This window comes from Peromyscus eremicus, chromosome 4 (assembly GCF_949786415.1).
Source record: "Peromyscus eremicus chromosome 4, PerEre_H2_v1, whole genome shotgun sequence".
NCBI classification, from domain to species: domain Eukaryota; kingdom Metazoa; phylum Chordata; class Mammalia; order Rodentia; family Cricetidae; genus Peromyscus; species Peromyscus eremicus.
The window spans coordinates 102,864,406-102,976,588 of NC_081419.1; the positions used below are offsets into that span (position 1 = coordinate 102,864,406).

General features: G+C 45.6%; 3 protein-coding genes across 3 annotated transcripts; all 3 read left to right on the forward strand.

Annotated features, from left to right (window-relative positions):
- The first annotated feature begins 4,884 nt into the window (after positions 1-4,884).
- On the forward strand, positions 4,885-34,093 carry Ttl (tubulin tyrosine ligase). Its single transcript, XM_059261397.1, has 7 exons — positions 4,885-5,114; positions 7,568-7,646; positions 16,458-16,690; positions 22,502-22,637; positions 23,309-23,578; positions 26,689-26,832; positions 32,349-34,093. The coding sequence occupies exons 1-7, from the start codon at positions 4,958-4,960 to the stop codon at positions 32,458-32,460; spliced, it is 1,131 nt and encodes a 376-aa protein (XP_059117380.1). The 5' UTR covers positions 4,885-4,957; the 3' UTR covers positions 32,461-34,093.
- Positions 34,094-39,255: 5,162 nt separating this feature from the next.
- Polr1b (RNA polymerase I subunit B) lies at positions 39,256-67,116 on the forward strand. The gene is made up of 15 exons (XM_059261398.1): positions 39,256-39,485; positions 41,025-41,192; positions 41,637-41,783; positions 43,331-43,463; positions 47,140-47,276; positions 48,264-48,487; positions 49,066-49,237; positions 50,750-50,921; positions 51,611-51,892; positions 54,163-54,296; positions 57,159-57,329; positions 58,059-58,215; positions 61,197-61,393; positions 62,325-62,578; positions 63,720-67,116. Exons 1-15 carry the CDS (start codon positions 39,309-39,311, stop codon positions 64,600-64,602), a joined length of 3,408 nt encoding a protein of 1,135 aa, XP_059117381.1. The 5' UTR covers positions 39,256-39,308; the 3' UTR covers positions 64,603-67,116.
- Positions 67,117-70,589: 3,473 nt separating this feature from the next.
- On the forward strand, positions 70,590-74,971 carry Chchd5 (coiled-coil-helix-coiled-coil-helix domain containing 5). Its single transcript, XM_059261399.1, has 4 exons — positions 70,590-70,799; positions 71,127-71,267; positions 71,347-71,512; positions 74,796-74,971. Coding segments are annotated over exons 1-4 (333 nt in total). The 5' UTR covers positions 70,590-70,797; the 3' UTR covers positions 74,820-74,971.
- Positions 74,972-112,183: the final 37,212 nt, after the last annotated feature.

The window sequence follows — 112,183 nt, forward strand, 5'->3', positions numbered from 1 at the left end:
ACCAATAGCCTATGATCAGGAAAGAAGTGACATTGGCATTTCCCTATGTTAGTACATATATAAGTTATATGTGTGTAGGATAAAGTTGGCAAACTTGAACTATGTGTCTGGAGATGGCTCGCCTTGAACAGGGAGTGAGTGTGTTCATTTCCATCAACAAGATACTTTTGCCCTACAGGCTCCACTTTCTTTCTAACAAAAATATTATTTTTAGTCAGTTATGTAAGCACACCATCCAACTGTAATAATTTCCCATTTATGGAGAGTTTATGATACGCCAGGCATGTGCTGGGAATTTTACAGCCATTTAATCCCCACGACTATCACATGATTGAGCCATACATATTCTTGTCGAGACCCCTAGGAAATAATTTCTAGAGCTGGGATACTAGTTCAAGCCTGGCTGACCTCAGGACTCCAGACTCTTTGACTTTCTGTGATACTATTTGTGCAGCATCACAAGCCCAGATGCTATTCCCTGTGGAGGCCCAAATTACTCAGAGTCTGAGAATCTGAGCTTGCTTTACCCAGCAGGGCTGCATAAGGGGATGATTTGGCCATGGACATGGTTACCAGGTGTTTGGAAGGGTCTACACTTGGCTGTGCAGTATGCTTTGATCTAGCAAGGGGGAGGTCTTTTGCCCCGCCTCTTGGCATTGTTATAAAAAGCCCTTTTGAATAAATGGAAAAGGCCATTGGGTTTTGATCCAGGTCCTCCCAAAGCTATCCTTTGTTTCTGTCTTTCTCCTCTTACATATCTTTCTATCTAATATTTCCTTATCCCTCTCTTCTCCTCATAGGAACCCTGGAAAAAGTGGGAGCTGGCCTCCCACAATTACATGACCTTCAGGGGAAAGTGGTTCCAAGTTCTGTCATCCTTATGAAAATGTCCTCATGACTCTTTTTTTTTTTTTGAGACAGGGTTTCTCTGTGTAGCTTTGTGCCTTTCCTGGAACTCACTTTGTAGATCAGGCTGGCCTCGAACTCACAGAGATCCGCCTGGCTCTGCTTCCCGAGTGCTGGAATTAAAGGCCTGTGCCACCACCGCCTGCCTCATGACTTTCAAATGGCATCATTTTAAAATCCAGATCCTGGTTTTGCAGCTCAAAACCCTTCTCTATGCTGAGTTCTGGGTGACCTAGATGATACACTAGGAAGTCTCATTAACTTTAAGTCAAAATAAAAGAAGGGACAGGATCTTGAGCTGAGGGTACTATCTGCCATGAGGCTGGGCCTTTGGGAGAGGTGCTCATGGATGTTTATGGAGGGACCAAGGCTACCGGTTCCTCTTTCTGGGTGTGTGTGTTCCTGTGTATTCACACTCCATACAATATCAAATCACCCAGTTGTGTTTCTTCTCTGAAACTTTACTGGGGAAGTCTGTAGTAGTTTGATAGGAATGACCCCTATAGGCTCATAGATTTGAATGCTTGGTCACTAGGAGTGGCGATACTTGATAGAGATTAGAAGATGTGACCTTGTTGGAGTAGGTGTGGTCTTGTTGGAGGAAAGTCACTGGGGGTGGGCTTTGGGGTTTCAAAAGCTCAAGCCAGGCCCAATCTCTCTCTTTCTCTCTCTCTCTTCCTGCTGTCTGCTGATCTGAATATAGAACTCTCAGCTACCTCCCCAGCACCATGTCTCCCTACATGCTGCCATGCTTCCTACCATGATGATAATGGACTAAACCTCTGAAACTGTAAGCCAGCCCCAATGAAATCTTTTCCCTTATAAGAGTTGCCGTGGTCATGGTGTCTCTTCACAGCAGTAGAACATTGACTAAGACAAAGTCTATTCCATGAATTGTCTGCTACATACAGAACTATTTTCTCCTCAAGGGTCTTTTTTTTTTTTTTTTCTTTTTCGGTTTTTCCAGACAGGGTTTCTCTGTGTTGTTTTGGTGCCTGTCCTGGAACTCACTCTGTAGACCAGGCTGGCCTCGAACTCACTGAGATCTGCCTGCCTCTGCCTTCTGAGTGCTGGGATTAAAGGCATGCACCACCACCGCCCAGGTCAAGGGTCTTTTTACTGCTGAACAATTTCAAGTTGTTATTACTGAGGGGCCAAGACCCTCTGTGGAACAACAGCCAGAGAGCTAGGACGAATGAACTGGAAGGGAAAGCACATGATTCATGTGCCCTGGTTTGCTTTCCGTGCTCTGATAAAAGTTCTGACCAAGAGCAACATGGAGAGAAAAGGGCTTCTTCAGCTACACATCCCAGTCACAGCCCATCATAAGGAAGGGCAGGGCAGGAACCTGGAGGTAGGAACAGAAGCAGAGGCCACGGAAGAACACTGCTTACTGCTTTGCTTCTCATGGTGTGGTGGTTTGAATGAAAATGGCCCCCATAGACTCCTAGGGAGTGGCATTATTGGAGGTGTGGCCTTGTTGGAGGAAGACTGTCAGAGGAGGAGGGCTTTGAGGTTTCAGAAGCTCAAGCCAGGCCCAGTGTCACTCTCTTCCTGCTGCCTGTGGATCCAGATGTAGAACTCTCAGCTCCTTCTCCAGCACCATGTCTTCCTGCCGTGCTGATAATGGACTAAACCTCTGAAACTGTAAGCCAGCCACAATGAAATGCTTTCCTTTATAAGAGTTGCTATGGCCGGGCGGTGGTGGCGCACACCTTTAATCCCAGCACTTGGGAGGCAGAGCCAGGCGGATCTCTGTGAGTTCGAGGCCAGCCTGGACTACCAAGTGAGTTCCAGGAAAGGCGCAAAGCTACACAGAGAAACCCTGTCTCGAAAAAAAAAAAACAAAAACAACAACAACAACAACAAAAAAAAAAACAAAAAAAAGAGTTGCTGTGGTCATGGTGTCTATTCACAGCAATAAAACTCTAAGACACATGGTTTTCTGGGTTTGCTTTTTAGTACAACACAGGATCACCTTCCCAGGGCTGGCACCACCCACAGTGGGCTGGGACATCCTACATCAATCATAAATCAAGAGGAATGCCCCCACAGACTTGCCCACAGAACAATCTGAGGGGGGCATTTTCTCACTTGAAGTTTCCTCTTCCCAGATGACTTTAGCTTGGGTCAAGTTGACAAACCAACCGTTGCCCAGCTTTCTGCCGCTACAACAAATACCCAAGATAATAAGCTCACGAAGACAAAGGGTTATTCTGCATCTCAGTTTTGGGCTGTGACTAATTGGCTCTGTTGCTCTTGGGCCTGTGGCGCGGCTGCCACACCATGCTAAGAACACATGACAGAGCAAAACACACTCACCCTATCGCCAGCCAGGGAATAAGAAAGAAGAGGGGCCGGGTCATCCCCAGAAGGAGAAGACACACAAATTCCAAAGTCCAGGCTAGCGGTGTAGCATACCCCTTACATGTGTTGGCAAGAACATACACACCCACGTGACCAGGACTAATTCAAAGGGGAATGGGAAGTCTAAGTCTCAGACGAGTCCCCCTTCTGTAAGATGACAAGATGGCTCCAAGGTGTTCCACATCTTACATCTGAGTAATGGCAGCTGAAAAAGCTAATGACTTCCCACAGCTCCGAGTCAGATTGGGCAGCTTCGGATTACTTTTCTGTGTCACCAGCCACCATGACAAGAGGAACGGAGTGGCCCCATTTGGTGCAGACTTGACATTCATTTCCCTCGGTGTTAGTCTCACTGGACCGTCAGAAAATGGTGACTGAAGGGGAAAGATGAGTTTTACCACTAAGAAAAGGAGTGATATACAAAAACCAAAACAAATGAAAATGATGTGGTATTGGGCTGGGGATGGGCTCAGTTGGTAGAATGTTTGCTTGGCACACATGAAGCCCTGGGTGTGATCCCCAGCACTAAATAAAGCCAGAGTATGTCTATGGTAGATGGGCTGAGATGAGGCAGGAGGGCCTTCACACTGTACTCAGTAGATAAGGAAAGCAGGGTAGAGGGAGGCCCCGTGGTGTTCTCCCCTCCCCCGCTGCCCCCCCTCCCGCCCCCTCTGCCCCAAAAGCTAATTAAAAATGTGAAGCTTGGGTCTGCTGAGAGCATTTATGAGTGAGTATAGAGATGCTCTTAGTACCAAAGTTGGTTTCCTTAGGCTATCAGGCAAAGGCACAAAAATCCTTTAAAGAACCAATCTGCCACCGCTCAAAAGGGGAAGCTGGGGTCCAGAGAAGGGTGAGCAGCCGAACGCTGGTGAATTGCGGGACCTGTGAGGAGTCCAGGGCTTCCCTGGTTCTGTTCGGGACTGACTTACGGGCAGACTCCAGAGGACACCTCCCATCCCCGAAACCAAAAGCGAGCAGATCGCAAGAGAAGCATAGCTTCACTTGGATACAGGATGAGACCTTAGAACTTCAGTTTTGGTTTATTTTGAGGCAGGGCCTCATGTAGCCCAGCTGGCTTCGAATTCACTAAGTCGCTGAGGATGACCTTGAATACCTGGTCTTTCTTCCCCTACCTCCTTAGCGCTGGGTTTAGAAGCGTGCCTGATTTTACAGGGCTGGAGATGGAACCCAGGGCTCGGTGGTGGATCTTTTGTTTTCACCCATCAAATCTGATTTTGAACTAGGTGGGAGACCCAGACAGACCGCAGGAAGGAATATTTGCGGGCTATGACCCGGGCACAGCAGGAATCATTTCACTCGGCCTCTCCACCGCAGTTCGCGAATACTGTGACCACACCAGCGCCCCACGCCACGGGCTCCTCGCAGAGCGCCGGCCGGCCGGGGCGGGCCCTGCAGCCGAGCTCCAGCCGCAGCGGCCCGCAGACCTGCCCCGAGCGCCGCGCGGAATCACGGTCGTGGGCGGGGCGCCGGCGGTGGGCGCGGCGTCCGGGTGGCGCTCGCCACTCGGGCGGTGGCGCGGGCGCCCGGGCCGGCACGGAGGGGACCCGGAGGCGCGGTCCCGGAGCTAGGCGGACGGCGGGGCTGGGGCTGGGGCAGCGACCACGCGGGGCCGCCGTGGTGCCTTGGACTCGTGCGGCGGCTGCGGGGCGCACGGCCCTTCGCCATGTACACCTTCGTGGTGCGCGACGAGAACAGCAGCGTCTACGCCGAGGTCTCCCGGCTGCTGCTGGCCACCGGCCACTGGAAGAGGCTGCGGCGGGACAACCCCCGGTTCAACTTGATGCTGGGCGAGAGGAACCGGCTGCCCTTCGGGAGACTGGGTGAGTCTTTCCCGCGTGGCCGTGGCGCGCACGGCCCCGGGGAGCCAGCGCTTTTGTTTTTTAAGGTCATTAATCTTCTCCAGGCGCTAGCTCGCTCTGGCCGATCTAAAATGGATCCACCAAGACCTAAACCCATAGCTGGATTCGGAACGGAGCCTCCGTGCGGTTGCTGTGTCTGCTGACCGTGCCCTAGCCCTGCACCCGGAGTGTCGGCCTCGACCCCGAGCTTCCCTGGGCCTGCTGCAATCATCTTGCAGCTAGCTTTCCGCCACCGAGGATTCCGCCTTGTGTGGTGTGGGTGTGGAGGGGGAGTTGTCGTTGTTGAAACCCCAGAGGCTTGTGCTACCGAGAGGCCCAGGGAATTTGGGAAAGACTCACTGAATTACCCAAAGCGGGAGCTTCCAGGGAAGCTGGTGGGTGGGAGTGGAGGGGTGCTCCATTTCAGACCTCTCTTTTAGCTGCACCAAAAGTGTGCATCCGCAACTGTGCGTCCAATGATGGTTTTTTACAGGAGTTTGGATGCCCTTTGGTCTCCTCATCCACGTGGGCGAAGCTAGCTTGGTTCCACTTTATTCACATACTTTCCTGTAGGAAGGGACAGCGACTCCCTTTTAAATGACGTAATCTAGAGGTTGTCCAGATGGGTTCAACTAGCATCCCACAGACTTGAGTCTGGTCATCTACGGAGGGCCTGTCTCTCTCAGGGTAGCTGGTTCTTTTGCAAAAACTCACTTGGGGGTGGGGTCGGTTGTATTCCAAGGACAGAAGGGGAGAATTGATAGCAAAGAAGAGACATCTCTACCTTGGAGAACACCCCACAGAGTAGTGTCCCGTGTCCTGGAGAGGAGAGTGTTTTCAGAAATAGGTGTGGTCAGAGATGGATGAAAGCAGGTCGTTTGGAATTAACTGGCTCTTTGGCAAGCTTGCATAAGGCTTTTGGGTGACATTACAGCCCTATCAAGATGTGATAGCTTGAAGAATGAAGTGTGCTAAGGCTTAACCTTACTGAAATAGTCCAGGGACAACTTTTCATTCTCATACAAGTTTATACTGTAGCATGGCAACCCCATGGAGGGGCTGGTTGGAAGTCTCAGAAATCTCAGAATAGAAGTGTGCTTGTTAACCAGGTTCCTCTGGAAGGGCTCAGCAAAGAAAATCCCACTAAACGAACTTCCCTGAAAGGAGTACAGGAACAGCCACCAGTCCGTCCCCTTCCTCTGTCACCCCCTTCCTGACTTCCCTTCCTCTTGGCACTTGACAGTGCCTGATGATAAGAGCCCAGGTAGAACCTTGGTGTGGAGAACACATGGAAAGGCTCTGCTCAGGCTGGGGCAGGGCGAGGTGGCCTTGCTGCTGTGATGACAAAGAGAAACCCTTTGTGATCCCAGTCCTAAAAAGGCACCACACATTTAACAGATGAGCAGCAAACGTTTTATCTTTATGGAAAAGACAGATGCATCCTCTTAACTAAAATGGTTCTGCACCCTCACTGTTGAAAGTATTCCCTTTCTGTCTAAAGTGGGTGGCATAACCCAAGGAGAAAGCACAGAGTCGTGTGCAGGCGCTGGAAGCCAGGGCCAATGGCATGAGAAGTCACCAGGTCAACAGGGAATCGGACCTGTCTACCCCAGGGAGACTGTGGAAACCAGATAATATCTGAAAGTTCTGATTTGGTTATGTGCCGTGGTTGGATTAATTATTGTTAACCCTGACACCAACTCAAAGTCTCTTTTAAAATCTTCCCTTTAGTTACTGGAAATGCAGAGCATTTTATTAGGAGTTAAAAATTTTTTTAATAAAATGTATTTTTGTTGTATCATGTTATTTCTAATTTTTAATCTTGATTTATTTCATCTTTTGTGGTGCTGAGGATTGAACTCCTGGCCTCATATGTGTTGATGATGCACTGTACCACTGAGCCACACTGCAGACCTCCTGTTGTAGTTTTAGAACAGCTTTTGTAGTAAGAGCTAATACATGTTTCCTCATGGGATAGTGCAGAGTAGTTCTCAGGGCTTCTGACGTTGTCACAGGGACTTCCTACTGCCTTCTTTCACTTCTTAGTGACTTCTAGAAGCTCCTTGAGGTAGATGTGCCATACTCTGCTGTCTTCTTTGATGTTCGGAAAAAGTGGGGTTGGAGATGGATGTGTGACTGTATGCAAGTAACCTTGCTCAGCAGATTATAAGCCTAAGTGTGTTAAGCTAAGAGAGGACTGTGTTAGGACCAAGGAAAAATGAAATAGAAAATACCCAATATTCTCCTAATAAGAAAAAAGGCAGCCACATCACAGCTGACCTGCATGTCAGAACCAAAAGTGTTCCACGTTGGACACCCAGCCTGAAAGGAGAGAAAGGGAAGCTGGGGTTGACACATCTGTTCTGCACACTGCTGCTGACATTGTCACGCCGCACCTGCTCTGTTTCCATTCTGAGCTGCTTCTTTCTTCGTAGGTCACGAGCCTGGGCTGGCACAGCTGGTGAATTACTACAGGGGGGCGGACAAACTGTGCCGGAAAGCTTCCTTGGTGAAGTAAGTGTTTCCGAAGACCTCCATTTTCGGTGTTTTATATAAATGGTTTTAGCTTTCATCCTGAAGTGCTTAGGCCAAGATAAGGAGGAGAAAAAAAAAACCTTTACTGTTTTAAAAGTCAACACATATCAGGGCTGTGGGCTCCTCTGGGTTGCTTTGACTACAGTTTAAGGCGTTGCTGTGTGTATCGCTTACTAAAGCCTGCCTGTCTCCTAGGTGAGCTCCCTAGAAGCAATGCCCGACTCTCCGGAAGGGGGTTCTGGTGTAAGTGGTTTCTTGGAAGATATTCAAGGCAAACCTATCTGCAATCGGGAGCGGGGGGGGGGGGGGGGGGGGGGGGCGCGGGCGGCGGGCGGCGGCAGGGTAGGGCAGGGCGAATTAGGAGCCAAGCAAAGGAGTAGTTTTAGCTGAAGTCTTACCCCAGTGCTCTGACGTGGATGACACCTCAGAGCTGTCACACTTGAAGCAAAGTGACTGAGTATCTGCCGTAGTGTCAGTCGGGAGCAGTTCCACTTTTTCTTGGCATTTGCTCACCTAGAAACTTTCCCATGCTCTCTTCTTGTGGGGAAAGGGCTGGGGGTGGGGGGTGGGGTTAGTTGCCAGGCATTTCTGGTCCCTGGAGAAGGGTGTGTGCAAGCATCCTCAGAAGACTCTCAAGCAGTGGGGGGTGTGGGGGGTCCTCAGGAGATGTTCAGATAGAGTGCAACAGCCATCCATCTCTGAGCCGTTGGGGTATGGCTAGATAGCACAAGGATGGTATTATAAGGTAGAGTTCAGCAGTATACAGTGACTGAGATGCAGGGTCAGCACCTGGGGATTAACCCCAGCTCTTTGAAGAATCTAATTAGCGGGCAAATCTTCTCATCCCTCTAAGCCTGAGTACCTCCCTCCTAAAGCAATTAATGAGGGTGAGACCGGGAGTCGTGTGTGAGCGGATGCAGCGCAAGGGCCTGCTGCAGGTGGGTATTTGTGCTTTAACTTTCTTCTCTGAAAGTGAACGGTGGTAACTGCCTAACGAGACTCTGCGGTCATCATCGTTATGACTGTTGTTTTCAATTGGAAGCTCTCCCTCTGGTCCCTAAGATCAGGGCTATAGTTTGTCTCCTGGACTCTTTCCCTGCGATTCATAAATACATATGAATAGTCAAAAAGCCTTCTTGTAGGGACAAGTGCTCTTTTTTCTTGCTAATGTTTCTTTTGGACTTAAGAGGTTGGGTGCGTATCATAGCAGCTCTGTTTTTCTTTGGATGTGTGGGTTCTGGTGTCTTTCCCACCTCTTTTCTCTAGGATGGGTTTCTAAAAGAGAGTGAGGCTTCCTAAAGTCTTTGTCTGATGTATTTTGTTTGTTTGTTGTTTTTTTTTTAGAGATAAGATTTCTCTATTTTATAGCTCTGCCTGTCCTGGAACTCACTTTGTAGACCAGGCTGTCCTTGAACTCACAGAGATCCTCCTGCCTCTGCCTTCTGAGTGCTGGGATTAAAGGTGTATGCCACCACTGCCCAGCCAATGTATTCTTTTTGTGTTTAGAATGTAAATGACCAGGGCTGGAGAGATGGCTCAGGAGTTAGGAGCCCACACATTGCTCTTCCAGAAGACCTGTGTTCGGATACCAGCACTCACGATACACAGCTCGCAACTGCCACCTACACTCATTGGCACGTGAACATACCCACACAGAGACATAAAGACAAAAGTAGAATTTTTGCTTTTATAAGTAGGAAGCAGAAGATGCTATAAAAATAATAGTGCTTTGCATTTTTGCATAATCAACAGCTGTAATGAGTCAGGGAGAATACAGGGCTGGAGTCATGACCAGTTCTATTACCTTGGACAGCACCACCCTGAATCCCGGTATTCCATTTGCAAAGTGGGCTTAGATGTCAGTGACAGTACCCATTCCTTGACCCGGAGTGACGTGAGATGTCATCTGTAATGGCCTCGTATAAATGCTGACTCTTGTCACCGTCATCATAGCTTCCTCTGTTGTCCAAGTGTTCTGCCAGGGGCTGTAGCAGTTCCAGGAGAGCCTGGCTCCCTTTTGCAGTGTGTCTGTCTGTTGTGATTGTGTATGGCTTGAAGGGATACTAGAGAGTTAGAAGGTGGTCACTCCCATTTTGTGGGGTGGGGGTGTCCGCTGTGGGTTCCAAGGCCACAGCGGTTCATATTGAGCCAGGAAGGTTCTAATCTGCACAAATAGAGCAGTAGGGCCAGGCATGCCTGAGAGGGTTTCCCAGAGCCTCGATGAGGTTCTGTGCTGGATCTTGGACAAGCTGTTCCTTCTTCCAGTCACTTCAGGTAGTGTTGGAAATTCATGAAGACCCTATGGCCACAGCCTAAAGCTCTTGAAGGACTCTTCATCTCCTGGCAGGGTGGCAGGCTTTTTCTCTTCTGAGCATTACTCCCTTGTAGGTGTGGATAAATCTGCAGTTGCACAGTTGATTCCCAAACTGCCCGCTGAAGGAAGGGAAGAAATGCAAAGGACTTCATGCAAAGCTTAGCCGTGGCTAAGAAATTAGGGCTTCCAAGCCAAGATCACCTTACAAACCAGCACTGCCCAGCAGAAACAGGATGCTAGTCACATGTGTAATTTTAGACCTAAAATAGCAAGGGCAAAGAACAGGTGCCATCAAGTCAATCTATTTTATTTAAGCAAATAAATCCAAATTGTGGGGGTGCTGGATAGTTTTTGACATAACTAGAGTCATCTGAGAGGAGGGAGCCTCAGTTGAGAAAAACGCCTCCATAAGATCTGGCTGTAGGGCATTTTCTTAATTAATGATTGACGTGGGAAGGCCCAGCCCATTGTGGGTGGGGCCATCCTTGGGCTGGTGGCCCTGGGTTTTATAAGAAAGCAGGCTGAGCAAGCCATGAGGACCTAGGCAGTAAGCAGCACTTTTCCATGGCCTCTGCATCAGCTCCTGTCTCCAGGTTCCTGCCCTGTGTGGGTTCCTACAGTCACTGCTTTTGATGATCTGTTCTGTGGAACTGGGAGTGAAATACACCCTTTCATACCCAGGTTGCTTTTTTTTTTTTTTTTTTTTTTTTTTGGTTTTTCGAGACAAGGTTTCTCTCGTGTAGCTTTGCGCCTTTCCTGGAACTCGCTTTGGAGACCAGGCTGGCCTCGAACTCACAGAGATCCGCCTGGCTCTGCCTCCCGAGTGCTGGGATTAAAGGCGTGCGCCACCACCGCCCGGCCCAGGTTGCTTTTGTTCATGGTGTTTCATCACAGCATAGTAATCCCAATGAGACAATGGGGGTGAGGGTGTAGCTTATTGGTAAAACACTTGCTTTTAGTATACAAAGCTTTGAGTTTGATTCTCAGCATTATAAAAAAGTAGCTCCCACAAAAACCCACACCCTAAACTTACATTGTCTTTTTGACATGTTATTGATATAAAAACTAAATTAAACTTTTCATTCTAAGTCTTCAAAATCTGACATATTTTAATTTGTAGCATGTCTTAGGTCAGAGGTTACATTTTCACTGGAAACTCTTTACCTGAATTTAGATTTCATAAACTATGGTTGAAAAAGTAGATTTAGGGCTGAGGTGAGGCTCTCTTGGTAGAGTACTCACCTAATAGGTACAGCAAAGTCCCAAGGAGGCCAGTCTGGGTTCCATGAGACTCTGTCACACACACACACCCCAGACAAACAAAAAAGTAGATTTCTGTACCCACATTGTTCCAACATATCTAGAAGGGTTTTAATAACTGGATCATCAAGCAAACCTTTCCTCTTGAGTACGAAGCAAAAGCATATCATTTGGAAAAAACATGTCCACATTAACTGAATTCAAATTATATGTCAGCTCATTTTCTTAATGTTGGACTTAAAGGGGTATTGAACATATTGAAAAGTAACTTTAAGTTACTTTTGACATATTTTCAATTTTTTAGTTTTTCAGCCAACATTCACAACATTACAAGCAAAACCTTCTGCGTTTTGTTGCATGATAAAAATATGTAAAAATCATGGTTATTAGCATGTATGAAGTTGGAACACAAGTTATCATATGTGTATGATAGATTACAAAGTTTTTTCTTCCTTGACCTGTACATTTAGCTTATGTGTCAATAATGAATATATGTGAGATTTTGTGTAACACTGCCATTTAAAAAAATCTATGAATATTGAATGAAATAATGGCTTACTGGGAGAAAATAATGACTTGGCAAGTATTTCTACTTCAAGAACATATGAATTGGAGTGAATACAGGAAAATGCTTTCATCTCTCCACCAGAGAGCATTGGGAGAAAACACTCACTCATTAAGGTGGCTGTCTTCTGTTGGATTTGTTTGTTTGTTTATCAGTAGTTTCCTGTACTGGTGATTCAGGTGACATGGCATTTGTAAGTGTATACTGAGCCATTTGGGCAGCTGTAGCCATGATACTTTTATAGAGTGGGCCCTGAAAACAAATGTTTCCAGTTTGTATCATCAGGTGCTGGGAAGCAAGTGTTTCCAATATGTACTGTCTGGGAATGAGTAAAAAATGAAACATCTATTACCATCCCAGTGAATCCACATTTTAACCCAACCTGGTGAAGTTCTGTCAGTTAGGACAGACACTAATTTTTTACATGTACATGAAATTCTTTGATAGATGCCAAATGTTCAAAGATGCCTACACCATGAGTTCAACATTTTCTAGTCTGAACTTGGACACTATTTTTCCAGATAAGCATGCCCAAAGCATTAGTTGGGCAATGTCTGCTTATATCATAATTTATGTAAGGCTAAGGAAAACTTTAATAATTTAAAATTTTTCAATTTTTGATATTAGAGTTTGTAGCCAATGGCTGCTTGGGGATTAACTATAAAACTTGAGAACTATCTGTCTTAGGGTTACTATTGCTGGGATGAAACACCTTGACATAAAGCGACCTGTGGAGGGTTTATTTGGCTTACACGTCCACATCATAGTCCATCATTAAAGGAAGTTGGAACAGGAACTCAAACAGGTCAGGGACCTGAAGGCTGGAGCTGACGCAGAGGCCATGGAGGAGTGCTGCTTACTGCCTTGCTCCTCATGGCTTGCTCAGCCTGCTTTCTTACAGAACCCAGAACTACAAGCCCAAGCATGGCCCCACCCACAATGGTCTGGACCCTCCTCCATCAATCACTAATTATGAAAATGCTCTACAGCTGGGTCTTAACCATAGCTGCCTTTCTCAATTGAGGATCCTTCTCTCGGATGACTCCAGTTTGTGTCAAGTTGACATAAAACTGGTGAACACAATATCTTTTCAAGGTTTTTTTTCCTTAAAATAATTTGTTTCGGGGTTGGGGATTTAGCTCAGTGATAGAGCACTTACCTAGCAAGCACAAGGCCCTGGGTTCAGTCCTCAGCTCCGAAAAAAAATTTTTTATTTCATCGTCTGTCCATGTACAGTGGTTTTCTTTTTGTGTAAGAATGAAAGCTATTTTATGGCCAGCGGAAGTTACAAGTTTAGGTCCTGTTAAAAAGTTGTTGGCAGGCCAGAGGATGTGTAGCTCAGTTGGAGAGGGCTTTCCTGGATGTGGGAGTCCTGGATTCTGTCCTCAGCATTGCAAGAGGAAAGATACGTTTAAGAATGTTTGTGTTTAGGGATTGGAGAGATGGCTCAATGTTTAAGAGCACACACTGCCCTTGCAGGGGATGTAAGTGTGGTTACCAGCACCCACAGGGCAGCTCACAATCATGTCTACCCTTCAGCTCCAGGGCATCCTATGCCTGCCCTTGGCATATGCACTCACATGTGCACATGCACACAGACACATACACACACACACACACACACACACACACACACACACACACACACTTAAATATAGTAAAATAAATCTTTTTAAAAATAATGTTTTGGTTAGGTATTTATGATCTCAACCACTAATATTGTTGATTAAATATTGTGTGTGTGTGTGTGTGTACACATGTATTTGATAACCATGTGTATGGAGACCAGAGAATAACTTCATCTATGTACAGAAAAAGGGCATTGCTTGAGCTGAATTGATCTGTTGTTCCTGGATAAAACAGTGGTGCTTTTGTGCACGCTCCTAGGAACAACATCTGTGTGTGACCTGAGTGTTGTAGTACAATAATAAAGGAAATGCCATCCTGATAAATCAATAAAGCTGTGCTTATTGGAAAAATATTAGTGCTGTGCATTAGTTTTCTGATTAAAATTATAGTTGATAGTTTACTTCCTGAGTGTTACTGGCCACCTTTCAAATGCTCAGTGGCTGCATGTGACCCATGATGACTGTAAAGGACAGTGGTGCAGAGCTGAACATCTAAGGAGCTAGAAGTTTGTCCATTTGTATTTCTGAGTCTCTTTGGGTTGAAGAAACTTTCAAATCCTGTTTGTTATTAAAATGGCTTTATTTAAAACCCGTGTGTGTGTGTGTGTGTGTGTGTGTGTGTGTGTGTGTGTGTGTGTGTACGTGTACGTACGTACACGTGTATTTGATAACCATGTGTATGGAGGCCAGAGAATAACTTCAGGCCTCTGAAGTACATTCTTAAGTACTAGTACATTCATAAGTACTAGTCACCTTTCAAAAAAATTTTTTTTCTTTTTTCTTCTCTTTCTTTTTTTTTTTTTTTTTTTTTGGCTAGGCGTGGTGGCACGGGCCTTTAATCCCAGCACTTGGGAGGCAGAGGCAGGAGGATCTCTGTGAGTTAGAGACCAGCCTGATCTACAGAATGAGTTCCAGGACAGCCAGGGTTACAGAGAGAAACCCTGTCTTGAAAAACCAAAACTGTTTTGAGACAGGCTGGCCAGCAAGCCCTGGGGATCTGTGTGTCTCCCACTCCCCGACCTCTGGACTAAGAAGTGCACGTCACAGTGTGCTGCCTTCCGTGGGGGTTCTAGAGATCAGTTCAGGTCCTCCTCGTGCCTGAAAACCGAGCACTTTACCAGCAGAGCCATCTCTCCAGCCATTTGATATAAAATCTTCATCTAAAATGTGGTTGTTTTTGCTCTTTGCTCAGACTGGGTGTTGTAGATGAGTCTTGATACAGAACTCACATGAGCAGTTCTGTTCTAGACAGAAGAGGGCATGGCAGCTTCAGGGAGGCCTGCACTTGTCCTCAGTGACTCCAATTCCTGGGGATAGGTTTAACATGAGAGTTAGGACCCCAGGAGTTTGGAGTTGGCATCCTGGCTGGACCTTGCACACATGTGATGTAGGAACTTGACATGTCTGTGACTCAGTTCTTCATTTGTGGAACAGGTTCTTGAAGCCCCAGATTTGGGAGTGGCCGGAGAGTTGGTGTGGTGGGAAGCCCTCGCATTTACCTGCCTTGCCCAGGGCCTGACTTTATCTTCTGTGGGGTTATGTCATTCTGGGAGCAGAAGGCATTTCCTTAGGTCCGCTCCTGTCCTGTGTCCCATTGGGAGGACCCTTCGTTATTCTACCAGGATAACAACCTGAGCTAAAAGCAAGAAACAAAGGACTTAAAAATAGTGTTTGGATGATTCAGACTGAGTAATTAAGTAGACAGAGTCGCTTTTCTCCCCTAGATTTTCCTCCAGCTGCACCAAGATAGTATTTTTGCTAGTTATTCAAGTATTTTTCTCTCTTCTCACTTTTTTTTTTCAACATAGACCAAGTTGGCCTCCTACTCTAGAGATCCCCCTGCCTCTGCCTCCCAGTGCCAGGATTAAAGGTGTGCTCCCGTTTTTATTTGGATCTAGCTAGTTGAAACATATTGGCTGAAAGGTGTCAGTTTAAGGTTGCATTGAGTTTCTACAGAGATACATTTAAAAAGAGTTGAATTCTGAGCCTCGGGGAGTTTTGCTGTTGTGGTGGTGTTGTCTGGAGCCAGGGCCTCCTGTGGTCCATGCTGCTCTCCGGACCTTGAACCTCTGCCCTTTCTTCTCCCACCCCTCGAATACTAGGATTGTAGACATGCACCACCCATCTGGTATGTGGTGCTGAGATCAAACCTGGGGCTGCTGTCCTTTTATTTGTTACTGCCCCCCCCCCCCCCCCCGACAGGGTTTCTCTGTGTAGCGTTGGAGCCTGTCCTGGAACTCACTCTGTAGACCAGGCTGGCCTCGAACTCAGAGATCCACCTGGCTCTGCCTCCCGAGTGCTGGGATTAAAGGCGTGCGCCGCCGCCACCACCCGGCTGCTTGTTGCTGCCTTTGAAGCCACGGCTGTCCAAATCAGCAACCGCAACCCCACTGCTGCTGCAGCACTCAGGCCACAAGGCCGTAGCCGGAGGGAAAGCTGTTCCATCAGGCACTGAGTCTTTCAAAGCCAGGAAGGGAACTTAACTAAACCTCTGTCCCTCCAAAGAACTCCAGATTCAAAGGTTGAGGTGGAATTCTGCTCCTCAGAGAGGCTGAATAGCAAGTAGCTCACCTCCTCTCCTTGCTCATATCCTCCAAAAAGCCCTGGTGCTTCTCCTCACTCCTCCTTATCAACCCTTTGTCACCTGGCTCCTCCCTACCACTTCCTGTCAGCTAGTTGCTGATGCAGCTTCCTGACTGCAGGTGAATTTTATTTAATCAAACATATCTTTGCATCATTAAACAAACGTTCCAGAGCATAAACAAAAGTAACACACCTTAAAATAATATTCTACAACCTAGGGCCCCACACTCCCAGCCCACCGTGAGCCTTTGGATTAACCAGGATGTGGCTTTGGATCCACACCAGACAGTGTGATGCGTTAGAGGTCTGCCTTACAGGCTAAGTGTGAATAGAGAAGAAACCAGACTGGGCGGTGGCTTCTGGAAAAGCTTTGGGGGGAAAGCGGCAGCCTTTCTGAGCAAGGTGACATCAACAGAGACTGACCCTCTGTCATCTGCCAGGCTAGTCAAGACCAGTCCAGAGCTGTCTGAGTCCTGCACATGGTTCCCCGAGTCCTATGTGATTTATCCAACTAACCTCAAGACACCGGTCGCTCCAGCGCAGAATGGCATCCAGCTTCCGATCAGTAACTCCAGGACGGATGAGAGAGAATTCTTCCTGGCTTCTTATAACAAAAAGAAAGAGGATGGGGAGGGCAACGTTTGGATTGCAAAGTCGTCCGCTGGTGCCAAAGGTGAGTTACCATTGCCGCCCTCTGTCACTTGTGGGATCCTCTAGAGCGTCATTTCGTGGCACGCTGGAATTTATTTCTTTGTTTTGTAAGCGGCACGTATGCCAAGGTGTGCATGTGGAGGTCAGAGCGCATCCTTCAGAAGTTGCTTCTCTCCTTCCACTGTATGGGTCTCAGGGACTGAATTTAGATTGTTAGGGTTGACAGCAAGTGTCTTTACCCACTGGACCATTTCACAGGCCCTAACTGATGTATCTAGATGAATGACTCCATTCAGAATCGTCACAATCAGAAGACCATGTCCAGTTTTTTTCTGGGGAAAAAAAACTTTTTTTTTGAGATAAGATCTCATGTAGCCTAGGCTGGCCTCAAACTCTAAGTGTCCAAAAATGACCTGGAACTCCTGATCCTGCTGTCTCTGTCCGTGTGAGTGCTAGGATTACAGGCACACACTCCCACATTTGGTTTTATTGAGCTCTGGGGATGGAACCTGGGGCTTTATGTATGCTAGGCAAAGACTCCACCTACTAACTTGGGCCACAGCCCTTTAAAGATCTCTGTGGCCTCCTGAGAGTTTATTGCCTGAGTCTTCACTGTAAGCTCTGGATTCAGTGGTACCCTCGCTGTCTCTAAAAGGCATTTCAGACTCAAAGTGTCTGACACAGAACTTTTCATGTCCTTCCCACCTCAGCCGGCTCCTTCACGCTTCCTGTTGAGTGTATGATCCCACTGTCCACCCCGTCTCTGAAGCCCAAATCTCAGGTCCCTCCTTTTCTTTATAATGTCTACCAAGTGCATTAATGTCTTGCCAGGGCTACCTTCAGCATACATTCAGGATCAGGTTCTTATATCTCATTCGCTCCCACTCTAGACAGTTGCCGCGGTATGACCCTCAGCCAGCTCTCATCTTCCAGACAGAGTGATGATTTAAAAACACAAATCTGATCATGTTACTTCCTAATGCATTTAGGATGGCTCCAGAGTCCTGGTAGGAGCTGACCCCATCGGACACTTCCTGGTGTCTCTGATGTCATCTCCTATTCTTGGCCTTGCTCACTGTGCTGTAGACACAGAGACTGCCTTGGGTCCCTTAAATGCGCACATAAATTATACCTGGAATGTGTCTCCATCAGCTCAGACATTGCCTTGTCGGAGAAGGCTCTTCTGGTCTACAGTGGCCTCCACACCGATTGCGTTCTGTGTCTTTAACCTGTGTGTGCTAGTGTCTTCCCAAGACTGTGTTACACATCTGGCCATTTCCTTTACGTATATAAGCCCTATGTAAGCACAGATTTTATGTCTTGTTTGCTTCTGTACCCTCTACACAGGCACTCAATACGTGTGTGGAATGGATGCCTAGAAAGGGATAAGACTCATAGTATCAACTCAGGCTTAAGACTCACAGTATCAACTCAGGCTTAAAACAGAGAAGGCTCCTAATGTAATAAGCACACGGTCTCCCTCATAACTACTGTCATGTGCTCTTTTTAAAACTATAGTATCTTGAATGTATTTTTTCATGGTTCAGAGGACCATCTGGCCCTTGTTACTCATTTCTGTCTCTGCTCCACTGGACCTCAGCTTCTCCTCCACCAATCGTAGGCCAGGAAGGCATCCTTGGGAATCTTCTGAAAATGGGTGAAGTGAAGCCTTGCACAAGCCTGGGGCCTCACCTGCTTCTGCTTCTCTCTTATAACTCCACTATCTTTTGGTTCTGGTGGTTAACTGGGGACTTGGAAGATTAGGCATCTATGGTATTCTAGAGTGTGGTCCAGAAGTCAGGGTGCCATCTGGAGGACATCAGTGGTCCCTGGGCCCCACCAAGACAAGGCAGAGAAGCACCAAGCATCAGCAAGCGGCAAACAGAGAATAACATTTTGAAGAATCTTGTTTTAAGGGTTGAGGAGATAAAGGGTGCCTATTAGCATTTCCCAGGGTGAGGACCAAAGAATGAAATTAATAGAATGAATGTTTGTCTTTTTTTTTTTTAAAAATTATGTATACAGCATATATGACAGCAGGCCAGAAGAGGGCACCAGATCTCATTACAGATGGTTGTGAGCCACCATGTGGTTGCTGGGAATTGAACTCAGGACCTCTGGAAGAGCAGTCAGTGCTCTTAACCTCTGAGCCATCTCTCTAGCCCCGAATGTTTGTCATTTATGCTTGGTAAACAGGTAATACTTGTGCCTACTATGTAGTTGGCATAGTTGACTCAAAGTTCAGAATGTATCCAGCATCTAGCCACTGCTCATCACCATCATGATCCATCTCTGTGCTGGGCGCTTTACTTCTCACATGACACACCGTCCTCCTTCCTCTCTCCTCAACTGTTGTCCTCAGTCTATGTGCAGACAGTGCAGCTGATGGAGACCCTGTTAAAATAAAGCCACACCATGCCACATCTGCACCTTACAGGTCTCTGCTTGCCGGGATGGCAACTGGCACCCATCAATTTTAGCATATATGTGAAGGAGTGAATGAATGAATGAACAAGTGTTTGGACATTCAAGATTGGAAGAGATAGATGTGACCTTGCGTCCCTGTGGGCCCACAGTCTTTTCAATGAGATTGTGAAAAGTAACACAGGAAGAGGCAAGGAGATATATTTTTGTAACTATTTTTTAATGTATGGGTGTTGTTTATGTGTATGTCTGTCCACCATATGGATGCAGTGATTGAGAAGGCCAGAAGAAGGCATTCAGATCCCCTGAAGTGGGAGTTACAGAATGTTGTGGGCTGCCATGTAGATGTTGGGAATCGAACCTGGGTTCTTGGAAGAGCAGCTAGTACTCTAAACCAGTGAGCCATTTCTCCAGATTTTTTTTTTTTTTTTTTTTTTTTTTTTTTTTTTTGGTTTTTCAAGACAGGGTTTCTCTGTGTAGTTTTGGTGCCTGTCCTGGAACTCACTCTGTAGACCAGGCTGGCCTCGAACTCACAGAGATCCGCCTGGCTCTGCCTACCGAGTGCTGGGATTAAAAGTGTGAGCCACCACCGCCTGGTCCAGACATTATTTTTATAACTTTTAAAAATCACTATCACATAGTAAATGTGACAACAAAGGGGATTGGAAGAGTCTTAGCTCATAATGTAATTGCTTTTCGTGTTTATTGTCTTCTGTCGTAAGTGGGCAAGGCCTGGTTCATTCATCGTGATCCATTGCTTTTCCATATGAGGACATGTAGGAAACAAAATTAAAACACATTAAAAATTATTTAAAATTATTTAAAGACAATTAAAAAGTGAAACGGTGAGGTGGAGTCTGCGTGGGCTCAGGAGGCCGGAAGTGCTGGAAGGATGGTGAGCGAGGCCAGAGGGCACCCGTGGAGTGGGGGCAGGTGTGCTCGCAGACCGCAGAGCTCGGCGGAGGAAGGATGTCGGTTCACCTAGACTGGTCTGTGATTCCAGTTAAGAGCTCAGCAAGGTTTCCCTGTAGTTTCTAAAATTCACATGGAAAAGCACAGGCCATAGAGTATGTTCAATGATCTTGAAAAAGCTAAAGTAGAATCACTCATATCTACTCACTGGGTAGTATTAAGGCGTACTGCATCACTGTGGTGCCCAGGACATGGCAGTGTGGCAGAGGGACAGAAACATGAATCCACAAGACAGGATCGATAATGCAAAAGTGATCCAAACATAGATGTCCACCTGATTGTTGACAGATGCAAAAGGCATTTGTCTTCCTTTCTCTTCCTGTGGCTGTGATAAAATATCCTAATCACACAACTGAAGGAAGGAAGGGCTCTTTGTAGCTCACCATTCAAGGTACAGTCCACTGTGGCCAGGAAGGAAGGACAGCGGGAGCTTGAAGCATCCGGGCATATTGCCTCTGCAGCCTGAAAAGAGAGTGGTGTATGTATGCAGCTCAGTTCCCATTTCCATTCACACAGTCCAGAATCCCCTGCCCAGGGAATGGTCCCACCCACAAGGGCCTTCTCACTTCAGATCATGTAGTCCAGATAATCCCCCCTGCACGGGGTGCCCAGAGGCACAGCTCCCAGGTGATTCTGGAGTTCATCAGATTGACAACAACTGTCAGTCAAAGAAAGGTAGGGCTGGGGGTAGCTTATGTGGGTAAAGCAAGCATGAAGACAGAGTGCAGATCCCCAGAATCCGTGTAATAGCCAGGTGGGCAGGAAGCGCTCTTGTAATCTTGGTGCCTGGAGGCAGTAGCAAGGGCTCCTTGGGGCAAGTTGACTAGCCAGACTAGCTGAAATGGCAAGTTCTGGTTTCAGTGAGAGACCCTGTCTAAATATTTAAAGTCGAAAAGAGCAGTTTAAGAAAGATATCCGGCAGCAAGCTGGGGCCCCTGCACACATGCACATAGTGTGTGTACCAGCATGCACACATGCACCCCCACATATGGAAACATTAATACACATATACGTTCTGCACACTCATGTACATACAAAAAAAGGATAAACATTTCAATAAATGATGGTATACATAGTATATACACAGAGAAATGAAACATTCAACATCATACATCAAGCCAAACCTAATTCATAGTTCATGTAAAAGATAAAACTAAAATTGGGTGAGAGAGTGGCAAAGAATCTTTAAACACGATACCAAGAGTGTTAACCCATAAGATCAAGAACTAGAAATTAAACCTCATGAAAAGAAATCTCTCTCTGTGAAACTTCTCTTGAAAACTTGTTACACCACGAGAACACAAGTGGCCCTGGACTGTGTGATGCAGTTCATACGAGATGTGCGGGGACGCAGGGCCAGAGAGACAGTGGGTAAGTAGTTGTGAGGGCATGGGGTGAAGAAGGGATGACGGCCACAGAATTTTAAAGGGAGATGACGAGAATGTTCTAAAAATAGATTCTAATGACAGTTGGACTCTTGATTATACTGAAAACCTTCAAATTGTACTTTTACGAAGTTGGATGTCCTAGTGTGGTGTATCTCAATTCAGTTGTTAAAGGCCACGTCTCTTGTTATAGTGGATGGACAGTTTCCATGCCTTCAGCCTTCTCCAGTGTGCGGCAGGGCACACTGCTTTACCTCTGTGCCCCAACCTTTCTGCTCTGGAATCCTCACCTTCTTGGCATTTCTATAGGGCATTGTCTTCGAAGTGAATTTGATGATCGTAGACCATAATCCTTATTATAACCAGTAACCAGTGACAGTGATACCTCTTTTAAAAATATTTTTATTTATATTTATTTGGAGTTTTGTTTTGTTTTGGTTTTTCGAAGCAGGGTTTCTCTGTGTAGCTTTGGAGCCTGTCCTAGAACTCACATTATAGACCAGCCTGGCCTTGAACTCACAGAGATCCACCTGCCTCTGCCTCCCGAGTGCTGGGATTAAAGGCGCGTACCACCACTGCCCAGCTGACAGTGACATCTTAACCTACTCAGAAATTGTTTATATAAAACTGAAATTTCGGGCTAGAGAGGTGGTTAGCCAGTAAAGGCCCCTGCTGCCAAACCTCACGACCTGAGTTCAATCCCCAGGACCCACATGGTGGAAAGAGAGAACCAGCTCCCTTGGCCTCCACACAAGCAGTATAGCATCTACACATACACACACAAAATGATAATTACAATACATTTTAAAACCTGAAACTTCATGGCTGGCCAAGTTAGTATTGAGAACATAATGTAGTGAAAGCTAATAGGATGACCCTGGATGCTCTTCGCAGGGAGTGGTGTGTGTGTGTGTGTGTGTGTGTGTGTGTGTGTGTGTGTAACAGGGCAGTAAAACTCTCCTGTAGACTTTTCCATTTCCTCTGGCTTTGATCGGGAGCTGTTCTCCTTGAACTGAGCAGGGCTGATCTCTGTGCCACTTTTATTTTGCCAGGTGAAGGCATCCTCATCTCCTCAGAGGCGTTGGAGCTTCTGGATTTCATAGACAACCAGGGTCAAGTGCACGTGATCCAGAAATACCTCGAGCACCCTCTGCTCCTTGAGCCCGGCCACCGCAAGTTTGACATTCGGTAATGTTTGCTGTCCACGGCCTTGATTTCAGTCCTCTTTTCAGACTGTGTTCGGGCCCGGTGAGAAGCTGTGACTTGGATGGAGCATTTGCCTGTCTCCAGCATGTTGCCACCCTGAGGATAGCGGAGTCTCTCATCTTTGTTTCTGCCCCCCTTTGAGTTCTTCTGTCTAGAAAGTGTTGCTAAGATTGTAGTACCAGTCAAGATGTGGAAAGGCAAACATGTCACATACATGTGCATGTGTTTATGGGTATTGGTTAACCTCAGACACATCCATAGCCTTCACAATTGTCTAAAAGGAACTCAAGTCTCTCATTATTTATGGTGAAGTACTTCATTTGCTCATTATGGTGCGAACTCATATTTTGGCTAACTCATGGTTTGCCTTCTATAACTTTAGAGGCTTCTCTTGTTCTTCACTGTCCCATCCCTGCAAATTCAGGGTGTGTGCTGGGTGGTTGCATGCACATTTAATCCCAGCACAGGAGGTAGAGGCGGGCAGATGTCTTCAAAGGAGGTTTCCAGGTCAGCCGGGGCCTCACAGTAGGACCCTGTCTCAAAAACAAACAAACAAACAAATAAATAATAAAATAATAATAATACATCAAGGTGTGGAGATTATGTCTAAAAACTTGGGATCTGAATAAAACTGTGTGTTCGTTGGCTTGCAGAAGCTGGGTCCTGGTTGACCACCAGTATAACATCTACCTCTATAGAGAGGGTGTGCTCCGAACAGCTTCAGAACCGTATCATGTTGATAATTTCCAAGACAAGACCTCCCATTTGACCAATCACTGCATTCAGAAAGAGTACTCAAAGAACTATGGGAAATACGAAGAAGGGAATGAAATGTTTTTCGAGGAGTTCAATCAGTACCTAAGCAGCGCTCTGAACATTACCTTAGAAAGCAGCATTTTGCAGCAAATCAAACACATAATAAGGTAAGATCATTGTAACCTTTTTGATTGATCTGTTTCTTCTTGCGGGAGCTTTGAGTGTTTATGCCTTTTAAGGGATTTTCCCACTGTCTCATTGATGGGCAGAGATCATTTGTAATATTCCTTTATTTTCATTTTAATGTCTGTAGAATCTGTCTGTGGTGAGGCCACTTCATTTGTTTTAGTTATTGATAATTTTTATCTTCTCTCTAGTTTATTTGGATGGATTTTTTAAAAAAATCAACTTTTGACCTTATTGACTGGTCTTTTTTTTGTTGTTATTGTTGTTGTTTCTTATGATTTTTGTTATCTTCTCCTGTCTCTTTGAGAAACTTTGTTTTTCGTTTACCAGTTATTCAAGGTGAAAGGCTAGATAATTGATTTGAGATGTTTCTGTTAAAAAAGACAAACACAAACATTGTAACAGCAAACCATTCAGTGTCTCTATATTTCTTCTGCATTCCATAGATTATATGAGGTTGTATTTATACTTTATCATATCAAAATCTTTTTTATTTTCCCTATTGCTCACACTCTGCCTTGTGTGATATAAACATTTTTGCTTATTACCCAGGTGTTTGTGGATTTTCCATAATTCCATTATGGTCATAGGGACATTGTATGGTTTCACTTTTATTGTCTATAATTTTTAGTTTTTGCAGGTGTAGATATGTGTGGTATGTGTGTCTGTGTGTGTGTTCACACGTGTATGTGCAGGGGCCTGTTCACGTGTGAGTTCTCATGGGTGCTTGTGTGGGTAGGGACCAGCCTGCACCTTACATATTGAAGCAGAGTCTCCCAGTTGACCCCAGAGCTCACTGATTTCATCTGCTCCAGCCAGACGGCTAGCTGTAGGGATCCTGTCTGCACATCTTGTATTTAGTAGTCTATCTTGTGCTTGTTTTTGCTACTCCTGACTTGTTTCTAATGTCTTTTTTCCTTCTTGATTCATTCCTTAGTATAACTAGAAGTAGATTTTTAGTGTCAGTATTCTTTATTATAGGTTCCAAAACCTAGTAATTTTTAAAAATGAAGTATAACACCCCAGAGTATGTAGGGTTCAATGAGTTTTAAGTTATGCACATACTCACCTAACCATGAACATACAGATCATGATATAAAATATTTATAGTATGCACACTTCCTTGATCCCAGCACCTGGTAGACTAAAATGGCAGGTTTGGGGGCTCCAGGCTAGTCTGGGCTATGTTAAATGAGACCCTGCCCCCAGAACAGCGAGAGGGAGGGAGGGAGGGAATGAATTCGGCATCCCCAGAGACTCCTTTTCACTCCCTTAAGATAAGATCCTTGACAAAGGTAGCCTTTCCTTTCCATCACTACAGAGTCCTGTCTGCTTGTTTTAAACGGTGTAAATGGAATTGCACTGTGGTTCCTGTTTTAAATTCAACTCTTGTCAACATCATGTCGCTGTATTTATCTACACAGCAGTAGTTTTTTTTCCTTTTTTGTTACTGTGTATTATTTCATTGTATGACTATGGGTTTTATTCCTTATGTTTTATTTTGTTCACCTTTCTTTTTTTTTCTTATTTCTTATATTCTAGACCTATGCTTTATCTGGAATTTATTACATGTCAAGTTCTCTGGTAGTAATAGGTTGGAGATGGTTAGAATTCCTACACCGAGAAAATAAAATACACAGAAGTAATCCTGACTTCTCACTGTTTATTGGGTGCTTCCTCGCCCCCTGCTGGTCATTCCCTGCAGTGCAGGGGTGCTGTTCTGAATGTTGCTCATAGCTCCCAGCTTCCCCTCCCCAGCCTCCTGTTGACTCCCCCTCCAGCTAAAAAAAGGTGCACTGCCTGCGTCTTCTAATGATGAAAACCCCTTCACTGTGGATCATTCATCCTAGCCTCCCAGCAGATAAAAAGTCTAGCCTTGTGTGTCAGATCGCAAGGCTTGCTTTTTCATCCTTTTCTGTGGTTGCCCCTTTCATTAAACCTCCACTTCTTCTTAATTATAGTATTTTAAATATATTTTAATTAAAACACTTTGAAATAGCCTGGCGTGGTGGTGTGGAACCTGGGAGAATGGAGCCAATAAATGGGCAGACTAAAGTCTCCTGCAACAGCCCGCTTTATTTAGACAGTTTGTACTCTGAGGGTTAAGGAGAGTCACCCGAGTAAAGTGTCCACTCGCAAGGACAGACCTCCTCTGTTTACTCCGTATGTTTGTAAGGTCCAGTTTTAACTTCTTTCTGCGTTACTAAGATCTAGTTAAAAATAATAGTCGGTGCCGATAAGAATTCTGCGAGAGGCCGGGCAGTGGTGGCGCACGCCTTTAATCCCAGCACTTGGGAGGCAGAGCCAGGCGGATCTCTGTGAGTTCGAGGCCAGCCTGGGCTACCAAGTGAGTTCCAGGAGAGGCACAAAGCTACACAGAGAAACCCTGTCTCGAAAAACCAAAAAAAAAAAAAAAAAAAAAAAAAAGAATTCTGCGAGAGATCTCAATATTTAGTTTGAATACTTGCAATCCTCACTGTTTCATTAGCAGTACAAGGCAGTAGATCTGGAGCTGGGAAGAGAAATCAGTGCTGCCCAGCTTCCTTTCTGCAACTCCTGCTTTAACTGGCATTTTCCAACAAATGCCAGGCCACTTTTCACATGGCAAAACGCAGGGTGTGGCTGGGGAGATGACTCAGTTGGTAAAGTCGTCGCTGTGCAAGCATGAGCACCTGAGTTCCATCCCCAGCGCCCATAGTTAGAGCCTGGTGCAGTGCCTTGAAATGCCAGCCCTGTGGAGGCAGAGACGGGCAGATGGCTGGGATAGCCATGAACAGCTCTGGCAGCAGCTGGTGACATCTGCACGGGTGGAGATGCATGGTGACTTGGTGCCGAGCTGCCCGTCGTGGGGCCTGAGCTAGCAGCTTTGACCTGGAAGAACAGGAGCCACACATGCGTCCCTAACAAGTTGTTTGATAAGGAGCCTTCTCTTGAGTAATCGGTGGGTGGATTTATCGATTGAAAAAGATAAGTAAGCTGAAGCTGATTTTTATGCACACTTGGTACACGACCTCCCAGGCATAGTCTGTGTGTTTGTTCTGCCCCTGCCACTCCGTTCTCAGCGAGCTCTCCCCGTTTTTTAACCTCGCAGGAGCTGCCTCATGAGTGTGGAGCCGGCCATCAGCACCAGACACCTCCCTTACCAGAGCTTCCAGCTCTTCGGCTTCGACTTCATGGTGGACGAGGAGCTGAAGGTCTGGCTCATCGAAGTCAACGGTGCCCCTGCGTGCGCTCAGTAAGCCTGAACCCGCCTGTGTTGAACAACTCAGAGTTGGCCGTGCACCTCGGGTAGTCTGACAGGTTCAAGCATGGACCCTCTGACTGCCGTCAGGATAGCTGTCACGGTGAGGGGAGTCCTTGGGAGACCCTGGCTGGCAGGAAGGCTTAGCGGAGCCCTTTCCCTGTGTGTGCCGGCCACCAGGGTCTCAAACAAGACTAGGCTGGGTGTGATGGGTTAGACCTGTCAGCTCAGCACTAGAGAGGCTTAGGCAGGAGGATCACTGTGGGTTCAAGGCCATCCTGGGTTACACAGTGAATTCCAGGATGGCCTGGGCTATAGCATGAGATCCTGCCTCCAAGTAACAACAGAAGTAATCCCCACCCCAAACTAAGAGAAACCCTGCCACCATCACGTTCACGTGACAAGTTGAATAAGCTGGACCCTGTGAGGAAGAGAAACAGTGAAATTCAAGGGCTGCCAGGCAGGAGGTGAAGACACAGTAGAGCCTGAGCTAGGATGTAAGACCGCAGGGCTCAGCTGCACAGCGGGGAGACTGTTCAAAGGGACACGGGGACCTTGCTTTGTGCTGGGCTGTGTGCCAGATTAGGTGCTCAGCTGAGGAGAACCGGCCCTCAGAAGCAGGAAGGTGTTGTCCTCCTCCTGTCTGGCGCTAGTGTGTGGAGCGTAGGAAGGGCAGGAGGAGAGTGAGCTGGGTTTCCTGTGGAGGGTCTTGCTGGACAGGCAAGCCATGAGGGCATGACCCCCCTTTGTTGTCCGATGTTATGAAGATGCACTTTCATCATGTCAAGAACCTCCCTTGGATCTCATCTCTACCTCTAGGAGAAGCTGAGGTGTTTTTCCTGTGGTTTAGGAGAGAGCTCCACCCACAGGGCACAGTGGGAACACATAATAGTTTAAAGGCCAGGCCTTTGCCACTCACTAGATGATTCACGTGCATTTTTCAGTCCCTGCAGCCAACAGGTGTCTGTTAGGCTCTGCCTAACCTTCCTGGTCCCACAGTGAGTGTGGGTTCTTGGGAAGGATTGTGGGTAAGGGAAAGGACCGGGTGAATGTGATTACAGACTGAGACAAGCTTTCTAGTAGAGAAGAAGGTCAAATGACTTCAGGGTGACGGCTAGAACTCAGACCTGGAGGAAGACCAGCAAGAGATGCTGAGGGTGGAGGGGGGCAGGTGGTCCTTCAGTCCTCCCTCGGCATCGACAGCCTTGTGTCTGGTGTTTCCTCCTGCCCCGTCTATCAAAGGCACACTCCCCCAGAGTGCTCTGCCCCCCCTCCCCTCCTGGAGCCCTCCCATCTTCTCCGTTTTCCATGCCCCCTCTCCTTCATGCCTGTGGGGCTCCCAGTACCACGTGGCTGGATTGGTTCTCCAGCTGCTTCTCCATGAAACTGCACTCTGCTCCAAGGAGTGCACCCCTCACCTGCCCCCTTGGTGGACCAATCTGTGGACCACAGCACTTTCATGAGCTGCCTTTTCTTCCTCCAGGAAGCACCCTTTGAAATGACCAACCTGCCTGCAGTGATGTCCTCATTTCCCTGGGGCAGCTTTGGAGGCGCCTGCCTCCCTCTTGCTGAGTCTGTTTTCTGTGGCTTCTTGTCCCCGTATTCCAGATGGGCCTGCGTAAGAGGGCTGCAAGCAAGCTGGACTCTCTCTTCCTCACCAAGGAGCTCAGGTTCTGGCTCTGGGTGGCCTTTAGCTCTCTGCTCCACTTCCCTGTATGTGTTCTTATTTATCTTCATAGTAAAGCCACCAAGTTAATACAGCTCCTGAGTTCTAGACCTGCGTCTGCACCTGTGAGGACGTCTGTGAGTCTAACAGGAAGCACCACCCCCTTGTCCTCCTCCTTGTTCAGACTTTTCCATAGCTCCTTGGGAACTAGCATAGAGCTTGCCTTCTGCTCCCATCCATCCCTTCAGTCCACGGGTCGTGTGGACTCGGCCTCCAGCCTCCTGTTCCTTGGTCTCTTCGTGTGAGTCACATCCCATCGTTGGGGGAAGTTTGCAAAGAGCCTCCTTACCAGAATGTCTATTTCTGCACTGCCCCCGTAAAATCCTTCCTTCCCAGAGCAGCCGGGGTGAGAAAATAGAAGCCATACCCCCCTTCTGCCTCGCCTGCCCCTGCAGCTCCACCGAAGATGGATGCCGTTCCCTAGAACAGCTCTTCCCCGCCATGTGCTCTTTGCTTTCTGTGGAGTCCCTGCCTCCCTCACTAAGGCTCCCATTTTCTCTACCCCGAGCCTTAGTGTCTCTTCCACTGGATTAGTTGCTATCAGACGACCAGTGTCTGTTTTCTTTATGGAGTGTTCACACAGTGATGTCTCCAGCCTTGTTTTCCTTGCCCGCGTTTGAATCTTTGAGCCTGGCCCTGTGCCTGCCACGCAGTTCTCTGTCTGTAGTCTTTGAATGAGCAAACCATACTTCCTGGATAAGAGGTTTTCACTCACTTGACTTTTTTTTTTCTCTTTCTTTCTTATGACTATGTGTGTTTGTGGGGGGGGGGGCACGTGTGCTTCTCCCAGTTACCCTGAGTTCTTCTGTCTTGTCGGTGTAGACTATGTTCCCTTCACACTACTTCTCTTACACCAGCATGCACACTCAGCCCCCTTCCTCTCTCACTCCAGCATGCACACTCACAGCCCCCTTCCTCTCTCTCACACCAGCATGCACACTCAGCCCCCTTCCCTCTCTCACTCCAGCATGCACACTCACAGCCCCCTTCCTCTCTCTCACACCAGCATGCACACTCACAGCCTCTTCCTTCTCTCTCACACCAGCATGCACACTCAGCCCCCTTCCTCTCTCTCACACCAGCATGCACACTCACAGCCTCCTTCCCCCTCTCTCACACCGGCATGCACACTCACAGCCTCCTTCCCTCTCTCCCACACCAGCATGCACACTCACAGCCCCCTTCCCTCTCTCTCACACCAGCATGCACACTCACAGCCTCCTTCCCCCCTCACACCAGCATGCACACTCACAGCCTCCTTCCCTCTCTCTCTCACCAGCATGCACACTCACAGCCCCCTTCCCTCTCTCTCACACCAGCATGCACACTCACAGCCTCCTTCCCCCTCTCTCACACCAGCATGCACACTCACAGCCCCCTTCTCTCTCTCTCACACCAGCATGCACACTCACAGCCTCCTTCCCCCTCTCTCACACCAGCATGCACACTCACAGCCCCCTTCTCTCTCTCTCACACCAGCATGCACACTCACAGCCCGCTTCCCCCTCTCACACCAGCATGCACACTCACAGCCTCCTTCCCCCTCTCTCACACCAGCATGCACACTCACAGCCTCCTTCTCTCTCTCTCACACCAGCATGCACACTCACAGCCTCCTTCCCCTCTCACACCAGCATGCACACTCACAGCCCCCTTCTCTCTCTCTCACACCAGCATGCACACTCACAGCCCGCTTCCCCCTCTCACACCAGCATGCACACTCACAGCCTCCTTCCCCCTCTCTCACACCAGCATGCACACTCACAGCCTCCTTCTCTCTCTCTCACACCAGCATGCACACTCACAGCCTCCTTCCCTCTCTCTCACTCCAGCATGCACACTCACAGCCTCCTTCCCTCTCTCTCACACCAGCATGCACACTCACAGCCTCCTTCCCTCTCTCACACCAGCATGCACACTCACAGCCTCCTTCCCCCCTCACACCAGCATGCACACTCACAGCCTCCTTCTCTCTCTCTCACACCAGCATGCACACTCACAGCCTCCTTCCCTCTCTCTCACACCAGCATGCACACTCACAGCCTCCTTCCCCCCCTCACACCAGCATGCACACTCACAGCCTCCTTCCCTCTCTCTCACACCAGCATGCACACTCACAGCCTCCTTCCCTCTCTCACACCAGCATGCACACTCACAGCCTCCTTCCCCCCTCACACCAGCATGCACACTCACAGCCTCCTTCTCTCTCTCTCACACCAGCATGCACACTCACAGCCTCCTTCCCTCTCTCTCACACCAGCATGCACACTCACAGCCTCCTTCCCCCCCTCACACCAGCATGCACACTCACAGCCTCCTTCCCTCTCTCTCACACCAGCATGCACACTCACAGCCTCCTTCCCCCTCTCTCACACCAGCATGCACACTCACAGCCTCCTTCCCCCCCTCACACCAGCATGCACACTCACAGCCTCCTTCCCCCTCTCTCACACCGGCATGCACACTCACAGCCTCCTTCCCCCTCTCTCACACCAGCATGCACACTCACAGCCTCCTTCCCTCTCTCTCACACCGGCATGCACACTCACAGCCCCCTTCTCCCCCTCACACCAGCATGCACACTCACAGCCTCCTTCCCTCTCTCTCACACCAGCATGCACACTCACAGCCTCCTTCCCTCTCTCTCACTCCAGCATGCACACTCACAGCCTCCTTCCCCCTCTCTCACACCGGCATGCACACTCACAGCCTCCTTCCCTCTCTCTCACACCAGCATGTACACTCACAGCCTCCTTCCCCCCCTCACACCAGCATGCACACTCACAGCCTCCTTCCCTCTCTCTCACACCGGCATGCACACTCACAGCCTCCTTCCCTCTCTCTCACACCAGCATGCACACTCACAGCCTCTTCCCTCTCTCTCACACCAGCATGCACACTCACAGCCTCCTTCTCTCTCTCTCTCTCACACCAGCATGCACACTCACAGCCTCCTTCCCTCTCTCTCACACCGGCATGCACACTCACAGCCCCCTTCCCTCTCTCTCACACCAGCATGCACACTCACAGCCCCCTTCCCTCTCTCTCACACCAGCATGCACACTCACAGCCCCCTTCCCTCTCTCTCACACCGGCATGCACACTCACAGCCCCCTTTCCTCTCTCTCACACCAGCATGCACACTCACAGCCTCCTTCCCCCTCTCTCACACCAGCATGCACACTCACAGCCTCCTTCCCTCTCTCTCACACCAGCATGCACACTCACAGCCTCCTTCCCTCTCTCTCACACCAGCATGCACACTCACAGCCTCCTCCTCGGACCCACGGCCTCTTTCCCTTCTTCTTCCCCGCCTTTCTAAGCCGCCATCTGTTCTGTGTCTGCCTGCTCTCCGTTTCCTGGGAACCATCCTAACTGTCAGTCTCAGAGTCTTAGCTACTGTCCGTCTTCCCTTGGAAGGTGGGGATTTTCTTGGATGATGCCTACCCCGCATGTACTCACTCCCTCACAGACAGGCAAGGTGGGGCTCCTGACGCTACTGGAAGCGCCTTCTCTGCTGGTCAGCAGTTGTTCGTTCTGTTCCCCTCAAGGCTCTTTTAAAGTCCTTAAATACTGCCTTCCGTGTTTTATCTGTGTGCAGAGAGCCTCTTGTTGGTTCTTCATCTACAGAGACAAGTTTTACAAGGGGGATCACGTGATGGCCTTTCTAGGGCAGATCTTCATTGAAATTCACCCCCCCCATCACCACCACCATACCCAGCTTTGATTTTTCTCTTGCACTTTGATGGACACCCTCAGTGATATCTTTAACAACTTATTTCAGGAAGCTCTATGCAGAACTGTGCCAGGGAATCGTGGACATAGCCATATCCAGTGTCTTCCCACCCCCGGACACGGAGCAGGTGCCGCAGCCCGCTGCATTCATCAAGCTGTGACCCGGGAGCTACAGAGCCGCCTTGGGAAGTGTATGGCATCCGGAGGAGCGTGAGGTGACGGGACTGCTCCTTATCAAGGCATTCTGGGGACAGATGTGCAGGAAGAGTGTGTGACGAGAAGGCAGCTGTGGGAGAGCAGGGAGTGCTGCCTTCAGTGCCGTGGAGACCCAGGAAACTGAAGCAAGTCGCTGAGAGGCAGACCCGAACACTTCCGGAACCGGGGATTTGGTTGTGGTGTGATCTCATCCCTTGAGCAGTTTCTGGCCTTGAGTGGCACGGGGAGCAGAGCTCCCTCCTCCCCAGGATGCAGCCCAGAGACCTCTGAGTGGTGTTGTCTCACCTGCTGCAGCGTTAGTGCCTTAGCTCTGGGTCCAGTACAGCCTCACTGGACCCAGACTGGACCGTAGAGCATTTTGGAGGTGGCCACATGTTCCCTGCACATCCCCTCTGTGACACTATGTCCCACTAAACCCCGGACAAGCATGCAGCACAGTCCATGCTGGGTACTGGCCTGTCATGAAGGCCAGTCACCTTCCTGGTGGCCTCTAAGTGAGCACTTGCCAGGGTCCTGTGGGCACCAAACCGTGTATTTTGCTCACTGCATGTTTTAGAAACAAAAGCACCAGGCCTAATGAGTCTGCAAGCATCAAATAAGCATGAGAGAGAAAGAGAGAAAAAAGAAAACATGATATCTTTCTTTACTTAACGGTGTGGGTGGGTGGGTGACTCTGAAATATCACGAGCCTCATTATCTTTGACTTAATCAGAATTCTGAATGCAGCTTTGCCATTTTCCTTCCCTTCACCCCTCTCCCCACCTCTGAACCTTTGTAACAATCCTCTCTGGGAGTCAGGGAAGGTAGAACTCCATTCCTCCACTCCTCCTCACCTCATAGCTCTCCCTACATCTGTCCTCCTCGGTTCCAAGGGCCTGGAGGGACAGGTTCCATTCCAGAAAGGGCCCTATTTGCTTATGCATGTAGGTAGCAGGAGAGATGCCCTCTGAATGAGGGTGTGTCCTGCTTGAGTGAGAAAGAAGTATTTTTGGAGCTTTGCACAGCTTCCTGTGTCAACAAAAGTGTTCGACATCTGGTTTCCATGTCAGGGGTCCATTCGCATTTCAGAGGCTTCTGGGGAGCCCACTCCGGAAGCAGTGGGTAGCTGTCATGTGTATTCAGTATTAGCTGAGTCAACAGGTTCTTCTGAAGAGGGTCCTGGAAACCAAGGTAGACACAGTGAATGCTGCCCTTCTGCCCAGAGCACAGTGTGGCTTTTTCTGGTGTATATATGTGCTTCTTCATGTGCATCTACTTGGTATGGTCTGCAGTCAAATGAGACTTTTACAAAAGAGCTAGAGAATGAGAGGTGGGAACTTATGTGAGGAAAGGAATGATGAGATTATTTATTACATGTGTCCGTGGGTAGCAGAATGCATTATACTGAAGTGAAGAAAATCTTAGCTCATAGGAACCCAGAATTAGGGGGTAAAGGTGCCATGGTTGCCTAGAATATGGTTAACAAAGTTGGCTCCCAGAGCAAAGTACAACATTCGAGATGAAGTCAGTCCTTGAGGCCCAGCACAGCTGATGGGTCAGCGCTGCACAGCTGATGGGTCAGCGCTGAGGAACTTCTGAGAAAGCTTAGACACATTTGGGAAGATGCACACTCACTGAGAACGTGGAGGGTGCTGGGTCCTTGGCTAGTTTAGGTGGGCCAGTAATGGAGAAAGCAAGGCGGTCAATGTATGTTCTTAGACCCAAGTCACGGAGCTCTTTAAAAGTATGTGGCTGTTGAGGTGGAAGAGTTGACAAAGCAGATGTCAGTGAGTCTTTATGAATCCTGACAGGTTCTGTAATAAACCTGAACGAATCCATAACATCTGTATAAGGGGAAATGGGAAGGGTTGGGTTCATTCCTCACATAGCTTCAGCTATTTTGTGCATCTACTTCCCACCAAGTAAGAAGCTTGGCTCTGAACCGTTTCATGTCGTTCCATGGTATCGTTGGCACAGTTGGTCATGCCTGGCTCCCCAGTCAGTCTTCGTGGTTAGTCCGTGTAAGCGCTGCCCATTACTGGGGGAGGGGGTTATTTATTTGGAGATATTGATTCCACTCCTGGGTCTGTCATTGACTGCACAATGTCACAGGAGCCAAATAACCTCTGTGCCTTAGCTTCTTATCTCATGGAGGAGATGTTCCCTGACCCAGGGACTACCTCAGGGGCTTTTGTGAGAACGAAAGAGCTGGAGGAAGACTCGAAGGCCTTTAGTCCCAAGGTTCTCAATGCTGACCACATACTGTAATTTCCCATGAAGTTAAAAAGAACTTGATGACCCTTCCCACCTACAGCCGATTGAATCAGAACCTCAGGTAACAATATGTCTTGAGGTGCCTTGAACCGTTACTTCGGGAAGCAGGACAAATACATCATTACCTTGGAAGAATCACTTTAAGGATTAAGACTCAAAAAAAAAAAAAAAACCCTCTTTGAAACAAGCAATTCTGTAAGAACAATCCGATATTGACATATATATTTGTGGTATAAGTATTGGCCAAGCAGTTTCTCAGTTTGCTTCTCATCCAAGCATCTGGAAAAATCAAACATGCTTTCATTTACATAAGCAGTTTATTAAGTCCTCAGTAGCAAATGTAAAGAGATAAGAATCTATAAATCTAATATATATCAGAGTTAATCATTAATTATGGGAGAAAAGCCCCTCCCCTCACACTTGACTTCAATGGCAATGATAAAGTCCATTTTGCCAAGAATATTTAAGTGCCTCTGTGTTGTGAGATAGAGAAGAGCAGGAGCTGGCATGCACACTAGCTGATAGTGTGTTTCCATAGCTCTTTGGGATGACACGCGCATGCACAGGACATTGGGGAGCACTGGAAATGGGCTGTGAGCCACAGAACCAGCCAGTGTCAATGATGCTAGAAAGTGTTTTTATGAGCAGTTGTGGTTGTGTTCATGGGTATGGCAGAGAGGGGATCCATGAACTAAAATGACAAGGTGCCAAAGTAGGTTGCATGTGGCATGTGGGTACTGTCTTGAGGATTTGGGGGTTGATGTATGTGCCTCCAACCTTGGACACAGAACCTGCACCTAAGTGGAAATAGATTTCTGAAATAAGGCAACTATATGAATGTTTTAAATGCCTGGAGCATTAAAGTAAAGTAAAGATATTTCAAGTGTTTTTGTGTCATTTTTACTGTGGATGTTGACTAGCTTTGGCTATCACTAGTTATCTCAGTCTACGACACCACCCAGAGGAAGACAGGGCTTTCCTGTAAACAGCAAGACAGCAAACATCCTGGCCTCTTGTGAGCCACCCAGGTCTCTGTTGCATATCCTTTGTTCTTTCCTCAACTCTGAAAATGGTTGAACATAATTCTAAGATCACCTACCATAAAGAGCCAAGCCAGATATGACCATCGTTCCCTAACTAAATGTTGTTTATTAGACAAAACAGACTTTAAAAGGTCATTACTAAGAAGAACATTTTATCATGGTGAAGGACCAGTTCCTCAGGAAGATACAATCATAAACATAAGCATCCAGCAAGAGAGCCAAAGTCCTTGAAGCAAAACCCTGACGTAATTGAGTGGAGAAAGACAATTCAGCAGTAAGATCTGGGACCCTTCAACATTCCACTTTGAGTAGTGGATAGAACATCTCCAGAGGAGAGCATCAGGAAAACAACACTGAAGCTTAAGTAGAGCCAGCAGGTATTTGCCATACATCTCATCCAGTTCTTCTAAAGTGCACTTGGGTCATTCTGTGCTATAGATCATAGGCTAAGCTATCAAACAAGCCACAGTAGATGTAAGGGAATCAAAACACATATGTTCTGACCACAATGGAATAAACTTAGAGACCGATAACTACTTTGTTAATTCTCCAAGTAAGAATGCTTGCCTCACAAACCCTACAACCCGAGTTCGATCCCAGAAACCTACAAAAAGGCAGATGTGGTGGCTTGCATATGCAATTCTGGCGCTTCTGTGGTGAGATAACAGGCTTATGGGGCAGCTATTGCAGACTGTAAAGACAAGAGAGACTGCCTCAGTCAGGGGGACAGTTAGACCCCACTCCTGAAAGTGACTCTGACTTCCACATGTTCATGGTGGCAAGTGTGAACCCTCACACATACATTTGTTTCTGTCACAAATAAATGACACATATAAAAATTGTTTCAAAAGTGTTTTAAAGGTAAACGAGATGTGATTGTGTATGCCTGTAATCCCAGAGTTTTCGAGGCTGAAGCAGAGGATCACAAATTGGAAGCCAACCTGAGCTACATATAGAGTCCTTGTGTCAGCCACACCCACCTCAAAAAACAAAAACAAAACAAAACAAAAAAAAAAACAGTGCACTAAAGGTTCTAGACAGAACAATTAGCCAAAAGAAAAAAAAGGACATCCAAACTGGAAAGAAGTGTAAGTATGTCTCTTTGCAGATGATAAGATTGTACATAGACAAAACCTTTAACAAGATTCCTAGGTACAATATCAACATATAAAACTCGGCTCAATTGCATTTCTAAACACTACAAATGAACAATTTGAAAATGAGATCAGAAAGCAATTCTCTTTTATCAACACAAAAAAACAATGGTTTAGGAGTTAACACAGTTCTTTTTTGTTGTTTTGAGACAGGGTCTCTCTATTATGTAGCCTTAGCTGTCTAAGAACTCTCTATATAGACCAGGCTGGCCTAGAACTCACAGAGATCCACCTGCCTCTGCCTTCCAGTGCTGAGATTAAAGGCGTGTGCTACCACACCTGGCACACAGATTCATTTGTACAAAACATTTTTTTTTCTTTCTTACTTTCTTAAAAAAACAAAAAACAAAACAACAACAACAAAAAAAAACCCAAAAAAAACCCCAGGGTCTTTCTGTATGGTATTGGATGTTTCAGAACTCGATATGTAGATCAGACTGGCCTGGAACCCAGAGATCCACCTGCTTCTGCCTCTTGTGTGCTGGGATTAAAGGCATGGGCCACTATGCCCAGTTACACACATATTTTTTTTTTTTTTTTGTGGTTTTTCGAGACAGGGTTTCTCTGTGTAGCTTTGCGCCTTTCCTGGAACTCGCTTTGGAGACCAGGCTGGCCTTGAACTCACAGAGATCCGCCTGGCTCTGCCTCCCAAGTGCTGGGATTAAAGGCGTGCGCCACCACCGCCCGGCCACACATATTTTTAAAAGAAAATACACAACCCACAAAAGGGGAAACATATTTTCAAATCACAAGCCCAAGAACGACTAGCATATTACAACTCAATGTAGGAAGACAAGTGATTTTAAAATGAGCAGTGTATTTAAGCAGACATTTTTTCCAGAGAAAATAATCCCATCAACCCATAAACACATGAAATGATGTTTGACACTATTATCCTCTAGGGAAATGCTAATCAAAACCCACAAATAGATGCTATTGTACAAGTGATAAGATTGCTATAATCAGAGATATTATCAGTAAAGATGTTGCTGGGGGAGTGTTAAATTGTACAGCTCACTTGAATAGTTCACAGAACTTCACAAAGTTAAATATAGAGTAAATATATGATACAGAACTTCTGTTCTGAGCTCCAATACTTCAGAGAATTGAAAACACGCACATACAAAAACTGATGCTCATAGCAACATTATTCCTAAAAGCCAAACAGCAGAAACAACACAAATGCCATCTGACACCACCCAACCACCTTCCACCTCTTACTAGGATTTCTATCTAGAAAGCAGTTTGGAGTAGCTTCTTTTCTTTTGGCGTAGGGTGTTAGTTAGCATAGCCTGATTTCTGTTGACCATCCCACTGATGAACTTCACTCATTAGAAGTTGAGTAGAGAAGGGCTGGGGGTGGTGGCACATGTCTTTAATCCCAGCATTCTGGCAGAGGCAGGTGGCTCTCTGTGCTAGGCTAGCCTGACCTACAAATTGAGTTTTAGGTCAACCAGGACTACATATAGCAGTGGTTCTCAACCTTCCTAATGCTTCAACCCTTTAATACCGTTCCTCATGTTATGATTACCCCCAACTACAAAATTATTTTTGTTTCTACTTCATAACTGTAATTTTGCTACTGTTGTGAATTGTAATGGAAATATTTTTTGGAGATAAAGTTTTGTCAAGGAGTTGTGACCCACAGGTTGAGAACTTCTGTCATAGAGACCCTGTCTCAAAAACAAAACAAAACAAAAAACCAATAAATAGATAAATAAATAAATGGAGAGAGAGAGAGAGAGAGAGAGAGAGAGAGAAGAAGGAGGAGGAGGAGGAGGAAGAGGAGGAGGAGGAAAGAAGGGAAGAAAGGAAAGAAAGAGGAAGGAAGGAAGGAAGGAAGGAAGGAAGGAAGGAAGGAAGGAAGGAAGGAAGGAAGGAAGAAAGAATTGGGTAGAGAGGACAGAGGTTGATGCCCAACATCTTGGTTGAAGCCAAGACTACAGAATCTCTTAGGGTCAGCATCAGGATGTACTTGGAAAGCTGCCCAAAGGAACAGGAGAGAATCTTTGAAGATAGTTCTATTAGGTCCTAATTGACTGATTGAGCGAATAAGGGCCACAGAGGTCACACACTAAAGCGGTTTGGTGGGTTTATTTAGTGGGTTTATTTAGAGGATACAGCTGAGAGAAGAGGCGGATCCGCCTGCGTGTAGTTTAACCGGCCTAATCACACCACGGTTTTGGTTCCCAGTCGACCCTGCAAAATGGAAGGACCAGGGTAGGGCGGGTAGAACAAGAGGAACTACATTTCCCAGCAGGCCGTGGGGTCTGGGACTCCGGCCATTCCTGCCGGCCCGAGTGGAGTCACAACTGTGGTCTCCGGTCCCGGGGTGGCAGAAGCATGGATGTCGACGGCCGGTGGCGGAACCTGCCTAGCGGGCCAAGCCTAAAGCATTTGACCGACCCTTCGTACGCGATTCCTCCGGAGCAGCAAAAGGCGGCGTTGCAGGACCTGACGCGGGCGCACGTGGACTCCTTCAACTACGCGGTGCTGGAGGGGCTGAGCCACGCGGTGCAGGTGAGCGGCGCGCCCTCGGCTCCTGAGCCGCCCGAGTGGGGGCCCGAGGGTCCCAGAGGTTGGAGGAGGTGGCCGGGAGGCCGCAGTATGGCCTTAAGTAGTGAAGCTCACTCGCCGTTCACTGCTTTGGTAGTTCAGAAAGAAAAACGCTTCGTTGCGACTTGTAGCCGAGTAGTGTAGGAAAAGATGTATTTGTGATTTCTGGCTTTATATGTGAGTACGAACCCTGGTTCTCTTTGTGTAACTGTGCAGAGAAGGTAGATTGGTTTTGTGCGATCCGTTTCAGGGTACTGTGAGATGAGAGAGAGGAAGTGATCTATTTGGGATTGTGTTTTCTGCCCATTCACAGCGCTCACCTTTTGCCACCTGGACTTTTACGTTCTAAAACTACCTCAGAAGGTTCCAAGCTGAGTCAGACAGAGTGCAGCAAGGTCATCCTTCAGTTTCCTTCTCTTAAAGTTTTCTTTTGGGGGAGGGGGGCGGTTCAAGGCAAGAGTTTCCCTGTGTAGTCCTGGCTGTCCTGGAACTCACTCTGTAGACGAGGCTGGCCTCGAACTCACTGATCCTCCGCCTCTGCCTCTGAAGTGCTGGGATTAAAGGCGTTCGTCACCACCGCCGGGCTTCCTTCCCTTAGGGTTTTAAAGAGAAAGATTGGCTACTGTTCTGAGTTAGGCATGTTGAGGAAGATAATAAGTACTAGGGATCAATCTGACAAGGTAGCAAAGTTCAGGTAAGGACGATGGAGGGAAGTCTCTTTTTGTTAGCATCCTTAGTCTTTCCTGGCACTAGGCTTTGAGAGTAAGAGCATGCCGGTTCCCCTGCTGTATCTCAAGTTTGAGTGCTCCTCAGGGTTGTTGGTTGTGTAGAGGAAGCCGACAGTCAATGCCAACACTCTTGAGAACTGCCCTAAAATGTAGAGTTTACTGAGTCAGGAGCAGGAGGGAAGTGCGACTTATCCAAGTGTTTAGAAAGCTCAGCATTAGATAAAGTCAAGGGAAGAGGATGGATCGTTCACTCCAGAGGGAGGTTAGGTACAGGGAGAGCCATGTGCGCAGTAGATACTACCCTGGGGTTTTGTTGCTGAGCAGTCGTGTTTTGAGAGATAGGGATGGAGATGCATTGGAGAGCTTTGACTGCCAGACTGATACTCGAAAATATGGGAGCCATTTAAAACTCTGAATTGCCAGACTTCCGCCTGAGGGAATAAAATGTGCAAAGCTGGACATGAGGAATGGCACCGAGAGCAGAAGTTCTCTTTGTGTAACTGTGCAGAGAAGGTAGATTGGCTCAGCCTTTTCCCTGTCTGCTGCACAATCAAAAACACAGGACATCATCACAAAGGCCCTTAACGAGTGCATTATGGTTAACTAGTTGGTGAAGTCACCAACCAGTTAGTTGTAGAGTTAGTTGTCCTTTTAGATGTGTTGCCTTGGCATGATAGACGCCAGTGAGTGTAGAACGTGTGATTTCAAAGAGTCTTAGCTTTTGAAAAGTGCCCTGAACAGTGCAAGTGGTTTAGCAGCATGAATTGCCTTTCAGGCCATACCACCCTTTGAATTTGCTTTCAAAGATGAGCGCATCTCTCTTACTATTGTGGATGCTGTCATCAGTCCGCCATCGGTGCCCAAAGGGACCATCTGCAAAGAGCTCAGCGTTTATCCAGCCGAGTGCCGGGGCCGGAGGAGCACCTACCGCGGGAAGCTGACGGTGAGCATTGGGGACACGAAGTGGCTGTCCCTGCACCATTCTGAGACTCTGTTTTCTTAGTGTTGCCACTTAAGGAATTGTGTCTTCTGAATCTAAAACGTGAAATCAATTCACTGTGGCCTTCTTCCTTCTTTTAAAATACTCATCTGTGGGGCTGGAGAGATGGCCCTGGTTGAAAGCACTGACCTTTCTTCTAGGGGACCAGGATTTGGTTCCCAGCACCATAAGGTGGCTCACAGCTGCCAGCCATTCCAGTTCCAGCAGATCTAATGCCCTCCTCTGGCCTCCACTGGCACTAGACACATCTCTGGTACACAGACATCATGCAGGCAGAACATCCATACACATAAAATAAAAATAAATACACCTAATTTTTTTTTTTTTTTAAATATTCACTTGTTCTTGCAGGTCCAGATAGTTTATTTTTTCTTTCGTTTCGTATAGGCTGACATCAGCTGGGCAGTGAATGGAGTCCCCAAAGGGATCATTAAACAGTTTCTCGGCTATGTTCCCATCATGGTAAAGTCTAAGCTTTGCAACTTGTACAACCTTTCTCCTCAAGCCCTCATTGAGCACCGTGAGGAGGCAGAGGTGAGCGCAGGGGTCCGGGCCGTGGGGAAACAGGAAGCTTGCCAGTGGAAGTCAGCTTTCCTGACTTCTGACTTCTAGATCTGTTGTCTGGAGCGTTGATACTGGGTCTGAGTACTGTGCGTGACTCTTCCGTCTATTGAGGCAGTGTGGAGAGCTGCCAGACATTAAAAATGTATTGTTTCGGGCAGTGTACTAGGTTTTTTTCCCCTGGAAACCTTTTTCTTTTCCCTTTCCTTCCCCCCTCCTCTTCCTGCTTCCCTTTCCTCCTACTTCCTCTTCCTTAGCATGGAACCTGGGGGCCTTTGCTCATGTGAAATGTAAGTATGCACCAGGCTACACTCCCAACCCAAATTTTCTTCTCTTTTATTACCTTCCTTCCTTTCTTTTTGGGGGGTGGAGTGTGTCTTGCTATGTAGCCTTGGCTGGCCTGTAACTCACTGTGTACATCAATCAGGCTGGCCTTCAACTCAGAGAGATCCGTCTTAATCTGCCTTCCCACCTCCCCACACACATAGAGTGCTGGGATTAAAGGTGTGTACCACCAAGTCTGGCTGTTTCTTTATTGTGTAGGGGTGAAGGGGGGTGAGGGGGTGCTTTAGTAACATGGTCCTTGTGTAGAGGTCAAAGGGTCAGCGGACAGATGTGAGGAGTTGGTTCTCTCCTTCCATCCTTTGCCCGCTGGGCCGTCTTTCTGGTCCTAGTTTTCTTAATTATACATATTCAGAGGCATACTCACAAAAGTATTGTAGGATCTGCCTGTTTTACTGATGTAAAATCCCCTGGGGTTATTGAATGACCCATGTCCCTTTTCCTTTGGTTTCTTCAGCGGTGTGAGGCAGCTCTGGGCTACTGAGCTGGAATGAGGGTGTGCAGTTTCGGCCTGCTTTTAGGGGAGACTGTAACGCCTTGGTGTCAGGTCAGGATGTGACATTCAGCTGTTCATTTATCAGTTGTGGGGTCTTTGGAGAATTTAAGCTGCCCCAAGCCTCAGTTTCTTCTGGTATAAAAAGGCAGGCCCATGCCCGGGAGGATTAAGTGCCTCGTTACCAGAGCATCAGCAGGATGTGCCTATTTGACATCAGGCAGTTAGCAAATACTCTTCATTATTAAACAGATTTTCCTGTATTTATCTAGTCCAGATTTCTAGTTAGCAAAGCTTTCATGCAGACACACACACACACACACACACACACACACACACACACACAGACTTTTTATTTTAACTTAGCATTTTTATCTTTAGATTTTGGAATAAGTTTTGTTTAAATGGTGCTTGGAAATTGAAATACTTTGGGACAGAAAGACAAGTTTGATTGGGTCTGCCTAGTTGGAAGGGATGGCGCTCTTTCTCACCCTCCATTCTGTCTGGGATCCCGTTGTGTATCTGACAAGTCTTTCCAAAGCCTATACTGTTTTCAGAGACCAGGTGTCCATTTCACCAGTGTGTACCTCTTATGGGGTTGGCAATGCATGTGGCTAGAAATAGCTTTGTGTTTACTTAGCCATATACTTTTGTTTAACAGATGATAACCCCTGTTCTTTGGCAGGAAATGGGAGGTTATTTTATAATCAATGGCATTGAGAAAGTCATCCGAATGTTGATTATGCCTCGGAGAAATTTCCCCATTGCGATGATAAGACCAAAGTGGAAAAGCAGAGGACTTGGCTATACTCATTTCGGTAAGTTTTGGTGAACATTGGAATGTTGTTTTAGACAACTTTAAACCATTTTTTTTTAAAGTAGATACAATTATACATAATAATCTTTTTTTTTTTTGTGGGGTGCAGGGGGGGTGTCGAGACAGGGTTTCTTTGTGTAGCCCTTGCTGTCTTGGATCTCACTCTGTAGACCAGACTGCCTCGAACTCACAGAGATCCGCCTGCCTCTGCCTCCAGAGTGCTGGGATTAAAGGCGTACTCCTCCACTGCCCGGTTAACTGTACACAATCTTTAATGAGTTTCTCTTATATGATTTTGGTTTGTTTTACTGTTAAGCATTTCTGTGAGATTCAGGGTGGCGTTGCTGGGGGAAGTGTTGATCAAAGCATGAACTTACAGGCCAAGTAAGTACAGGGCTGGGAGGTGGTTCAGTGGGAAAGTGCTCTCTACAGAAGGTGAGGAATTGAGTTCCCATCACCTCCATTTAAAAACAATAACGGAAGGGTATGCCAGTGCACATCTACCCCTAGCACTGGAGTGGAGGGGACAGGTGGACAGGGCTTCCGCTTTTCAGTCAAGAAGGAAGTTCCAGGTTCAGTGAAAGACCCTGTCTCAAAAGAAGCAAAGTGGAGAAGCAATTGAGGAAGACACCTGCATGACAGTCTCTGGCCTCTCCCTGTGCTTGCATTGGAGAGTAACACACACACACACACACACACACACACACACACACACACACAGACAGACATACACTCTACCTGTGCCTGCAAGGGAGAGAGTACTCCCACCACACATGTGTGAATACACATACATGTATACAATCTTATGCTAGTGTACAGCACTGTAATATCAATAATACTGTATTGCTTTTTTGCAATTTGAAAATGGAGTAGATTTTTAAGTGTCTTGATCCCACATGCACATATACATACAGTTGGTAACTATATGTGGTAATTGATTTTTTTTTATGAGATTTATTCATTTATTATGTATACAGTGTTCTATCTGCATGTACCCCTGCAGGCCAGAAGAGGGCACCAGATCTCATTACAGATGGTTGTGAGCCACCATGTGGTTGTTGGGAATTGAACTCAGGACCTCTGGAAGAGCAGGGGTGCTCTTAACCCCTGAGCTATCTCGCCAGCCCTGGTAATTGATGTTTTAATCAATTTGATTATGGTAATTGTTATGCATACATGGATGTTTCCTAATAAACTTGTAGTAAATTGAAAGTACTGTACATTAAAAATGCACTTAGAGGGGCTGAAGATATGGCTCAGCAGTTTAAGAGCATCTATTTTTCTTCCAGAGAACCTGAGTTCAATCCCCAGCCTCCATGTTGGGCAACTCACAACTGCCTGTAGCTCCAGCTCCAAAGGACCTGACACCTCTGGCCTCTGTGGTCATCTGCACACATGGGAACACACACACACACACATACACACACACACGCACACACACACACACACACACACACACACACTCACACACAATTTAAAATAAATAAATATATTTGTTTTAATTTTTAAAAAATACACTTAGAGCCAGGCATGGTATGTTGCATCTTTAATCCCAGTACTCAGGAGGCAGAGGCAGGTGGATCTCTGAGTTGGAGACCAGCCTGGTCTATACTGTGAATTCCAAGACAGGACAGTCAGTGCTACACAATAGAACCTATCTCAAAAAAAAAAAAAAAAAAAATGTACTTAGAGGCAGGGACAGGTTTGGTGGTAGAGTGCTTTGTAGGCGGAGTTTTCCTGCCCCACAGATACTCCCAAATAAACACACCAAGGCTTATATTAATTACAAATGCTCGGCTGATAGCTCAGGCTTATTACTAAATAGTTCTAACAACTTAAATTAACCCATTTCTGTTAATTTGCATTCTGCCACGTGGCTTTTACCTCTACCCCATTCTGTGTGTCCGACTCCTGCATCTGGCTGATGACTCCTCTCACTCCGCCCTTCCTCCTCCTCCCTGCATTCTCTCTGTCTCAGGCTGTCTCACCCAGTCTCTTCCTGCCCAGCTATCCACCGATCAGCTTTTTATTAACAGTGAGAGCAATACATATTTACAGTATACAAAGATTGTTCCATAGCAGCGCTTGTCTAACCTGCAGAAGTTTCTGGGCTCACTGCTTGACACTCAGTGCACTAACCTGCAAACATTGTAGCTTAGCTTGGCAAGCCGAAATGTGCTCAGAGCACACTTTGGAAAAATCGCCTAAAACAAAGCCTGTTTTATGAGCAAATGTTGATCATCTTATGTTCATACACAGATTGGCTTTGTGTACACATCATGAGCTATGAAAACACTGTATTCAAAAACATTGGTGCTCTAGGACATTGAAGATTATCATTTGTTTTCCTTTTTGATCTCCTGGCTGGTTGGGAGCTGTGGCTCACTGCTACTATCCAACATCATGAGAAAATACACAGCATTGTTAGCCTAGGGAAAGGTCTCAATTCAAAAAGTGAAATGCAACTTCTACTGAATGGACATGGCTAGTGCACCATGGTGAAACTGAAAAATTGCAAGTGGTTAATATGTATAATGTTTATTAACTAAGGAAATGAAATATATCCAGAAAGTGATTTCACAGTGAGGACATGCGTCTCTTTAGTCTGGAAGACTTCATGTACTTATGGTATTGCTTTTGAGGATGAAGACTGACCTGACTTGACACCTGTGTCCAAAGGCACGAGAGGTCCCCTGGTTTAGACTGCCTTGGCACATGCTCAAGGGACTGGCCTGTGTCCGCTGCCTGTGACAGTGTTTGGCAGCGTAAGATAGCATATGGCATTTTCTATTAACTTTTGCAGTATTATATAGTGTAGCATTTATAGTTGAGATAAAAAATCAGACTTTAATAGTTGCCGTAGATACAACACCCAGGAGAACAGTATCTCAGCATGTGAAAATGTAGTCTTTGGCCGGGTGGTGGTGGCGCACGCCTTTAATCCCAGCACTCGGGAGGCAGAGCCAGGCGGATCTCTGTGAGTTCGAGGCCAGCCTGGACTACCAAGTGAGTCTCAGGAAAGGCACAAAGCTACACAGAGAAACCCTGTCTCGAAAAACCAAAAAAAAAAAAAAGAAAAAAAAAAAAAGAAAATGTAGTCTTTGATTCTTTTGATAGTGTCCATAATAAACCTGAAGGCTGAGTTCTGCTGCTGTCCGTCAGGATGTTAGATAAATGACCGTCTCTTGACTAGTCCCATAGAGCGGTGTGAATAGGAAGTGTGCTCTGCAGGGTGATCCAAGTATAAGGTGCTATAAGACATGGGCCCCAGCTAATGGAAAACTTGGAAGTTTAGTCATAATTCATAGCTGTACCTATTTCACAGTATATCCCAGAAAACATTTGGCAAGGTCTGTAGACATTTTTGATGGCCAGCCTTGGTTAATCTTTTTTTGTTTGTTTGGTTGGTGGTTTGGTTTGGTTTTTGTTATTTTGTTTTATTTTGTTTGAGACAGGGTTTCTCTGTGTAGCCTTGGCTATCCTGGAACTCACTATGTAGACCAGGCTGGCTTCGAACTCACAGAGATCTGCCTGTCTCTGTGCTGGGATTAAAGGCGTGCGCCACCATGCTGGGCCTTGGCTAACATCTTAACAAGTGATTTGGCTTTGATTATGGTGGTAAAATGGTCAGATGGAAAATGAAACAGGCCATGATTCCTTGCCATTCCTTTGAATAGGGATTTCAATGCACTGTGTGAGAGAAGAACATTCTGCTGTCAATATGAACCTTCACTATGTGGAGAATGGCACGGTTATGTTGAACTTTATTTACCGGAAAGAGCTGTTTTTCCTTCCTTTGGGATTTGCGCTTAAGGTGAGATGGGGTGAATATCTATCTGTCTTTGATATGAGTAGACTCCTTGGAAGCTGTGTCCTGTAGATGTGTGGGTGATTTCTTTTTGTTCAAGTACATGTGCATGTATGTTACCCAAGCTTTTGGGAAGTCGATGAGACTGGAGGTTGCAAGTTCGAGGCCAGCTAGAGTAACATACCAAGACCCTGTCTCCCCCCACCCCCACCATAAACAAAACCAAACCATACATGCTATACTAATTAGTCCCTGCTCCATTCTTAAAATCAGTTGCTTGAAATATCAATGAACATTTTCTCAGAGTCTCTGGAGATGTAGAATATGAGAGTAGCTTGACTGCATAGGTCATAGGTCACAGTGAAGTATTTGGAGGTCCTGCTGGGCTGGTGAGATGGTTCCACCTGCTATGCAAGACTGACAGCCTGAATTAGCCCCCAGAACCCCCAGTGGAAGGGAAACCTGGCTCCCAAAACGTGTCCTCTTACTTTCTTATGTGTGCCGTGGCTTGTATACACCTACATGCACACACACACACACACACACACACACACACACACACACATGCACTCCCACTCTCACGTAAAGAATTACAACTTGGATTAACCAGGACCCGGTGCCGAGTTGCTGGCTCCCTTGGTGGCCCTTGGTCTCAGTTCCTCTTCCTCCTGGAAGTCAACCCAGAGAATGAGGTAGAGGGCAGTCTGTTTATGACCCAGCCTTGGGAATCTGACATCTCGTTTTTGCCATATTTTGGTCATGTGGGATAGCCCTAATTCAGATCAAGAGGAGACAATTCCATTTTTAAATACCCAGAAATAGAATCATTGGGACTTTGATGTTTGGCTGGTGTAAAAGGAATGTTTTGTTTTGGAGGTCTAGTTTTGCTTGGGCATTAGAAATTATTAGAGGGGAGGATTGTGTCTAAGTGAATTAAACCTTTGGTAGTTGTTTAAAAGAAAACTTAAAAAAAAATTTTTTTTTCTTTTTCAGGCTCTTGTGAGCTTTTCCGATTATCAGATTTTCCAGGAGCTCATCAAAGGCAAAGAGGAAGACTCCTTCTTTAAGAATTCTGTTTCTCAGATGTTGAGGATTGTCATGGAAGAGGGTTGCTCCACGCAGAAGCAGGTCCTTAACTATCTGGGTGAACGTTTCAGAGTGAAGCTCAATGTTCCTGACTGGTACCCGAACGAGGAGGCGGCCAAGTTCCTGTTCAAGTATGTGTGCGTTGGGTGGGGGAGGGGAAAGGATGGCTTCGTGCCTAGGAAGTGAGCCTGGGTAGGATGCTGGTCCTAGCCAGGAGGGCAGCTTTGCTTCTTTTATTCTGCATTAATTTCAGATTTGCTACAGTGTCCAAGGAAGACAGTGGACACCAGAGGTCTCTAATGTTGACATTTTGTTAGTTACGGTGATCACTTTGTCTCTACATAGATACACATTTCCTCTCTGTATCTTTGACAGTGGCAGGCAACGTGCTGCTGAATTTCCCTATATTAAAGAGCTGTGGTTCCAGACCACCCTAGCATTAGGAGCCGAGCACTTGAGATGTGGCCAGTGCAGCTGAGAAAATGAAGTCTTATTTAACTGAACTGGAGTAGCTACAGGTGGTTACTAATTACTGCCATCTTGCTGAGCACAGCTCCAGACTTGGTGGCGGTATTCTGTTAATGTTGCCAGTGAAGGTGGAAAGCAATTTTGGGAGTAAGGGATGTTCAGTAAACGTGAAACAGGCACCTTGGTCAGTAGGGAACTAGACGGAGAGAGCGGAACTGCTTTCAAGTTACTTCTCTTTCAGTGAGTGCATCTGTATCCACTTGAAATCCGATACTGAGAAGTTTTATCTGCTTTGTCTCATGACCCGGAAGCTCTTTGCTTTAGCCAGAGGAGAGTGCATGGAGGACAACCCTGATAGTTTAGTAAATCAAGAAGTCCTTACGCCTGGTCAACTCTTCCTGATGTTTCTGAAGGTGAGTGCGTTCTGCAGGCGTGGGGCCACTTGTGTGGGGTGGGTGGACACAAGTATGCTCTGCATGTTGATAATTCCTAGTTTGGGCATTTTACATCATCTCCCTTTTGTTTAGCAGTGAGGAACTGAATCAAAACTCTACTTATACCAGGTCCATATTTCTGTGCGTCACCTGTATTTGATTTTATGTTTCCATGTAAAACCCAAGGTTCTCAAATAAGAGATAGTGTTTTTTTCTGCGACTCAGTTTTCTTTCTTTTGATTATTTGATTATTTATTTATTTATTTATTTATTTATTTATTTTTGAGACAGGGTTTCTGTGTGTAGCCCTAGCTGTCCTGAACTCGCTCAGGCTGGCCTCAAACTCACAGAGATCCGTCTGCCTCTTCTTCCTGAGTGCTGGGATTAAAGATGCATGCCACCACTGCCCGGCTGACTTAGTGTTCTTAATATGATTTCAGTTAATGGACTTCTTCACTTGAATCTGTTTTTCTCCAAATGATAAAACTTCATTCCTTATAGTTAAAAACAAAACAAAACAAAAACCTCCTTCTGTTATAAACACATGCACCGTATTTTCCTCTCCTCTGTTCTTGGACAGCTGGGCTGGTTCATAGCTTAGCTGCTGTAAGCAGTGCTGCATTGGTGTGTAAACATTAGTGTGCAAGAATCTTTGTGATATGTTGACTTGATTCTTCGGGGCCACACAGGAGTGATGGGTCTGTTTTGAACACTTTGAGGAACCGTCATACTGACTTCCATAATGGCAGAGCTGGTTTACGTTCTGTGTGTGTGACACCCAGCGTGTGTCCGGGTTCCCTCTGTCTGCATCCTCTCCATCTTGTTTTTGTGTTCTTGATGACCGCCATCCTGACGGGTTAGGATGGGATCTCACTGTTGTTTCCATTTGCATTTCCCCAGCCATCCTGACGGGTTAGGATGGGATCTCACTGTTGTTTCCATTTGCATTTCCCCCATGACTGGTGATGCTGACCAGTCTTAATATGTTTGTTGTGCATTTGTACTTCATTTTCTGAGAACCATCTCCTCATTTAGCTCATTTATTGATTGGATTGTTGGACTTTTAAAAGAAAATTGTGTGTGTGCGTTATGTGTGTGTACCTGTTCGTGTGTGTGTGTGTGTGTGTGTGTGTGTGTGTGTGTGTGTGTGTATGGACATTTTTTAAATTAATTTATTTTTATTTTATTTGCATTGGTGTTTAGCTTTTTATTAAAGCAATCACAACGACATATCTTTACACAGTGTAATCAAATACCTCGCAACAAGCCCCTGATCTACACCTCCTGTCTCTGTCTTTAGGAGTGCTTTACTTTCGGTTGTACATTGAAGGGCTATCTTTTACAACTCTGGTTGTGCTGAAGATACATCCTTTGTCACATGTATAGACAGTGAGCCTTTATTCTGGATTGTGTGGATTTTGTGGGGGTAGATACAGCATTTGAGATAATTAAAGCATGCACTACGTTAAATTGAACATTTTCTTCTTTTAGGAAAAAATGGAAAATTGGCTAGTGTCTATTAAAATAGCTTTAGATAAGAGGGCCCAGAAGACCAACGTATCCATAAACAATGAAAATTTGCTGAAGATATTTAGTATGGGATCAGAACTAACAAAACCATTTGAATATCTTCTTGCTACTGGGAATCTGCGTTCAAAAACAGGTAAGATGAAACAGCTAGGCCATGTTTATATTTTTCAAATTATATGCATAATATAATAAAAGTATGTTGCTGCAGAATTCCAGAGTAAGCTCACCCTCACTGAAGTCAGATTTTATGTTGTAGTAAATTTTGACAAATGTCTGCCAACCCGAAGGGTCCAGCAAGGTGTCTTGTTTCTGTAAATCCAGTGCTAGTGAAAATACATTCTGTGACTCCTAGAAAGCGGATGACCCCATATATCTGGGGTGGGCTGACCAGCTGCAGTCTGGAAGGTTTGGATTTGTGCCCCTCCCTAAACCACTTGTATTGGAATGAACAATTGGAATGAAAATAAAAAAGACTGCGATCCAGAAATCTGCTTTCATTTTTCAGACAGATGCCACTGACTTCTCTTGTTAGTATGCCAGCAAGTGCTTACATAACTTCAGAGCTCTCAGACCAGTCTCATTCAGTTTTTTCCATTTGTCAGAACTAGCACTAGTGTTGTAAACCTGTGTACCCGCATGCGTGTGTGTTGGTACTAGGGAATTGCACCCAGGGCCCATTTATATATTAAGCAAATGCTCTTACCACTGAGCTATATCCCCAGCCCTGAAGTTTTTTTCGTTTTATCAAAACATCAGAAACAGACAGTTTTGGGTTTTTAAAAAAGATTTTTGCTTGTTTTGAGTGACTCTTTTTTAATTAAGGTCTTGGCTTCCTGCAAGATTCTGGCCTGTGTGTTGTGGCTGACAAGCTGAACTTCATTCGCTATCTCTCCCACTTCCGCTGTGTGCACAGAGGGGCTGACTTTGCCAAGATGAGGACCACCACAGTGCGCAGGCTGCTTCCAGAGTCCTGGGGCTTCCTCTGCCCTGTGCATACCCCAGACGGGGCACCGTGTGGGCTGCTGAACCACCTGACTGCCGTATGTGAGGTCGTCACGAAGTTTGTGTACACAGCATCTATTCCAGCCTTGCTCTGTGGCTTAGGTATGAACACTCAACAGTGCAGCTGGGTTTCATGGCTTTGAACAGCATCAGGCAATGACGTCACCCTTTGGGATTCTGCAGAGAATTCTTTTTCAGTCCTCCATGCATGAGTGGGGCTGCTTTCTTGGCTTCTCTGTCATGCATTCTTTGGAGCTAAAGCAAGTTAAATGCCATCGGTGTTGTCCTTCTTTGTAAAAGGAAAAGATAGAAAGAAGTGAAATAGAACGGCCGTTAGTATTCAGAGTTTAGGTGCTCTTGTGTAGATTTCTGGGCCACTCTCCTGTGCCCTGGTAGATCTTTGCATTTCTAAGTAGAAAACTGTTGGTTTGGGGGAGTTCAGTTAAAAAGTAGCTTATGCAATAAAGCTAATGTCATAGATCAGTGACATTTGTTCCTGGTAGCTTGCAGCCACTGTCTCCGCTTTGGGGGAAAACTCAGTCGTATTGTTGTTCTTCTAGGCTTGGGAGTTGGTTTGAGTTTACTTTCACAGTTAAAGGTGTCATCCTTTTGTTTGAGTATTTTGTAACAGTTTAGTCCTGGGATTTTCCAGTTGTGGTTTTATTTTTTTTTTATTTTTTTTTTTTTTTATTTTTATTTTTTTAAAGATTTATTTATTTATTATGTATACAGCATGTATCCCTGCAGGCCAGAAGAGGGCACCAGATCTCATTACAGGTGGTTGTGAGCCACCATGTGGTTGCTGGGAATTGAACTCAGGACCTCTGGAAGAACAGTCAGTGCTCTTAACCTCTGAGCCATCTCTCCAGCCCCCCAGTTGTGGTTTTAAAACCATAGTATTGTATCTTTATTGGTGAGTGGGTGAGGTCACCAGTGGATTGATGTTTTTGAAATGCAACATAGGACTCCTTAGGGTCAGGTGATAGCTAGGTGCTTCAAGTAACCAGAAGGACATTGAGTCAAGAGTCAAGAACTTAGTATGTAAAATGTTTCACCCAACTGGAAAGTAACCATTAAGGAGGGAACATTAGAGAAAGCAATAAGAAATAGTCAAGATTCAGAGGTATAAGCAATCTGTCCATTTGCTGACTGCAAGGCAGAGAATACTTTGTTCTGTCATTAAGTAAAATCAAACCAAGCATAGTGGCACACACCTGTAACCCTAGCACTTGGGTGGTAGAGGAAGTTTAAGGTCAGTCTGGGTTACAGGAGACCCTGTCTCAAAGTCCAGAAGGAAATAGAAAAGGTTAGAGAGGTGGACAGTGCATCCCATTGTGGAGGAAGAGATGGCTCTTAGGAAGAGGGATGAATAAAAGACACGAGCCCTGGAGAGCTGGTGTGGGGGACAGATGAGGCAGTGAGTGGTGACCTTTGACACTTGGGGAAATACTGGCTCTTTTCACGTGGCAGTTATGATGTGTGCAGATGTCGTTTTCACTGAATGACTTGGTTCTCATTGTTTGCAGCCCTGTATTACATTAACTGGCGTGCTGTTAGCCTGTACTGAGCCATTGCTTGGGGGGAGTGGGGGGGGGTTCTCAGTTCTCAAGTCTAAGCCAGCAGCCTCAGCTTCTCTAACTTTCTCTGAGGCCTGTGACAGCCACTTTGCACTTAGGGACACTGGGCAGCACTCAGCACTAAGTGTTTGCATGGCCTTGAACAGACGTTGAAAGATTGGCTTGCAGCTGGGCGGTGGTGGCGCACGCTTTTAATCCCAGCACTCAGGAGACAGAGCCAGGCGGATCTCTGTGAGTTCGAGGCCAGCCTGGGCTACCAAGTGAGTTCCAGGAAAGGCGCAAAGCTACACAGAGAAACCCTGTCTCAAAAAACAAAAAACAAAAAACAAACAAACAAAAAAAACAAGATTGGCTTGCAGTTGGAGCATGGGGACAAGATGTCAGGGTGTGTGCACCAAGAAACATTCCTGCTGTGTGACTTTGCAGGTGCCTGTAGTATAATTTTGTGGTTACAAATAAAATGTTCAAGCAGGCAGATGTCAAAATGGCAAAAGTCTGCAGACGAGGAGGGTTGACAATAATTAGATTTTTCTTGGGAAAGGGTATTCAGGGTACAGGAGTTAGGAATCGACATATGAAAAGGCGTTCTGTGCAAAGCCTCCCTTGTGCCTAGCCATCCTCTCCCAGGATGTGTGTCCTTGATGAAGCAGTTTACATGTTTACAAGCAATATGAAAGCATTGTGCTGTAGGATAGAGCAGCTGGGCCGCCGGACTGAGAATGCATTGAGTGCCTCCCGGTGCTGGAAATGCTGGGTGAGACCTTCTGATGACGTTATCCTGCTTTCCCTCCCCAGGAGTCACTCCTATCGATGCGGCACCTTGTCGGCCCTACAGTGACTGCTACCCTGTCCTGCTGGATGGCGTCATGGTGGGCTGGGTGGACAAGGAGCTTGCTCCTGACATTGCGGACGCTCTCCGTCGCTTTAAGGTGATCTCCGGTCTCCATGGATGGTCTCACTTCTCGCCTCACCTTTAGTTTGCAGTCCTTCCCTAGTTGATGGGATGGTCTGGAGTGGTCAAGAAATCGGGATTGAAGCTAATTCCAGGGGTCAGTGACAGACACGTGACCTATAAGCATTTCCTGGTCGTGTCATTGAGGTCCCTGTCTGCTTATCTATCCAGCTGGACTTCATGGGAGTGCCACCAGCTGGCTGCTCTCTGCTTCCCAGCTGAGCGAGCGTCTACTAACCTGAACCTCTTAGGTTCGTCACTCTATAGTTACAATTTTTCAGGGGAAATTTGTGGAGAGAGTTAAGCTGTGTGACGGCTCCTTCCTTTCCTCGCCTAACTTCACTTCACTCACTGGTTGATGATTTCTCTGCTGAGTTATTACTGCTCCCTTGGTTATTCTTCACCAAGTTGATTGTGACTGTGGTAGTTGTCCTGCTGTGCTCTGTAGTCCACACAGGCCTCAGCCATCCTCCTGCATCAGTTCCCCAGGCTGCTAGGATTACAGCCTATACTCCTAGCCCAGTCAGAATTCTCTCTCTTTTTTTTTTTTTTTTTTTTTTATTATTTATTATATACAGTGTTCTGCCAGCATATATGCCTGCCCGCCAGAAGAGGGCACCAGATCTCATTTTAGATGGTTGCTGGGAATTGAACTCAGGACCTCTGGCAGAGCAGCCAGTGCTCTTAACCTCTGAGTCATCCCTGCAGCCCCTGTCTCTCCAGCTCCTGTCAGAATTCTTTATTCTGCTCTTCCTAAGCTTGCTGCCTCTACTGAAGTCTGTTTTGGTGAGCTGAATTTTTTTTTTTAAAGACAGGGTTTCTCTGTGTAACAGTCCTGGCTGTCCTGTAACTTGATTTGTAGACCAGGCTAAGCCTCGAACTCACAGAGATCCGCCTGCTTCTGCCTCCTGAGTGCTGGGATTAAAGGTGTGCACCACCGCCACCCGGCTTGGTGAACTGAATATTTTTATCTTTGTTTTATGAGCCAGTGATTTTAAAATTTTTCTTTCTGTATTTTGGCTTTCTTTTATCAGTTCTCTATTAGCATGAATGTTAATTCAGTTCGGGGGCTGGTGAGATGTCTCATCCTGTACAAGCACTTGCTATCAGGCTTAGTGTCCTGAATTCAATCCCCTAGATCCCTCAAGGTCACAGGAAAGAGCTGACTTCTGAGGCTCATGCTCTGCTCCACACTCTGGCACTCATGGACCTGTGCACATACATACAATGAATCAGTTAACCATGAATTCAAGGGCTGGAGAGAGGGCTCAGAGGTTAAGAGCACTTGCTGCTCTTCAAGAGGACCCAAGTTCAATTCCCAGCACCCAGGTGGTAGTTCACAACTGTTTGTAACTCCAGTTCTAGGAGATCTGATTCCTTCCTCAACTCCATGGGCACCAGGCAAATACAGGGTACATATACATACATGCAAGCAAAACACTCATACACATAAAATAAAATAAATCTTTAAAAAGTAGGCAAAGAATTCGGTTTGGTCCAGCCATGGTGGTTTACACCTGTAATCCCAAGCAAACGAGGGTCTTCAGCAGAGGACTGGCCATCATCATTAGTTCGGTTTTCATTCTTTTCTCCATTTGAGGGGCCTTTTTTGGTCTGTTTGTGTGGTATGGCTGGGTTAGCTGAGGCTGAAGAGTGCGTGGCAGGTCTCAGAACTCAGTGCTGCTGCGACTGGAATGCTGTCCCTTTTAATTGTCATTTCCTGGTTCCTCCTCCTCCCCTTCCATTTTTACTGATAATGTGTTGAGCTGTGAATCCCTTAAGTGCATATAGGTTTTATAATCTTTTTTAGATTATCGTAGTTTGGGTTTGTACTTCTCCCTTCACTTAGGAATTTTTCAAGTTAAGTTTTAAGATTTCTTTTTATGCAGGCATGCAGTGCTTGTGAGGGCCACAGGAGGGCGCTGGATCCCTGGGGGTGGAGTTCTGACAGGCTAAGCCACCTGGCGTGGGTGCTAGGAACTGAACCTGGCTTCTGTGAGAGCAGGAAGTGCTCTTAGCCATGAAGCCATTTCTCTGGCCGTTTTGGTTTTTGTGTTTTATGATTTAAAAGAAGAATAATTATGTGCATATGTTCATGTCTGTATTTGGGTATACACATGTGAGTACCGTGCCTGCTGCATGGACTCTTAGTATGTAGCCTTCTCAGCAACCCCATTTTGTTTTGTTTTTTAATTTTCAAATGCAAGACCCTTTTTTTTTTTTTTTTTTTTTTTCCGAGACAGGGTTTCTCTGTGTAGCTTTGCGCCTTTCCTGGAACTCACTTGGTAGCCCAGGCTGGCCTCGAACTCACAGAGATCCGCCTGGCTCTGCCTCCCGAGTGCTGGGATTAAAGGCGTGTGCCACCACCGCCTGGCGCGAGACCCTTTCAGTGTAATTGTTTAAAAGGAAATTCATTGATCCGTATTGCAGACATCAGAGAATAAGCTTGCCTTTTCTTAATCTTTTGCCATTTCTTGTGTGGGCTGAGTGAGCTTGTATGTGGGGTGAGACTGGGATGGACAGCTGTGGCCTTGGGGCACTAGGTTTATTACTAGGATGATGTAATTGGGAGGGGGGCGTTTCAAGACAGGGTTTCTCTGGGTAGCTTTGGAGCCTGTCCTGGAACTCACTCTGTAGACCAGGCTGGCCTCTAACTCACAGAGATCCACCTGGCTCTGCCTCCCGAGTACTGGGATTAAAGGCGTGTGCCATCACCACCCAGCCAGATGATGTAATTTCTTAGGTGCTTTTCCTTTCCCATTCTACCTGGCTCTGGTGGCAGGGAGGGTGGGATAAAACATACATTTATCCTTAATTAAACTATGTTCTGTCGAAACAGGTGTTGAGAGAAAAAAGAATTCCTCCTTGGATGGAGGTGGTCCTGGTCCCCATGACAGGAAAACCAAGCCTGTACCCAGGGCTGTTCCTCTTCACCACTCCCTGCAGGCTGGTGAGGCCTGTGCAGAACTTGGAACTGGGTAAAGAAGAACTCATTGGAACTATGGAACAGGTGGGTACCTGCTGTATGCTCATGTAGAACAGTTCAGGGGCTCAGCTTTCACTTTTAAAAGCATTTGCAAGAGAATCCAGCTTATTTTCCTGGCCCTCTTTGTCCAGCACTAAGTAGTTTGGATGTCTTGCCACCCTGCCGGGAACCTGAGGGAGTCCTGGTGCTCACCTAACCGCCCTCCCTTCCTGCCTGCCCAGTGTTCATGGTTCCTTTGCACCTGGCTCTGCCCCAGGTGGTGAGACTGAGGCATCTCTGACTCAGTCTCAGTTGTCACATCTTTGCTGCTGCCAAACTGGAGTTTGTGCCGACTTTAAAATTTTATTAAAAAAAAAAAGCAAGCCGGGCGGTGGTGGTACATGCCTTTAATCCCAGCACTCGGGAGGCAGAGGCAGGTGGATCTCTGAGTTTGAGGCCAGCCTGGGCTCCAGAGTAAGATACAGGATAGCCAGGACTACACAGAGAAAGCGTATCCAAAATAAATAAATATTTGTCTTCCTTTTCGGCCCTTCACAACTGGACAGGGTAGGATGAACCACCTAAGGGGAAAGGGTTGGGGTGCTTAGCACACACAGTCCCTGGGTCCAACGCCAGCTCCACCACAACAGTAGCAATTCGGCATTCATGATTGGGGCGAGGAAAGTATTCTGCAGCCTTGAGCGCTAACCCCTGGAAAGCAGCGAGACAGCCACAGTTACTTTGTGCATCTGCCCCCCTTACCCTCTGCTCCAGCTCTTCATGAACGTTGCCATTTTTGAGGATGAGGTTTTTGCGGGAACTTCCACACACCAGGAGCTCTTCCCTCACAGCCTGCTGAGTGTGATCGCCAACTTCATCCCCTTCTCCGATCATAACCAGAGTCCTCGGAACATGTACCAGTGCCAGATGGGTAAGGTGGGTGGAGGTGGTGGTTGTACACACACACATAAAAAGTGCTTATAAGTTGGACTGAAGTAATCTGAGAATTTTCAAGAATAGCATAAAGAATGCCCACAGATCAGTCATGTATCCCATTAACATTCTGCCCAGTTCATACTTTTGCCTGTTCACTTGAAAATTGCAGGCACAGTACCCCTTTCCCACACATCAGTGCATATTCCCAACCACTAGACCTCTTAGTCAGGGATAGTTATCAAAATCAGGAAGTTTAGCACTGACTTCCTCATAAGAAATGTTTTACTTTGAATTACATGTATGTGTGTCTTTGTGTGAGTACTGCATGTATGTGCAGGTGTCTGCAGAAGCCAGAGGCATTGGGTCCTCTGGAGCTGGAGTGACAGTCGGTTGTGAGCCACCTGACCTGGGTGCTGAACTTAAGCTCATCTGCAAGAGCAGCACACACTCCATGTTTTAGTCCTTTCTCGATTTGGAGCGAGGCGGAGAATCAGGCCCGTCCAGGATCACTGGGGCTCTGCCGTGCATGTATCTATCTCCTTTGATGAGGCAGAGCTCTTCAGCTTGTTGGTGTCCTTCTGGACATTTACATTTTCAGAGAAATGATTTGCACTTGTCTGAATCTCATGACTTGACTTTTGAGGGGTTCAGACCGTTAGTCACTCACATACTATCACTTTCAATGCTTTTGATTTCTATCTGAAATGAAAGCGTCAGCATTTAATGTTCTGTTTATCTCACAACCTTCCTTGAGCTGGTCTTGAATTCTGTGTCCTCCGGGGCTGGAAGGATGGCTCAATAGTTAAGAGCATTGGCTGCTCTTCCAGAGGTCCTGAGTTCAACTCCCAGCACCCTTATGGTGGCTCACAGCCATCTGTAACTGTCTGTATTCCCACGGGATCTGATTCCCTCTTCTGGTGCATGAAGACATTATCCTCAGGCCTCAGCCTGTTGAGTACCAGGGTTATTGGTGTACACGCCCCAGATCCTTTTAGCATTTTTGTTTGTTTGCTTCTTTATAGTACAGGTTACTGACTACAGATTCTCTTGTACTCATTATTCTGCAAATTCTTTTTCATTATTCTGAAATTTCTTTTTCACACTCACTTGAAGGAAATCTTATTATACCAGCTGTATAATCCTGAGAGGACAGGCCCTTTTATTTCAGTGTGTTAAAGCTGCTCCACAGTCTCCTTTTAGTCATTCCTGCTAACTAGAAGGCAGGGCTGGTAAAGTACAGTTTCTCTGTATGTGCTGTTGTCCCTCTCTTTAAGACTTGTCCTTTATCTTTGTTTTTAGGAGATTGGCTGTATGTCTAGATATGATTCTTTTAGTAGTCTTCTGATTACATTTACTGGTCTTTATAAGAAAAACAATGATCTACTTTGGAGTTTTTCCATTGCTTCCAAAATGTTGCTTCTTCCTCTTTATTTCTCCTCTTCCCCTCTTCCAAGATTTAGTCATCTATTATTTGTAAAAACATTTAGTTATTTTTTTTATCGTGTGTGTGTGTGTGTGTGTGTGTGTGTGTGTGTGTGTGTACACGTGTTACAACATGAGGATGAAGGTCAGAGAACAACTTTGTGGAGTTGGTTCTCTTTTCCTGTCTTTATGCACGTTCTGGGGGTTGAACTCAGGCTGCCAGGCTTGCACAGTCAATGCCTTTACCCACTGAGCCATCTTGTCAGCCCGTATGCATCCATTTATCTTAACTATTTTTATTGTCCTTTTTTTTTTTCTATGTATGTATGTGTTTGTGGTGGTTTGAATGAAAATGGCCCCCATAGGCTCATAGGGAGTGGCACTATTTGAAAAGATTGAGAGGTATGGCCTTGTTGGAGGAACTATGTCAATGCAGGCAGGCTTTGAAGTTTCAGAAGCTCAAGCCAGGCCCAGTATCTCTCTCTCTGTTCCTGCTGCCTGGGAATTTAGATGTAGAACTCTCAGCTCCTTCCCCAGCACCATGTCTGCCTGGGTGCCATCATGATTCCTATAATGTTGATAACGGACTAACCCTTTGAAATTGCAAGCCAGCCCCACTTAAATGTTTTCCTTTATAAGCGTTACCATGGTCAGGGGCTGGAGATATGGCTTAGTGGTTTAGAGCACTGACTGCTCTTCTAGAGGTCTTGAGTCCAATTCCTAGCAACCACATGGCGGCTCACAACCATCTATAGTGGGATCTGATGCCTTCTTCTGGTGTAAAGGTGTACATGCAGTTAGAGCATTCATATATACATAAAATAAATAAATCTTTAAAAAAATTGCCGTGGTCATGGTGTCTTTTCACAGCAATAGAAACCCTAACTAGGGGGAATGAAAAGATGGCTCAGTGGTTGAGAGCACTGGCTGCTCCTCCAGAGGACCTGGGTTCAACTCCCAGCACCCATATGGCAGCTCACAACTGTCTGTAACTCCTGTTCCAGGGGATCTAACAACCTCACACAGACATACATGCAGGCAAAACACCAATGTACATAAAATACAAATAAATACATTTAAAAAAAAAAGAAAGAAACCCTAACTAAGACTGTGTGTGTGTGTGTGTGTGTGTGTGTGTGTGTGTGTTATTAATTTAATACCTTACATTCTGATAACCAGAATTTAGAATCATTGACATTTCTGTGTGTATCCCCACATGTCCTATACTTGTATGTATCCTCTGTACCTTTCAATGTTTCCATTATATTATACATTTGTGTCCATAAATTACAATGTTGTTTGCTGTGTTACAAGTGTCTATTAGTAGTATCACTAAATGCAGTGCTGAACTTCCCTTGACCAGCATTATCTTCATAGGCTAGGCGTATTGATGGAGTGTCTTCATTCTCAAAGCTGGTGGTAGTCTATACTAAGCAGAGCCGTCATGCTTGTGTTATCCATTCTCTGTGGTGTGTAGTTAGTTGTTCCCAGTTTTACAAAGCACATTGAGAATTGATGATTGGAAACAACGCAAAGACATTTCTTCCTCTGTAGGTAAACAGACCATGGGCTTCCCACTGCTCACTTATCAAGACCGATCGGATAATAAACTCTACCGTCTTCAGACACCTCAAAGCCCTCTAGTGAGACCGTGCATGTATGACTATTATGACATGGACAACTACCCAATTGGGACAAACGCCATTGTAGCTGTGATCTCCTACACGGGTTATGATATGGAAGATGCCATGGTAAGTGTTGCTAGTTGTAACTCTAATCTTTTCTCATTGCTGTTTGTGAACTTTCTTAGTGTGAGATCACTGAAGGAATGTTTATGTGTCCTCAAGGACATAGTAGCAAATACATTTAAATGGTTAATTATATACATTTAAATGGTTCATTCCTGTCTGAGGTTAATGAAGGGAAACATTGAAAGATACCCAGTGCACATACATCTTCCTATCTGTGTACATACTGTGGGTAAAGGTTGATGTGAGGTCTTGGTATAGTTACCTTTTATATCTTTGATTATGTCTTAAGCCATATGAGTCTGGATCTTGATAGCATTGGTAATTTGGAAATGCGGTTTTAAAATCAAATGCCAGTTACCCTAAACCAAGTGTTAGTAAATCTTAACTTGGTTGTATTTTGAAAGTTGTTTGCCTGTTGTTGTTTGTTTTTGCTCTTTTGGAAGGCCCACCACCCAGCTCCCAAATAAATCACATACAGAGGCTTATTCTTAACTATAAATGCCCCGCCTTAGCTTGGCTTATTTCTAGCCAGATTTCCTTCATTTAAATTAGCCCATCTACCTTTGGCTTCAGGGGCTTTTATCTTTCTCTATTCCAGTATACCTTTTCTTTCCTTCTTACTTGGTGTCTGGCTGTGTGGTTGGGTGGCTGGCCCCTGCAGTCCTCCTTTGCTGGCTGTTGCTTTTTCTTTCTCGTCTCAGATTTCTCCTATTTATTCTCTCTGCCTGCCAGCCCCACCTATCCTTTCTCCTGCTTTGCTATTGGCTGTCCAGTTCTCTATTAGACCATCAGGTAGATGTATTAGACAGGCACAGTAATACAGCTTCACAGAGTTAAACAAATGCAACATAAAAAGTAACACACCTTAAAATAATATTCTACAACATTTGCCCTCAGTCTTATAAGTTAATTTGGTTCTTTGACTCCACAGATTGTGAATAAGGCTTCTTGGGAACGAGGCTTTGCTCATGGAAGTGTCTACAAGTCTGAGTTCATAGACCTCTCTGAAAAATTTAAGCAAGGGGACGATAGTCTTGTGTTTGGGGTCAAACCTGGTGACCCCCGGGTTATGCAGAAGTTGGACGATGATGGATTGCCATTCATAGGAGCAAAGCTGCAATTTGGTGACCCCTACTACAGCTATCTAAACCTTAACACCGGGGAAGGCTTCGTGGTTTACTATAAGTAAGTTTGGGGACATGTTGGACTGCTGGCTGGTTTGTTAGCGGGAAGTGTGTCGCTAGGAGCCCTGACTGGTCTGGAGCACGCTGTGTCGACCAGCCTGGCCCTGATATAACAGCTGATGCCCCTGCCTCTGCCTCTTAAGTGCTGGGATTATAGGCCTGTGCTGCCACACCTGGCCCTGTGCTGGTTTTTATAGGCTGTTTCTTAGTGAGATTACTGGAGGTCAATGAAGTTTTCTTTTAACAGAAGAAAAAAGATTTTATATATATAAATCTAGTTATTGTTTTAAATCTCTGCTGCTCTAACAAAATAGGTAAGACTGGGAAATAAAACAAAGTCTCTCTGTCCTGGGGACTAGAACATTCAGGACTGAGGCACTGGTGGATTCTCTAAGGTGGACTCATGGAGGCACTACCTCCGTGTCCTGATGGGGGAAGACGGAAAGGCTAACAGCAGCGAGCAGCTCAGACCCCTTTTGTAAAGACACTGTCTACTGATGAGGCTCCATCCTCAGGACTTAAATCCCTCCTAAAGGCCTCACTCTTAATACACAGCAGTAGAGGTGGAGTTCCACATGAGCAGGGGGTGATCACATTGCAATGATGTCATTCGTGGTCCTTGCTGACGTGAACACTGCTGAGTCCGGTGCCTGGCTTTTGGGGTGGTGGTCCATCATTGTTTCCTTCATGCACGGCATTAAGGATGGTTCCTGGCCAAAATACTGGGTTCATTATGCCTCTTCCTAAAGACAATAATTAGCTGCTTTTGCAATGATAAAAATGGCTTCAGTGGGCTTGCTTAGTATTGCTTTCCATAGCTAATATTCTCTCAGATAAACATAATTAGTAATTCTAGTCATGGATAACTTCTAACATCTATTTATATTGGTGAGCATAAGGGGGATACATTTACATATACACTCTATGGAACATTAATCATGTCAACAAAATTTAAGTATTTTTATTTTCAAAGCTTGGGTAGGCTTTGTGTCAAACACTTGTGATTCTAGCACATGGAGACAGAGGCAGGAGGATCATTGCAAGTTCTAGGTCAGCATTGTAGGCCAGCCAAGGCTAGCGTAGTGAGACTCAACAAACAGAGCAAATAGCTTGACTTTTTATTTCATTTTTTTTTTTTCTAGGAGTAAAGAAAATTGTGTTGTGGACAATATCAAAGTGTGTAGTAATGACACGGGCAGTGGGAAATTCAAGTGTATCTGTATTACGATACGAGTCCCTCGGAATCCAACTATTGGAGATAAATTTGCCAGCCGTCACGGACAGAAGGGCATTTTGAGCAGGTTGTGGCCAGCTGAGGACATGCCTTTTACTGAGAGTGGGATGGTGCCAGACATTCTGTTTAATCCTCATGGCTTTCCCTCCCGGATGACCATCGGTATGTTAATCGAAAGTATGGCTGGGAAGTCTGCAGCTCTGCACGGTCTCTGCCATGATGCCACACCCTTCATCTTCTCTGAGGAGAGCTCCGCCTTAGGGTACTTTGGGGAGATGTTAAAGGCGGCTGGCTACAACTTCTATGGCACCGAGAGGTTGTATAGCGGCATTAGTGGGATGGAGCTGGAAGCAGATATCTTCATCGGTGTGGTTTATTACCAGCGCTTACGCCACATGGTGTCAGACAAATTTCAAGTTAGGACAACTGGAGCCAGGGACAAAGTCACCAACCAGCCTGTCGGGGGAAGAAACGTTCAGGGTGGAATCCGCTTTGGGGAGATGGAACGGGATGCTCTCTTGGCACATGGTACGTCCTTTCTCCTTCACGATCGGCTCTTCAACTGCTCTGACCGCTCGGTTGCCCACGTATGTGTGAAATGTGGCAGTTTGCTCTCCCCACTGCTTGAAAAACCTCCTCCTTCCTGGTCTGCAATGCGCAACAGAAAATATAACTGCGCTGTCTGTGGCCGCAGTGACACCATCGACACTGTCTCTGTGCCGTACGTTTTCCGGTATTTTGTAGCTGAGTTGGCAGCTATGAATATCAAAGTAAAACTGGATGTCATTTAACTTGATCCCGCTGTTAGCCTTTCAGGCAAATGCCTAGCCAGCGCCCAGGGCCCTACGGCAGTACATCATATATAATCTATGCACATGCACCGTGTGGCAGAGTAAAGCGTGAGGACCCCCTTTAAAGGCGAGCTCCACCCATTCCTCGCTCTCTTTCCCACCGCTCCTCACAGAGGCCAGCAGGCAGCCAGGCCTTTGCACCTCTCCCTTCCAATCCCTCCCTCTCTTCTCTTTTCTCTCCTCTCCTCTCTCCCCTCTCATCTCCCTCATCCCCCCTCCCCTCCCCTCCTCCTCTCCTATCCTCTTCTCTTCTCCTCAACTCTTGTCCATCTGTCCCCCATAAGACCTTGTGAGCCCTGACACATAGTGTGTCTGTCTGCTCTTGCCCACCATTTTTAACAACATTGGTGCTGTGTGACTTGGCAGGCCATCCTGGTGCCTCCTCCTGCCCGCTGGCAGTCTGAGGTGCACCAGGACCCTGAACCTGGTTCATCTACAACCCCCTCTGCACAACACCGGCTACTATGATTGTTGACTCTCCCCTCAAGAAGGGGGTGGGGGACACCACCTTCGGGGCTACACTGGTCCCTTTTGCCAGCAATCACCCCTGGCCATTCCCCATGAGTGAGGTCTCGTTCCTCGTCTATCGGACCTACATGTCCCTTGGCCCCTGCCCTCTGTGTGCTGATTCACTGGGCAGCTTGTACATTTCTCATCTCTCTGACCCAAACATCCCTCGGGCTTAGCCCTGACCCCTGCTCTGTGTTTGATGAATCACTGAGCAGACTGTGCTATCTCAATTGATCCTTGTTTAATTTCTGGGATGCTAGAAATTCTAAAGCCATTGGATCTCAGTTTTTTCCGTTTTGTTTTTTCTCCTCTGCCTCACCCATGGGGAATAAGCCTAACAGTAATATAAGCCCGACATCTCCTCTGGAATGTCTTTTAGAAAACCTCAAACCTCTATGCTTAATGCCCTGCTTAAAGACTTCTAAACTCATCTGCCTTTGCACCCAGAAATGGCCCAAATACCACTTAGATAACCGGTTAAAATGGCCACCTAAAGTCACTTTAGACCTTGATATTTTATGGGAGCTTTCCAACTTTTGCCAGCAGATGGGTAGGTGGAAGGAGTTGCCTTACATACAAGCTTTCCATAAAAGAATCCAATATATTACCCAATCTTATAGTCTCACCTTTCATGATATATATATGATCCTAACTAACAACCCACTTCCTGAGGAGCACAAGCAAGTTTCAGAACAGGTTAGAATACATGCAGACACAATTCATCAAACTAATGCAGCACGTCCACCCAGGGCCAAGGTGGTCCCTGATCAATCGAGGCCCACGATGAGATTATAACACCCCAAGAGGTGCTCTAGCTAGAGACCAGTTTACAACCTGGCTCCTGGCAGGTCTCCGTAAGGCTGCCCTTAAACCAGTGAACTATGAGAAACTCCCAGACTCAAAAAGGAGACTCACAGAACAAATTTCAGTATAACTCTACTATTGCCTGCCCTCAGCAATGAACCACCTGTGTCTCCTGGGTGCTAAGGTGTCACTATGATGATGGGAAAGGAACAGGTGCTTTAAGGTTTGGTGGAGATAGAAAAGCTTAACTGGTGATAAGGAGAGAATGATTGGAGGTGTTCCAGCAGTCTCAATAATGTTCAGCGCCCTCATTGCCCGCCCACTTGCCACCCCTAACTCCTCGCTTTTTTATAATAAACAAAAGAGGGGAATGTTGGCATTTCAGGCAATTACCTAGCTAGCGCCCAGGGCCTTAGGGTCCTATGTTACCTAATCTATGCACTGCATGGCTGTGTAAGCCTCCATACACATGCGCTAGGACCCCTTTAAAGGCAAGCTCCGCCCATTCCTCATGCTCTTTCCCACCGCTCCTCACAGAGGCCAGCAGGCAGGCAGACTTTTGCGTCTCTCCCTTCCAATCCCTCCCTCTCCTTTTCTTCTCTCAACTCTTGTCTCCCTCCTCAATAAACCCTCCATGTGAGCCCTGTTGCAGGGTGTGTCTTTCGGCTCTCACCCGCCGTTTTTAACAACACCGGCCATCTGAGTGAAGAGATTAGAACAAAAGGTGACTTTAATCCAGGGAAGGTATTGTGGATTCACTCTGGATCTGATGCCAAGAACCGGCAGCTGAGAATTCAAGACTTTCCTGCCTCTGAAACCTGCTGAAGTTGGTTTGTTATATTTGTTTAAAAATGTTCTTAAATGACTTCTTTACAATGATTTGTTGATCATAGATCATGCAGGAACACCTCCTTTCCAGGCCCAGGTTCACTGGTCCCTGCTTTCAGTAGCAGAGTTTGTCTGTCATCATCCAGAGCAGGGCAGTATAATAAACAGAAAATGGAAGCCACAAATGTAATTTTTATTTTTATATACATGTAAAGTTAAGCTATTTCATGCATATAATTTGATGGATTATAACATAGGTATAGTCTGTGATGTCATCATGGTCAAGGTAAATAAACATCTGTTATCTCCAAAGTTTCCTTGTACACATTTGGGTGGGTAGTGCATACATACGTGCATGCATGCATGTGTGTGTGTGTGTGTTCTCTTCACAGTTCCAAGTGCAATTGTCAGCTACAAGCAGCTCTCTATTTCCCTGGCCTTCAGCAAAAGCCATTCTACTCTGTGTCTGTGAGTTCGGCTTTTTCAGTAACTCATAGTGGGATCATGCAGGCCTGTCCATGTTTCACTTAGCATGGTGTCCTCAAGGTTCAGCCATGTCTTCAAATTGGCAGGACTTCCTCCACCTTTAAGGCTGAATGTATCTGATTAGTGAGCAGTTATGGTCCTTTGCTTATTTTTTTAACCTTTGTATAAGTGTCTTGTACTTTGTAGGGTTTTGTGTATAATATCTTATCCAGCTGTATTGTTCCCTGTTAATGGGTGTTTGGAAACATCCATGGAAAACACCTTGAACTGGTTGATACTTCCCCTTGCTTTAAGAGAGAAGCCCAGCTTTGGACCCAGCTACCCCATTCTCTGTCTGCCTCACAGTCCTGTGGCTGAGGGTACTGTTCACATCTAGTGTCACAAATAGGTGTAGTTTTGAGGGCCTTGTTGTTGAAAGTAGGATTCACTATGAAGCCAAGATTGGCTATGAACAAGTCATCTTCCTGCCTCAGCCTCCAGAGTGGTAAAATTATCAATATGTACCACAATCCCCAGCTAAATTGGTTTTATTTTGATACAGGGTTTCTTTGTAGTCCTGGCTGTCCTCACTCTATAGACCAGGCTAGCCTCGAACTCAGAGATTGCCTGCCTCTGCTTCCCAAGTGCTAGGATTAAAGGCGTGCACAATCCCTGCCCAGCACCAGCTAATTTTTAAAAAATTAACTTTTACCCTGTCTCGAAAAAACAAAAAAACAAAATAAAACAAAAATTAACTTTTGATCTTGTAGATTTTTTTTTTTTTTTTTTTTGAGACAGGGTTTCTCTGTGTAGCTTTGCGCCTTTCCTGGAACTTACTTGGTAGCCCAGGCTGGCCTCAAACTCACAGAGATCCGCCTGGAGTGCTGGGATTAAAGGTGTGCACCACCACTGCCTGGCTGATCTTGTAGATTCTTAACCAATAAATTGACATGAATTTAAGACAACCCCCCCAAAAAAAAATTCTCAAATTTCTCCAAATGGAATATTATCCTTTGTGTAGATTGGTGTTACACAGAGGACACTTCTGTTAATATCGCTAACCCTTCAATCCTTGTCTATAATATTGAGAAATATTGTAAATAGAATCGTAAAACATCATATTTTGAGACTCATTTTTTTAACTTAACAGAATTCCCCTTAAATTCATCTAAATTGTATATATTAATTCATGCCTTTGTATTGCTGTATAGTACTCCAAAGTATGGGTGGATTAGTTTAACCATCCACTTGGAAGAACATTTATCTGGGACAAACGTTGACGAGAACAATTACTGAGTCATAGTTCTATAAGAAATAGCCGTGGGGCTGGGGAAGTGGCTAAATACAGTGCTTGCTATGCAAGTATTAGGACCTGAGTTCGGATCACTGGCGCCCACATAGAAGGTATGGCAGGGCACATTCGGAATACCCGTGCTGGTGTGGAGACAGGATCCCAGGGGCTCACTGGCCTACCAGTCAAACTTTGGTGGGCTCCAGGTTCAGTGACATACCCTGTCTCCAAAAACTTAGGGTGCAAAGCAATGGAGGAAGACACCTGCCACTGTCCTCTGGCCTGCACACACAATCATGCACCTGCACACACACACACCATACACACTAAATGGACCTGGTATTTGGCAGGAGAAACCCCAAGACTAAGTTCTCAGCACAAAGGAGATTTATTTGCCACAGGGGGACAAAAAGTAGGGAATAAGAGACAGAGACAGGACACAGAGGCAAAGGAGAAGGGGAAGGGACATTTGTCAGCAACCAGGGAGATGGGAAAGGGATATTTGTCCTGGAGGGACAAAGGACTGCCTCTGGATAAAGAGGAAGCAGACGTGGCCTATAGACAAATGGCAGTTTATAAAGGGAAAGGGAAACCCTGTTAGGATGAGTTGTTCAATTTTGGCTGGACATATTAGGGTGGCCAAAGGGGGCTTTTGATTGCTGGACTTCAATACTCTGATAGCTGGACCTTGGTAGTCAGCCTCAGGAGGAAGTGACGAAGTAAGGGAACAGACATTGGGGCTAGCTTTAGGAGTGTAATTTCATGGTTTTTAGCTAAGTGCAGAGAATGGGGGAGAAGGGCAAGGCCTGACAGCCATGTTTGGTTTGACTAGAGTCCTTTTCCCAGCTCCCTCTCCTCAGCAGCTGCTGCTGTTTACAGCTTGCCTGCCCTGGTGTTTTCTCTCAAACTAATAACATCGTCCTTGAGCTTCCTAACGAATACATTTTAAAAGTCTTTCATGGACAGCTACCCCAAAGGGAACCCTAGTAACAAGCAATTCCGAGATCTTTTCTCAGATCTGCTTCGCTTCAAACATTATGGTTCTCTCTACATTTGACTTAGTCACTCACACTCTTGACAGAGTCACCAGCCAAAAGGCACCTGAAGTCTGGAGGTACAAGTGTCATGTTTCCCAAAGATGAAAGTGTCACGTGTGGTGTGGCTTCTTACATCTGTCACATGAATCAGACACAGATGGCTGTGTCATCCCTTGTCAACGGTCCACCACAGAACTCAAGATTACAACCTCCAGTCAACACCTCCTTTACCCGGAACTGCGTGTTCAGGCGCTGAGCCCTTCTCTTGCGCTGTGTCTGGTATGAAGGAGGCTACCGCAGTCATCCCCCGTTTCTCAGCCTCATACTGCGGTGGTTCTTGCTTTTCGTTTAGTCTCAGAAGACCTCTTCATACTAGATGAACAGACAGACGCTCCATTCTTGAGAAAGGAGCATTTAGCCTTTTAAACAGGGACGTAGACTCCCAGGTCTAGCCTTATCATCTGAAGGCATATATGGAGGGTGGAAACCACAACAAGGGGAATTACAGAGGAAGTAATTTGTCCACGATTGCAAGGAGAGCAAGCAATAATACCCGCTCTCATCCTGCCTTTATCACCTACGCCAGGAAAAGGACATGTATGAGTTAATAACCGTATGGAGGCCCCATGTGGCTATTAGGAGGGGAGTGTGCACCGGCGTAAAGCCGGAGCTCAGCGGAGAGGTCAGTCCCCTGTTCCCGAGCCCAGCGGCGGCGGGCATGGTTGCCGACTCAGCCGCCCCGTGTGGAGGGCCGCAGCCACGCCGGCCGGTGGCTACTGACTCCAGCCAGGAAAGCGCCAGCGCCAGCGGCTGCAGACCGCAGAAGAGACCCACAGCTACCCCGACTCGCTCCGGTGCCGAGCTGCAGCAGCACTTCCGATCTCCTACTTCCGGTGAGCTCTAAGCGGCGCCGCCGCCACCACCACAAGCCGGAAGTAAAAAAAAAAAAAGCTAAACTGAAACAAAATAGCCGACGGACCGGAAGTAGTTACGTGAGGTTCCCGCCCCGACAAGCCGTGAGCCGGAAGGCGAGGCAGAGCGCTGCCATGATGGTTGAACTTAGGTGGGATGAGTGGCAGGACTCTCGGCGACCGGAAGAGTGAGGCGGGGAGGTATGGGTTGGGCGCTGCCATGTCAACCCGATACCGGAAAAGGCGGGTCTCTTCTCCCTGACTGATCGGCGCCTGAACTCGCCTGGAGATGTGAGTTATAACTCCCTACAACTCTAGGTTATGCTTAGCAGGCTGCATGATCCCCAGTGGGAAACGCCTGCACTCAAGGCTGGAGATACCCAGGGCCTGCCTCACCGTAACCAGACTTTTAGAACTTCCACTGTCTTTCTAAAAACTCCCACCCTGAACCACAACGCTCACGGCTCAGCTCTTATTTCTGCCCCTCGTTGGTTGTCCCTATCATGGGATCCTTAAAATTTACAAATCTATCTTGGATCCCTAGGCTAACCACAGACCCAAATCGGAACTTTTCCTTGTCTACTCTTGAGATTATCTTCAGCTTACCCTGTCCCGCAGGCAGGCAGCTCTGGAAGTCACTGCTCGATACTGCAGCCGGGAGCTGGATCAGTATGGCCAATGTGTGGCAGCCAAGCCTGAATCTTGGCATCGGGATTGTCACCACCTTAAGATGAGCATTGCCCGCTGCACATCCTCCCAGTGAGTGTAAAAGTGGGGCCAGAGGGTGCCAGGCAGTGGGGTGTGAATGCTCCGGGTCTGAAATGCCCTGCTCCCACAGCCCCATCATCCGCCAGATCCGCCAGGCCTGCGCTGAACCTTTTGAAGCTTTTGAGGAGTGTCTTCGCTTGAATGAGGCAGCGGTTGGCAACTGTGCCGAACACATGCGCCGCTTCCTGCAGTGTGCTGAGCAGGTGCAGCCGCCAAGTTCACCCACAGCTGGAGAGGTAAAGGAGGCTCACTAGATCATCTTTTCCCCTTCACAACTCCCTTCATTTTCTAGCTCAAAGTAAATACCTTTAAGTCCTAGCCACACCTGATTCCCACACCTGCCTTGGTTGTGAATCCAGAACACAAAGCACGGTTCTCTGCTCCAAGTTGCAGCCTCTGCTTTAGTCTAACCATCTTTCACACTCCTCCTCTGCCAGGGCACGTGCCCCAGCCTTCTCCCTGGCCTGCCTGAACCTCTTGCTTCCATATAATGACCTGAATTGCACCCTTGCTTAAAACTCTCCAGTGGTTTCCCCTTCAGACTGGGAACACGTCCCCGATTCTTCCTGGATCCCTTGTGTTCTTCCCTTCCTGGCCCATCTTATCCACTTCATGGCTTTCAGCTGCACTGGTGGGGGTGAGGGATGGGGTGGAGGGGTTCACACACACACACACACACACACACACACACACAAATGATCTTAATGTACACAATACATAAACACATATACAATATTTCTGAGATAATAAAATGTTATTGATGGGGCAATTAGGAAAAGCCTTCACATGCTCTGGGGTTGGCAGAAATGGAAGCGTGAGGAACACTCCTTTGGATGTTTCCTGCTGGACCACTCCAACGGGAAAATTCACACCTTTAAGCACCCTCCTCCGATCACCTCTCATGGGGTCCTCTGTCCCTGCAACTCTGGGCTTCAGCGTCTTCTGGACTTCTGTGTTGGTCCATTTGTCCTTTCCAATCCTTCTCCTGTGATGGTCCCAGAGTGTTCTCAGAGGAAATCTTACCAAGTTTGCTTCTACATGGAAACCTCTGTGATTTCACTTCTACCAGACTGGTTCTCATCTCCAGTGCAACCTGATTCCGATGGCTCTGGTCCCACCTCTTCCACCCTCCACTCCAGCTCCATGTTCCACCCCAGTGGACAACTGGGGATGTCTGCCTTCCTTCTAGTTATTTTGCTCTGCCTAGACTGCCCTCCCCAGTCCATTTCCTGTCTAATTCTTACCCTGTTTAACATGGTACTTCTCTCAGAAAAGCTTCTCTGGTCCCCCATTCCTATCCCCTGGCTTTAGGCTCCTCCCATCCTAGGCATGCTCCACTGTTTTCCTTGTATCTCACGCTTCAGGAGAGTTCTTGGCTAAAGGTTACCCTCTAATTATACCTGATATTCATTGGTTCTTTGTATAGAACAGGAGCAGATGAAAGACTTAGGTTATGAGAACAGAAGGACTTTAGTTCTCCACAGGAAATGTTCAGGAATAATTGCATATTGTCCATACTAGTTACTCAGCCATCTCAGAGGAATATTTCTTTCTTTCAAGTGTTTTCAGCATCTAGATAATAAGCCCTTTCATTCCTTTTTTTTTTCTTGTTTTTAATTTTAGTTTTTACTTTTCACTTTATGTGTATCAGTGTTATTCCTCTATGTATGTGGACCATGTGTGTGCCTTGCGCCCATGGAGGTTAGGAGAGGGTGTCAGATCTCCTGGAATCCTCTGGAATTGGTGTAACATGAATTTCTAAATAATCTTAATAAAAAACCCAGATCCAGATATTGGGGTAAATGCTGAAAGATCAGAGAGACAAAGGACCAAGCCACCTCTCACCTCTAGGACTCCTCAGCCTGAAAAGCTTCTAGTTCTTGTCTCCTCAAGCTTTATATACCTTTCTCCACCCAGCCAGCACTTCCTGGGATTAAAGGCATGTGTGCTTCCCAAGCAAAGGCGTGAGATCTTAAGTGCTGGGATTAAAGGTGTGTGCCACCACTGCCTGGCTCTGTTTCTCTCCTAGACTGTGTCAATCTCATGTAGTCCAGGGTGGCTTTGAACTCACAGAGATCTAGATGGATCTCTGCCTCCCGAGTGCTAAGATTAAAGGTGTGTACCACCACTGCCTGGCCTCTGTGTTTAATCTAGTGGCTTGTTCTGTTCTCTGATCTTCAGGCAAATTTTATTAGGGTACACAGTATATCACCACAATTGGAGTGACTGTGGCTGGTTGTGAGCTACCATGTGGGTGCTGGAAACTGAACCCAGGTTCTCTGTGAGAGGAACAAGTGCTAAGCCATCTCTTTATCTTTTCAGCCCCTCTTCCTTTAAGGTTGGCTGGTGTTCTCCCTAGACAAGCAGCCTTCCTCTTCTCCGTCTCTGGCCATTCCCGCTATGACCCCACAGTTCCTCTTCCCTACAACTAAAAGAGCTTTTTTCTTTTTTGGTTTTTCAAGACAGGTTTTCTCTGTGTGTAGCTCTGGCTGTCCTGGAACTTGCTCTGTAGACCAGCTGGCCTCAAACTCACAGAAATCCACCTGCCTCTGCCTCCCAGAGTGCTGGGATTAAAGGCGTGCACCACCACCGCCCGACTGAAAGCTCTTAAAAATGGAAATTAGGGCAAGGAGGTGACTTAGCAGGTTATGGCATTTGCTGCCAGGTCTACTGACCTGAGTCTTATCTTGCAGGTTGTCCTCTGACATGCATGCACCCCCTAGATGAATGAATAAATGTAAGAGTGAAAAACAAAATGGAAGTGAAGTCACCTGTCTCCTCTCGTGGCTCCAGGCGCTCCAATGCACTAGGAAGACTAACACCCAATCCCTTCCACGTCCTGCTCCTTCATGCTGATGGCGTCACAACTCCAGCTTTTCCTCCTGACTGGGGCTGGGAGATTTAGGCCTCCTGTCTTCTCTGATCTTCACATGATTAGACATGAAATTGTCCTCATCTACCATGTGATAGAAAGGCCTTGGTGGGAGAACTCGTATTTATGTTGCTGGTGGTCCAAAAGTCTCCCTGTTCCTGCACACAGCCTTTTGCTCTTTACCTACCAGGTGACTAGTTTTAGTCTTTGGATGTCTCTGATTTTGAAAGGAAGTTTCCTGGAATGAGAGATTTTTGCCTGCTGGGTTCCAGCACTTGTAGTGATGCTGCCACGTGCCTGTAATCCTAGCACTAGGGAGGCCCGGGGAGGAGGGTTGCTACGAGTTCAAGCCAGCTCGGGTTCCACAAGTGAGCTCCAGACCAGCCTCAGCTACTGGTGAGTTCCAAGCCGACCTGGGCTAGAGTTAGAACCGATCCCTCTCCATCCTCCAAAAATAAAGAAACAGAGTTCCAGCCCCAGGTTTTAGCTTACTGTGGACAACTTGTTCTCATGGCAAATGGCCGAGGTCACTACTTGGCACCTTTCCCCTCTGTACTGGACGGTTTGAGGACAGCCTCTGCGGTGTCTGCCCCATTTCCCCATCAGTGGTCTCAAGGCCAGTAAACGTTGGTGTGTTTTCTCCACAGGCACAGCCACTTCCTGCCTCCTGAAGACCCCCTTGGACTTGGAGGAAACTGGACATGACTAGCCCACTTGATGTCCTCATCTAGAAGAGTGGCCGTTTTGGAGTCTTGAGGGCTCTGGTGTGGGTCTGGCTTTCCTGGACTTCAGGACTCTGAATAAATAAAGACTGAGTACTGGGCTTTGGTTCAGCCTATAACATTGGAGGAGGCACTAGGAGAGCTGGAGGAGAGCTTGGTCCCCCTCCCCCAGCTTTACTTGGTCTGTCAAGTAAGAGCTCAGGAGGGGCTTAAGGTGCTCCTGATCTAGGCTTAGCCTTAAGAGGACTCAGACAGCCATTCCCTGCCCCCTCCTGTCTGTACGCTGGGGAAGGACTTTCCTATCACACTCACCAGATGGCTTTTTGGTTTTTGTTTTTTTGGGTCTAGGCAGTCCTGAAGCCCAATACTAAACTGGATTCAGACTCAGAACAATCTTCCTGAGTGCCAGGGTTACAGGTGTGAACCACTGTGCCCGCCTCCTTCCCCACGACCTCACGCATGCCAGTCAGGTGTGCCCTCCCTGCCACTTGTGCCCTGAGCCTGCGTTCACTCCATCTTTCTACAGTTTTCTTGAGGCTTGTGAGAGGAGCAGTAAAAAGCTCATCTTTAGTAGCAGCACATCTTTTCCACTGCTGAATCAGAACCGGTTGAGCAGTAGACACGGGCCTTGGGCAGTAGTTGTAAAGATTCTGGCCTTAGTATTGAAAACAACTGTGTGGAGGCAGAAGCAAGGCATGAGAATCAGAAGTTCAAGGTCACCCACTGCTGTGTAGTTTGAGGCCAGACTAGGCCACCCGAGGCCCTATCTTGTTAAATTTTAAAATTTGAAAACTGAAAGGACATGGCTTGGAAGCATCCTTCACTGGATTTTTAGTTTGTCTTGATCAGCAATTTCCCAGAAGCCAGGTCTCAGAATGGGGCACAGATTCTCAGTCTGAATCCAGAAATAGTGAGAGGGAGTGGGAAAGGGAGACAAGAAGACAGCCAGTCAGAAGTATTATCAGGGTGGCAAGATGGATCAGTGGGTAAGGGTGCTTGCCTCGTGAGGGCCTGAGTTTGACCCCAGGACCCACGTGTTGGAAGGGTAGAGCTAACTCATACAAGGGTAGAGCTTCTGTTTCTTCTGACCTCAAGTGTGCCATGGCATCCCCTGCTTCCCACCCCAGTAAAGCAAACGAATAAAACCTAATTTTAAAAAGTGCATTATCAAGCTGGTTACCATCTTGGGAAATGAGACTTCTGAGAATGGCATAGGACTTAGTTACTGTGTCTGGGAAATTAGTGTATTTACCAGCTCCCTGTCTGTCAAAGAGGGCCACTGTCACAGCAGTGACACTGGCACCTCTGTCCATGTGACTCAGCAAGCTCCTCATCAGGAGAGGACGGCACAGAGAGCAATGGGATCAAGTAAGAAGCCTTCATCAGAGATCTGAATTAGTGCTACCATCCTAGTGTTCACAGGCACAGCCCAGCGGTTTGGTTGTCCACTGACTCCAGTATGGTTGGTCAGGTCATGAAGAAACAGTCCAGCATCCAGTGGTAGGAAAGCCCAGGGGTGGCACTCTGATAAAACCTTAACTACCCTAAATTTAATTGCTAAGGGGCAGAGGCCGGAAGATAAGTGAGAGTGGCTTGATCAGTAACAAGGTATAAGATGAAAGGAAAGGGCTGTTTTATGTTGATAAAAGGATATTAAAATCTTAAATTGTATCATGCAAATCACTAGTGTTGTTATTTATGTATGGACTTTCTAGATTGTTAATACCAGTCAATCTAAATATGTTATTTATTTTGAGACAGGGTCTTGTATCCCAGACTGGCCTTGAATTTGCTATGTAACCAAGGAAGCCTTTGAACTTGTGTTCCTCCTGTCCCTACCTCCCAAGGGTAGAGAGTGTGTCCCCATGGCCAGTTTATTTGGTACTGAGGATGCAGCCCAAAGCTTTGTGCACAGTAAGCAAACACTCTGCCAACTACCTATCCCCAGATCAGTAACAATACTCCTATGGGCTGTCCTCACAGCCCAAGGCTTTTTGCATTATCCCATCCTGCAAACTGTATGGCAATAGGGGTTATGTTGCTCTCCTTCCCCAGTTTTTTCCAAAGTGCCCTTAACCTGGCGTAGTAAGTCCCACCTGTAATCTCTGGGGGAGCTGAAGTGTTTGCCACATTCGAAGCCAGCCGGTGCTATTGAAAAGTCACAAAAATACAACACAAAACAATAGGTTTCGCTCTGGTCCCGCAGGATCTTGTGAACTGCTGTCTAGCCCACTGCTGGCCGTGGTGAGAGCTTGTCTTTGGACCTGGACCTTTGCTTTTCTGGCTAGTGTTTGTAATGTCTCAGTAAACCCCTTATTTCAGAGAGCTCTTGATCTCTAGAATTTTTGGTTCAACAGTGCCCATGACCTCCATGCAGATTAACCATTGAGTCAAGTCTCTTCTCCCTTGAAGCGACTCCACAGAAGGAGCCAGCCACTTGAATCCCAAGATTTGTATTATGGCTTAGAAAACTGAACCTGACCCATTGGGAGTTTCCTCTCAATATCTGCCTCCAAAACAAAAGAAATTTGTGGGCCTAGGAGTCAAGGTGGAAGTCCTATCTAGTCAAGGTTGGAGGAGCTACCAGGTGTGGCTTGCAAGACGGAAGGGGAAAGGTGGTGAGGAGAGGGAGAAAATGGTTTCTTGTGGGCCTGCAAGGGCTGCCTTGGTTCTGGTGGCTTTCTGCTCCCAGCTCATTTTTCCTGGGCTTTGGCTTAAGCCCTCAGACTTTGAAGGATGTTTTCAGCTAGCTAGTTTTGTTCAAATGAGGTTCTGTCTCATTCTCCCAAGAGTGTGATGAGAACAGACAAAATGGAGGTCCAGACTACATTTTAGAACATTTTTAATGGCCTCTTTTTTGGACTAAAGGGTCCAACAGAGTGAAATGGGAAACCTTAAAGGTACCATGCTGCTACCTTCTATTGGCCCAAGCATTCTTGAGGTCTCACACATTCTAAGAATGGAGACTTCACTTCCCAATAATATTTGGCTGCAATGAATCTGTGCCTGTCTGTGAGCTAACAGAACAACTCTATGGTGTTTTATTTCTCTAGCTGTGTCTGGTTTGGTAATTGTATTTTTTCTGGGAATTTATCACATTGTCTGTGCTTAGGGCTATGTTAATCTGTTCACAATATCCATGTTATCCTAAGGCCTGTAGCATCTGTAATACTGCCTCTCTTGCTTCAGACTCTGTACTTGGACCTGTTTCCTTCTTTCTTTATCAATATGGACAAGGGTATGTCAAGTTCATTAACCTTTTTCTATAATTTACTTTTAGCTTGTTGATCTTTATTTTGATTTGTGTTTGTTTGTCTGTTTGTTTGTTTTGAGACCTGGTCTCTTGTAGGCCAGGATGGCCCAAATTTATTGTGTAGCAAAAACTGACTTTGAGCTCCTGATCCTCTTGCCTTGGGATTGCAGGTCTGTGCCACCACACCACATACAATTTGTACCTTTTTGAGATGAAAGTTTCAGGCTTTTCTTTTACTAAGAGATATGTATTACATTGCTAACAAATTTGATTTTTTAAATTTCTTTCTAATTTTATTTCTTTATTGGTATTGGATTATTTAGAAATTCAGAGGTATATTTCTTAGTTTCTAACCATATGGGAATTTTTCTAGTTATCTTGCCTAATTAAATCGGTTTGGTAACATCTTTTACATTTCAGTCTTTTAAAATTTGTCACAGCTTTATGGCTTGGCAGAGACTCAGTTCTGTTAATGTGCCATATGTTCTTGAATCATAATCTTAGCTTAGGGATGTGAGGCAGGGATTCAGGAGATGATCCCAGGAAGCCATGGTAGTAGAACAATGCAAAGTGTGACCAGGAAGCTGAAGAGATGACTCAGCGGTTAAGAGCATTGACTGCTCTTCCAGAGATCCTGAGTTCAGTTCCCAACAACCACATGGTGGCTCACAACCATCTGTAATGTGATCTGATACCCTCTTCTGGCCTGCAGGGATATATTCAGGCAGAACACTGTATACATAATAAATAAATCTAAAAAAAAAAAAAAAAGAAGAAAGAGGAAGAAAGAAAGAAAGAAAGAAAGAAAGAAAGAAAGAAAGAAAGAAAGAAAGAAAAGTGTGACCAAGAAGGGAAGGATCTCACCAAGCAAACTGTCATAGTGGCCAACAGCTTAGTTCTCTGGGGAACTCTGAGAGACAGAACATTCCCACTTAGGGGGTGAGAAACACCGACTTCCACCATCCCTTTCACTGAGGACCATTTAGTTGAGGGCTTTGGTTTTGGTTTCCTGCCACCTCCTGCTTGCCGTACATGCAGGCTGTCAGTCAACCAAATGTGGCTCTCTTGGCTGCTCTCATCCACTAAATTCATTTCAGTGTTAGCCACCATTATGGCCACCATGCATTACTTCAGCTGCCACAGTTGTGGCCATCATCATCTTACCCACCCTTCCTGCCTACCAGTGCGGTCACCAGTTGCCCTGTTCCACCATGGCCACCGCTGGTGAAAGGATTTTGGTAATTCTGACTCACTTCACAAAGAATGGGAACAGTCAACCAAGAATGCCAAATCGGTATGCTGGGCCCGAAGGATGGGGAATTACTGGGAACGTTGGTGGAGTCAGGTAGCAATGTGGAGGGAGATATGCTGGTGCTGGTGTGGCTTGTAAGACAACTGATGGTTATTCAGAATCCTAAAGAGGCAAAAAATGCCAGTCAATGGGCTTTGGGTGTAAAAAGATAGGGGAATGTCAACTAGGAAGCAAAGCATGTCTTCAAGAACCCCTGTTTTACCTTTGGTGGCTTTCAAGATGGAGTTCTGGGCTGCTATTGAGTGTATCCTTTTACAAAACATATTCACTGTAATAATGATAGTATCTGTCAGCACCAATCTCCAATGGGTAAACCAGTTAGTACCATCAAAACTCTTGGGAAAGCAGGACTGGTGATACACACCTGGAATCCCAGCACTTGACAGATTAAGGTAGGAGGATTACAATAAGTTTGAGGCCAGCCTGGTCTACCATAAGCAGCAGAGATACATAGCTAGACCTTGTCTCAAAAGCAAAGCAATAACAAAAAGCCATTCAGAGGGAATGTGTGCAAATAGAAGCCAGGTCCTATAAGGAAAATCAATCTTGAAAGAAAGTATGCTGGCTTTTACCACACAGCATGCTGCTTTTTAAAAGCCGGGTTGTGTTCATGCCAATTAAACCAGAATCTCTTGGGATGAAACCCAAACTTTAAAAAAAAAAAAATTAAAAATTAAAAATTGATTCAATATGTAGTTAGTGAAGTCTGAGAACCACCACTCTGATAAAATTCCTCGTTTTTGGAATGAGGAATACATATATATATATTACATACATATTCTCTTGCCTAGAAATGTCCTAAAGGATGTTCAACTGATTCTGAGGTCCCTAAAGACATAAAATCAGCAAGACGTGAAAGGCCTATGAGTGTCACAAAAGGCTGGGATCATAATCATGTACCACCACACCTGGTCAAATGCCACTTTTGATTGACTTGGAAGCGCTTGCCTATGCTGTACATTTGTGAGACTCAGTCTCCATTCGCATTGTGTGTATTTTGAGCACGTACAATCCCATGTTCTTCTGTATGTGGAACAGTATGAGTTCTTTGCTTACTCTCTCTTTCTCCTAATCCCTTTGTATAAATCTTTCTGCTTGTCAAACAAACAACATCATCATTTAGTCTTTGTTTTCAGTGATATCTGGGTCATGCTGACACAGTCTCCCTAGCATTCTCATTTCACTATTTAAGTGATGACATTTGCAATGTTGAACAATTAAGCCATCATTGTCTCAACACAGAAGGCAATAGTTAACCTATAGTCAGAGTTCTGTCGACACAGAACTCCAAAGTCATGCAGTGTGTCACAGTACTCAAAAGGGCACTGCAGTGGGTGATTCAAAAGTGTGGGCCACAGAAATACAGCAGTGGTGTCTTATGGAAGGTAGCAAATTTCTGGAACTTAACTTCCACTCAGACTTGTATATATCCATCCAGCTACTCCATCTGATGTCCTAGAGTGTCTTGGTCTTGCTGTGTTCAGGGCTGGCTTCTTGACCTTGCTCTTGAACTGGCTTCATGCTCACCCTTCCCTGAGGCAGGCAGATCTATTCTTCCTGCTGCTCAGGCCCAAGACTTCAGGATCCTTTCATCCCCTTTATTACCAACTACAAAACATACCTGCTATCTAGATACTCCTCTGCTTCCTGGTCACCACACCCAGAGGAGCCACCACCGTCATCGTCTTGTGGCTTCAGCGGCAGCCACCATCCTGGGTACTCAGCTTCTCCTTTGCTTCAATCTCTCTAGATGCCCTTGATGTAACAGCTGGAGGTCTGCTGGGTAAGACTGAATTCGGAACATATACCACTTCTCTGTCTAATAGTGTACAAAGGCAAGCACCTCCTGTACTGATAGGGCCAGGGACATGGCTCAGAGAGCAGTGACACTAGCCTGATGACCTTACTTAGATCCCTGGAACCCACTGTGGAAGGAGAGAACTGACTCCAAAAGTTGTCCTTCAATCTCTCTCTCTCTCTCTCTCTCTCTCTCTCTCTCTCTCTCTCTCTCTCCTCTCACCCATACACACACACACTAACAACAACAATAATGATGTAATAACAACAATAAAAGTTTTTAATCTCAAAGCAGAACCCCAAAGTTCTTACAGCAGCTTCCAAAATCCAACACCATGAGGCTCCCCCTTCTCATTACTCTCTACACGCATGTTCTCCCAAGCTCCCAAGCATGTGACCCTTTCTACTCTTAGAACACATTGGGCTTTGGCCTGCCTCATGCCTTTTAAGATACTAGCTTCTCTGCCCATCTGTGGTGATAGCTTGCCTGGAGGTCAGAGTGCAGAGCTAGCCACTAGAGGCCAGGCAGTGGTGGCACACACCTTTAATCCCACCTCTTGGGAGGAGGAAACAGGAAGTGATATGGCTGGGCAGAGAGAAGAAGCGATAGGGCAGGGTGGAGACAGGAGCTCGGCCCTTTCGATCTGAGGATTCAGTGGAGGTGAGATCTCTAGTGGCTGACTGTACTGCTTCTCCGATCTTCAGGCAAGCTTTATTTGTCAGAGCATACACAAAATATCACCACATTCCCATCTTTCCTACTAGCAAGGGACACGAGGGCAGGAATCTTTTTCTTGTTGGTTTGTTTGCTGGTATATTAAAGGCATTTAGAATAGTGTACGTCGCACAGTAAGTGTTTGAAATTTTTTCTTTTAGCTTTTTGAGACAAGGTATTGCCAAGTCACCCAGGCTGGCCTTGAGCTGTCCATCCTCCAGCGTCATTCCTGAGTGCTTGGGTTACAGATGTGTGCCACCATGCCTAGTTGATGGGAAACATTTTGGACAAGTGAAGGGAGTGGTCACCATGACCTCTCCAGGTCTCAACATGGAACATGGTCTGCTTTTGGGTAGGACAAGAAGATACTGGAGTAGTGATGGTGTGGTAGGCAGAGGGTCTGGGGCCTAGTGGTCAGCTGTTTCTTTCTCTTACTTCCTGTTGTAAGTGGTACCAGCAGGTTCATCAAGGATGCACTCATTGCCAGGGGCAGGAAGGGTCAAAGGAAGTCTGAGTTTCCACCAAGCATAAATTGGCCGTGTGCTTCAAAGGTGCTCAGGCCACTTTTTACTCTGCCAGGAAACACTGGAGGGTTTGGAGTCCTCCACCCAACCTTCTTCACACATCAAGCAGATAAAGGAGAAGGTCAGGCTCAAGGTCAGGGGGACATTTATTGGGGCTAGTTCTAGAAGTGCTTCTAGAAGCCCATCATTGTTGCTCTCATCAAAACTCAGGCTTACCTCATTGCAAGTCTTGCTGGGTAATGTAGCGTACCTCTACTTTTTGGAGGGAAAGCAGGTGAACACTCAGTACCATTCTTGTCATGACAGATGTCCCACTGTCCTGGTTAACCTTAATTGTCAACTTGACAATTAAGGAAACATAACAGTTGAGGAATTGCCCAGATCAGGTTGGTCTGTGGGCATATCTGTGGGGGATTATCTTGATCATTCATTGATATAGGAGGGCCCAGCTTACTGTGGGTATCACTATCCCTCAGCAAAACATCCGGGGCTGTATTTTTTAAAAAGCTAGCTAAGCAAGAATGAGTAACCCAGGCAGAGAATGAGCCAGCAAGCATCAGTCCTGTGTGGTTCCTGTCTTGAGTTCCTGCCCTGACTTCCCTCAGTGATGGACTGTGACCTGGGAGTGTAAGTCAAATAAACACTTTTCCTCCCCAGGTGTTTTGTTTGTTTTGTTTAGTTTTTCAACATAGAGCTTCTCTTTGTATCTTTGGCTGTCCCGGAACTCTCTCTGTAGACCGAGCTGGCCTAGAACTCACAGAGATCCATCTGCCTCTGTCTCCCCAGTGCTGGGATTAAAAGTGCACCACCACTGCCCAGCCCCAGGTTGTTTTTGGTTAGAGTATTTTATCACAACAGCAGAAGAGAAACTAGAACACCCATACAATCTGGAGAGAATACTCACTGCTCTAGAATACCTTGAGCTCTAGTGTAAGAGAGGTCACACTATGTGTCCTGGAACAGCCTTTTGTGGAAAGCAATGGAGAAATATCTTGTCCCATTTGTAGGAAGTTATGCTGCAGAAATTTATCTGGGCACAAACTGGAATGTCCAAGGGTACATCTTGCAGTATTGTTTATAAGAACAAATGACTGGGAACATTGGACAATGTTTGGTCTATAAAATGAGATGCATATAGCAATTAGAAAGAATGTAAGAACTCTTATATTGCCATTTGAACAAATATCCAATAAGATGTAAATCACAAATGTGTGATCTCAGAAAGAATTAAATAGCATTTTTAATTTTAAAAATAAGTAATAGTTGCACATCATATAGAATTTAAAAGGTTCAGAAAGTTTGTGTTGAAAAGATGGCTTTCACTGGTGCTCTGGGTCTGTGTTCCTCGCCTCATGGGTAACCAAGGTTACCAGTTTCTTTTTTATCCTTTTAGAAACATTTTATGCATAGATCAGTAAATGCATGCATGTGCAGACACACTCCTACATATATAAATGTGTATTTTTATCCCTTTTTACAAAAACACTACCTTACTATATATAGTGTTCTGCCCTTTCTTTTTCTTCATCTAGAAGTTTAACTTGCAATCACTCCGTATTATATATAAACAACTAATTCTTTTTATGGCTGCATAATATTTCCTTATGTAGATACTGAAAATGAATTATATCTAAAATTAGTACTTTTAGTATAGCCACAGTTCTAGATGGAAAATATCCTCAAACTCTGAGCTTTATCCAGATTGCCAGTGACTTCCACGTGGCTTCTCTTTTCAATTCTCATCTCTGTAGCTCTTCACCAGTCAACCCCTGCCCAAGACTTACTCATAGACCAAACTTCAGTCGGCCTCCCGTGAGCCCTCTTCTGGGCTAGACCTCAGACTCGGCCTGTATTCTTTGGCCTGCCCTTCTCAAGCTTAGCTTAGTGTGATCCTCTAACCCTTGCTATCTGATCAGTCAAGAGTGCCTTTGAGATCCTTCTCTCTCCTGATCACCACAGAGGACAAGCTTCCACTTCTGTATGTTTTCATAGCAATACCATAAACTCTTCACTGTGGTCCCACTTGAATGAGAAAATGCCTTATTGAAACTGAGAGACACTGTGAATGACTGCTCTAGGTTCTTGAATAATGTCAGTGTCGTGAAAGACAGACAAATCCCAGGGAACAGTACTCAGACCCTGGGAAGCTCTAAAAGCCATCCCCAGGACTCCTGGAGACATATGACATGGTCTGTATGTTAGCCGGTAGTTGTGTATCAGTGTTAAATGTCTTCAGTTTGAGAATGCTATTTTGTTCATCTAAATGCATGTCCTTGTTCTTAAGAGATTCACATCTGCATTAGTTACTTTTCTTGTTGCTATGACAAATATTTGATAAGAATGCAAGGTTTACTTTAGTTCACAGTTTGAAGGTTTACTCTTTCATGGCAGGAAAGACACAGTGGCTGGGGTATGAGGTTGCTGGTCACGTTGCATTCTCAGTCAGGAAGCAGAGTGATGAGTACTGGTGCTCATCTCTCTTTCCCCTTTTTAATAAAGACACCAGCCCACGAAGTGCTGCCACTCATATGTAGGGTGGTTCTTCCCGTCTTACCTAATCTAGAAAATCCCTCACAGACAAACGCAGAGCCTCATCTCTGAGAAGATTCTAGGCTCTGTCAAGCTGAGTGACAGTCAATACTAACTATAGCACATTAGGAATGAAGTCTCATAAGAAAATGCAACTTGCCGGGCGGTGGTGGCGCACGCCTTTAATCCCAGTACTCGGGAGGCAGAGGCAGGCAGATCTCTGTGAGTTCAAGGCCAGCCTGGGTTACAGAGTGAGTTCCAGGAAAGGTGCAAAGCTACACAGAGAAAACCTGTCTCAAAAAACCAAAAAGAAAAAAGAAAAAAAAAAGAAAAAGAAAATACAACTTATTCTTAAATAGCTCCAAAAAGAAAAATGTATACATCTGTATTGAGAGGAAAGGACACAGATACAAAAAGTGATGCTAAGGGGACAGACATCCATACTTAGCATTCATACATGTACACAATATGTACATGCACATGTACATGTGTGGACAAAGATACCCAAGATACACATTAGAGAAAAGCATCTTCAACAAATGGTGCTGGGAAAACTGGACGGCTACAGGTAGAAGAATGAAACCAAGTCACTATTTCCTACCCTGCACAAAAATCAACAAGGACTTCAACCTAAGACCTGAAACTAGAAACTGCTAGAGGAAAGAGTGGCGGGGGCACTGGAAGATCTAGGCGTAAGTAGAGACTTTCTGAATAGGACTCCTGCTCACTCAGGAAATAAGGCCAGTGATTGACAAATAAGACCTCATGAAATTAAAAAGCAGAAGAACCTGCCAATTAATTGAAGAGGCAGCCTACAGAATGGGAAAAAGCTATCTGACGGAAGATTAGTACCTAGAATACAGAAAGAACTCAGAAACTACACGTCAAGAAAACAACTTAAAGAAAGAATGAGATATGACATTTGTGGTGGTGGTTTGAATGAAAATGACCCCCATGGGCTCATGGGGAGTGGCATTATTAGAGATGTGTCCTTGTTGAAGGAAGTGTGTCCTTGTTGGAGGAAGTGTGTCACTGGGAGTGGGCTTTGAGGTTTCAAAAGCTTAAGCCAGGCCCAGCGTCACTCCCTCTTCCTGCTGCCTGTCGATCCGGATGTAGAACTCTCAGCTCCTTCTCCAGCACCATGTCTGCCTGCAGGACACTATGGGTCCCCACCATGATTATAATGAACTAAACCTCTGAACCTGTAAGCCAGCCCCAGGGAAATGTTTTTACTTTATAGGACTTGCCATGGTCATGGTGTCTCTTCACAGCAAGAACAATGACTAAGACAACATTGAATAAAGTTTGCAAAAGAAAAAAATGGCTAATACACATTTTTTTAAATGTTCAACATCTTTAGCCATCAAGGAAATGCAAGTAAAAATGACTGAAACCTCATCTCATCCCAGTCAGGGTGGCTATCAAGACAACAAATGGCAACAAGGAGGTGGGGAGAGGGGTCCCCTAATGTGCTGCTGGTGGGAGTGCAAACCGATAGAACCACTGTAAAAATCTAAGTGGAGGTTTCTTAAAAGTCTAAAAATAGAATGGCCGTCTGATGCAGCGATAGCACTACTGGACATATACCGAAATGGATCTATTCCCTACCACAGAAACACTGGCTCAGCCATTTTCATTGTTGTTCTATTCACAGAAGCTAGAGATGTCCATCAAAATGATGAATGAATAATGGGAATGTACACACATACAATAGGATTTTGCTCAGCCATAGTGAAAAATGGAATTATGAAAATTTCCGGAAGAGGGATGAAACTTTGAAATATTATAGTAAGTGTGGTCACCCAGACCCCTGAAAAAAAAAAGACAGCATGTTCTTTCTCATATGCAGATCTTAGCTTTTAATTTTTAGATTTGTGTGTTTTATTCAAACTACAGAGGTCAGGAAGCTAGAAAGAGACCATGAGAGGGCAGAGGGGAAGAGGGGTTGAGAGAGAACGGTCCTAGTGGAGCACATGAAAGCAGAGCTGGAAAAGCTGGGTGGAGAGGACTACTCAGGGATGGTGATGGGGATGGAGGAGAGGAAGGGATGGAAGGAGGGGTAACAAAAACCAAGGATGCATGGAAAGCTTTTTGGAAACCCATAACTTAATTAAAAATATATGATTTTTTTCCTTTGGAAATGAGTTTGAATGGAGTGAGAGGGTAATACTGCTTCCAGAAAGCATGCATTTTTAAGTGGGAAAAAAATCGCCGAGTCAGCCATGGGATGCACAAAAATAAAATGAATATAAGGTTTATCTTTATTATTGTTGTTGCTGTTTTTCCCCTCAAGGTCTCTAGTTCACATTTGAAGCCTGGCCCTCTATCAGGTTACCCTTTCATTTCACAGCAGAAATGAGATGATCTCAGTCAGTTTTGCTGTCAGTCTTACCTGGTGAGGTCATCTTCACTTTGGATTTTCTCCTTCATGCCAATCTTGTATTCCATAGACGGAGCCATTTGCTCAGGCGGAGGCCCTGTAGCTTGCACCCTATATGAATGGAGGCCCTTTGTGCGTGCATCTCAGGACCAACTGTCTCTGTGGTTTTCTGCGCCGTTGTCTTTATTTTGAAAGAATTACTTCCTACCTCTTAAGTTATGCAGCCCATGATCTTGACCCTCCCTCTCTTCCACCAGATGGGAACTGAGGCAAGACATAATAAAAAAAGAAAACCGAAGTCAAGGTTTTCTAGCTGCGAAACACCATTTTCGCATCTTTTGACTTTTCTCATCATTCATCTTCTACTCGATTGTGAGCATGCGCACTCTGTGCATTTTGGTTCTTACATTTCCCTGAGAAACTGGAGACTTTATCAATGTTATTTTGCTGGTTTCTATTCATGTCCTCCAAGTCAAGACTCCTTCTGCGGGATGTCTTCCCTCCCCTAACAATTATGAGTCTGTGTTGGCTGTCCTTCCTGGGAGAGAACAGGCTTTCCTGGGCTTGCTCTCCCTCCCAGGGCGAGCTGCCATCTTCTCTGGCTTTCTTAGGCGTGAAGATTACCACTGGGAAAGTGTCAGAAGTGGAAACATCAGTGCTGCTGGTCAGACCAGCTTTTGGCAGCTCAGGAACTGGAGGGGAGGAATGGAGCTAGCGATCTAGTCACTCAATTGACTTTTTTATCTGAGGGGGTAGAACTTAATTCTCTGGGGCTGGTGAAAAAGGGAAACACACACACACACACACACACACACACACACACACACACACCCCTTCAACATGTCAGGGTCTCTCTATCTTTAGTTCTTTTCTTACCTCTATCCTGATGTCCCCTTCTAACTTTTTCCTGATGTCTCCTTCTAACTAATTTTATTTTTTTCCTACACCTTATATACACCCAGCAAAATCTTTCAAGAAATATAAAAATTATAATGTGGTTACATTATATTTTTCAAGTGAATGATTACAATGAATACAAGTAAAAACCAGCATGTTTATCACTATCCTTACTTGAGTAAACATTTTACATATTACAGCTGAAAACCAAATTATTCCCAAAGACCCATATACATTCATGTCTAAACATCTTGTTATAGATTAACATGCAGGGTATTTTTCTCAAGCCAGTTCTTTTACTGGCAGGTTGAATTTTTTGGTTATAAAGAAAGGATCAATTACTTTATTACATATCTCAAAAGGCAATGTTATAAAAAAATCTTGAAAGAATCATAAATCTAAACTTTTACATATGGAAAACAATCAGTCATCTCTACTTTAAATCCTCAAGTGCACACCCACTCATCAACAGTTTTTTACATCAGGAAGCTGAGGGCAGAAATGGGTACAAGGAATTAATCATCACCTTTGATCACCAACCTATCCTAGCAAGAAAGGCAAGTCTACTAGTAATAACCAGGCCACCTTTGTTCTTGTTCCTTGACTTCCACAGGTCCCTCACTCAGCTATTAAAAGTGTGCCTTTCTAAACTTTAAATTGTTCCCTAAGATTTTCTATCCCAAAGCCATCAACAAAAACTTCTTAACCTAACCTTACTAACAATTCTACATGTCTAAATTCTTTCTAAGGCTGGTGGTTGAATCTTTAATCTGCTCCAGCAGCAATGCTTGGAAAAAAAATTGATCACTATTATTGTGAGTACCAGTAACACTGCTCAGTGAGGGGCTAGACGCCCCCTGAGAGTTTTCATAAAACCCTTAGATGATGAGGGACGTGGTGACCCAGAAGGCACCCATCAGGGCAGTGCTCAGTAACATCATGAGGTCCTCGGGACTCCGGGGCTCTGCCCCTGCAAGGCTCACCCAGCCCGTTTGTGCTAGGCCGTATTCCATGAGTTCCAAAGCTGCTTGCTGGTCCCCAACACTTCAGACAGACCCCCTTTCATTGTACACATCTTCCTGTGGTCCCCAGCACTTCAGACAGACCCCTTTTCATTGTACACATCTTCCTGTGGTCACCAGCACTTCAGACAGACCCCTTTTCATTGTACACATCTTCCTGTGGTCCCCAGCACTTCAGACAGACCCCTTTTCATTGTACACATCTTCCTGTGGTCCCCAGCATCTCAGACAGACCCTTTTTCATTGTGCACATCTTCCTGTGGTCCCTAGCACTTCAGACAGACCCCTTTTCATTGTACACATCTTCCTGTGGTCCCCAGCATCTCAGACAGACCCCTTTTCATTGTACACATCTTCCTGTGGTCCCCAGCATCTCAGACAGACCCCTTTTCATTGTACATATATTCCTGTGGTCCCCAGCATCTCAGACAGACCCTTTTTCATTGTACACATATTCCTGTGGTCCCCAGCATCTCAAACAGACCCTTTTCATTATACACAACTTCCTGTGGTCCCCAGCACTTCAGACAGACCCTTTTCATTGCACACATCTTCCTATGATCGGAATCCTTGAGAGACTCTTGGTTCATAGAGGGGACACTGTCTCTTCATGTTCGTCCACGGAAGTATTAATAAATGACACCAAATGAAATCATCTCCAAACAAGGTTTGTGCCGTTTCTACAACATGACATCTCAACAAGAGTAAGTCTGCCTTTTTAAAAAAGATTTATTTATTTATTATGTATATACAGTGTTCTGCCTGTGTGTCAGATCTTATTACAGATGGTTGTGAGCCTCATGTGGTTGCTGGGAATTGAACTCAGGACCTCTGGAAGAACAGCCAGTGCTCTTAACCGCTAAGCCATCTCTCCAGCCCCTGTCTTTTGTTTTTTGTGTGTGTGTTTTTTGAGACGGAGGGTCTCATGAATCCTAGCCTGGCCTCCAACAAAGTATGATTCTTAGGATGACCTTGAACTTGATCATCCAGTCTCCACCTCCCAGGCAGTTGGGAACACTGGCGTATGTTAGCACCTGGTTTCACAGTGCTGGGGATCACACAGATTTTGTGCATGTAGGCAGGCACTCTACTGAACTTTAGCCCCGCCCCTGCTTATTGCTTTAAAACACATTCAAGCCATTGTCCTGGTACTATCCAATAACCCTGGAGAGAGAACAGGGGCCCATGTCAATCAAATACTGACTTGTTCCCGCTAGCTTCCTTTGGGAGAGTTGCTCTCTCCTCTCCCATATTAACCTTAGTTCCTTATCTTTCTATCACATGCATTTCCTTTTCAATATCTATCAGGTTGGCAAGAAAAAACTTTGCGATTAACTGCCTAGATCCAAAGCAGAGACAGCAGCTCCCATCTGGGCCCCATCATTTGCATCCAAGTCCTCAATGCAAACAGAGGCCTCCCACCAACATATCCAATATTCAAAAGTAATATGTTAACAAGCTGCCAAGTGAAATGTGTGCTAGCCTCCTGCAGTGGTAAATAAAATTTCACATGAACAAAAATTGAAAAAAAAATGTATAAGGCTTTGGCTTTTATATGATGAAAATTGGCAACTTATTAAAATGTTTACGTTTAACATTAGCTGTTCAGATCTATGAGGTTTGTGATAGTTGAATGAGTAATAAAATAGACACAATAGAACTCACAACTAACATTTATTTCATTAAGGGGTTTTTGTCTTCATTTCAACAGAACTACTTAACTTTTTAGAAAATCAAGACTTTCATGTAATTTGTGAAGAAATGAGAAGTAGGTGTTTGGCAGTATTGGGAATTGGGAAATCATGAAGAACCCGTGGCCGCCTTTGTGGTGGCATATCTGTCTGTTGGGAATGGGAGACAGGGCTGCTGCTTTAGAATCCAAGCTGGCACCTCTTCAAAAATGTCAGCTCGGATGAGGAAAGGCTGATGGATGGGCATTAAGCTACAGTTAGGCAGGAGCAAACATTTCGGTGTGCTAGTGTATGGTAATATAATGTACTATATTTCAAAAGGCTGGACAGAGGATTTTAGGAGTTTTTGTCAGAGAGCAATGAAAAATCATTGAGGAGACAGATATGTTTGAACTTTTTAAAATATTCTGCAATGTACTCATGTATAACAACTTTCCATAGTACTCTCTTCGCATGTACACATTTTATGCTTTTGTGTATTAGTTAAAAATAAAGTTAAAAAAGAAAATGAACAAAAGCATATATTTGTCCATTTTAAGTTTGGAGATTACACAAACAACAAGACCTCTGCCCTGGTGGAGGCGATGGGATGGAAGAGAAAGTGAAGACTGGCAGGAGCCAAGCCCTGAGCAAGCTGGGCTGTCTGTCATCCCACTGAGCAGGCCACTGCCTCTCCCATCGTACACTGGGCTCAAAATGTAGGACCCTGTTGCGGAGGACTCTACTGAATGCCAGGCTTGTGACTTCTGCCAGGAGTTAGTTCCTGTGTATCATGCAGGGAAAGAAGCCTCATTCCTGGGCCACTGGCTCTGCCAGTCCCAGGCACACCCACCACACTGGCCACCCTCTGTTGGTGTCAGTGTGGCTCACCTTTGTCATCCTCTCTCACGTTCTCATGTTGCTCTTCTCTTCTTATCCATGCACTCTGGGCACACAACCGTGGTCCTCCACACTGGACTGTCATGTGTTTGCTTTCTGGACTAGCTTTGCAGTGGTATGTCTTTGTAGCAAAACCTCAGACGTTGCCCAGCTAATACTCTAAGAGTTGGGATACTCAACAAACCTGTAATCCCAGCACTCAGAGGCAGAGGCAGGAGGATCACTGCAAGTTTGAGGCCAGAGTGGTCTACACAGTTCTAGGTCAGCTGGGGCTACAGAACAAGAGCATCTCTCTCTCTCTCTCTCTCTCTCTCTCTCTCTCTCTCTCTCTCTCTCTCTCTCTCTTTCACACACACACACACACACACACACACACACACACACACACACACACACCAGAGCTTTTAGAGTGTCCCCTCTTGGCTCCTCTCTTGGCCATTTTTCTTGGTAAAGCAGTTTGGCCACTAGGCCTGATGCTTTGTAGTGTGACAACTTGGCTAGACTGAGCTGCACTTCCAAGAATTCTATTGCTCATCTCTGGCCTCTGTGGACAGTAGGCTGGACATTCATCAGGACTGAGCCCTTGGCAGCCTTGGTGAGTGGAAGGCCATCCTGCTGAACTTATGCACAGACTCCATTACTTCCTCTATGGCCAGGTCATCTCTCATGCGGCATTTCCACACACGCTCTAGCCACTTGTCCATGGGCCCAACTGAGCATTGCCAACCACCCTCTGACTGCATTTGTGAAAATGTCCCATTGTATTTTGTTCATGCATGAGAGAAATGGTGATGTGATTGGAACCATTATCTCTGAATCTTTAAAATTCTGCATGGCAGCACCAAAGGGACAGAGATTCCCCCAGGGACAGGGAATAGCTGTGTGTTGGCATCTCAGTGGAAGAGGTAGAGCTTCCATGTGGCCTGTCACATGGTAACAGCTCTTATTTATTGGTGAAATTATTATGGCCACTCCACGTAGTTAAAAGGAGATTTATTTAATGGCGTAACTTACAAGTTAAGGGATAGGTAGGTCACGGGGTCTGGGGAAGGTGTATCGCAGTCCAGTGGTGTTCTCTGGAGCTCTGCTTGGCCCACCTTCACCGTCCAAGGTCCCAGAACTGAGTGAGTGCGCTGCCCATCCAGATCTCAGGTCTCCAGGTGCCTCCCTTGGCCCCGCCTTGTAGGCGTGACAGTTGCCGAAGTCTCAATGGGGGTTGGAACTTCCAGATCAAAGCTGGAATGGCTACCCACTCACTTATTCATGGGACAGAGAAGATGTGGAGGGAGTCGTCCACTCATGCAATGTTTTGGTGTATTTGCAGTCAAAAGAAGTGGCTGTAACACACAGTTTTAGTCTGGGGTCCCTCTTGGTCCACTTTGAGAGGGCCTCGGGCCCAAACTCTCTGTTGCACTCCAGCAGCTCATCTTATTCCAGGAGACCATGGAAACTCCTTCTGCTTAAGATTCAGAATTCACAATGTAGCCACGAGTACATGAGCACAGGCTTTGACAAAGCCACCCTGGGCTGGTGAGGTGGCTCAACTGGGGTACCTGCTGCCAAGCCTGACAACCTGAGTTCAAACCCTGAGACCCAGATGGTGGAGGAGAGAACTGACTCCTAAAAGTTGTTCATGAATGCATGTGAACACATACACCATAAATAAATGTAACACAAGTTTTTAAGTTTTTTTTTTTTAGTTATGTGTACTTGTATCTGTGTGTGGTATGTGCATGTGAGTGCAAGTACCTAGGGATACCAGAAGAGGGCATCAAATCTCTCTGAGCTAGAGTTACAGGCAGCTATGAGCCATGTGTTCTGAGTGTGCTGACTAGTCATGGGTTAACTTGACATACAAACTTTCGGAGTTGTTTGGAAGGAGGGAACCTCGATTGAGACAATGCCTCCATAAGATCCGGCTGTAGGGCATTTTCTTAATAGTAACTGATGGGGGAGGGCCCAGCCCATTGTGGGTGGTGCCATCCCTGGGCTGGTGGGTTCAATAAGGAAATAGCCTGAGCAAAGCCATGAAGCAAGCCAATAAACAGCACCCCTCCATGGTCTCTGCATGAGCTCCTGCCTCCTGGATCCTCCCCTGTTTGAGTTGCTGTCCTGACTTCCTTCAGTGATGAACAGTGCTGTGAAAGTGTAAACTGAATAAACCCTTTTCTTCCCAACTTGCTTTTTACTCATGGTGTTTTATCATGACAACAGAGACCCTAACTAAGACAGTGGGTGATGAATGACTCCTTTGAGTTCAGTAACTTGATCCTCTGAAAGAGCAGTATGTGCTTTTAACTGCTGAGCCATCTCTCCAGCCCCTTAAAAAAGAAAAGAAAAGAAAGAACAGTAATAAAATAATGAAGATGAGCCCTGATTCCTGTTATTATTTTTTTCAAGTGCTTTAATATCATGAAGCCTGTTTGTTCACCTGTCAAATGAGGCTGAAATGCTCATCTGACCATTGTGGGACTATTTAAAGACTACATCAAGCATTTCACACACTGCCTGGTGCCCAGCCTAGCAACCATCGATGCTGTCTATTTTCTTTTGGAAAGAGATCACAAACCCTAGCTATTGCCATCCCTTCATCAATATTTTAAGAACTTGCATTCTGTATTGCTCTTGATTTTCCTAAAATACTTTCAAGTGTGCTACATCGTTTAATTATTCATAATATTTCTTGGAAGTAGGCTGAGGTTATTTATACTAAAGCTCAGAGAATATAAATTTCTTGCTCCATATTTTCAAATGACGATCAGTAGAAATGAACTTGTATTTTGAACACAATGCTGGAGTGTTTAATTTAGCAAATTACCATGTTTCAGTGTTGGTGCAGGTGTAGGGAACTGTGCTTAGACATTAGTTCCTGGGTACATTGGGAAGGCATTTCTGGGGAGCAGGAAGGCTTAAAAGACCAGGGGAATATTAGCCTCTTAACCCAGCAATTCAGTCTAGAAAACCCACAATCAGGAAATAAATTTCCTTCTTCCTTCTTTTTCCCTCCCTCCCCCTCCTCCCCCTTCTCCTCCTTCCTCTTCCCTTCTTCCCCTTCTACTCACCCCCTTGCTTCAGCTTCCCAAGTGCTAGCATTAACAGACGTGCACCACCACATCTTGCTCAGGAAAGAATTTTTAAATGGGCAAATATGTGGCCTCAAAGGCTTTGGCACACTGTGGTTTGTTAATTGCAGAGAAAGGACATGATGGCATTATTTTAAAACACAGGACTAGCCCCATAGGTTTGGGTACATCTCTGTAGAATACAGTGCAGTCACGACAGTGAAAAGATGGTATCAGTCTATTACAGTTGTGTTGGGGTCCACAGAGGTTTCCTAGTGAGATCTGAGCTTGCTTTACCCAGCAGGGCTGCATAAGGGGATGGCTGGACCATGTGCGTGATCACCAGGTGTTTGGAAGGGTCTGCACTTGGCTGTGCTGGGGGGAGGTCTTTTGCTCCACCCCTTGACACTCCCTTAAAAAGCTCTTTAGAAGAGACAGAAGGGGCTGATGGGTTTTGACTCAGGTCCTCCCGAGGCTATCCTGTGTTTCTGTCTCTCTCCCCTTTATATTTCTATCTAAATATTTCCCATTTCTCCCTGCTCAAAAGTACCCTGGGGGGAAAAACGTGGGGGCGGGTCCCGTCCCCCACCCACCCCACCCCCACCCCCGCACAATCGGTCCCACATGTTTATGGGTCCTACATGCATGGATTCAGTCAGTCAGAAAGCGAAAATATTTAGAAAAAACTCTGAATATTTATTGAACATGTGCAGATACTTTTTTCTTGTCATTATCCCCTCAACAACAGTGCATCAACTGTATTTTTATGACATTTATGAAGTAAACAAATAGCACCCAAATTCTGTGGAGCTGAACTGAGGCTAAACAAGGGATCTCCCAGAACAAGGAAGGACACTCGGAACTTTAAAGATCCGTTGCAGGGAAACAATTTGGGTGCTGTTACCAGACACAAAAACAGCCAAGGCTAAGTATGTTTGCTCCTTTATTTCTTCGAGTCAAAGTGGCTACACTGAGAAAAGTGGTGTAACCGCATGTCATGAGGTCCAGATAAGTTAGTGTTCCTCAATTTAAAAGGGACAGACATCTTTGTTGTTTCTAGTCCAGGCATTGGGCACTATCTACACAAGTGTTTTACTGTGTTGTTGTTTGTTTGTTTGTTTGTTTTTTAAATAAAATAAGTGTGGGCCGCAAATAACAATCAAAATGGATTGCACAAAATTTCTTTTGACTGGCCCAAGTCTGAGCCCTGGATGTGCAATGAGCAGTAGGAGAGAAGTGGACGGCAGGTGTGGTGGGGCACCCCTGTGATCACAGCATTCGGGCAGCTGAGGCAGGAGGATCTCGAGTTTCAGGCCATCCTGGGCTCCATATGGAGATCCTATCTCAAAGAACCAAAAGACAAAGACAATAACAGAAAGGAAAGAACTAGTAAATTCAAATTTGATGCTAAAGAAACAGAACATATAGTAGTAGTGTGGCTCCTATGTTTTCTGAGGGTCATGCCCGGAAATGAGCATTCTGGAGGCAGGGCCTCCTCACAGGCCCAGGAAGAGTGTTCCTGGCTCCCATGTCAGGCAGCTCACATTTACCTGTCACTCCAACCCCAGGCAACCTGACCTCTGCAAACACGCGGTGGTGTACATGCACAGATGCACACGTACAATTGAAAATAAAAATAAAGAAATAATATGGTTAACATTTTCCATCTAGAATGACTCAGCAGAAAATATTATTAGAAAACACAGTATTTTTAAGGCTAGCAAGACAGCTCAGCAGATAAAGACACTTGCTTCAGATTTCCCTGTTACTGACATCTTTGTCTGTCTCTGCTCTCAACATCTGGTTACCTGGACCACCCGAGAACAAGGAGAAAACACCGTGGTCCTTTACTCTGGATGCAGTGAGGAGTACTCTAGTGAGGGGGTGTCTGCTGTCAGTGAGAAACTTAAAGGTGAGGTTCACACAGCCCAAGGGTGACAGGACCTCATAGTGTAAATGGGAATGAAGATTCCAGAACAGCAGAGACTGGTGGAGGCACTTTCTCAGAGCTAAGGTGGTCGTACTTCCTGGACTGGAAGCCACAGTGCCCTGACACAGAAGTATCTGTTGTGATGACTAACCATCCACAGCATCCTCTGGGGGAAGAGAGAAGAAGGAAGCTGACTAAGTAGCATTTGATTGCATAACCAGACAAATGAGGAGCGAAGCCAGATGGCATCCACCACAGCGAGGACCATAAGTCCTCATGTACTTTCTACATCTGCGTCAGTCCTCAGACTCAGATCCCATGAAGAGACGGGCATCTCAGTGTGTGTGTGCGTGTGCGTGTGCGTGTGCGTGTGCATGTGTGTGTGTGTGTGTGTGTGTGTGCACTTCACCCTCTGGATCTTCCTTTAGGGACTCATGGCTATGTTCTAGAGTAAGTGTTCACCACAGACAAAGGATTGCCTGGATTTGTCAAGGGCCGTAGATATTTACTGACTTCTGACCTTGGCCAGAAGGACCTGGAAAAATGTCATTCATTGGCCAGAGGACCTGAAAAACTGTCATGCTCCCTGCCCAGAAGAGGCCAGTGAAAGCAAGGCAGAGAGAGTCCTGTCTCACATTTCTCTCCCCGTGGGTCTAATGGGCCCACAGATTCATTTTGCAGTTATTTCTGGGTTTTCCTCATTTAACAGCTAGCAGAAAGGGCATGCTGGATAACCCACCAATTATGTTAGGAAGATTCTGGTATTGAATTAAGACAATAAATGAAAAGCAAAGCACACTGGGTGAAGAATTGCAGAGATCAGCCCCTCCATCCAGGACTAAAGGCACGGCAGTGGCAGTTCCTATCACGTGCCCGCTGGGTTCGTTGGTACAAGGAGCTGCAGACAGGATGACTGCTCCATCAGTTTAGCCAAGTCACAACTCCAAGTGCATCTGGGTCAGTCTCTACCAGAGCACATTGATACAGCCTTTGATACTCGGTGTGCAGCAACTGCACTAGTGAGTACAGTCTTTTAAGTCCTCGTCAGGGTTAGGTATGGGGGCACACACCTTCTTTTCATGGTTTTTCGAGACAGGATTTCTCTGTGCAACAGCCCTAGCTGTCCTGGAACTTGCTCTGTAGACCATGCTGGCCTCGAACTCACAGAGATCGACCTGCCTCTGCCTTCCAAGTGCTGGGATTAAAGGCATGGGCCACTACTGCCACCGCTACCGCCACCACCATCCTTTCAGGTGGCACAAGCCCTTAATCCTAGTACTTGGGAGGCAGAGGCCAGTGGATCTCTATGAATTCAGGGCCAGCCTAGTCTACATAGGGAGTTCCAGGCCAGCCAAGGTTATATAGAGAGACCTTGTGTCAATGCCCCTCAAATTAAGTCCTCACAAGTAAGGAAATTTGAAGTTATTTTGTTCGTGAATGGAAAACACAGCAGTGTAGATTTATTGCCTTGCCCCAGGTAGTGCTAGTTCTCCTATCACAATACAGCCCCAGGGTCCTTGATCACCCTGACATCCTACAGACTATGATGCTAACTGGATTTGAACAAAATATAGCCAGTAAAGTAGATTGGAGATAAAGCTCCCTTCCCCTAAAATGTAGACCTCTGTCATATTAGTAAAAACAAAAACAAAAACAAAAACAACTGTGGGGATCCACTGGTCTGAGATAGGATGCTGTATCCCAACTAGTCCTTCTTTCTGAGAAAAACACATAGCATTGTCAGAGTTCTTGGGATTGGGGGTATCCTACATCTGATTGACAATACAGCATTGATTCATCTGTTTTGTGGTTCAAATAATACATAGATCAAGGAAAGACTTTGTAGCAGATTGATGCTACAAAATGCCCTGTGTGCAGGAAGGTTGTTCATGGTAGATAAAGATGCCATGTGAAGTCTCTGGAATGTTTGGTATTAGAATTGCAGGACAGAGCCATGGAAACCTGGTCAAGGGTCTTTCTTTTGTAACCATGACTCTTAACTATTCAATTGGAAAATAGTCATTTAAAGGACATTGTGGAATTGACCACGAGGCATCAAATGACTCTGAAGCTGGAGCTGCCTCTCAAGTGTGATGGGAGTGGTCACGGGGAGTAGGTGCAAAGACCACGAGGCAATTAAGCGAACACGTGGCCGGGATCCCATGTCTTCTTCTCCGCTGCATTAGAGTCAGTCTAGCTCATGCCATAGCCTTGGGTGTGTTTGTACGGCAAACTGATGGAGGAAAAATCTTGTGCCTTGGGGTGATCTAGAAGGAACCAGCATGGGTGCCCGAACGGTAGCATGGGAAAATCTTGCCAGTGAGCAGATCTGTGAATGGGTGTTGTGGCTTATGTGTGAAATGCCACCCACAGGTTCACCTGTTTCAACACTTGGCTCTGTGTCGGGAGGTTGTGGGAACTTTTAGAAGTGGGGTCTAATTGGAAGACCTACAGCTGTAGGGGTTACAGCCAACCTTGATTCCGGGCTGAGATCTCTGCTTTCTGATCCCATGGAGGTTGCTGAAGCTCCCGCCGCTCTGGACACAGCCCCACCCACCACATCTTGTTCCCTATAGAACTGTGAGCCCAAACAGGCACTTCTTCCTTGAAGTCATTTCTCATCAGGTATTTGTTCACCGAGATGAGAAAACTAATACAACAGGGTACTTGACCATTGACTTTGTATGGAGGAGGAAGAGGCATGACGTAGCTTTCTTAGCTTTCCATTGCCATAAAGAAGTACTTGACGAGGCTACTTAGAAAGACAAGGAGGACCCAGGCATGATGGTGCTCGCCTTTAATCCCAGCACTCAGGAGGCAGAGGCAGGCAGATCTCTGGGTTTGAGGCCAGCCTGGTCTACAGAGTATGTTCCAGGACAGCCAAGGATACACAGAGAAACCCTGTCTTGAAAAATAAACAAAGAAACAAAAACAAACAACAACAACAACAAAAGATAGGCAAGGAGGTTTATTCAGCTTATGTCTTGAAGGCTCAAGGCTTTTACAGGGTCAGGTCTAGTGAGGACTTCATGAGGAACGGTCGATGGTGGAGAGAGAGTATGAAGTAACAAGCAACAGCTTCTTGCTTGCGCTGGGAGCAGAGGAGAATGGGGCAGGGGAGCACACTTGCTTCTTTTATGGCAACTCTCTCTCTCAGGAACTTCAGAGACCTCAAGTACTCCCGAGAGCCAGAATATTATGGCCGTAGTGACCCAATGGCCACCAACTAGGCACCTACCTTTAAAGATCCTGTTACTCCTGGTAGCACCACCCCAGGGATCCTGCCTTTCTCATCTGGACCTTTAGATGACTCTACCTCCAGTTATAACACATCAAAAACATGTTCAAAGAGCAGGATAGGAAAGCTGGAGACCCAGAGGCCTGAGTGAGAAACAGTTGGCTGAACTTATGTGCCTTGACACAAGATGTGGGTCTCTGTGTCTCAAGTCATTGCCTACCAGAGGGCATTCACCTCAGAAGATGCAGTAAACAGACATGTGGATAGGAGGACTCCCTGACCGACATCAGCTAGCTTCTGAATCATAGAACTCCAAGCTTGTTCTGTTGATGCTGGGAGGTGGGCCATAGTGGCAGAGATGTGGTGTGTGCATGCCAATTGCCTGTCTCTTTCTCCAAGGCTGATCTAAATCAATGGTCATCCCGTGGGACCTTCTCAGTGCAGTATGGTACCATCCCATGAAGCTTCCAGTCAGTCTCTTGGTGACACATTGATTATATTGGCCTCTTCTATCAAGGGAAGACCAACACTTCATACTAAAGACATCTCTTCCACTGCAATGTCTATTTTAGCTCCTCTGTGAAGGCTTACAGAATGCTTGATTTTTCCGACGTGGTTTCTAGCATGGGTTCTTGTATCAACTCAAAATAAGGGTTATTTGAGTATGGATGAGATTTAATAGTGGGTACCTAAAGACAGAGCCAATGATTCTATCTCATATGTCACCCTGGAGCGGCTATCCAGATGGAACTTTGGAATGGCCAATTATATAAACTTCTGCACCATCCTGGACAAAATATTTAGGATATTGTCTTTCCAGTGCTTCAAGCTATGTCTTAACTGATGGCCAGAGTGCACACGTCACAGAATAAAGTGTGTGGGAGGGATTAGGTATGGGTGCATGACCAGGTTAATCTTCACATCCTTGTAATTTGAGGCTCTGCTAGATCTGAGGTCTAGGTTCACAGAGAATGGATGCTTGAACCTGTGAAAGAAATAAACCAAATGTGGTGGGGCATTTCTGTAAGTCCTGGCACTTGGGATGACAAAGCAGGAGGTTTGAGACCAGTGTGGACTACACAGTGAAACGGCATCTCAAAGCAAACCAAAACATTAAAAAAAAATAAAGATTTATTTGGATTTATGTTGACCTTTATTTTACAATGTCTTAAGTTGCATATTAACATGAATATTGAATTTATAGCTTTTATTTTTTCTCTCTACATGAGCACGTAAGACTATTAGTATCCAGAGAGCATTTGTGATATGGTAATTCTTGTTGTTGTTTTCATTTCTGCCTATTAAATGAGCTCCATGGTGGATCTTTGATATGGGCTCTCTAGAAGGAAGCTCATGGCTTTCCAAATACAGTAATTTTCTCCTTTTCTTGGCTGGTATAGTTTAACTTAATTAAGTTACAGTCAGAGAATGACATTGGTCCTTTGAAGCTCTTCTTCACACATGTCACAGGAAATTCAAAACAATGTGGACATCAGACTCCTGTGTCGTATTCTATGAGTGTCCACAGGGTAAGCTGACGGGCTGCAGAGTTCAGTTAACACAGTGGCAACTTAGCCTAAACACTACAGAAAACGTGAAAATACCCACAATGGCTGTGGTGTGGTTTCCCCCTGTAGTCTGTCCATTAAAAAAAAAAAAAATGACATACTAAACTTCAGGTTAGACTCACACATTATCTGGCTTATGCTGTCTCTCTCTCTCCCTCCTCCCTCCACCCTCCCCACCCCATGTATTATGTTAAGGATTGAACCTAAGACTTCACACACACGGGCTGGAGAAATGGCTCAGGGTTAAGAACACTTATTGCTTGTACAGGGCTGTCCTCTAAGCCAAACCACCAACCTCCTCAGGAATGCACCTGAGCTTGCCAAAGATCTCTACAGCAGGGCTTGTTGACTATGAAGTTCTCTTACACGGTGTGTGTGTGTGTGTGTGTGTGTGTGTGTGTGTGTGTGTGTGTGTGTTGGAGAACATCATGGAGCCTCACCTGAGCATCCAGCCACTTCTCCCAACCAACTGCAAGCAATTCTGCCCTAATTGAGCATGGCCTGGGGGGCGGGGGCGGGCGGGGCTAGAAGTGTATGGACTAGAAGGACTAGGGAGGGGATTCCATTTATCCAGCCATGGGAAAGTTGTCATCTATGCTGGGTGCAGACCTCCCGGTGTGCCTATTTTTTTTTTTTTTTTTTGCTTGTTTGTTTGTTTTTTCGAGACAGGGTTTCTCTGTGTAGCTTTGCGCCTTTCCTGGAACTCACTTGGTAGCCCAAGCCGGCCTCGAACTCATAGAGATCCGCCTGGCTCTGCCTCCCGAGTGCTGGGATTAAAGGCATGTGCCACCACCGCCTGGCCTGGTATGCCTATTTTAAGGTCACCTGTACTCTTACCTGTATCCCCTGACCCACTGCTCTGTAAGCAAGCCTCATAAACTCATTGGTTCCCCAAAGTGAACTTTGATGGAATTATACCTTGATTTTCCACTGGGACCTTAAGAGGCGGGGAGGTAGATGGTGTCTATCCCCTCCACTACACACACACACACCCAGAAAAAATTCTCACAACACTGATCTTCCAGGGGACCCAAGTTTAGTTCCCATACTGGGCAGCTCACAAGCACCTGCAACTCCATCTCCAGGAACTCTGACATCGTCTTCTGCCCTCTATGGGCATCTGTGTGTATATGCAGATACACAGACACACACACAGACAGACAAATACGAAATAATCTTGTAAAGATTTCATGTCTGCTATGTAAACAAGCCACCCTTTCCAACTGTGTCTTAGGTGCCCGGTATATTTAACCTTTTATTGTAATGTCCATTCCTCCATCTTTCAACGCTTTGCCTTCGATTCTTTTTTTCCTGATGTGATCATGGCCACAACTTCTTTAGTCTGTCTAAATGTATCGTTCTGTCTTCCTTTACTTTAAATCCTCCTGGAAATTAAATATTTATATGTCTCTTATCAACAATTTAAAATTGCATTTCCTGTAACCTATTCTGACAATTGGGGTTTTATTTTTCCTACATGAAAAAGTTCAGTTGTTGGAATTCTGTGCATTTGATTTTAATGTATATAATAATTAATGATCTGTTACATCTGTCATAATAATCAGTGCTTGAGAATATTTTGGCCATTTGAGTTTTGCAGTATACTTACACTTCCTTCTACTTTTATTTTTCTCTGGATTTCTTTCTTGACTGATTGCATTTCTCCCCTCCAGCCTCTATTTCATATATTTTCACCCTCATCATTAAATCACTAGTGCCTAAAGTTAATTGGCCCTTTGTCAGTGACTTAACTTTGTTGATCTGTTGTGTGTGTGTGTGTTGGTGGGGTTGAAAGTGTAGCTACAAAAGACAAAAAACAAAAACAAAAAAACAAAGCAAAACAAGCTGATTTCCCAGTCTTTAACACTCTTGCCTGTCTGTCCACAAAAGGGGCTCACACCGACGGCAGAGGTGATAATCCCATCCTTACCTGTGGTAAGACAACCTGCTCCTTCCAGTGTTGTGGTGCCATCTTGGGAACTTTAACTCAACATCTTTTATGATCAAATGTTTTTCTGCAGTTAAAAGTCCCAAAGACAACACAATCCAGATTCTCTGTGTAATATCCATTTTTACGTGGCTTATTTTTTACACTACCTTTACTGTCTCTTTAATGACTTTATTTTTTAAAACTATGTATTTGTTTCTATAACTCTATATATCACCTTTTTTGTCTCTTTCAAGCCTACGTATCTTTTACACACATTGTAAACTATTACATCTGAATCTGTCTTATTGTGAATCTATTGCTTTAAACTGCAGCAGCTGTGGCTGCTGGCTCCGCCCACCTCAGCTTCCCAACATGGCTACGTTTACCACCAGCTCTGGGAGCTATCGTGGGTCTATGCTTTTATCCAAGCAGCATGTAGTCCAGAAACTTCTTTTTTTGTTTTATACTAGCAATGTCTAAATCCACCATGCAGCTTAATGTGCCACTTGCAGAGGCCTCATTTCCGCCCTACTGCAGATCAAGCACACGCGCTAGGAACCCGCCAATAGCTCAAACCAGCAGCTGCCGCTCATTTGAGAGAGACAGTTAGGAACTGTTTTTAGCTCCATTTTAGAATCTTTTCTCAGGTTTTAGATGGAAACTCTTGCCACCACGTTGGACGCCATTTGTTGCTTGAGTTTTCCTGCCTGGCCCACAGTAAGGATATATCTCTTTCACCTGCCAGTCCCACAGCCTCTCAGACCCGACCAAGTAAACACAGAGACTTATGTTGCTTTCAAACTGTATGGCCGTGGCAGGCTTCTTGCTAACTGTTCTTATAGCTTAAATTAATCCATTTCCTTTAATCTACACCTTGCCACATGGCTCGTGGCTTACCGGTATCTTCACGTGCTGTTTCTCACCGTGGCGGCTGGCAGTGTCTCTCTGACTCAGCCTTCCACTTCCCAGCTTTATTCTCCTCCTTGCCCCGCCTATACTTCCTGCCTAGCCAACGGCCAATCAGTGTTTTATTGATTAATAAGCAACACATTTGCCATACATCCCACAGCATCTGTTTTTTCTTACCATTGGTAAATTCTATTGTTCATACACTGGCCTTCCAGCTGCTGTTCTGTATGGCGCATGGAAAGAAGATGCGCTTAGATTGTTAGATGACCCGAGACTCACTCTGACTCATGACCAGGATTGCCTGAAGGCTTACTTAGGCATGAAAATGAGCCAAGAAGCTATCTCATGAGCAGATCAAAATTAGCCCAGGAAGAAAGGTTACTATATTCTTCTAAAAGAAGTTGGGCAACCCCGAGGCAGCTGTGGGTGTCTGCTGGCCTCGTATTAATGCTTCAAGGGAGGCTGAAGGGAGGAGCCTCAGAGGTGGAGTAAGGGTCAAGGATTCCTGGGATGCTAGCCCAGCATGGGTAGCAGTGGTAAAGGAGCAGGCTTCCAAGGCCAACAGGTGGGCATGCAGGAAAAGGTTCCCCGCCAGTTTGAAGTAAGTCATAGACATTGCATTATGACTGAAGAGAAGTTCTACACTAAGTAGAAGCGTAGCGTTAGGTCTCTTTTGGAACACATACCTGCCCCTTTAAGACAGCGATCACTCTTAAGGGGCCAGATCTGCGAGGTGGATGTTGGGGTACACTCTTGTAACCTAAGCATTTGAGAGGTAGAGGCAGGCAGGTCTCCGTGAGCTAGAGACCAGCCAGGACTACACAGGAAAACCTTCACACAGAAAGAAAGAAAGAAAGAAAGAAAGAAAGAAAGAAAGAAAGAAAGAAAGAAAGAAAGAAAGAAAGAAGGAAGGAAGGAAGGAAGGAAGGAAGGAAGGAAGGAAGGAAGGAAGAGAGAAAAGAGATAGCTCTTGATTCTCACCCTGTGTGGGACAGACTTAAAAAGTTTCTCTGTGTTGTGTCTAAATAACTTCTAGATTCCTAACCAGTACCTGATTGACTGATTGATTTATGGTTTTTCAAGACAGAGTTTCTCTGTGTAGCCCTGGCTGTCCTAGAACTTGCTTTGTAGACCAGGCTGGCCTTGAACTCAGAGGTCCGGCTGGCTCTGACTCCTGAGTGCTGGGATTAAAGGCATGTGCCACCGCCGCCTGGCCTATTTCCTAATTTTTTGAAATACGGGGAACTAACAGCATCGAGTTTGTGGACCTAAGTGTCTGAGAACAATGGTTCCCGTCTTCCTCACTTTCAGGATGACCTGTCTCAATTCATCCTGAGGCCGACAACCCCCAGAGCTTCTGTTCTAGAAAGGATCCCCAGCCTACCATGCCACCTGTGAATCCGGTTCCCTGAAAGTGGGTTCATTAATGGTCGTTCCACTGCTGCTCAAGACACAAGATTAAAAGGAAGGAAAAACCAGAAAACAAAACCAACTAACCCAAGCTGGCTTCCAGGAGTCTTAACTCCTCGCTAAGCCCTTGCTCTCTGACTGGGGCAAAGCGGAGATTGTGAATGTGACGGAAGTCACTGTGTCCTTTCTGCTCCCTGGAGAGTTGCAAATGTGTAGTTTGCTTGATAGCATGTGCATGCTTGCTCCCGTTAGTCTGCTTTAAGGAGAACCATGGCCACCTCATCAGGCACATTAGTTGTGCCCAGGGTTTCTACTGTGTTTGCAACAGTTAACCATTTTCGTCTGGGCTGTGTCTGCTAGGCTACAAACACACACAGCTAAGTAGGGGCTATCATTTAAAGATACCTCTTTCTCCGCATCCTCTCCTTTTTGGGGATGGCGAGCCTCCCTGCGGCACTAACCTTTATCCATTGTTCCAGCCAAAGGAAGCCATTTCTGAGGTTTCTGGGTGATGTTTTTCACTGATTACTCCTCCGCACACCAGGGGCCATGTTCTAACATAGCCATTCCCATTACACATTTATAGGTTAGTGAAATGGCCATCAGGTGGATTCAAGGGCACAGTGGACTCATTATGAGTCTTTCCTGCTCAGGACCAGTTATTATCTGACCCCTATAACGATCATGTCTGGAGACATGCCTGCTACAAATGATGCCCCCGAAGATACCCTCAGCAGATGCTATGGAGGAGCGTAGTAAAGATAGGAGTCGAATCTGCTTCCCAGGACTAGACGGAATCTGCTCTTTCAGATTTACACAGACACAGCGCTCTTTGGGCACTCCACTGACAGGCACAGTGGTCAAACTTTGTGGGGCAGCAGCAGTAGCTTCTTCAATTCTCTTTTTCTTCCTCCTCCTCCTCCCCTTCCTGTTTTGTTTATTGAGACAGGGCCTCACTATATAGCTCTGGCTGGCCTGGAGCTCACACACAGATCCACCTGCCTCTTGCCCCCCCCCCCCCCATTGCTGGGATTAAAGGCGTAAACTGCCGCCGCACGCAGCCTTTGTAGCTTCTTGTGCGGGAATGAGTAGGCTTGCTTTGGACCTCAGTTCTGTGTTGTCACGAGGGTGGATCCTGTTGTTTTTACCCAGATGGCACAGGTCTGGTCAGGTGTGCAGTTCCACTTGTGTTTGTTTTTAAGGACGTCCACATTAGTTCCAGCAGAGGGTGTGGGTTTTGGGAAATCTAACACCACAATGCTCTCCACCACTTGATTATCTACCTGTCTTGTTGCCAGGCAAAGGCCCTACTGGCTTTGTAGGTTGATCCATGGATCAACAAAAGTGTAACTGGTGAATTTTGGAGAGATCTTTCAGCTTTTCAGAGAAAACAGCACAGTTTTCAACCCTGTCTACTGAGCAGAATTTCTGTGAAAAAGAGTCACATGAAGCTGGAGGTGCTAGCATATTCTCCTCTGAGATCTGGAAATGACCCTTTTATGAAACCACACTTCTTGGGACACTTGGTGACATCATTCTGCATAGTAGCTAGGCGCCGGCACTTGAACCTTGAAAGTCTCACTGGAGTTAACGGGACTGAGAAGGCAAGCACTTCTTACAGTCTTCTGGACAGTGTTCTTAAGCATGCCTGCCTCTGCTAGCTCTTTTATCATGTGAAATGACCTCCCCCCCTACACACACATACACATGAAACTGTACTACTCCACCCATACCTCACAGCATTGCTTGGAGTGTGGGGTGGGTTATTGGCTATACATGTATCCCATTACTATAGGAACATTTCTTTTGGTAAAAGGAGGACCTCACATACTCAAGACAGGCTGTGTATCCTGGATAAGACTGTCCCCTAGGCCAAGGTCATTATTGGGAAGGATTCCCTATGAGTCACTAGCAGTCAGTGCTCGAACAGCTCACAAAATAACTGTCTTGGTCCTGGTGGAATAGTCTAAGAGGCAGGGCAGGTACACTTTGTGCCCTAATGTCAGAGATGCCAAGCCCATGCTGTCGCTGTTAGACAGAAAGTTGGCTCTGGTAGGGACTAATGTGCCTCAAAAAACAGGACATAAAGCACAATAATGAACTGTGCTCAACTCCAGCTGAGTCATGAAGACAGTGTTGGTGGCCCCTCCATATGGATGGCTAAGGGCCCCCAAACAGGACATCAAGAGCAATAAGTGGGCGTGGTGAGCTCTAGCTGGGACAACTTAAACTAGCTCCAGGAACCTCCCAGCTAGAAGAGCATGCGCAGAATGCTGTTACCCTTCCCCAATAAACCTTTCAACTTAAGGGGAACTTAAAATTCCATACATCTCCCTGTGTTTTTACATCTACTTTTGAAACTGACTTCCAAATAAAATGGAATTCTGAGCAAAATGTTTCCCTTTTCTGGGAGTGCTCGTCCTGGGGGAAGACACAGGGAGGGGTTGATTGGGAAGAGAGAAATACCAGCCCCACACTTGCTAGGATTGGTACCATTATTCCTTAGCGTGACCTGCTTTTTCTAGAGTACAAACAGAGCCATGTGACTCACTGCAAGGTGGTCTCTGGCCAAGCCTTATCTTGCCTATGCCTCCTAAATCTCTCCTCCAGATCACAGATACTCCCAGGATTAGCCTCAGAGAAGCCCCATGATCTAAAATGCAATTTCCAGTAAAATGAGCCACACACAGGCATTAACGATCCTCTAGGTGAGAGCTTGTTTGCTTATCTGCAAGTTGAAACCAAATATATTATTCTCATTGTTGTTCACGCTGACGTAGGAGGAGCACGTGAAACCATGCTGTTCTAACTTGTCTGGAATGCGGTCCAGTAGCACTTGGTGCAGAGTTGCATGAAGTCCTAAATGGTCTTATAATAAAAACCAGGAGCCAGATATCGGGGTACATGCTGAAAGATCAGAGAGACCAAGGAACAAGCCACTGCCACGTCTCACCTCGCCAACTCCACGAATCCTGACTTAATGCCTTTGAGTCCTCAACCAAAAATGTTTTCTAGCTGAAAGGCCTCCAGCCAAAAAGCTCTCAGCCAAAAAGCTTCTGCTGAAAAGGCTTTAGCCAGAAAGGCCTCCATCCGAAAAAGCTCTAGTTCCTGTCTCCTCACACCATATACACCTTTCTCTGCCCAGCCATATCACTTCCTTCCTAGTGCTGGGATTAAAGGCGTGTGACTCCCAAGTACTGGGATTAAAGGTGTGTGCCACCACTGCCAGGCATCTATGTTTAATCTAGTGGCTTGTTCTGTTCTCCGATCTTCAGGCAAATTTTATTAGGGTACACACTATATCACCACATTTCCCCTTTTTTTTGTCTAAAAATAATAAAAGGTTATAACTAGTATAAGAAAAACTATATACAATAAGTATATACAATATATAATACAGTAAAGAATTACATTAACAATGTCCAGTCCATTAACATTTGACAGATTCAGAGAAAATACTCCATTATTTATCCTGTTTTGGTGAATCCAAAGTGTTGTACCTAATTCACTTTCTATCCTAATTTGTATTACCAACTCAAAACTATCTTTTTTTTTTTTTTTTTTTTTTGGTTTTTCGAGACAGGGTTTCTCTGTGTAGCTTTGCGCCTTTTCCTGGAATTCACTTGGTAGCCCAGTCTGGTCTTGAACTCACAGAGATCCGCCTGGCTCTGCCTCCCGAGTGCTGGGATTAAAGGTGTGAGCCACCACCGCCCGGCCAAAACTATCTTTCAATGTCTTTCAAACCTATACATTTTATACTTCTTTAGTGAGTTTCTTTTCTGAATTTGTTAACAAGGAAAACTATAACTATCTAATCTTCAACTCCCAAAGAGACCTGAGAAGGAAATAATATTACCTAAGTAAACAGGAATTGCAGGCAAGCGACTTCCAAAAAATATGAGAAATGACAGAAACAGCTGGATGCCTAGACAGTTACCCAAGGTTCCTCTGCAATGTTGGGGCATCCATCTTCGGCCTATAAGCTTAGACTATCTGACAGATTTTACTGTGAAGCAGGATTTTCTAAGGGGCCTTCCTACCTTGTCTTGGCAAAGTTCTTTCTTTTGTGTCCTGCTTGTCCATTTGGACAACATACTGTCAGCAGTCAAGGTAAGGGCAGTTTCTTGCCCAGTGGCTAACCTTTGCCACAAAGTAAGTAATCTTCATATGGAATTTCTTCAGTGCCCATCATCTTCTCTGAAGTAGATTGGTGCTGCCAGGAGCAGACATGTCTCATAGTCATTAAAAAAAAGAATCTATGTTATTAAAACATTTTAAATGCCATATTCTGTAGATCTCTGAAGTGTTTGAAGATGACCTGTCTATCTAGAATATATCTGTTTGACCTTGAAAACATACCTAACCTGACAAGTTCTATTGTAATAGGTGACTAACAACTGACTTGCATTTCTTTTTCTTTTTCTTTTTTTGATTTTTCAAGACAGGGTTTCTCTGTGTAGCTTTGCACCTTTCCTGGAACTCACTCTGTAGCCCAGGCTGGCCTCAAACTCACAGAGATCCCACCTGCCTCTGCCTCCTGAGTGCTGGAATTAAAGGCATGTGCCATCACTGCCCGGCTGCATTTCTTTATATCTTAAATAGTTAGTAATAATAACTTTCAAGGACTAGAAAATTGCATTACATTGTTAAGTGAGTTGTATAGGTACAATACCTTGAACAAGATTAGAAATGTATGTACAGTATGTTCTAACAAAAATAATCTCAAATTTGTATCAATATATAAAATTTGTATACAATACACAAAAATCCAATCCAATGTAAAATATTTAAAACTAGTAGTTTCTTTTTAAAAGTAGATTCAATAATCTACCTTTTTTTATCTTATCATATCTATATCCTCCCCTTTTTCTTTTCAGAGTACATTCAATAAATCTACCGTTGTATCCTATCATTTCTATATTATACGTTTCTAGATCACATCCCCTTTTCTTCTTTTAGAAAGAGATTGACTATAACCAATAACAATTTTTAACCTATCCCTAAACAAAGACAAACATCCATAATCCATTTTTGGGGAATGTGGGTGTAGTTTTCTAGGCTACTTCCTGCTGATTGGAGGCACTGGTAATCTTATGGGAACACAAAGAAAATTTAGGATTATGGTCAAGTCCTGATTGGAGTAGTCTGTGAGGCTGTATCATCTCAGCTAGCCATTTCGATATTGTCCTGAGCAGTTTGTAGTCCAAAGCTGATCTTTGGGTGGTGTTTGTCAGCTTAGTGGCATTACCATAGTCCTCATGGAATCATCATTGTGGGGTCTCATCATCTTTTCAAAGACTTTAAAGGTCGCTATTAGGCATGGTCATGGTTCACTGTAGAAAATCTTTCTCATGGGACATTTTTTCTGGATGATTTGTCCTTTTTCTTTAGATGTCTCATTTGTCCAGTGTTCTTCAGATTCCTTAGCCTTCATTCTCCTGAAAGAAAAAAACAAAACCCTTTCCCAACTTTGGGGAGGTTCCCTTTTGGCAAGTTATAACTGATCAAATGAAAAGCTTTTGTTAGTTGTATAAGTTAATTTAAATTGAATGGTCATGCTGATTGATGAACTATTACCTCTTCTAATAAAGAGGTCTCACTTGTTCAAATCAAACCTTTATCAATTTTGATCATATCCATAGCTTTTCTTCTCCTATGGAAACAAAAGCAAAACCTTGTCCTCAATGTAACACATATCCTGGTTTCCATTCTGAGGTCAACACATCTTTAAAGTATACAGGCTGATTTAATTCTGTGGTTTTTTTTTTTTCTATTATCCAGTGTCTCTTTGCAGCTGTTGTTCCTTTCTCATTAGCCTTGAGAAAATTCAAAGTTAATAAAGCATTATGTAATCTATTTCTGGGGAGTTTGTTACACCTTTCTGTTTATTTAGCATAACTTTTAGAATTTGGGAAAGGGTATGGAGGAAAAGACACCCACTTTTTGTGGTGGTTTGAACATGAAATATCTCTCACAGGCTCATGCGTATGTTCACTCGGTCCCCAGATGGGGGCACTGTTCTGAGAGGCTGAGGAACCTTTAGGAGTTGGAGTCTAGCTGGAGGAAGTGGGTTGCTAAGGGTTGGGCATTATAATGAGGGTTTATAACCTCCTTTACATTTCTGATTTTATCTCTTTGCTTCCTGGTAGATGGAGAAAAATAAAGCAAAACAAAACGGAACAGCCACAGATAGAGCCCCAGCCACCATGCCCCGCCCCACAACAAACCGAGCTGAACTAAACCTTTCTTCCTCCGAGGCTGATCTCG

Bases quoted from the DNA above. Each gene is read 5' to 3' on its own strand.
- Ttl (XM_059261397.1), top strand. From the start codon at position 4,958: ATGTACACCTTCGTGGTGCGCGACGAGAACAGCAGCGTCTACGCCGAG. The intron at 5,115-7,567 runs GTGAGTCTTTCC...CTTTCTTCGTAG, and splicing joins GCTGCCCTTCGGGAGACTGG to GTCACGAGCCTGGGCTGGCA. The intron at 16,691-22,501 runs GTGAGTTACCAT...TTATTTTGCCAG, and splicing joins GTCGTCCGCTGGTGCCAAAG to GTGAAGGCATCCTCATCTCC.
- Polr1b (XM_059261398.1), top strand. From the start codon at position 39,309: ATGGATGTCGACGGCCGGTGGCGGAACCTGCCTAGCGGGCCAAGCCTA. The intron at 47,277-48,263 runs GTGAGATGGGGT...TTTCTTTTTCAG, and splicing joins CTTTGGGATTTGCGCTTAAG to GCTCTTGTGAGCTTTTCCGA. The intron at 50,922-51,610 runs GTAAGATGAAAC...TTTTTAATTAAG, and splicing joins GAATCTGCGTTCAAAAACAG to GTCTTGGCTTCCTGCAAGAT.
- Chchd5 (XM_059261399.1), top strand. The intron at 71,268-71,346 runs GTGAGTGTAAAA...CTGCTCCCACAG, and splicing joins GCCCGCTGCACATCCTCCCA to CCCCATCATCCGCCAGATCC. The intron at 71,513-74,795 runs GTAAAGGAGGCT...TTTTCTCCACAG, and splicing joins GTTCACCCACAGCTGGAGAG to GCACAGCCACTTCCTGCCTC.